This window comes from Brachionichthys hirsutus, chromosome 2 (genome assembly GCF_040956055.1).
Source record: "Brachionichthys hirsutus isolate HB-005 chromosome 2, CSIRO-AGI_Bhir_v1, whole genome shotgun sequence".
In the NCBI taxonomy this organism is placed as follows: Eukaryota; Metazoa; Chordata; class Actinopteri; order Lophiiformes; family Brachionichthyidae; genus Brachionichthys; species Brachionichthys hirsutus.
Window position 1 is genome coordinate 5,566,547 of NC_090898.1, and position 101,432 is coordinate 5,667,978.

The 101,432-nt window shown below is 42.6% G+C and overlaps 9 protein-coding genes across 9 annotated transcripts; 4 read left to right on the plus strand and 5 right to left on the minus strand.

Annotated features, from left to right (window-relative positions):
* The first annotated feature begins 479 nt into the window (after positions 1–479).
* On the plus strand, positions 480–8,113 carry actr8 (actin related protein 8). The gene is made up of 13 exons (XM_068746989.1): positions 480–687; positions 1,588–1,758; positions 1,854–1,964; positions 2,088–2,192; positions 2,279–2,452; positions 2,627–2,720; positions 2,802–2,934; positions 3,080–3,233; positions 3,335–3,430; positions 6,388–6,528; positions 6,608–6,902; positions 7,098–7,261; positions 7,790–8,113. The coding sequence occupies exons 1-13, from the start codon at positions 577–579 to the stop codon at positions 7,931–7,933; spliced, it is 1,893 nt and encodes a 630-aa protein (XP_068603090.1). The 5' UTR covers positions 480–576; the 3' UTR covers positions 7,934–8,113.
* A 151-nt stretch (positions 8,114–8,264) lies between these two features.
* On the minus strand, positions 8,265–10,572 carry selenok (selenoprotein K). Its single transcript, XM_068747001.1, has 5 exons — positions 10,507–10,572; positions 9,995–10,085; positions 9,446–9,520; positions 9,069–9,161; positions 8,265–8,901 (listed from the first exon to the last, which is right to left on the minus strand). Exons 1-4 carry the CDS (start codon positions 10,523–10,525, stop codon positions 9,074–9,076), a joined length of 273 nt encoding a protein of 90 aa, XP_068603102.1. The 5' UTR covers positions 10,526–10,572; the 3' UTR covers positions 8,265–8,901; positions 9,069–9,073.
* A 3,724-nt stretch (positions 10,573–14,296) lies between these two features.
* Positions 14,297–14,849, plus strand: LOC137906929 (transcription factor HES-5-like). Its single transcript, XM_068751231.1, has 2 exons — positions 14,297–14,359; positions 14,442–14,849. Exons 1-2 carry the CDS (start codon positions 14,297–14,299, stop codon positions 14,847–14,849), a joined length of 471 nt encoding a protein of 156 aa, XP_068607332.1.
* Positions 14,850–16,571: 1,722 nt separating this feature from the next.
* On the minus strand, positions 16,572–17,239 carry LOC137905791 (transcription factor HES-5-like). The gene is given in 3 exon segments (XM_068750055.1): positions 16,572–16,967; positions 17,077–17,185; positions 17,187–17,239. Coding segments are annotated over 3 exon segments (558 nt in total).
* A 3,925-nt stretch (positions 17,240–21,164) lies between these two features.
* Positions 21,165–21,778, minus strand: LOC137903313 (transcription factor HES-5-like). Its single transcript, XM_068747464.1, has 2 exons — positions 21,701–21,778; positions 21,165–21,599 (listed from the first exon to the last, which is right to left on the minus strand). The coding sequence occupies exons 1-2, from the start codon at positions 21,761–21,763 to the stop codon at positions 21,165–21,167; spliced, it is 498 nt and encodes a 165-aa protein (XP_068603565.1). The 5' UTR covers positions 21,764–21,778.
* A 1,922-nt stretch (positions 21,779–23,700) lies between these two features.
* si:ch211-193l2.6 (uncharacterized protein LOC561947 homolog) lies at positions 23,701–24,242 on the plus strand. The gene is made up of 2 exons (XM_068751514.1): positions 23,701–23,720; positions 24,002–24,242. Exons 1-2 carry the CDS (start codon positions 23,701–23,703, stop codon positions 24,240–24,242), a joined length of 261 nt encoding a protein of 86 aa, XP_068607615.1.
* Positions 24,243–25,672: 1,430 nt separating this feature from the next.
* ubr4 (ubiquitin protein ligase E3 component n-recognin 4) lies at positions 25,673–70,336 on the minus strand. The gene is made up of 106 exons (XM_068751537.1): positions 70,207–70,336; positions 68,423–68,520; positions 68,220–68,323; positions 68,007–68,136; positions 67,556–67,701; positions 67,236–67,335; positions 66,646–66,787; positions 66,324–66,448; positions 66,029–66,153; positions 65,693–65,752; positions 65,352–65,542; positions 64,742–64,841; positions 64,258–64,395; positions 63,731–63,848; positions 62,344–62,382; positions 59,577–59,764; positions 59,165–59,321; positions 58,953–59,038; positions 58,678–58,847; positions 58,146–58,425; positions 57,625–57,757; positions 57,292–57,371; positions 57,061–57,189; positions 56,735–56,917; positions 56,495–56,617; positions 56,176–56,405; positions 55,876–55,994; positions 55,679–55,776; positions 55,232–55,389; positions 54,922–55,128; positions 54,718–54,819; positions 54,524–54,624; positions 53,511–53,898; positions 53,210–53,273; positions 52,839–53,030; positions 52,448–52,518; positions 51,610–51,802; positions 50,787–51,020; positions 50,434–50,604; positions 50,157–50,339; positions 49,862–50,020; positions 49,486–49,638; positions 49,140–49,367; positions 48,841–48,998; positions 48,554–48,731; positions 48,262–48,463; positions 47,957–48,120; positions 47,142–47,358; positions 46,724–46,940; positions 46,218–46,250; positions 45,873–45,936; positions 45,658–45,792; positions 45,158–45,332; positions 44,856–44,987; positions 44,180–44,301; positions 43,929–44,040; positions 43,073–43,203; positions 42,716–42,890; positions 42,160–42,264; positions 41,839–41,976; positions 41,237–41,405; positions 40,831–41,035; positions 40,313–40,426; positions 39,872–40,081; positions 39,629–39,778; positions 39,312–39,539; positions 39,116–39,194; positions 38,772–38,996; positions 38,207–38,375; positions 37,894–38,038; positions 37,202–37,287; positions 37,010–37,097; positions 36,408–36,601; positions 36,017–36,256; positions 35,785–35,923; positions 35,485–35,610; positions 35,071–35,199; positions 34,653–34,996; positions 34,160–34,250; positions 33,957–34,041; positions 33,637–33,764; positions 33,292–33,421; positions 33,045–33,205; positions 32,842–32,951; positions 32,421–32,562; positions 32,164–32,245; positions 31,865–32,038; positions 31,494–31,615; positions 31,171–31,368; positions 30,989–31,069; positions 30,797–30,884; positions 30,491–30,618; positions 30,163–30,270; positions 29,913–30,029; positions 29,646–29,836; positions 29,375–29,548; positions 29,160–29,259; positions 28,823–29,041; positions 28,624–28,737; positions 28,287–28,429; positions 28,045–28,170; positions 27,747–27,941; positions 27,405–27,629; positions 27,216–27,306; positions 26,659–26,821; positions 25,673–26,493 (listed from the first exon to the last, which is right to left on the minus strand). Exons 1-106 carry the CDS (start codon positions 70,329–70,331, stop codon positions 26,429–26,431), a joined length of 15,570 nt encoding a protein of 5,189 aa, XP_068607638.1. The 5' UTR covers positions 70,332–70,336; the 3' UTR covers positions 25,673–26,428.
* Positions 70,337–70,840: 504 nt separating this feature from the next.
* Positions 70,841–81,969, plus strand: emc1 (ER membrane protein complex subunit 1). Its single transcript, XM_068744965.1, has 22 exons — positions 70,841–70,932; positions 71,359–71,486; positions 71,575–71,640; positions 71,726–71,819; positions 71,906–72,034; positions 72,579–72,705; positions 72,858–73,007; positions 73,140–73,307; positions 73,436–73,507; positions 73,765–73,863; positions 74,045–74,141; positions 74,818–74,934; positions 75,989–76,188; positions 76,370–76,519; positions 76,795–76,956; positions 77,225–77,344; positions 77,866–78,003; positions 78,780–78,953; positions 79,055–79,265; positions 79,402–79,486; positions 79,625–79,754; positions 80,180–81,969. The coding sequence occupies exons 1-22, from the start codon at positions 70,841–70,843 to the stop codon at positions 80,357–80,359; spliced, it is 2,889 nt and encodes a 962-aa protein (XP_068601066.1). The 3' UTR covers positions 80,360–81,969.
* A 13,081-nt stretch (positions 81,970–95,050) lies between these two features.
* On the minus strand, positions 95,051–99,195 carry zgc:154075 (uncharacterized protein LOC556929 homolog). Its single transcript, XM_068751548.1, has 13 exons — positions 99,103–99,195; positions 98,792–98,876; positions 98,620–98,693; positions 98,463–98,522; positions 98,058–98,165; positions 97,784–97,840; positions 97,570–97,700; positions 97,303–97,357; positions 96,960–97,052; positions 96,726–96,860; positions 95,989–96,090; positions 95,347–95,508; positions 95,051–95,170 (listed from the first exon to the last, which is right to left on the minus strand). The coding sequence occupies exons 1-13, from the start codon at positions 99,193–99,195 to the stop codon at positions 95,051–95,053; spliced, it is 1,275 nt and encodes a 424-aa protein (XP_068607649.1).
* Between the last annotated feature and the right edge of the window lie 2,237 nt (positions 99,196–101,432).

Below are 101,432 nucleotides of genomic sequence, written 5' to 3' on the forward strand. Positions count from 1 at the left end.
TTTGAATTAGTACACTTTCAGTGTTACAAACATAATGTATGAGAAATGACAATAAAAGCAACAAAAGTGCAAATATCTGAGGAGAAATTAGGAGAAAAATGTCAAATTCTATCTATCTATCTATTCTAATCTATTCCAATTTCTATTCTTATCATTCTATCTATCTATCTATCTATCTATCTATCTATCTATTCTAATATATTCCAATCTACTCTATTCTAATCATTCTATTCTATTCTATTCTAATCATTCTATTATATTCTATTATATTATATTATATTCGAATCATTCTATTCTATTCTATTCTATTCTATTCTATTCTATTCTATTCTATTCTATTCTATTCTATTCTATTCTATTCTATTCTATTCTATTCTATTCTGAGCAGCATAGGCAACGCCTCCAACAACCTTTCGACAAATAGGAATCGCCACTGTGTACCACGTGACCAAACACGGAAGTAACGCACAAAGCTAGGTCGCTAACGCTGCACATCTTTTTCTCGAGGCTGTGTTTTTCACGCCTTTCGCGAGCGCCGGAAGGTTTCGGAGTTTCCGTCCGGATCGCCTGGTGACGATGACTCAGGCTGATAAAGACCAAGACAGCGGGAAGGAGAAAGACAAGGAGCAGCAGCGTGGGGTGAAGCGGCCCATCGCTCCTCCGGCCGTCCCGGAGCCCCTGCAGGAGGTGAGGTTCTAGTGTGGTTGTTGGTTAAACTCCGGATTGACGAACGTTCTGCCTGGACCTCTCATGAGTTCCGATCCCTCCAATGTATCTGTGTGACATCCTGGAAATCAATTGTATTGATATTGTCATGAAAAGCAGCCTCCGGCAGGTTTTGTTTTTGACGGCGCTTGTTTGTTTCTTAGCAGGATTGCGGAAAAACTGCTGGATGGATCTTGATGGAGAAAAAAAAATCTGAAGATGTGTCTTTGTCTAATTTATATCCCAATAAAGTTTGAGAGCGATCCGGATACATTTACTTATAATGGAGGCTTAAAAAAAGAAAGAAATCATAGCTTGTAAAATATGCATTAAATTCACTCACCAAAAACCACAGTCATAAAGGGGGCCGATATGCTCTATCATGAAAAATGTCTTCTGGATCTGATCCAGAATGGAAAAATTATTACATTTTAACGTTTAAAACCTCATTTAAGGATTCAAAAATCAGTAAAAAATACACATCAACTCCGATTTACTTTTACTTTTCATGGTTGGTGTATAAAGATACCAACAATTTAGAACATTTTGATGATGATCCAGATCACCATGTGGACGGTGTAAACCTAATTAGGGGGGGATTGAGCTGCTTGGCGGAGGTCTGCGCTCTACGGGTGCTTTTCTAGATTTTATCGGTATTTGACTTTTGATTGCGATATGCATGCATTCTGTTATTGTGATTTGTAAAGGACTTTTGGAACTGGAACTGATCAACTTAATCGTAGAAGTCTGTTTGCCTGTAGATTAAGTTTATCGGCCTGCACAGAACCCCAAGTTCAACGCCATCCAACACCTGACTTTATCACTCTTCTCCTTTGTTGATCATCTCTCTCTCTTTACCTGTGCCATGTTCCTCTCTTACAGCAAATACAGAGCAATTTCGTCGTTGTCATCCACCCTGGTTCGAGGACGCTGCACATTGGCAGAGCGACGGACACTCTTCCAGTGACGATCCCACATGTGATAGCGCGGAGGCACAAGCAGAGCGGACAACCCAGATATGAGGATGCCTGGCTGTTGAGAGACGGTCTAAATGTGCGAATGACTGGCTCTACCTTCAAATCCAGGCGTTCATGCTTTGCCTCCACTATAGTTTGGTTCATTCTGCATTGTGTTTTTGTGTCCAACAGAAACCAGAGAGCAATGAACAGAGGCAGAATGGACTGAAAATGGTTGACCAGGCCATCTGGTCCAAAAAGATGTCAAACGGAGTGCGTCGGACTCCTGTGTCTGCTGAACAGGTGAGTATTACGAAACAAAACCAGGAAGCAGGATTGACCCGAGTCCAGTTTGGTGTGCAGAAATGTATGAAATGGCCTGTTTTCTGTGTGTGTGTGTGTGTGTGTGTGTGTGTGTGTGTTCAGGCCAGAGCCTATAACTGTCAGATCCGTCCAGCTGTACTAGACGGCAGCTCCAGAGTGAAGTGGACCAACACTGCCCACCATCCTCCTCATCTTGTGGGAGATGAGGTCACTGATAACTGCAGCATCTAAAACCGGCTTTTGTATTTCCAAACGTTGTATAAGATTTAAACCATTTAATCTGGTTTTTGCAGGCTCTTTATGTGAATCCGTCCGACTGTTACAACATTCACTGGCCCATGGTCAGAGGTCAACTCAATGTGCATGCTGGCCCAGGAGGTTCGCTGAGCGCCGTCCTCGCCGACCTGGAGACAATCTGGGGCAACATCTTTCAAAAGCAACTGGATATTCCCCTCAAAGACTTGAAGGTGGGGGGGGTCGAAGCATTTTGGGAGTGAAGCGAGGGAGAAAATGATTCAGCTCCGGCAGTTTAAATGATCTTAAAGCAAAGGGTGTGGTAATAAAGAGAGTTAGCTAAGTTGCACTGCGTAAATCGGCAGCTTCCGCGTGTAAACACTTTGTGTTTGTGACCTTTATTCCAGTATTACAGATGCATCCTTTTGGTTCCTGACATCAACAACAGGCAGCACATCAAGGAGGTTGTCAACATGCTGCTGGTTAATATGGGCTTCTCAGGTATAGCAGTAAGGGTTAGCAACCCATCGGGTCTGTCACTGTTTAGTCTATGACCTTGTGTGTGTGTGTGTGTGCTTCCAGCAATCATTGTGCACCAGGAGTCGGTGTGCGCTACGTTCGGCAGTGGGTTGAGCAGCGCTTGTGTCGTGGACGTTGGAGACCAAAAGACCGGTCTTTGCTGTGTGGAGGACGGAGTCTCCCACCGGAACTCCAGGTGGGCCGAAGATCCGCTTTAATGTTTAACTATTCGTTTATTCATCCGGGCTACGAACGAAAAGCACGATCTGTGTGACGACAGTGAATGTATGGTAGAGAAACGGTGAGCGTTACGCAGCATGGTCTCTCTGTGCGTCTTCCAGGCTGTGTCTGGGATACGGCGGCTCAGATGTTACCCGGACTTTCTTCTGGCTCATGCAGAGAGCGGGTTTTCCCTACAGAGACTGTCAGCTGTCCGGCAGACTTGACTGTCAGCTGCTCCAACACCTGAAAGAGACCTTCTGTCATCTCGACCAAGTGTGTGTGGGGCCGTTCTTCACTCAAGCGTTCGCACGTCTACAGTCTCTCAGAAATTAATATTGAGATTAATCAACCCTGCCTTCACTTAATGCCGACAGGACATATCAGGACTACAAGATCACGAATTCCAGACACGATTCCCAGAAGCCCCAGCTCTTCTCTATCAAGTTCGACTCGGCGATGAGAAATTGAAGGTACAGTAATACCTCGAGAGACGGAGTATAATTCCTTGCTGGACTGAGCTCGTATCTCGATTAAATGTTAAATGAAAACAATTTAAGTCTAAAACACTCAAATCAACGCTAATAACAATGTTTTTAATTGCTATATAAACACACACACATTAAATGATATACAGTATTACTGGAATATAAAATGTGGTTTTTAAAATTAGTTTTACCTTCGAGGCGGACAATGGGGGGGCAGTACGTAGACTTTATAATAATTATAAACGTATTAATTAATTAATTATACACTTGCATAAACCTAACTGGACTTAGTCTCATTTTTTAAAGTTTTTATTCTTGTTTCTTTTTAATGGTTTTTCACTTGTCTTAGCTTTTTTCTCGCGTCACTTTCTCTTTCGCTTCCCGAAGTCCTTTTGAACAAAGAAACTGTCCGAGGTGCTTTCGTCCTGCCTCCCTTTCAAAATGTTGCGGAAGTAAGTCAGGCAAGTGTCGTTAAAAAGAGCCGAAGCACGGCCAGCAGACATTTTATCAGGGTGTTTCTTCTCGATAAAAGCCGAGACATCCTGCCACTTCGCCAACACTTCCCGAATCTCCCCTGAAGAAATAACTTCCTCCGCCTCGATCTCCTCCTCGCTGCTGATTGGTTGCAACTCCTCCAAATGTTGCATCATCTGCAGCTCCAGCAACTCCTCGGTCGTGAGTTCCTCTTGACGCGCCTCGAAAAGCTCGTTGACGTCTACCTCATCGACCTCCAGCCCCATGGACCTCCCCAGAGACACGATCTCTTCCAGCACGGCGGCCTCGGGCTGCGGGTCGGACCCCTCGGAGCCGCTTTCCGCTACAGAGGCAGGCCACAAGTTCCCCCATGCTGAATTTAAAGCTCTTTGCGTTACACCCTGCCACGCGTCGTCGATAACTTTCAGGCAATTAACGATGCTGTAATGGTCCTGCCAGAATTCATGAAGGGTGAGGTTGGTGTTATCCATAACCTCAAAGCACTTTTTGAACAAATGCCTGGTGTAGAGCTTCTTAAAGTGCTCGATGACCTGCTGCTCCATGGGCTGGAGGAGTCGGGCGGCATTGGGGGGCAGATGGAGGACCTGAATGAACTTGAATTCGTCGTGAATGTCATCTTCAAGACTTGGGGGGTGGCTGGGGGCATCGTCGAGGATGAGAAGGCATTTCAATGGCAGGCGTTTCTCCAGCAGATATGTTTTCACTGCGGGACCGAAGACCAGATTGACCCACTCGGTAAAGAACTGCCCGGTCACCCACGCCTTGGCGTTGGCTCGCCACATCACTGGGAGCTTCTCTTTCAGGATCTTGTGGCTCTTGAAGGCTCGTGGGTTCTCTGCGTGGTACACCAGCAGCGGAGTGACCTTCAAGTCGCCGCTGGCGTTGGCGCATAAGGCGAGAGTCAGTCTATCCTTCATGCGCGTATAGCCCACAAGCTGCTCCTCGACCTTTACGAAAGTCCTCCGCGGCATCTCCTTCCAGAAAAGTCCCGTCTCGTCGCAGTTGAAGACTTGCTGCGGCGCGTAACCCTCCGCGGCGATCAGCGCAGCGAAGCGTCTGACGTACTCCTCCGCAGCTTTTACGCACGAGCAGCTCGCAGCTCTCCCGTTCCGCGCCAGCGAGCGGATGCCCGTGCGCCTTTTGAAGTTGTCAAACCACCCGCGACTGGCTTTGAACGGCTCCGCGGGGGCCGAAGATGCCCCCCCTCCCTCCGCGGCTTCCCTCCGCTTCAAGTCCTCGTAGATGCCGCTGGCCTTCTCGCAGATGATCGTCTCGGTCACCCGAGCGCCCGCCATCCGCTTCTCCTCGATCCACAGCAGCAGCAGCCTCTCCATCGCGTCGTTGGTGTTCGTCCGCAGCCTGGACAGGATCGTTATGCCCTGGGAAGGCTTCGTGCTCTTGATGGCGTCCTTCTGTTTGAGGATCGTGCATATCGTCGATGTGCTCCGCGCGTACTGGCGTGCCAGATCGCTGACGCGGACGCCACGGTCATGGTGATCGATAATTTCATGCTTCATCTCCATCGTCATCATGCGCTTTTTCTTCTGGCTGCCATCCTTGCCGCTCGCCTTCTTTGGACCCATCATTTGTGATGGAGAAGATTCATAAATGCAGCGTAAATAACGTAAACACACAACACGACCGACGCGGTTCCGTCATATAAACCAGTCCTGAAGAAACACAAGACTGAACGAAGATTGGTTCCGGTTTGGTCGGCGGATTCGACGCAGCGCCTTCAGGACTGTTAGAGCTGCACAGATTGGGATTGTGTGTGTGTGTGTGTGTGTGTGTGTGTGCTTACGTTACATTCTGGGATGAACCTGTTATTCCTTAGGAAGTCTGTGATGTTTTTTTTTCTTTTACAAATAGTAAGCCTTGAGTCTCCAAAGCCGTAAAAACTTCCATAAACAGAAACATCTGTTTCCACCAGGGAGCTCTGTTTCAGTACCAAGAGGTGAGGAGGGAACTTAAGGTGTCCAGAGCCAGGACAGAGGACAAAACCGAGAGCGTATTGAGCTCGGGGAACTCCCACCCAGCCTGGCAGGGAGCTAAATCTACGAGGGGAATACAATCATGGTGACAATAAGACCGACCTTCTATTGGCTCTAACGAACTGAAGTCCAACAAGAGCTCTTGAGTCAGGCTGTGGATAAACTCAACCCATTTCAGTTTGCCTGGAGGGGTGGCTGACGCCTTCGTGCCCAAAGTGCTTTATAATTACGCCTCACATTCACCCATTCGCACTCGGGAGGACGACTGCAGCCGTGTGGACAGTCAGAGCCAGGATTCAAACGGCTGAGCCACAGCCTCCGCTACTTACTTTAAATACAAGAATGATAAAAAAAAATTGGGATTAACACTATTTGCATTCTAAAATGCCTTTTTTTCCACGGCTCTATTTGTGATACCCTTCCTGATTCTCCCATGTATATATTCTCATGCTCTAGGCACCCATGGGTCTTTTCTACCCGACCACATTTGGCATTGTAGGACAGAAGATGACATCACTTCAGTACCGTTCCCAAGGCGACTCAGAGGATCCTCATGATGAGCACTACCTGCTGGCCACACAGAGCAAACAGGATCAGGTATCAGACGCTCTCATAGCGATATGTACACGCATAGACCTTTGCAGTGGTCAATTCTAATGTGTCTGTTTTTCATTAGACCTCTAAATCGTCTGCTGACCGGAAGGCTGTTTCCAGACCATGCGGCGGTTTGGATGGTGAAATGAGTGGGCAGGGGGGTGTCGGGGAGCTTTCTGACCTGCCCAGGGGCTGTGGAGGAGCAATGAAGGGGGAGTTTGAGCTTGGACCTGCCCAAGCAGAGTGCCAAATGGGAGCGGGAGAGGTTGAGGAACCGGTGTCTGCTCACCTCTCAAGGAAGACTGCAATCATGAGCCAGTTTGAAAGCAAAGCACTGGGCCTGGACAAGGCCATCCTGCACAGCATCGACTGCTGTGGTAAGCAAGAACAAGTGTGGAGGGACGAAAGGACCAAGTAGGCAGAGAATGCAGGGAAAGATGAAGTTAAACAAGTTCATTTAGATAAAGATAAAGTTGGGTATGGTGATGAATGGAAACGGTGACCAAAAACTATATTAAGGAAATTAAAAAGCATCCTATTTTAATTGCAATTCTCCTTTTCTTTTTTGTCAGCATCAGACGAAACCAAACGCAAAATGTACAGCTCCATCCTGGTGGTGGGAGGAGGGCTCATGTTTCACGGTGCTCAGGAGTTCCTGCTTCACCGCATCATCAACAAGATGCCGCCCTCATTCAGAAGGCTGGTAGACAATGTGGAAGTCATCACAAGGCCAAAGGTATGGAATATTTTATATGGTCACGGATCTGCACTGCCCTGAAGTAGGTTGGAGGCCTGGCTTTATATCCCAATCCAACATAAAATGACCAGGGACTAGTCAACAGTATGTCTGGATCTAATAAGGTTTATTTTGGATCTTATCTGGCTAACAAGCATCACCAACCTACACACACCTCAAATTCTGAGATTATTGCTTTTGATCATTTGAATTTTATATAAATTTTACTTGATGTGGATTTCAGATTTTTCAGGCAAGGCAATAATTTTGATAAGTAAACTTGCAAAAAATTCATTATTTCTTGTAGGTATGCATTAAGAAACTATTATAAGTAGGCTATATCCATCTAAAACAATATGCACTACCCAAGACTTACCAAATGCAAAAGACACAAAAATATATTGGTTTTACCGTTTTCAAGGTTATGCCATCGTTTATTTGAAGGCTGGGCGTTAGTAAGATGAGTGCTACACAGTGTATTGCATACTGTATACACATAACTCCTCTAATGTACTATTTATGCTTCAGGATATGGACCCCCGGCTGATATCCTGGAAGGGGGGAGCAGTGCTGGCATGTCTGGACACCACACAGGAAATGTGGATCCACCAAAGGGAGTGGCAGCGCTTCGGAGTCCGGATGCTTCGTGAGAGAGCTGCCTATGTCTGGTGAACAGGAACAACAGCCCACTTGGACTAAAGCATGCGTCTGCACAGAGAGTGCTGTGTGAGCAACAGAGGATGCATTCAGACACGGTACTACATGGAATCAAGAGCATACATGATTAAATAAAAATGAATCCTCCTGTCAATCCAGTGTTGTCTATTCATAATGCGAGAGAAGATCACCAGTGTTCCTTTTACTGTAAAGACAATGTGGAAAATAATCTCAATCTGGTTGGTTTGGTTACGGTCAGAGGTGGTTTGCTTGTTAGCATTCTGTAAATAACATGGTTTATCGTTTATGTAAGTTATGATCTGTATAAATAAATTCTTTGACCGTGTGAAACACAAATGAATTTAATTTGAATAAACAAAATCCAACTATCTAGGAATTCTAATATTGCATATAAACATACAACCCAAATATCTCATTACAAATCTTGCCAATGCGTTATCAAGTTGAACATGCATTAATCAACTGCTGCATTAGAGGTAAAAAGGAAAAGAATGACACATGCCTCCACCTGTCATCATCGTTACAGTATATCAAAGACAAAAAAACATCTCTTTAAAATCTGCTTTTCATCTTTTCTGACAACAGTGATAAAAAGGAAGTCAAGTCTGGCATTTAATTTGTCAATAATATTCATCTTTATGTTCCGCTCAACACAACGTGACAAGCTTATATATAAACAGATGAAGGATAAACAATACTAACAATTACTTGAGGGAGATCATAAGAGACATATCTTGGAAACTGGTGTGAATAGGGGCAGTAGAGGGGCAGGAAGTGGTGTGGGTAGCTGCTACATCAGCCATTCTGGCCCCTACAGGTAGGAATTCCCAGAAAGGCATCAAGAACTGCTCATGGCAGTAGCAGCTGATGAAGAGGGGCCTCAGCACTGTGATGTCACCATCATTCTCAGAAAACGCACACGGTGCCAAGCCCACGCCTACACTGGCTGTGTAGGCGTTTACCTGCAAAGGACAAATTAATTAAGAGCTACACAAGTGAAGAAATGCTGTCCTCACATGTCCAGATATGTAAAAAAAAAAAGGTTTATATCTCAGAAACATTGACATTTTGAGTTTTCTTCTTTTTTTAATGATTAAAGGCAGAGGGGGAATCAAACACGTTTGCTCACCTTCCTCATCCTCCACCCATTGGTGGAGCACTGGGACCCCCCCCATGGGATATTCCTCCCATCCGCCTTCTGCCACCAGGAGGACCTGGCGGACTGTGAAAGAGACGAGGGAACAATGGTATAAAATATGTCTAAAGAAATTAGGGAAACATTAACTTAAATGTTCTGGCTTCATCAGATAATACAAGTGTGAAAAACGGGGAAACATAAAGAATCACCGTGTGTAACATTATATCCTAACTATAAAGTCAGCCACTTTAGATTAGATTAAAATGTTTAAATAAGCTTTTAGGAGCCAGTGGATACATGCCCCCCGAATTTTAACTGGAAACCCTGTTCCAAATAAAATCATTAGATTTGTGGTGCATGCAACTTACCCTCTGCCATCATAGAAGCCCGATGAACCACTGTGTCCATTCTTTGTCATGTGTGGGTGAACCAATGTCCTAAAACTGGCAGAGGACAAAAGCCAAACTGAATGGCAATGATGGTGTTAACAGAAACATACGTTTCTCAACGCTTTGGTTTCTGACTAAATAACTCCAAAACAAAATGACATATCCTTCTCCCTCAGCTTCTATCTCTCATCTTTAATTTTAGCATGCTTGCACGGTGGCACCTTACATTAAGACGGTAAATTATCATACTTGCAAAACCTCTGCATATGAACTGTGTCATTGCGACGATATTAGGATGCTGAGGTTAGCAATCATCTCAAAAGGAATAATATATCAGATATAATTAAAATCCAAGATTTTGGCTCATCCCAGACCAGAAAATGAAACGAGTTAGAGCAGCATTATGGAATCAGTAAAATTAACAAAACAAAATAATAGAATCCTCTCAATTTGTTTTTATTAATACACATCCATTCTAGTTAATAATATGGCTACTTGGTTTCCTTGTTTCACGGATAAGTGGCTTACAACAGGCCGATGACCTCGACTGCTTCCCAGAAGAGGTCCACCAGAAAGGACAGTCGCCATGGTGACTGGCTTCTGCTGTCCAGGACCTGGCCTAAAATAAACAAAGATCTTGGGTGAGACCATAGGGTTGAAATTAACATGAATGGTAAGTGTGTGGGTCTGCAGCCGAACCCTGCTGGCAAAGGAGAAGAAAATACTGGATAAGTCGCAAATATATATAATATATATCTCTTTGAAAAAAAGAAACCCGGATACACATGATAACAACATATAAGATAAACAGAGAGGGCCGTAACTTATCATAAAAATTATAATAATAACCTCATCTGATATACCTCGAGCTAAGCTATCTGACATGCTAGCTAGCCAAATTAAGACAAACGCTGTATTAACATTACAGATTCCTGTTAAACTTCAAATGACACTGATCAACAGAGAAACGTATTAAACGAAAACTACATATCCACTCTAAAAACTAAACTCCTGCTAAATGCAGAGGAGAAACCACTCACCGTTGGACACGTACACCATCTTTTACGAAGCGACACACGGTTCAGGTTTGTTGTTATTATTAGCGCCTCACTTCCGGATCCGGTATGGCTGCGTCATGACCGGACGCAGACGCGCAGCCGCAAAAATATTAATATAATAACTATAAAAATGAAGCTTAACGCAATCATGTGTCACATTGAGTGCTTCATATGTGAAGAAAATATTTCAATCATTAATCTTGACGAGCACGATATACATGCATTACTGTACATTAATATAAACTAACCGACTGCATGTAATTATAATGAGCATACTGTCTAATAACGGAAGCTAACAAAAAATCACAATCTCATGAACATGTTCTTAAAGCATCAAAGAAATTAGTAATTAAATAATAATTATAATAGATATTATCACAATCTGTTTTTTATGATCAAATTTATTGGCACAAAACAGGAGATTCAAGACAGGGGATATCTTTGGAAGGATATGTTTCTTATAACATGTGTTTGTAATATATATTCATATAAGATGTCCTTATTAAATAAAGATTCTATATTATCATTATTAAAACCATCTGTCTCGGAGTCACAGTCCATCTGCTCTTATACTTTACCCAAGAGGCCACAGGAAACTGCAGATAGGACCACAAACGTGTTGCTTCCACTGCCTGCCCTGCCCTGCCATCGGTCAATAATCAACCGAGATATTGAGGAACACATTTTGAAGCTCCATTGACTGCAATGGTAGCAACCATTTCCAAGTAATCCAGAATCCTGCAGGATCTCTTCTGGATCATCATCAAAATGTAATAATCTTTTCCTGGTAACATTCCCAACATTTCTTTAAACTTTCATCATGATCTGTCTGTAACTTTTGTAACTGATAAACGCCAGCATAAACAGAACCTCCTTGGCGAAGGTAAAATAAAAAATACAAGCGTACAGTAGTTATTCCCAGCTGTTATGTGTGGGGTTGGCCGATAGGTGGTGCTGAACACACACATATTGTGTACTGAGTTCGGGCCTAAATCGCTAAAGCGTCTTCTTGAAATGGTTGTTGTGCCAAACATGGAACACGTGACTCAAAATGATGCTGTTTGTTTTGTCCTCTATACGGTGACTCATCAATATTAAATCAGAATTGTGTCAGATTAAACAAAACAACAACAACCAGTCTATACATCCCTTGATTCTCTTTATTTCTGTATATGTTTTCCCCTCGGATCCTACATGCCAGCAGCGTCTGAATGGGCTCCCAGGAACAGTGAGCCGCGTCTGAACAGGACTGTCCTGCTGCTAGCCTTAGATGGCCGTCTCTCCATCATGCTCTTCTGTCTGGCCATCTGTCTCCTCCTGACCTCCAGTGCTGCAGTAATCCTCCTGTTCAACTGGAACACACCAGCGGCCCAGTCCGCCAGCGCCCACACCGGCCACTCTGACTGCTGCTGCCATGAGCTCTTTGTGCCATTTTGGCGGCCATCTCCTCTGGCCTGCATCCTGAAGCAGCCTCTATTCAGCTTCATTTTTACTGTGAGCGTAGCGTCACTGTGAGCTCGCTCCAGATTGTCTGTATTTTTAAATTTGCATTTTTGGCCTACTTATCATAGACAAGTGGGCCAAAACACGGGTCAGAGGTCCCCATTTTTATTTTGTCTGTGGGCATCTTGGTCCTCCGTGTAGCCCACGGGCCTCCCCAGCCCTCTGAGGATCTTTAAGATGGATAGCATTTGTCAATTTGTTATCTACCCCGTCAGCAGAGACCACTTCACCCTGTCACACACGCGCTTGCCACACTTGTCATCGTCCTGGCGTTCTTCGGGGCGACCGGTACTTCCAGTCCTGAGGCCCCAGATGAACATTTCCAGAACAGCATTCAAATGTATCCAATGAGCAAAGAGTGAAGATGGATATTAGTTGAAGTATGATTAAGTGATCTGATTAAATTAAATGCTTTATAATTTAGTAATGATCTAATTTTAAAAAATGAAATAAAAGAGTAGCTCAATATAGAGACTAGAAAAAGTAAGAATAAAATTAGGTAAGAAATGGCTCTATTGGCATTTTGTGCAAAAGGGAAGCAACATACTGTATGAGGTAGAAGAAAACAAAGAATAATCTATATTGTATTAATCTATAATGGTAGAATCAGTTTTACATGATTTGTATTCTTTAATTCATACTACTGGTGCAATTTAGAAAAATGCAACTAATTAGAATGCTCATCTAGATTGAGGAAAATAAATGAAGCATTAGTTTGCAGGCAAATTACATGACGTGGCACTAAAGACATTGAGTCTATTCTCAGCAGTCCCTGTAATTCATGACATTGTGACATCGTCTTAACAGGGACACGAGTACCGTGATTAAAATCAGATTATCACCATCAGCCAGATCGTGTTAGCCAGCGATGGCTGTCTGTTGCAGAATGTTGTGATTATGATGGTGAGACAGCTGATGTTTAAAAGCGTGACAATGTATTTGATACGTAACCTCGCCCGAGGTAATGTTTCCTGTTTGTAAAGGTTAGCTTTACGTCAACAAACAAGTCATGAGATAAAAATTACCCAAAAAATGGTTAGAAATACAGAATGATGCAACATCCCAATGCCTATCAAAGAAAAGCACAGTTGGCCTGTCCTGTGTCTGCGAGTGACACACACACACACACGCACACACACACACAGATTACGTCTAATGAAAAGCCTTTTGTGGCTGGGAGGTCAGCGCTATTGACCAGTAGATGTGTGAGTAGAGTCCAAGCGTGGTTTTCCCACAGCCTCTCCGTCCACTCAGGGCTTAATACCTTCAGTCAACAATAGAAGTGTGCCATGGGTGAACAAGCAGGAGCCTTATTGTCAGTACACTAAAGAAGCAAGGTGCTGGGGGGGGGGGGGGGGGGGTTATTTGATCAACTGCTGCATTTCCAAAATGTAATATTCACCATTACACAGTATTTCAAATGTGTATTTTATCTGGATGTCAGAATACTTAGCCAGGATTTTATGTTTGTTTTTTTTATTATTAAATTAAATGAAATTTTACTTCATGGGCCTACAATTGGGAAATTTAATACCGTCTACAACACAAACCATAATTGTCAATAAATACATAAACATGTTAGCCTAGATATCTCCTGCTACCAGAGGGAGTCGGCCGACTCTAGTCAATTTATTACACTTAATTGTTCCATATTCAACAAATCACAGTTTACATGCCGTCAGGGATTTCCCTCTCAAAGTTCAACCTTGCATTAAACTGGCAGGTTTGCCAAATAGGTTTTTTATTTATTTGTTTTATTTACTTATTTTTATTCTGTAAAACTCTACTTGTTATTTAAGTCCTCAAATAAAATGTCTGGCAAATTGTATTCAATTATTAGACCATGAATAAGATCTGTAAACATTTTAAGCGACTGTCTCATTTCTCCACTAGTGACTGCATACGTATATCATTACAGGACAACGCTCAATACCTTTCCCCCCCGAATGCTACCGATTCATTAGATCCTGATTAACCATTCCCCGGAGGAGATCCCGGCTCTGTTCCCCAGTGTGACTGGACTGTGAGATAAGCAGCAGCCGCCCTAGGAGAGCGACAACACATCATTCCCAGTCTGATTTACATCAGGGGGATCATTTTATCTCTACTTGTCAGCCTGTGATTGCTTCACCTCTGAGTTTTTATGTGCATTCCATTCTACCAAACCCCGACCCTGCTCGAGTCACGTTGTTTTTGATATGCTAATCGCGATCCATAAAAAGAAGAGCATCTCCTCCAAAGGGCTCAGTGTCATCCAGAGGAAAACTGCATGGCTCCCCACTGCCCCAACTCCTCCTCTGCTCAGCAGCGGATCTCAAAGAGAGACATCAGAGTAAGTGCTGCAGGAGATCATTAGTCCCCAAATTTACTGCTGTGTTTCAGTCATCAACTCATTTATCGCTCTTCTTTTCAAGCTAAGGAAACCTGTTGTGGAGAAAATGCGCAGAGATCGCATCAACAGCTGCATCAAACAGCTCAAGATCATTTTGGAGAAGGAGTTCCACCAGCAGGAGCCCAACTCCAAGCTGGAGAAAGCCGACATCCTGGAGATGACCGTGAGCTTCCTGAGACAGCAGCTGCAGCCGGGTCTCTGCCACAGCGATTCCAGCCGAGACTACTCTCCCTGCTGGAGGGATTCTGTGCACTTCCTGTCTGCAGGATCAAACGCAGAGATCCCTGTCACTCCTCTGCAGGGCACCCAGCAGCAGGAGCAGGAGAAAAAGCCCCAGTCCAGCTCCAGCTCCTCCCCAGTCTGCTCCACCCTCAAGGCCACCGCTCTGCAGGACAGCAGCAGCGGAGGGCCTGTGTGGAGGCCCTGGTAGAGAAACAGACACCTGAGGGGAGACGCACTCTCCTCAGTGTGTAGTAAATATATCTGCAGCCTGCTCAGTCCTGCTGTTGCTGTTTTTATTTTGTGTTTCATCATATTGATGAGAAGATGAGTGGAAGAGGTTCTTCCCTTTAACTTCAATTTTAATAGTAACACAAAATCCTCCTGCATGCCAACCAGTGAGGTTAGTCCCGGTGTTTTGTTCCTCCGTGTAAGTACAAATATATATATTGTGTGTTTTTAAACTATTCTGATGTTAAACATCTGTGCTTGAAAATAAATTGCTTTACCAAATGTGTCCGCTTTCAATTACGTGCCTTTACTAAAGGAGTGAGTATTTGGCAAATGCCAAGGAATCAGCTTACATCGTCGGTTGTTGTACATGCTGTCTATGACATGTGTTGGAAATAGGACTGTAAAAACAACTGTAAAAATGCCAATGGTTTATTTTCTTTAAAATAAATGTTTGCTTTTCTTTAATGTTGAATGTGAAACTGTTCTAAGGATATTGTGGCTGTGTAGTGAAGGTGTGAGTGTCTAGTATGAGGTGACGTTTTCTTCTTCTACGTTCCTTGACTTTTTGTCCAGGTGAGGTGACGGTGGGGTCTGTTAATTCAAGACCACACAGCTCATTGTGTCTAAATGTTTATTATTTTAGTTTAAAAGTCAATTAAATACTGCATCGTTTCTAATGGAGTGTGTAATGATGTCATTTAAGTCCCATTACAACACTTACCTTTTAGTATTTCTCCCAGTCTCAGTCTCCCAGATGTTCATATGACCAATAGCAAACACAATGCACTCTTTCATGCAATAATTTTACGGACAGAAAAAATATGTTGTTCCTTCGAGGCAAAGATAATGATCAACAAAAAATAGATAAACATGGCAAACCTTCAGGGGTGTAGCATCAGTTCACTAAATCATTATGATCTGCTTGTTTTTGGTTGTTGTTTTTCCATTGGTGCCTGAGTTGTTTTTTTTATTTCATAACATTAAGAAAATATGAATAAAGTTATTTTTTTTAAAAGGTGTAAAAATAGTCTAATTAAAGCACCACCATAGAAAATCTTTAAACAGAGGATTATGACAATGATCTATCTAAAAGAGGTGGTTGCATTATAAAGAGACATTCTTTTAAAATTCTCAAGAAGAAATAATCATTAAAGATTTCATTAAATAAAAAAGTAAAAACAGATGTTTTTTTCAATGATTGTATCTCTTTATTGTTAATTGTCATACAAATGTTAGAAATGTCTTTTAAGAGGCAAACTGTGATGGGAAAACAGCGACATCACACATTCACACACAGTATCCTTCATCATCATCATCATCATCACCATTCTACGTAAAGATTTGGCATAGATAAAAGGCAAGAGAAATATTCTCAACAGCAGCTGTCAGTACAACACAGTATAGCAGATATACTGTAACATCAAGCAATCAAAGATAAACTCCACTGGAGTAAACATCTCACAAGATATCATATAAAAAAAATATCATCAACCAGTTTCAAACACAATGGAAATGAAAAGTAAATAGATTCAACTCAAAATCAATACAGGACAATCTTCAAATAAGTCAGAGGCTTTGCTTTTACAACTTGTCCATCAATGTGATGAGACAATAAGGAAAACCCACAATGACTGAGCAGGCTGGAAATATAATTCCTACGCAGTGAGGAGAGTGCGTCTCCCCTCAGGTGTCTGTTTCTCTACCAGGGCCTCCACACAGGCCCTCCGCTGCTGCTGTCATGCAGAGCGGTGGCCTTGAGGGTGGAGCAGACTGGGGAGGATTCAGGGTTCTGCTTCTGCTCCTGCTGCTGGGTGCCCTGCAGAGGAGTGACAGGGATCTCTGCGTTTGATCCTGCAGACAGGAAGTGCACAGAATCCCTCCAGCAGGGAGAGTAGTCTCGGCTGGAATCGCTGTGGCAGAGACCCGGCTGCAGCTGCTGTCTCAGGAAGCTCACGGTCATCTCCAGGATGTCGGCTTTCTCCAGCTTGGAGTTGGGCTCCTGCTGGTGGAACTCCTTCTCCAGAATGATCTTGAGCTGTTCGATGCAGCTGTTGATGCGATCTCTGCGCATTTTCTCCACAACAGGTTTCCTCAGCTGGAAAAGAAGATTTAAAAAAAAAATGAATTCAGGCCTCAAATTAAGCCATGAAGGGAGAACATTTGTTAACACAGATGCAGAAACGTTGAAATCTCTTTTTACTTACTCTGATATGTTCTCTCTCTGAGACTCTAACGTGCTGCACAGAGGCGTAGTTGGAGCAAGGCGCCATGTCTAAGCAGATCAAATGAGCAGCTTCTTCTGGAGGGCAGTGTGGATCTGATGTCTCTGGAGGTGCTGCTCCTCATTTTATACTGAGACATTAGCATAACAAAGCCATGTGGCTCAGGCAGGGCTGGGGTTCCCACACTCTGACCAGTGGGACTCCCGGCACAACAATGGAGGCATGTCAATAACCCACAGAGCATTTATCTGTGTGAGGCGTGCTTCCCAAGATAAGCAACAGGTAATTAACACGTTATCGGAGTATTTATTATGCCCAGAATCACAGTTGGAGTTTAGAGAGATAAAATAAAGAAGTGTGATTCACACAAAATTGTGTATCTTTAAAAAAAAATGGGGGGAACTAATACTATTCCATTACAGAAATAAAGTGATATCAGCTGAAAGCTTTCATTTTCTCTTCAGACAAAGCCTCCTTTCCCCAAAACGTTTTTGGTTTAACGTGCAGGAGGGTTGGGAAATGCTGCTTCTTTTAGTCACAGATTTATTACGGTCTAAAAAAGGGAATGGAAATCTAAGAACGTGCTTAAAGTGAAAGGCAGGAGAGACATCAATGTCTGATATCAATCATTGCGCACCTTCTTAATCAGGTGTGGAAAAAGGGACCGCGGTGGCCTGAAGAGAGACACGCGTATCAGAAGCGCGTCCCTGGTGTCAGGAGCGCGTGCGGCGAGGAGGCGCGATTAACGCGCATCAAGCACGTCGCGTGCACGGTGCCAAACGACTCACGCTGCGACGTTTCCATTTCATGAGTTCTCCTTGCGAAGTCTTTCTATCTGAGAAGACACGCAAAAAATGTGCGCAGTTGATGCGCACATTCAAAAGAGCACCGTCAAGAAAGAAAACAGTTCGTTTCTACCAAGCATGAAACATTATACATTTATAATGCATTACACGCACACGCACACACGCACACGCACACGCACACGCCCTGCCATGACAGGCACCTGTAATCTTATGAATCAATCTGCAAAAATTATTACTTTTACTTTTAGAAAGCAGATTTTAGAAATAATTTGCATTTTCTTTCAGATACATTGTATTATTTTCTTCACTTCCACTTATTTGTATTTATTTAAACACAATGCGTGTGTGTGTGTATGTGTTGAAACCGATCACAGATGAGGTTCAGTCATGTATGAGCCACACCTATAAGAGTTCTGTTGAAAACGTGCATGCAGCCTCCAAACTCTCCTCTTATACCCCCACTCGGGGGGTAAAAACAGTTTGTGTCACATTGCTGTCACGCTAATTGTGCTGTGAGTGGCCCCCGAGGGGCCTCCGTCACCGGCTGGCCCCAGATGTGAAGCTGGTCATGTGGGTGCAGTGTGAGTAGTCCTGCCTCTCCAGTTTCCCACCGGTGCCTAACATCAGGGTAAATGAGCTCCAAAAGCCGTCGCCCCGTTCCTCAGTGCTCCGCTGGGAATGTTAATTGATCTTTTGTTGAGGACTAACAGAAAGTCTGTGTCTCGGTCCATCTGGGAAAAATCAAGTCAACTGGCTTCTCTTTCTGGCACCGTCCAGGCTTGTCTTCCTTTAGTCTGCGTTGACTCGTTTAAATTAGGTCTCAGACACCGCTTTATAAATGCAGAAAGACGTGCTCAAAGTTTCATTCACTTTTAAGCCACAGCAGAATTAGTGATGAAGGGAAATGTATGCATAAACAGTATATTATGTTGGAGAGCCACTCGTTGTGATTTATGCATTTTTAGATCAATTAAAGGGTCAATTATTCCGTGTATAAATAACTACACCTGAGGAAGTCTTCCTCTCTATTTATTCATGTCTGTTCATCCGTTGTCATCGCTGCAGCGTTTAAACATACAGTTAACTGACAAGCTGCCAAGTCACATCCACGCTTGATTTAATGATCTCTCAATTGATTGCACTGTCAACAAGTTTGTGTGAATTTGGGCCTCCTCTGAAAAGTCAGTGTGCACTACGTGGCTGTCGGGGGGGTCTTTGTCTACAAGTGTGTGTGAAGACGAGTTCCCCTCCCACCAGCAGCCCGAGCGCTCTGAATTCCTGCCATAAAGTCTCGGGCCATCTCTCAGGCCTGTGGCGGCACAGGGCGGCTTCCCGTCAGCCATCTCTCTGTGAGTGTGGTATCTCCCGTTTCCCACACTCTGAGCCTATTCATTAGCCCCGGGACGAGAACAATAGAAGTGTGTCTTGTTACACATCACATTAGCTACGGTGTTTGATCTCTTGTTGGAGGGGAGGGGAGGCAGCTTCAGCCGGACCATCTGGCCTGGCCAACTAAACCCTGAGAAAGTCCAACTCGACCCTGAGAAAGGCATGCCACATTCTCCACAACTTCTGCACACATAAATAGCTGTGAAAGACTTTTGTGGCACTTGAGACATAATTCAAGCACTAGACAGCGTGCCATGACCACCACAACAGAAGTGGGGCATGTGAGGAGCCGGGGGGGGGGGGGTCTCCGTACCCCAGTATTTCAGTTGTCTGTGTGCAAACAAGGTCAGAAATGAACAGAATTTGTGGGAAATACCACAAAACAAAGCATGATACAGCAAAAAAAAAAAAAAAAAAATTATAATTTCTTTTTTTTTTTAAATCTGCATTTCAGGCAAATATGGACCTGAATAGTTTTATTTTCAAACTCATCTTTAAATGACCGACCAAGAAAAATCAGGCCATATGATAAGTACCATAAGGCTTTAGAATTTAAAACCATTCAGCTTCACAGATTCCACTACCGGTAATCCTTTAAGGCTCAAATATGTAAATCATGTCCCCTTAGGTTTAAGACGAGATTCAAAACTATTCTGATCTCTTAAAAGTGCAGAGGAAAAATATGTTTTGATAAAAAAAACAGTCACGCAATGACAATAAATCCTCCTATTTGTAAATATAAACTATTTATTCCTATAATCAGTCAGGGCTGCTCTTCATGTAAGTCGCGTGCATCTTCTCTGCTTTCAATCACTTTGGATTTCAATCGTTTTTGAATTTAGTCTTCACAGCATGTAACGGACGCAGCGCATAAAATGAAGTGATCTTTTAAAGTACACATAACACTTTCAGAATCAGAATACTAGTATTATTATTATTAGCATTAGCATTACCTGAACAAACTAAAAAAAGGAATCAAACTTTGATTTAAGTGGAACGTTTTCTTTTTACTGCTGAACTCTGTGATGTGACTTGATTTATCTGTCATGGAGCCATTTTTAAACTTCAACTGAAATAAAATGACAGAACATTGCTGCTCCACTTTAAACATGATGTCCATGTAATCTTAAATGTATGCACTAAAGCACAAACTATACTGTCATGTTTTGTTTAATATCATTTCAGTTCAACCTCAGACACTCAGAAAATCAGATACAACTCCTGTTTCTGTTTTCCAAACTTCACGTGAAGTTTTCCATTTATTTTTTTCTCAAAGGCAAACTTCTCAAGGAAGCAATTCAACACATAAATATTCAACATAAAAGCCTTTTTAAAAGGCATCCATCTGAAGATGCAAAGACATCTATAATGAACATCACAACAGTCACAATCCTTCACACACACACACACAGACCAAATAAAGGCCACATATAGTCATAATTGAGTATAATCATAAAGCGATTTACAGCAGAACTGGACCCATGGGATCAATTTGTGGGAGGTTATCAATTCATCAGCATCAAGCCGATGAAACAGTCGTGATACTCAGTATCAAAGATAATTGATCAGCAGTGATTCACACCTAAACCCAATGTGGGCATCACAACAAAACTAAACAGGGACGTTTGCAGAGCAAACAAACTTCAGGACTTGCTTTTCCTCACAGGAACAATTCAGACATTCACAGAGTGAACACATGATGCAAATATTCAGTAAAACCTGAACGATTTCAGTTCTTCCAAAGAAATACAGGCACACTGTGCCCATTTCACGAGTACAAAACTCAACCATATCGAAAAGACTTCAGCGAGTCTTCAACTTCCTGTCCATGACCGTCACAGACGTGGTTCTCTCTGGTCTCGCCTCGCCTCCGTCCTACCAGGGCCTCCACAGAGCGCCACTCGCCTGCCCCGCGGCCTTGTTGGAGTTGGCTTGACGGAGTGGCGAGCCAGGAGGGGAGAGGATGGAAGGCGAGTGGCTGCTCCTGCCGGTTGTTTGCAGGCTCTGGAAGTGGCTGAGCAGCTGTTTGTGGGAGCGGGTCTGGACCTCACAGTGGGACAGGAAGCTCACGGCCTCCTGCACGCAGCGAGAGTAACCATCGCCAGCCTTCAAAAAGACAGAGCTCGGGTTGGACTGCCGCTGCTGCCGCCAGCCTCTCAGGTAGCACACGGCCATCTCCAGGATGTCGGCCTTCTCCTGCTTTGAGTCGGGCTGCTGCCTGAGGAACTCGGGGCCCAGCAGGGACTTCAGCTGCTCGATGCTGGTGTTGATGCGGTCTCGCCGCAGTTTCTCCACAATCGGCTTTCTCAGCTGAAGAAAAGAAAACACGGCGTTAGATAAGAAGACCTTTTCAAGCGACGGAAATGCAGCTCAACGAGACAATTGCATTGCGTTTCATGAATCCAGCTCACCTTATGTGCAGGAGTCAGGTGCTCCTTAGAGTAGCTTGCGTGTCCAAAAGCAGCGGGTGCCATAGCTGTAGAGTCGGAGCGCTCCTGCTCAGTCGGAAGAGCTGGTCCAATCTGAGCTGCCTTCTCCTCTGCCTCTGGCCTGTATTTATACGCCAAAATCTCCATATGAATGTGTGGGTCTTGGGCTCGTTGGAGTTTCTCACAGTCCTCTGGGCCAATCAGAGCGCTGGGAAGGGCTTTGAGAAACGCAGGGCTGCCACATGCTCAATGAAGTGTTTATAGCCGTGGGGACAATGAGTGTGTCTCTGGGGAGCAGGTGGAGGAATAGGCTGCGCGAGAAAGAGCCTGGGGTGGGGTAGTGGGTGGTGGGAGGGGGCGGGGGGGGGGGTGTAGCTGGGAGGCTGACCCCGCGCTTGTGATGATATGGGAAAGTGGTGACCCCAGAGGGAAGCGCACCGCTGTCTCATGTCATCTCTGCCGCCATGTAATTGAGTACAAAGTGCCTCCGCCACCAGGCACACGTGGTGGGAGCCGCAGAGGGCGAAGACCAGCGTGCAGCCAGTTTGTCACAGCAAACCTTTCCCATGGAGCTCTGCAGCAGCTGTGAAGTCTCGGAGGAGAACAGCCTCTCCACGCGTGGCCGTGCACCAGAATGATCTGCTTGTACAATGAAGGTCCAATTATCACTTATCAAAATGAGCTTTTCCTTTCACAAGATGCTTTCCTGAACTTACAGTTCAGATCATCCATGAAAACTACAGTACGGTTTTAACAATTTAAGTAATTCTCACTTAATTTTTAATTTGTAGCTTCCATAGAAGAAGACGGAGAATTGAGATTAACAAAAAGAACGTACTTTAAAATCACCAATATACCAAATTCTCACTCTCTTTGTGTACATATATTGTTGCTTTAAGAGAGAGAATTTGTTTTTTGTTTTTGATTATGTTCCAATGAGTGCCTTAAGCCGTGGGCCTTCACACGATTTTATTATGTTTGCATAATGATAATAAAGTATCTTGAATCTTGAATCTTGAATCTTGAATAAGGATTAAAAATATATAATTGACACTGGATGTGGCTTCTGAAGTTTAAGGATTTCCACTTTAACTTTAAACATCCTCCACACTTCCAGCACATCAGGCGCCCTCCCTGATTCACATGGACAGCCGCAGCCGCATTCACTTTCCCTGCCACACACACACACTCTCTCACAGCTGGATGACCCGCCCGGCGCTGGCCACGTCTCAGTCACACGCTCCCATCCTGCCCGTGTGCAACGTGGGAGCCGCTCTGGTCCCAGGCTTCCCACACTTCAGTGTTAATGACACTGAGGCCGGCTGCACAAAGGAAGTGTGCCCCGCTGAACAAAGGCTGAGCTGCCTACCCCCCCCCCCCTCCCATCACGTACACACACACACACACACACACACAGACAGGAACACAGTTCTGTGAACAGGGCTTCCAGGCACACCATCTGGACGAATCAAATACTATTGTCAGCCAATGAAGCGTGGGGGATGCTCACCGTGAGAAGTGGAGAGGCTGAAATAGAGACAGACAGTTAAATAAGAAGAGGATATGGGTGACGAGAACAATAATATTGCCAGAGGTTTATTTTACATTTTGTTGTACTTTAAATGGGTCATCTTTTATAATTACTCCCGTTCTCAGACTAAAAAGTCGACCTTTCATTTTGTCGTTAAATGGACGTTTTCTTCTCTCCCATGATCCCATCACATATCACTTCCATTGAACGGCCCCTCCCACCTGTTTGTTTGGATTGGGGCCAATGTGACCCCTGAATTCTGCCAATTCATTCACATGTCATTGTCATAACGCTGCCTGGTGATTGGTCGAACCGTGTGAGAACCGGCATCTCATTAAAACCTATGGGAACGTTGGCATAAGTATATAAACGAGGTGGATCCCAGAAAAAAATCATAACCCTGACAGCCTCTGGTCAGACGTGGACTGACTCCATCTGACTGCACGGCACCATGAGGGATCAACACACGATGTAAGCATAAAGAAGGAGACTCATCTTCAAAGTTTGTCTCGTCCACAGTCTGAGGTCACAGGAACGCTTTGGTGTCTCGGTTTGGAGTCTGAGGAATGGAGACATTTGACTCAGAAATGATTGATAATGCCGAGTGTCATCTGTCCTGGCTTTAAGGCAGATGAGTGATATATTAAAGGGCTAATTCACCTTGCTGTAACCTTTTCATAACTTAGAAAGTTGTGGATGTCTTTCCTATATGTGCCAATTATTTGACGTTCCGCTTCTTCTCCCCCCCCCAGCATGTGCAAAATGATGGTTTTGGAAAGGAAGTGCACAGACAGAGTGATTCGCCTCCGCTCAGCAGTGGAAAGCCAACTCAGCACCGGGACGTCCACCTCTGATGTGTGGGACAAGACCGTCTCCTTCTTCACACTAAAGAAGGCCTTGATTTTCCACAACGGCTACAACAGAACCTCCAGAGCGGCCATGCAGCTGTTCCCCTCGCCTGCTGAAGACGCCGCTCCGCTGTGCTGCCAATGAGACGTCAGCATCGTGTCAGGAAGTGCCAATGGAAATTCTTCAGGTGGAAAAAGACTTTAAAGATGCTTTGCAATAAAGAGCACAGGTTTATGATCCATGCTGTGAAAGGACTGGTGCCACAATGAGTGTTCGTTTCATGGCTCAAGCTATGACATGTCGACTCCAATGAGCTGAGGGACCATGTGGAGGTTCTGCTGAAGCCATATTCCTTTGCATAAAGGGTAACTGTGTATGCTAATGCATACTTTTTGTAATTTCTTTTACGAGACATTTTCAGTTGTGTGTAAAATGACTCAAAGTGCAATATATGTGCTTTCTAATGCAAGATGAAAATAAAGATCGATTTCTAAAAAACAAAGAAATGTTTTAATGAATTAATTCCCCAGAAGTGAACTTCAAAATCAAGCTTCCTTGTGTATTATTATTAGAGCTTTGATTACACATAAACAGGTGGTTCACGTTGTCTTCCTGAGCATCGCCCTCTGGTGGCCTTCCTGCAGCACTGTGACACAACCACCGGAGAAACTGATGGTTCCAGGACTCTGATCTCAAAAGCTCAAAGTTCAGATTATTCATATTAATGTCCTTTTGGTTTAAATTGTATTTAATCTTAAAGGTTGATTAAGCAGTTTGACAGGTTTGACATTGATCTTAATAATGAAAGAAACAGAAGAAGAGACTGATCTATTCAACTGTCACCATGTTTGATACCAGGACCTTGGAACGGAAGCAACTAAATGAAGTTCAGTCATCATTATTTTGTCGGACATGGCAAAATGAATTTATATGAAAGAAAAAAAAAAAAGCCTGAATTTAAAAAAAAGTTGTTTTAAATGCCAAGAATGTAATGTAACTTTTTTAAAGTACAAAACAGCAGGACAAAAAGAGGTAACCATCCTGGATGACATTTGCAATTATTACTGCTTTATTAATCAGTCTAAATTCAAAATGCAGACATTCAGCAACAGTAGAGCATTATAGCAGCAGGAATATGCAAACGTACAATAAACTGGGTGGACTCCACACCATGCAGTCAGGTTTTGAGTACAAGGATGTCATTTAAATAGTTTATAGCATGAAAAGTTGAAAACCGAGAATGAAACTCAGCGGTATTTTGCTTTCCAGAGATCTGTTTGAAACAAAGCGTTGCCAGTGACTTTCGGGAAAAGTTAACATCTAAAGCTGAATGACTGAGTGTAGAGGCCCAAGACACAGAATCACTGAAAGGTTAAATAATTAAAGATACAAGTCGGCCTGTTTTATTAGTCATTTATCGGATATTTAACTTGCAACAGATGGAATCTTTTACAAGTTTATTTTGTTACAAAAGCATAGCTTCATGGGGAAAAATTAAATCATTTTTTTTCCATCTTTCTTCTTCCCCATTTTATTTCTGAGGTTGATAAAATAAACCTTACACAAACACGCAAAACCAAAAGAACCTTTTTATTTGTCCACCATTCAAATTCCAGTTAGAATCTACATAAAGAAACAGCAAACATCTGGAAGAAAAGGAGAAGCTAGTTTCAAACCATCAGACACTGAAACCTGCTGCCATTTTAAAAATTCCTCAACAAAAACAACTCCAATCAAACGAACAATAAGGAAAGCAAGATAAAACCAAAATACCACTCTGAACACAAGGTGGGTCGAATCCCAAGATATTTTTAAGGTGGCGGTGGGGGGGGGGGGGGGGTTCATTTCCACCCTAGAACAGAATCTTTTTTTAATATATATATATTTTAAACAATCCTTTCAATTTGTGATTCCTTCAAAACATTGAAACTTCAGGTTTGTTGGTGTAACCAGAAAATATGCCAAACACTTGGTTTAATGATCAGCATGCTTCTGGATCTCTCATCTCAAGCTGACAAATCTATCTTGACCTTAATTAATACAGTCTCATGATCACAGAGACAAGGAAGTTTCTGTTTTAGGGGGGATCCCCCCCCCCGCATTTGAACCGGATTGTGTTGTTATGTTAAACGCTACAGATGTTGCCAAGCGGCAGACGTCTTCAGACTACTTTACATTTCTGCTTAAAGTTATTTTGAAGGTGGGATACGGGGGGCGGGAGTGAGAGAGTAGAACGGTTCGTGTATCTCTTTTTTCTTCCGTTCGTAGGTGTCCCAGCATTACGAGTGGGGGCAGCTTTGTGTTTTAGGGTTGTGGGTTGAGGTTGGCCGTCAGGGCAAAGAGTTGAACAGATCCTGGAGGAAGAGGTCTGGGTCTGCAATTTCAGAGAGGAGACCTGTGCGAGAACAATGGCGTCACGACGTTAGCACATAGAGCAGTAAACACGAGACAAACCGTCGTAAACAATAAAGTAGAGCGGTAGTATTGCAGTATCGTATACTGCAGAATGATCCGTATTTAAGTTTTGATGAGCCGTTCCCGTTTGCGCAGGTAAACTAACCTACAACATCAAAGAACTCAGACAAGGATTCGGCGGGCATGAGTTCATCCTGGAAGGCCCTCAGCACGCGCTCCGAGGCCTCGTAGATCGGCATGTCATTGTGACGCACGTATTCTGCCAGTGTGAAGGACCAGCCCCCCTCTGTGTTGCTGGTGGGAACTTTCTGTGTGGCCAAAGAGAAGACAGACAGCGAGGTCATTTCCTGTAGCTTTAGACGCCAACAGGCACCTTTTAGTGGTGTTGTTGGCTGGATCAACAACATCTCTGCAAATCCTCCAATAGAGAATAAATTACACATTTTTATTCATTCAAAAAGTGCATATTCTGTGATTATAAAATCTAGGCCTACATTGTATTACGTAGTTTTATTCATCCATCTATTACTACTTTCTTAGATATTGTATGAGGGAGCCTGGATTTCCTTGGCAGCGACTGCTCTGGGTGATTGATTGACTGACCGATAAGACCGACGCCAATCAGCGCTCATGAAATATAAAAGAGTCCTGGGAATATTTGTGAAATTAACAAGCCTAGTAGTTTTGAAATGGCATACTTACGCCGAACATGTCGTAGACGAGATCCACCAGGCCCCAAAAGAGGAGAGGCGAACGATAGACTGCATATTCCTTTGGTGCTTTATCTGTGAGTCTGATCATTCGAGAGGAGAGGAGGATGACATTTCTGCATCAAGCCAGCAATACTCGCAAAAGAAAGACGAATAGCATAGAAGTCGTCGAGGGTCATACTTGTTGGTGCAGACTGCCGAGACCTTGCGTACATGTGCGTTCACCAGGAGTCTTCGTAGGAAATGTATTCGTGAACTCCTCCATCGTTCAGGCGGCATGATGTGCATGGCCAAAATGGTGTAATAGTGCGGCCCTTCAACGTCGTATGAGCTCTCCACCCATTTCTCACAAGGTTGCTCCTGGAAACTCTGCAGGTTCTTCTCCTCCCGGGACGTGGCCCTCGTACTGCAGTGACAGAGTAAGAAGACGGGAAGAAAGGCAAATTGTCAGCAGATTGTCATGGATTAGATGCCTTTAAAAATCAAAAGGAGCTCAAGTTTCTCACAAAGCAGAAGAACATACGTGTTGAGGACATAGAGCACAGTGTGGATGATGTAAGGGATGAGGTGGATATTGCTCTCTCGGCCTCCTCCTCCAGTGTCCACACTGAATGACTGTTCAGTAGCAAAGCGGAGGAACAGCAGCTTGGTGTCATGGATGTTGAGTTGGTAGGTGGGCTCCCGCTGTCCGGTGCACTCCTGCAGATATGTATTGTGTCTGTGGAGCAAAAAAAAAATCCAGTTGAAACTCACTTGCTGTCTGTAACATGAAAGGAATTCCAGTTGTGTGTGTGTGTGTGTGCCAATGCATGATTTTTTACCTTGCTAAACAAGTAGCAAAGGCTGATTCTGGTACATGTGGTCCCCATACTGGAAGAAGCCCGTTGCACTTAGTGTTGGCATTCTGGAGTAGAGCACTCTCCCATTCCTCCCGCCCTCGTGCCAGCCTTCCCCAAAGAAAAAGGACAAATAAAGCTCAGGTTAAATAAACAAGATGCAAAACTACACCAGATCACCTTTGGAGGCTACCCCAAAAATGTAAGAAATGAGTTGATGTCTCTACCTGACGGCTGCCAGGTGGCAGTCGTAGTGGACTATGTTAAAGTGCGACACAGTGCTGTAGCCATGCTGCTTGCGGGGCTTGTTTTCAAATTCTTCCAAGTGGACACGCTTCGTGAAAGTGTAAATACCCAGGACTTTGGTCGGCTAGAACAACAGGAATGAAAAGGTTCATTCAAAAACCAGTTGCTTCAGAGAACAAGAGAAGAAGAAACTCAAGGCTTCAGCGTGTTATCTGGTATGTCAAACTAAATGTGCTTACATTCACATTTCAACGTGAAAAACTATTTACTAAATATTTACATGATATTAGTGTTAATTGTCCTGGATGAGGAGCGTACCTGGAACTTGTAACCCTCCCTACAGATGCAACAGGTTAAGCCTGGCTCTTCTATCAGCTCCTCCATTTGCTTCAACAGTGAGGTCTTGGTCACCACCTGACCCTTCTCATTGGTCTGAAAACACAGCAAGATCAGGCTGCATTAATGATACAAAATGACAAAGAGAGACAAAAAACACACTGAAAGGTTAGCCGTGTACCGTCATGCCCAGTGTTCCCAGAGCCTTCTGCCTCATGGCCATGGCCATACGCTTCTTCTCAGCTCTGGTCTCTCTGCGGGCCGCTTCAATCTTCAGGTTAACATCACTGTGCTCCCGCAGAGCCTCCAGAAGATTCTCTGCCAGCGTGCCGATTCCTTCATCACTGGATACCTGCTCCAGTTTGTGCAAGTTGGTTATTGAATCTGTACCGATGAGCACCTGGACAGGAAGAAGACGACGCTCAGTTTCCATCTGTAAATTACTCCTTCGTACTCGAGTATCGTCCAGAGAGAGCACTTCCATATTGTTGGCCATTAAATGTTAAAGTTTGCAGTACCTGCGTGGGGGGATGCTGGGTCGCCAACCCACGCAGCAATCTGAGAATGAAAGGTAGAGCTGGCCTGGAGAGGAACTTCTTCCAGACATCTGCATCCAAACTGATCAGAGTTCAGAGTAAGAAAAGACTTTAAACAACTGAGCACACACACACACACACAATTTATGACTTTTAAAAGACAACCTGAGGGAACATAATGTGTCAGAAAGACTTACTTTTTAGCATTTGGGATATGTTTCTTCATGTAGTCCAGTGCGCTCTGTGTGATTCCCTTCTGGAGAATGAGATCTTTCAGCTGATGGCCATTGCTGTTGTTTTTGATTCCAGCAGCAATTTTACAGAAGCAATCCAGAAACACTTTGTCATCAGCACTGTGCTCCTCGTCGTACCTGAGGAACCAAAGCCAGGGTCAGCTCTACTGAGACACGAGGGATGAGCGGAACGTAGCCTGATGAAGTGCTCATTTACAAACATAGCGAGGCCTACTTGTCGAAGCTGCAGTACGGCTTGAAGCGCTCCACCAAGATTCTCATCTTCTCCAGCTCACCGAAGGACAGGTAAGGGATGATGCGTAGCAGACCCTGCAGCACGCTGGGGTTTGAACGCACAAACGGGGTGTTGATCTGGTCGAGCAGCATGACCAGCTGGTCTTTGTCTCCTGTTAGCAACAGGTTACCCTGCGAAAGATTCACAAATGCTTACAAAATGACACTTTTCCAGACTTTGAAAATATTGTGCGGATAATTAGCATACCTTGTCCTCTGAAATCTCAGCATTGGCTTCATCCAGAATAATCTCCATGATGCTCAGAACCTGCTCTGCTATCGAAGCGCCGCCGCTGTCTTTACTCTCCTGTTCCGCCACTAAAGCCTGATGCAAAGAGGACATTTAGACTTTTCAACAGTGGCCAGCGTAACTAATAATAAGTTGGCCTTCTAGTTTGAATTGGATCGAGTTGTAACAGAAAGCATTCGTCACCACACTGTGTTACAGTCACACTCACCAGGTTGAGGGTTCCCAGCATGACGTTGAGCGTGTTCATCTCCGGTTTGACCAGCTGCTGCCTGTTGATCTTCACCTTCACGCAGTAACTGAATAACTTCAGCAAAACCTGCGAATCAGGCCGATCCAAAACAAATATACATCGATTTGGCAGCTTCACTGGTATTGGAAACAGCATGCATATATATATATATATATATATATATATATATATATATATGTATGTATAGTAGACATGATAGATTCCAAAATAATTTCCATTGAGCCTCGAAGGACAGAGAATGGAACTTATTCTCTTATCGTAAAGAGAAAGACAACAAAAAGCCTACCGTTAGCAAATGTCTCCCTTGTTTAAAGTCTTTGATTCCGGACAGCCGGTTAAGCATACACTCCAGTCCACCACACTGTGCCATGACTCCTGCCATCTTGTACACTTCCTCATCATCCTCTTCCTCGTCTGTAATGTAAAAAGGTAAAATGTTTTTTCTTCAATTGTGTGATTTTTGTGATAATTCTTTTAAAGGCAGCTGCGATAGCAAAAAGCATCACGTGTCGAGCAGCAAGCCCGAGGACAAAAATGGAACACGAGGAGACAATGTCTGACGGAACATTGTGAACACGAGACTAGATCGAACCTGTGGTCGAGTCCAGTGACTCGATGAACTCCTCTGTGGCGTCTCCCAGCAAACCTCTCATTCGATAGATGATTCTCATTGGCTCACCCTTGAAACAAACCCACAGAGTAACGTAACCCATCCCATGACGGGGGGGGGGGGGCACTACTAACAAAGCCAATCATTCGCTGTCAAGCCCACGAGGACTCTCACCTCGTTCGTAGCGCACCAGACCTTCTTGTAGACCTCTGCGACCGACAGATCCAGGCTTATGATTTTGTTGTTCACCAGAAGCTGAAGGAGACAGAATGGCATCATGAGAGTTTGATGAAGATTTTTTAAGTATGCAGGGGAGTGAAGGGTCATCATCCATGTGGTTTAAAAGCAGATTATACCTCCATGCCGCTGTCATCTTCCAGCAGTGCCACCAGGTCGCAGTCTTGACAGATCTTATTCTTGATGTCTCTCATTAGCGGGCCGATGCCGGGCTCATTACTGCTGTAGGGGTTTCCTGGCATGCGCCCCTGCAAGAAGTCCTCCTGCTGAGGATCCTTCTCCAGGGTCACAAAGAATTCTGTCACCTCATTCTCCTCCTAAACATAAAGGACGAGTTTAAAATAAAATAAAACGACAGATGAAGACAACAGACAGCTACTCTGAATATTGGAGCGCTCTGTGATGATTCTGACGGAAATGTATCCTAGTAAAGGTCACTCACAGGATAGATGATGCTACACAGTCTCTCAAAAATGAACACGGGTGTCCTGTAGTCATCCAAGTTGTACCGCTTTGCAGTCTCTATGCACACTGCCATGAAGGCTTTGGTTTCAGATTCAGTACCTGTGAACAGAACACAATGTACAAAGCATGGGCATTAAACACCAAGACTAATGCTGAATGACTCACTACAAAAAGAAATTCCATCTCCAGGGATATGGAAGCAATACAATTATTTTTGAATATTTTAATTATGAATGGGCAAAATGTTTTGAGCACAAAAACAGAGAATTGCTAGAACACCAAAGCGTCACAGCTGAAATGTTCAACATGCTGAGATCTGATGTCGGTTCAACTTGAGACAGCGCAGACCTGTTGTCATGTCCTCCAGCATCTCCAGAAGCATGTCCTGCGTCTCATCTATGAGTTTGGTGCGCTGCACCAGCAACTTCCTGAGACACAGGTAGCCATTGAGCACGGTGCCAACCAGCCTGCTCTTGAAGTGCCGCTTAATGGACTCCACTTCCACAAATGATGAAAGCAATCCTGCAGTGATACCAAATACTTCAATATCATATGACGAGCTAAGAACTGGCATCATAAGAGCATTAAGAAATGAAACCTGAAGCCTGAAATGACCCACGATGTCACCTGGACTGAAGAAAACATACCAGTCAAACTCTTGAGCGCATAGCCTTGTTGTAAGTCTGTGCTCAGCGTGGCTTCTTCCAAAGCTAACAGATTGGCTATTTCCTGCATTAGGAAGTGAATGGAAAGATCAGTTTTATGAGTTATATTTACATAAAGTAAATGTAACACAATGACACAAAAATGCATCATTGGTGATTTTTGATTTCAGCGTAGACACCAAACATTTGAAATGCTTTTGACATGTGAAACAGTTTTTTTCTGAATTTTCGGCCGTCACCTTTGTGATAAGGTTACCGATGTAAGGAAGGACTCCACGAGCCGCCAGGTAGATTTTCCAGTGCGTTGGCTTAATCAGCTTCTGATACAGAGCCAAGTACTCGACCGCACATTCTCCAGCTACACTCAACTCATCCAGATAACTGAAAGGCACACGCACAACAGTCACAGTTGGTGTATCAAGTCAAATGTAGTTTGTTTTTATTCATTTTATGAAAGACTCCTTCGCTGACCTGCAAAGCTAAAAAGCACTCAATAAATCTAAAACCACGCAATCAGTGGCAGTAAAATAATAATACAAAATATTTGTAAACTATTAATTTAACACACTACATGTTTTATACCGTATATATTAGCACAGGAGGCAGGCTTGGGAAACATGAACTAATCCTTCCCCCTATTTATTTGTCAGCGGCTCATACCTGGTGAGCAGATCCAGGACCTGTTGCTTGCGGCTGGGGATTGTTGTTAGAGCCTCCACAATAGTGCAAGCTGCTTGTCTGGCTGCCTGAGTGGCAGGTGTGAAAAGGACCTGCAACAAAATGCCACATGATAAATTACTGGCTACAAAGGAAAACAAGCGAAAATCAACTATTATCTGCAAACTGATTATTGTTTTTTTCACCTGTCGCAGCCAGTTGTTGTGGCTCAGTTTGAGTAGGCGAGGGAAGAGGCCTTCACCTTTTCTGGACCTCATGTACTGCTTCCACTTCCATGCATACTTCTCCAATAGGTACTGCCTACGCAACTCTGCCTTGCCCTGAGGCTTTGACACAGCCTCTTGGCCTGTGGCTTACAAATAATAGTTAACATAAGGATCAGCAGGTTGCTCCACTGCTTTTAAGTTATCTCTCTCCAGACAGAGTATTTACCTCTTGAAGGCAGACATTTTTTCCAGGCCTCATATGATGCTTTGGGGTCCTTCTTGAGCCAGAGTTGAGCTTGGGCGTGTATTTCATTACTGTAGGGCCTGACTGTGGTCAGAGACTCAGTAGCAGCATCCTAGAAGAACAAGCAAACACAAACTGTACATGTGCTTCTTCTGAATGTCAATGCGTACTTAAAAATCACATGTAGGGTCATTTTTGTACTACTTTTAATTCAAAGTAAGTTTTCCCCCCATTCTAGTAAATGTAGATCATACATCATCACTGTCTCTTAGCATCCTCTAAAAGGCAAAGGGGAACACATGAAACGTTTAATTTGAACATCTTTACCTTGTTCTTCTTACTGGTGGGAGCAGGGGGCTTGATCAGCTTTTGCAGGATTCTCAGGCACATAAGAGTAATGTTCTCCACCACAACAGGTGTTTTTATATTCACAGACATGAGGAACAGACTGAGGGCTAGGAACACAACAGATTACACAGTCAGGCTGCTTGTCTCCCAGCTCCCGGTCAGCTAGATTTTGTAAACTAGGCCAATTATTTACATGAAAGAACACATAATGGGACTTATGGGCCAAAGTAAGGAACGACGACACATAATAAAAAAACACACCATCTGGTAAATGCATGAAGCTCGGATGTCTGCCTTACCACAACGCAACCGTAACTCCCAGCAGCCCCCTTCTTTTGAAATGGAATCTGTCAGCAGCAGCATTTCATACTGGAGGTTACTGACCTGTTGGGAGAGCAAAGATACAAGATTGAGAAATACATCTGGAACAGAATCCGGAGCTTTAATTTTTGGACCACATATTCCTTCATCAATTCTTTTCATCTTCATTGAAATGACATACCAGGTCGGGACTGGCCCAGTGGCCTTTGAGAGCAGTGGACACCTTGGCAATAATGAGGTCATTCATTTGTTGAGTGGCCTCTGGATGGTCTCTGAAGCAGAAGAATATGAAAGGGAAAGAAACAAAGATGTTTAAAGAATCGGCTGCCATATGCACAAAGTTGAGTGTGTGCGAATCAATACTGTGTAGGCGGGGCTTACGCATGAACCACTGTTCCCTATGGGAGGCCTATGAGCTAAAACAAAACCCTTAAGGCTACATAAGACTATTTTCTCCTCCCATCTCCCTCAATGAACACACTCAGAAGGAGACTATTGTCTCCACCTGTTCCCGTCACAACTATCTCCTTCTTACCCTGCGTCAGGTGCCAAGCATAATATGCAAGCACTGTCCAAAGGGGAACTATATTAAATATTTGGTGAGTGCGTGACACCAGTGGGACTGCAATGATGTGAAGCTCAGGTTAGAAATTTAAGACGGAGGGGAAGCATACCTGGTGAGGAGACAGACCAGCTGGCGCACCTCCTCCCTCATTGCTGCCGTACCTCGCCGCAAGTTATACTCAAACAGCTCACGGATGAGACCCTGTAGAACCAGGATCTGCCTCAGGGCCGGGTTAGTGGCCAGTGCACGGAGCAGTGTTATGCAGTGTCCGGTGACAGCCGAGGCACAGCCATAGCACTTGTTTGAGGATGTGTGGCCGCAGCCCAGCACAGACAGGGCACGATACTGACTGGCGGTGATGGTGGGTTGGAGGCTGCTGCGGGAGGACTTGGTCGCCGCCTCCCTCTGCTGTAGGTCATACTCCAGGAGTTCTTTACGAGATGCAAGCACTTTCTGTAAACAAAGAAGCATCAGACTACAAGACTAGAATCTACCAGACAGTAGGGAAAGCATCAATGATCTGTCACCTGTATAATCTTGGAGAGTTCATCGAATGATGTCTTGCAATCTCCGCTGTACTCTTGAGCCAGCTGCTGAATGTATCTGTTCACATTCGCAGAGGAAGCACCAAGACCTGCGCCAGCGCCACCGTCATCCTGATGGTAAAATGGGGAACGAGAGAATAGAAAACAAATCGCATTACTTCCCAAATTGACCTACAAATCACACCTTTGGCAGCTCTGCTAGGAGAATATACTACCGTCATGCCAATACTGGCAGCTGCCATCAAAGCCTTTCATAAGTTCACATTTTCTAAATAAAAATATTTTGCAAAGACTACTTTAAAATCCCAAGTATTTGTGTCGCAGTAGAAAAGGAGCACCGCATTCAGTTCAGCCCGTGACAGATGTTTTGGGTTTATCGTCCCTTCGGATACCGACCTGTGGTTTCTCCGGTGCGGCCTCATTGACTTTCGACAGGAGGCTCTCCAGCTGAGGTCGGTGGCCCATCAACTGGTGGTACACCCGGTCAGCTTTGTCCAGCAGTGTATTGATGTTTGTCACAGCCTGCAGGAATAAAATCATTTAGGATCAGGAAACAAAGAGTGAAGTGGAGGTATGTAGAGGAATTACTTAGTGTTTGCAACTTCATCTATTTCCTGAGTGAAAATTGGGGTGAAACTCCCAAAACCCATTACGAGTGATTTTCTACACAATGGTATTTCCCCAGTCATTGCTTACCTTTTTCCTGTCCTCCTCATTCTCAATGGGATCCACGGCACAGCATGGCTTAGCATATAGCATGAAGTCAAATCGGGCATATTTGCAGAAACCACAGGCATTGCACAGGAAGGGGTCTTTTTCATCGTAGTTGATTGATCTATTAGGAAATAACCACACGTTTAAAATACAATAAACTTGTCCAAACATTTCCATGCTTTTTTTTAGAAGTCAGGGGTACGGGGCGCCTCACCTGCACTTATGGCACTGATACACATTTTCACCACAGTTGCCACACACCCCGGGATTGGCTGGCACAGAGGCACTACAGCGTGGACACTGCAGCGTCTCGGTGGAGGCCTGGTAGTTCTCGTAAAAGTCAGAGAACTCAATCATCAGGTTGGATGCTACGATGGGAAGAGGAAGATCGATCTTCACCTCCGTCTGTCCAGGGGTCAGCGGCACTTTCTTGGCTTTGTGCCAACGAGCAGGCCTAAAAATAGACATTTAAGGTGCATCATACTGTTGTAGGTGGCGACCAAGTAATCTTTGAATCTTGTAATGTTTTGGTTAAATAAACATTATAAACACATGTGCAAAAAGGAATGAATTTAAACAAACGGCAGGATTAGGCTGACGCATACTTGTTCTTCAGCTCCACAATGGCCTGAACAGTCCTGTTGTTGTAGTAGAGGTTGATGGTCCGGACCATTTTGGTGCGTTTGAGGTCGCCAATCTTCACTGTGACTTTGCTGATGGTGTGGCTGCCAATGAGTTTGACAACCTGCTGTGTGGTGGTGTAGCGGGTGTCCACTTTGATCGATGAAAGTTTTATATTCTGGAAAACGCACGAGACATTGTTGAAAACAGCAATGTGATCTTACAAAATCTGTATCCTAATTAACATCAAATACCCCAAGTCTGTTCAAACCGCAAACCCAAAACAAACCATTGTCTAAATAACCTTAAGAAATACCATAGGCATGTAACTTGCAATTCAAACGTCAAGTTTGAGTTTTATTTGCTCAGTGCTTGTTGTGTCCATTTGGTTAGTGTGTGTTAGAGGTAATTCTTCTCTTTTGCTTTCTTTCTCTCTTTTAATGTAATGAATAAAAATTGATTTTAAGTATGTTTATGTCTCTTCTTGTTATAAAGTCACAGTTTTTAAATTACTTATTGCAATGTGCTGACTTACATTGCAGCAAAACATAATAGAAATATGAATTTGAAAGTTGAGGTTACATACGGAGAAGGGAACTTCTGGATTGTTGCACACCAAGCAGGGATCACTCTCCAGAAAAAATCCATCAAACTCCACTAAACCAGACAGAGTGCTGCAGCAGAAAACAGCAAATCAAGGCTTTTTATATAAATAATGGTTGTTACTTAGTTACACACTCCTCGTTATTTAACTGGCATGTTATACAGCTACACGTACTTGTAGATATTGGAGTTTGGGTGGTTTGTCAGAATATGGTTCTGTGCCCTCAGGATTTCTACAGCTTTCTGGGAATACTCCTTCAACTGCAACAGAAAAGGGAAACCATTACCATTGCAACACTTTGCTAGAGACTTTGCAGCATTAACATTGTGACGGCTATGTTCTCATGAATGATAAGGAGGCTCATGTTCAGTCCTTTTTTTATTATTATTGTACACTAATTCAAAAATACAGATAGAGCTGTGTCATATTAGTGTTTTACTTAAAACAAGCCAGACAAAGCAGAATAAAACCAACCAATCTTATTCAGGCAGCGTGCCAAATGCAGAATCCAATTATTGGTGGACATTTCTCAAACTACAATGACATAAAAAAGGCTCTCAAATTACACTGTTGGTGAAAGTATAAACACTAAGGAATATAGATCCAAAGCCATGTTAATAAATTATAACAATCCTTCCATCCATTTTCCCCGCTTTGCGGGTCACTACACCAGCTTGCTATTGGCGAGAGGCCGGGTACACACCGAATGTTTTGCCAGTGCATCATGGGGTCACACAGAGACAGACAACCATTCAAGCACACACTCACACACTACGGACAATTTGGAGAAGCCAATTCGCCTAAGCTGCATGTTTTTGGAGGTGGGACCACAGCCTAACCACAGCCATCACTGCATTGGAACAAACCTTTTTTTCTGTTTGAGGGGTTTTCAGAGAGAAATATCCAAGTAAGTCAACAAACTGTGCAGCTTTGCGGCCATACGCAGGCAGCTCAGGCCAGATGGCCCAAGTCAGCTCAAGCAGTAGATCCTGCTGAGATTTACTGGAGTTTCTGATGGGAAATTCACAGATCAACAATGTAGTTTCAGTACACAACGATGTGTTATTCCTGCTTTCACTCAACCAGTCTATCCCTTTTTTCTCAGCAGTTTTAAAATTAATGAATTGCTTAATAATAAATACATTTATGTATCTGAATTATAAAAGTTGTCAGCAGTACCTGTAGATATGAAGTGCCAGGCAGTGGGCTTGCCAGCGTACAGCAGACGAGTTTGACTCCAGCAGGAAGCAGCGTAAGAACTGGATGAGGGTCTCCTTGTCAGCAAACTTATTAAGCTGACAGACCAAAGCCATGCACAGCTGATCCTCCTGACTGCTCACTCCGTCACCTGCGTCATTACGCAAAGATCCAGTGAAGTCAGGGAACGAGAATTGGCTGCTTTCTGATACACAATTATCATTTTCAATGTTCATGGGGAAGCTGATGTGTATTATAGAATCCAGCGTGTACTATTTAAACAAGAATCAAATGTTCTATTTTCCAAGAACAAAAATGCTGCTGCTCCTAAAAAAAGCTTTAGTGCTGATGTGGACAGTCCGTAACCGCTTCCATTAAAGAATGTGAGCAAGCTGACGGGAAAAGTTTCACTTTTACCAATAAATGCACAAATAAGCAACTTGAAGAAAGCAATCACGAGCTACAACCTCTGTTAGAATCTTTTGACCCCTAGTGGGGTAACAACAAGGCACGATAAAGTAAGAGAAGCTGTCTTTCATTTACTCACCCTCTTTATCTTTCTCCTTGTCCTCTTTTTTGCTCTTTTTACTTGAAGATTTGCTCTGAGAGGACTGAGAAGGTCCGCTCTGCCCGGCACTCCCGGAGAATAATGAAGAGGAGGAGCTGGCCAGCACCTTACTGCCACACAGGGCACAGGACAGCAATTGTAAAAGTACAGGGGAAACCCCTTCATCCACCAGGAAGCTAACCTGGAGCAGGAAGTACAGCACAGCTGGACATAGAAAAGAAACGGAAAAGCAGGGGAGAGAGACATTAAACATGTCAACATAGCAGTATAATAGTTTGTTTTTTTCCTAGTTAGAAATGATAATCTGAAACACTGAAACTTACAGTCATCCTTCATGCAGAACTTTTGCCAGTTGATCGTCCTTTGAGTGGCAATTTCAGCACAAGCTTTCAGGTGTTCCATCTATTCCCAGCAAAAATAAATCAAAAAATCCAATTTTACCATGTTACATGCTAGAGAAAGAAGCACAAACCTTACATCTGCTAGCAGCAATAGGCTAAGTGTTAAAATGGCTCTTACCAGACTAATGAGTGTATCATACTGGAGAGCGGAGCCAGATGTTGCTGTGACCACGCTAGCCCGGAGGAAGATGCCCTGCTCCTCCAGAAGCTTCTTGATGCTGCGTACGTGGGAGTCAAGGGTGTGCAGATCCCGCAGCTGGCGATATTTCTCCTTTGAGCCACAGATGAACAGCAACAACTTTCTGACTTGCCTCCTGACGAATGGCGTCTGTTGAATCATCAGATACTGGTAGAAAAAAAAGACAATTGTTTAACCTATGTGCCTTTACTGGATAGATGGACCACATCACAGAAGAGGTGTAGTAATTTTCTTACTTCAGACAGGTAGTAAAACCAGGAATGATCAAAAACAGGTGGTGGGATACGTGGGTTGGTATCAGCAATTTTCTTGATCTGATATGGCAGCCGGAGGACCATTTCAGTCAACAGCTGAGAGTAGGCTTCAAACACATCAGCGGCGTGTCCCTTATAGGTAGGAGCATAAAAGAAATAAAATGTAAGAAAGTAAATCACATTTGATCTTTTTTAAACATAAAACAAGTTTTCATAATCTGATACCTTAACATATTGACGGAGAAAGAAAGGACTCATGTCTGGGGGAGAGGATGCTGTGTGTGGGCGGAGAAGCTGGCTAGTGGCAACAGGCTCCTCTTCACCCTGCTGGCTCTTCCAGAACTCCAGGAGTGATTTCAGAACATGGAGACAGTAATCAATGGCACCGAGGCTCAGCAAAGCAGTTGCGGTGGCATTTGAAATGAGTGAGGATGACTGGAAGAGAGGAGGAAAATAAACCTGGTCTGTAGTACTCCATAGCTGCAAGTAAAAAGCTCACCATGAAGAGATACAATCAGAAGCTGCATCTGCTATGCAAGAACCTTCTATGAACGTTGTAAGGTGCTTTAGAAAAGTGAGGATACTGACTTTTGTCACTGTATTTCAGTGTTAGACTTTAGCATTAAAATAGCAAGAACTGAATTATAAAATGAAAGTTGGGAGAACCTCAGAAGAGGATTTGGAGCCAGACTTTGTTCGAGACATGAAGACGCTGAGCAGTCTCATGATGACCAGATGAACTTCATTGATGGAGCTACGCTCATTCTTCTTGGACACGTCCTGCACCAGAATAAAAGAAATAGAATAGAATTAGCAGCTATGTCGAAGGTAAGAACTTAGAATAAAACCACATTTTGAAGGTTTATATAATTTTGAGTGTGTTTATGTCTCATATAGCAACTAAAACGTGTTTTTTTCCCATTGTTATTAGCATTATGTGGGTGTTTTTAGACAGCCAGAAAGGATTTTAAAAAATCAGCTATTTCATATGGGAAAAATCTTATTGACACACAAGCTATGTCCAGGAACAACTTAGACTTGTATCTCAAATTGACACTTCTGGGGGAAAAAAAAGATAAAATTCTAACTAATTCAAGATGTGCATCATCAAATTAGAATTACTAATTTAGTGTAACCCAATGTAAAACAAGGCAAACAATGACTCATCACAACTCAGTGATTACCTTCTTGTGAATGCCAAGCTCAGCAATCAGCTGTGCTAGCAGGTCATCCAATGCACCCTTATCCTTCTCATCCTCACCATCCAGGTCAGAGGTCAACATGAGGATAACCTGCATATAAGGGATGGCTTGGACTCCACCTACATTGTGGAGTTGATAAAGGTGCTGAAGGAAACGTTCCAGGAGCATGAGGCGAACCATGTGTAGCCTGCAAAATAAAATAATGCCAATTTATTAGACTCAACCAAATTATTCTTTATATGGTGTTATTTAGGTCAAAAATGCACTACCCCCAAAAAATATATTTATTCCTCAAATACCCCATGATCATGGATAATGGAGAAAAATGTGGCAGACGTTTGCCGTCGGTACAACTTAAACTTGAAGCTTGTCATTCGGGATGCCTGACCTGCTACTTGTGTGAATGTCCCCCTCTGTCTCTCCTTCTCCCTCTGAACCGTCACCTTCCTGCTGAGCAGTGATGGTGCTGATGGCTCCAGTGCTGGAGCTTACACTCCCTGGTCCCGCAGGGTGACCCTCCACTGCTGTGTCTCCGTATGCGCTGCTGCGTCCCGACACTGTAGAGACATGTGTGCAAACGCCACTCAACTACAAAACCATGATATACTGTACAATAATCAGTGTGGAGATTTTGTTTTAAGTACCGGTATATATAAATGTCAGTGTGGCATGTTCTTTTTCAAACAAACTGACCCTTCTCAACAGATAAGGGTCTTGATTGACACGGTACTGTATGTCATGTTAACCTTAGTGTGACTTTATACTGTGGTGTGATGGGCTGCTTGGTGAACAATGTGCTCAGGTTGTTGGAATTTTATTAATTTATTAACAGCTTCTCCAAAAAGACAGCAAATGGCCTTTAAAATGTTTAGAAATCAGTATGTAAAGACTTATCAGAGGAAAATCTTCACTTCTAACATTTTGACAGTCTATCATAAACACTGTTGTGGTTATGTTCAGGGTAATGGCTGTCTTTCTGAAATCACCCACCACTGTGTTCCCCAGCTACAGAATCGATTGCAGAGCCTCCGCTCTCTGAGCCTACACTGCCGCCGTGCTCAGCTGGAGAGGTTCTCAGCGTTGAGCCATCGGTAGCGGCTGTGCTGCCTTCATCATCCGATGCCGGGGCTGAAATCATATTAAGAGCTGCAACATTAAACACACTACGGTCACCCGGCCAGGATACGTGATTTTAGTTCATACTCGAGTTCCACGATGCTATAAAGTCATGACTCGTTAGCCACTGGGATAGTGTAATATAAAATGTTGTTCCCCGTGGATCACTTCCTACCATGGAAGTTATCCTGTTACCTGATGCCGTAGTGTCTGATAGGGTGCCGGCATCCAGTGAGGAGGAGCTTGGGGCCTGGCCAGACAGGCCAAGACTCTGAAGGCCAAGAGCGCTGCTGCTACTGCCTAAACATGCCAAAATATATCAAGCAAGTTAGCCGCATGCACCAAAAGCAATGATCGCCAAAGTAATACTTCACCTGTTTATCATTTGAGTTTAACCACACTCCATATTTGGTTGACGTGTCAGGGTGACATATTACACATTTCTCAAAATCTAAGGTATCTCACATTCATGACAACGTGACTCATCAAAACCTTTTTATTTTTTATTAGCGCTAGAGCTCTACAAAACGTACATTTTGCTTTCCCCTCATATGTCAGCAGTTATTTGTATTGTATTTTCTCTAGAAATTCTATAAGCTGCTACGTTTTTCTGATTTTCCACTAATTTATTTTTGAGGTTGAAACAAGCTGATAAACTGTATCATCACACATACAGAAAATGTCCAAGCAGGACTCTCTGGTAGACATAACACACAATTATTGCTTCATAAATTATTTTGTGGCGACTAACCTTGTTGATCCTGCTGAAGGCTAAGAGCGATAGCCAGCTCCACCATAGTTTCGTCATCTGCATCAGGAGGGATATCGAGCATGGGAGGGAATCCCTCGGCACCAGCCAGCAGGGCTTCCAGAGGAGATGGATTGCCATTAACATTCTCTGCCGTCTCCAAGACCATAGACTCTGACTGGAGGAGTAAAACAAATAAATCTTCATCTTAAGTTAAAATATTTGTAACCAAGATTTATATTTGAAAGGGGTTAAACGGTTATTTTTACATTTAAAATTATTTGCAAGTATTTGTTTGTGGGATATGTTGGTGCCCTGCATAACATTTTTAATATCACATAGGGCCCAGAATTTACTCACTACCATCTCAAAGTCTCCATGGTCCACTTCACCCTGTTCCTGACTCTCCGGTCGACCGTCGTCTCCTCCAGTCAGCACTGACGACTGCATTTTGTCATCAGCATCATCATCGTCATCATCATCCTTGTCTCCTGATAAGAAATTATAAAATGATTTTAAGGTAAGGTCACATTGTTGCTGAAAGTGAAATTCTTTTTCTGTGACACATCTGATAGCGTAAAGAGGTCTGCATAATGGAAAATATTTACAAGGATGATGATGAACAACAGGAAATGTCATTGGAATAACAGCCAAATCAATAGAATAAATAAATTAGTTTTGCATGTATTATTTTTTCCCCCAGTGGTACCAGTAGTATGGTGATAACTCATCAAGCATTCAGGTTGAAGGCAAAAAAAGAAATAAAAAATTGCTTATGCATCCACCAATTTATCCTGCCTCATCCATACTGGAATTGTCTTCAGCTTCAGTAATGACTGAACATTTATGCAAGAGTGATCAGGCAAAAACACCACCCGAGTTCTAATGCAGCTGGTTGCAATTGTAAGCACACTTATAAAATAACCCAACTCAAAATTGAACAGATCATATTCGATTTAATCCGTGATCTTCACAAAATGAGCAAAAAAACAAGATATTATTTTTTACCTTAACGTGTATGTAACCGCAGAGAACCAAATCTACATATGGTCATAAGAGGTTTGCTTTACTTTGCATAGGCATGATATGGGTATCATGTCTCGTTATATTACCGGTAATCCACAAATACTTTAACATGTTTTAATGCCCCACACTCCATAAAAATCACATCAGAAATAACATTCACGCACAACGTACACAGCCAGAGCAAACATACCCATGGGAGTGTTGGAGCGTGGTGGAGATGGAAGGGTCACATGTCGTCGTTTATTTCTTGGTCGAAGCACTCTGATCAGAGCCTGCTTACATGCAAAGCTCACACCCGTGTCCTGAAATCGATTTAATAACAGAAATTAAAAAAATAACAAGCAGCCTGTGAAGCCTTTGAAAGGCAGTAGCACTCATAACTCTCATGGCTTCTTCGATACAACTTATGTTTGTAGTGACCCATAGAACTACTGTACTTACTGGGCACAGTAACATTTGCATGTAGATTTTGGAGGCTACATTGATGTTATCCAGCTCACATGTGCAGTATGCATGAATAATGTCCACCAAGGCATTTACTGTTGCTTCTACATGAGTTAGGCCTTAAAAGGAGAAGAAAAACACATTCGTTAGCTTCAGCTCATATTATAGAAATCAGACCCGCATTCTGAGCAATGCTTCACGTGATCTTCAAAATCTGAGCTGACAATCAGTGACGTTCATGATCCCAGTAACATAGCAACCCTTCTCCTTTGCCGCATGGTGAGTGCAGGAGGCTCAACGCTGTTTTGTACAATATTAAATTAAGGCTGGAAGTCATTCGTGCTCAAAGTCATCAAGCTTAGAATGGAACATAATGACAAAACGGATACGTCTTCATGCCACACAAAAACACTTGCTGTGTGTACAAACTGTGTAACAGTTTTCCTGTTGGATATATTCTGAAAGACAACATTATCCAATGATAACTTTAAACACATTCTAATTAAAGTGGTTGATTTGCTAATGTTAGCTGTTGCTGTGAGCTAAAGTGCTATGAAATATGTTGTTTTAAGTCCTAATGACGTGGATTGGGATTCAGCAATATTTGTCAGGAAAATTATATATAATGTACAACTTTTGAGAAAGAGTTTGCAGTGTCAATGTCTGAACTTACCAGGCAAGCAAGCAGGAGCAAGAAAGGCATTCTTTGGTTTTAGGGCATGGAGCTTCCAGAAGTTATTCATTAGCTGCGTTATGAAATTGCAGCTCTCATTATCCACATGTTTTTGCCCATCCTCTGTCACTTCTAGGTCAAGAAGCAAAAAAATATGAATGACAGTCATCCACACAGAAAGTCAAATTGACCAACAACTAATGAGAAGAATTTCTCTGACATGTGAAAACAATTACAGACAAAGCTGCATAACCATATAAGCAATTTAGACACCTTTGGCGAGGGCAATACTTGTCACTAACCAGAGTCATGTGGTGAAGACTTTGCTTCTGTGAAATGCACCAAGTTGTTTGGTCTCATAATTGCAATGGAGCGAGCCGTGATCACAATTCTTTGAAAAACATCGGGGTCGAGCTCCCTCCCTTCACGGCTGCAGCTGTTCAGACACTGCACTGCGTTACTCAGCAAGGATTGATCCTGAAGAGAGGAGTCAGATATAGCAAGTGTTGCTATAGTACTTTATCATGATGAGAGACATTTAAAACCTAAAAGGTACTCAGTCTTTATACGATTATGAACTTCTGAGGTCGTTTTGGAACAAATCACTTTCATTTACATTTTTAATGGTATTCAGGTTTTTATCTGGATTTTTGTAAATGCTCCAGTCTTACACCAAGTGTCATGCAAATCTGTCAAGTAGTTGTTACGTAATCCTGCTATAACACAAATACACAAACCAACTCAGGTGAAAACATTCATTTATTGGCCCAAATGCCAGCTTTCTTCAGAAGCCCTTGTTTACCTTGTGGTTGTGGTAGGCAGTTCGACTGGTGTGCAAGCTGGCAAGAAGTCCTTTGGTTTGCTGCTGAACCCCAGTAGGGGTTGGCATAGACAGAAGCAGAGTGGCCAACTCAAGAGCTGCAGCTTTATTTTTCTCCTATAAATAGTTGAAAACACGCTGCATGTTTAGCAGTATTTCTTTTCATCTAAATGTGCTTATGAGGAAAAGCAGGTCACCTTTTCACTGGATGAACCAACTGCAAAACAGCTTTCCAACGACTCAAGGGAGCTGACAACCAACCTAAAATGAAACAAAATAAAATCAATCCTGCTTCTACTGCAGATTCCAGCTTTATATCACCCAAACCAACAAGTAAAAATAAAATAAACTCAACCTGTTGCAATCTGTGCTGATCTAAATGCTAATACAACACTGAATGCAAGAATTCAAAAAAAAAAGTATTTTTGTTGCACATGTGTGGAAATGGTGCGTGGCATGTTCACAGTCTCAAGCATGGACACACAAACTCCAACACATGCACAAAAACCACACAAACAAGCAGAGAAAGGGCAGTTACTAACCGGTCCAAAGTTGACAATGACTCAGTTTCACAACTTTTTACATTATTTTTGGGAGCAAAAGAAAAAAAGAACAAAAAGAAATTGTGAGGATCACTGAAAGAAACAAGTGAAATTGTATGATTCAATTGAACATAAGAGAAGCATGCCAGAAAAGATGATATCACAAGAGCCATGCACCGATTACTCTAATGACAACCTGACCATAACGTTAAAATGTCCTGAACAGCTACAACGGGAATGGGCGACATGGAACCTAATGCAGCGCTCACAGTATGCGTCATGTAAATGTGATTCTTCTGTACAAAATAAACCCCAAAAAATATCAAGCATTCTAATGAAAAAGTAATGTTGATTTGCCAACGAGGGTCTTACACATACACGGACAGCACGAGGAGACACATTTGAAAGTCAAAGAAATGGTCACACTTAGTTTCACAAGCATGAGTGTTGTTAGCTAAATGGTGGGGGACCCTGACTTTGTGAACCCTGAAGTGAAATGACCATACCTCTCCAGTACACTGCCATTAGTGGTGGCAGGTGTAGCTATGTCTCCATCAGAGTTGCCATTGCCCTGGTTCAGGTTGGGACTGCAGACATTGTTAACCGAGGCAGAGGAGAAGTCTTCTGGTGGATCTTCAGGCCAACCAAACTGCTCCTTGGTTTTACCATAGATTTTGATTGAGTCAAGCATGGTGACTCCAGCTGGGTCAACAGATGCTCCGACTTTAAAATGAACATGAAATTGCATTAGCGGGTGATTTCTAAACAGTCTGCAGCTAGTCAAGTGTAATTTATGTAAACTTGCCAGGTTTTTGCTCACCCACCATTTTAAAGCAGAAAAACAAAAACAGTAACTTGTAGAAAATGCTAAATATCATTCTAGCGGTTCCACAAGACATCCCTTTAAATAATGCAATCACTTACTAAAGATGGACAACTTCTTGTCAGCTTGCAGCGCTTCTTCTCTGGTAAATGGAAAGTCAAACCAGCGGGCTCTCGTCAGGTTTATCTGCATGGTCCGGCCAAAGACCTCCACATAGGAAGGGGCTCTCTCGATGGCCTGAGTGCCCACCTGCACTCGCATGCCCGTCATCACCATTGAGCTGTTGTTGTTGACGGCCTCCACAGTGAATCCCCCAGGCTAGATAGAAATAACAATGACGATATATGTTGTTTGATGTACGGTCATCTAATCTAATCTTTCGCAGCATCATAGTGAAATACAGGCTTCTGTGTCCTTTTATACATTTACCATTTAGACTAAATGCATACAAATGTGTTTTCATTGTTTCCAGATGTGTTAAAAATGTTACATCAACAATACACACATATGTACTAGGGAGTAAACAGAATTTCATTGTGTGCTTGCAGTGTAACAATGATGACAAAATAAAGCTTTCTTTCTTTTCTTTCTAAAAAAATATAGTGATGCAGAGCCTACAGTACCAAGTCAAAGGTTTGAACAGTTTACATTTTAGGGCTGCACAATTATTCTTGATAAAATTGTCGTCTTGTTTCGCAATGAAATTGCATGGATGTGAGAATCCAAGGTAATTCGTCTATGTTTTATTTCATGAGCTGCATACCAAACAGAATAAAAATGCAGCAGTGACATTTCTTTTTCAACCTATATAACAACTATATTCTCCTCAAAATTCCAGCACACGAAGTGTGACGGCAGTGCGCAAGTGTCTTGCCTCTGTGTTTTAACTTTTTATTTTTATTTTTTAAGTGCCTACCTTTGTGTTTGCGACATACATCCCTGTCGAATTAAGCCTGTGTTTGATCTGCTGTCCATTGTAGACCTGCAGCAAGTCATTGCCCCCGAACTCCACCTCTGTCAGCTGCTGGTTGTGTTCAAAGAAGTCCACAGGGAATGTCACCTGACTGGTGGTACGGGTGGCTGAAAGTAAAATCACGACAATAAAAACATAGGCACAGCCTACAAATAGCAGTCCTGGTGTTCCTATCATCTGCACTGGACGCCACTTGATTTCATTGTTGGCGAGTTAAGATATTTGCACTGTCTCGGTCTGAAACTCACTAGTAGCAGCAGCCTTGCGCTTGCGGACTGGTTTCAGGATACTAATGGCACAGCTGGGCTGCAATGACGGCTGAAGCCAGTAAGAGGTATTGTCCACATTGGCCATGTAGATTCGTAAGCTTCCATCCTCACAAAGAAGAATCATGGTTGTACGCTGTTGCTCATTACTGGCAGTGTGTCGGATAGCGACCATATCTTGAATCTATGGGGGGAGGGGAATTAATGAATGTTGAAAAACTGAGAACAAAAGCAGACAGAGCGGGTTGCAGACGGTCCAGTAACATGCGCTTGCCTTAGCTTTGGCTGGCAGAGTTTTGATCTCTTGGATGAGGAAGGTGTCTGGCTTGAGCATGATGACCAGTGGAATGCCCGTTGTCTGTTGCACGCAGCACACTAAGCCTGGGTGGTTCATTACCTCAGACCATTGGCACAGAGCAGGCGACATTTTACCACTGCTGCTGCCATTAGAGCTAAAGAAAAACAGATGTAGACATAATTAGTGTACTTGTTTACAAATTATACTCCTCAGATCCAGTGCACTGGAAGAAAATATATTTGCACATGTGTTGGAAATGTTACCCCTTGACATTGATGGGGAAGAGCCTCTGCACATCAGTGGTGCTGCGGCTGACTGTGGCAGCAAAGGACTTTCCCTGGCTGTAACTGAAGAAAAGCATCTGAAGCACATGGGAGTAATAGACTGACACACCTCCACCGGCCACCTGCCCGTTGCTATCCTGCAATTAGAAAGAAAAGAAGTTCATTTTCCTCTTGCTTTCTGTCATTAGGAATTATCCAAAAACTCACAAGACCGATTTTAAGTAACCACAAACCCATGTGATTCCATGCTCCATAGAAAAGTAATAGGACCTGCTAACCTTCAAGTCTTCGTGAGTTATCTCCAGTACATTCGTGACATAGAAAGGGCCATGCTGGGCACTGCTGGATTCATCCATGAGTTGGGTGTACATGTATCCTGCTGATGACATGATGGCAATAACATTTTTTCCTTCTTCATTAAAAAGGAAAGTAGCATCACGGATCTTTGAACTTGGGAGCAGGAAGTAGTACATGGGACTCAAGGCATCGATGGACAGATCATAAACCTGTTAAGAGAAGGAGACGTATAAAGAAAAGTAAAAAGTATAATTTTGCTGTATGTTGTGCAGCTGTGATGGTATTCCAAAGTCAATAGAAATATTTTAGCACACACTTAAAACATACCTTGACAAAGTCAGCTGTAATGATGGCAAGTTCCGTCTGGGAGCCTGGCAACCAGATGGCTTTGATGATGAAGTTTCCAGTAGCGAGTTGCGGGTGCAATACCAGATGGTCAGACACAGAGCCTGTGCTGCTGAAAGTTAGTACATGGCAGTCCTGGAAAAGATGATTGAACAACACTCAAATTCCCAGTTTCTCTACATTCACAGTACATGTTCTACTAAAAGTGAAATAATCCAACACGAGTGTAAACAGCCACTCCATGATGAGCTCGAGTTCTTTAGTTGGGGTATTTTCTCATAACAACAACATCAACAACAACACTGCTGTCGCTTGTTTTCATTTGCATAGGTTCTTCCTAGAAAGTTGGTTTCCTGACCTTGAGGCCACACACAGCCAGATAATCTTCATTACAAGGGTTGCCCGTTAGACTGAGGACCGTGAAAGGGACTGGCGCAGAGGCAAGACGGGTCAGTGTTAACTTTCTCTTGCTTGAGTCAGCCTGTTTTAGGAGTGTGGACAGCTGCAGAACTGTAATCTGTTGAGGGAGATGGAGAGGAAATAGGTTACGGCACACAAATAAACGTGAAAAGGGAAATACTGTAAATGTTTTTTTTACACTCAAGCTTTGTTTTAATAATGTAGATTTCATCTTACTGGTTTAAGATGCTCACCTTTCCCTTTTCATGGCTGACTGCAAGGTGCTGGCGGCGTCCGTGGGGGGAAGACAGGACACACATGGCAACACGGCGCAAGACATGTGCACTAATAAGTTGGCGTATAGTTTGTCCCTGATCGCCGCTATAGTTCATCCTCACATTCTCAAAAGCCCCTTCCTGAGAGCCAAGCGTGGGTACCTGAGGAAAAGAAATTAATTACACAAAAATCAGCTTGCATGACAACAAAAAAGCTCTCTTGTCTAATCACTCCAGTTTATACAAATTGTCCTACCATTAACTGGTCTGTCATCTCCACGATTTTGTCCTGAGTGTGCAGTTCATTGAGGGCACGCTGAGCACGGCTGCTACTCCCTACTGCTGACGCCTGCTGGAAGTTAGTCTGAATGGCTTCCATTAGAAACATGAGCATCTCCAATATGACTGCTGCAGTGGATGAGCCCATCTTTTGAGGAAAAAGAACACAATACAGTGTGCCTTGCATACAAAAGATATCTCACAATTTCCAAGAACTGCAATGTCATTGTCATTTAAGAAGTAAAAGAAGCAACAACGATAAAAGAAAAATTGAAATGAGAAACACAGACGTGATGTTTTTCTAGAACAGATTAACATATCTTCTCTTACCACTTGTGCAAGCAACTCTTCCTGGCAGCCTTCGATGCTCTTGCACACGCTGCTCTTTTTGGGTCTGTCTTCATCACCGGGTTTGCCATCACAGATGGTGACCTTGCCCTTGTCAGAGGGCGAGGCATTCTGGTGGCGGATAGCACTGTCAGGCATACGCAGTTCACTCTGGAATGCCGAGGACTCTTTGAGAGTGGAACCAATGCCGCTGCTGGGGCTGCGCTTGACCAAGGCCTGTGAGTGAAATGACAATGTAACACAGTGAGAACAGCAATATTGCCGATGTTTCCATGCAGATGTAACCGAGTATGACAGCACATCAAACGCAATTGGGATGATATGCTTTTGTTTGCATTTGCAAATTCATCCACATTGTAAAAATATGTTGCTAATAAAAACAAGTATCAAATTGATTGTTTGATGGCGGATCACTTTAATCTACTTTCAAATTCAAACAGATACACAAATATTCAATTGACTTTACCTCATGCCAATACCAGTAAAGTGCTTTAACTTTGTTATGCATTTCAACAAACAATTATAAGTCAATGTAATCACAACTACAATCACAAGAATGACACAGAAATAAACAGAAGTTAAATTAAAATATAATTGATGGTTGTTGATTACATGCATATTTAAAATAAAAAAATTCAATAGTATAAAGTTAACTAGGAAAGTTGGCCTTCTCACTAAACAAGATGTCTACATTCAAAATATGATGAATCATTTTCTGGCCACATGCATGGGCTAGCTAAAACCTTGACAAAAACAAACGAGAGGATGGAGATCAATGGGGGAATGACTTGCAAGCCAAAGTTACCGCTGTTGTTCTCTTCCCATGATGACCTGAGGTATTCGGTCTCACCTGGCAGCTGCCATCCTCTTTGGCACCGCAGTCACAGAAGAAAGAGCCATATTTGGCATAGGAGATCTCATGGTCTTTATGACAGACCTTGGCGCACACTGTGCACACACCTACCCCATCCACCATCTTACAGGTGTGACAGTGGTACCTGCAGGATGAAAAGCACCAGGACAGCAGTTGAATACTAGATCAATGATTTGGGTCATTGGGTTTCTTCAAGATTTAGTTTCGAAAAGAAGCGAAACCTCTGCAAACGACCGTGTTAAGAAAATCTAAATTAAGCAGCTTAATCAGTAGTGAGCAGTATTTATTCAATGGGCTCACCATTAACAACTGAACTATCACAGCGTGAAAAAAACAACACCACTACAAACAGAAAATGTCATCATTAGCCTGTCCCAATTTTAATGGACTTGGAAATATCACACTTTTCCTATTTTCTGGTAACGTTCTGCAGACGATATTAATGGGCTCCTTCCTGTGCCGTCCCGTGTCATCAACACCACAACTCCACAGTTGGACATAAGGGGGGTAGGGGAAGGATGGACAGGAATTGCAGTAGTGTACGCTCATTTTTTTACTTTTATTGACCATGTAAATGACTTTCTACTTCCCAACAGTTTTCCATAGGTTGTTAGTTGCTATCTTTTGCACAATTCTGCACACAACATTTTACATGTTTGCATAGAAGAGCATGGATTGTTACGTTCATCTTAGCTTGTATATGTCATACAATCATCCTTTACTTTATGGCATTAACTCAAAATGCAATGAACAATAAACATTACTTTACCAGTGCTGGTTCATGAACTCCTTCTGAGTAATGGTGAATGTGCAGAGTTTGTTGCAAAGGGAGTCTTCATCCTGCCAAACATTAAAAATCAAATCAAAATGGATAACATGGACAGCCCACCGAGCAGTCCTCACGCCATTTGCAAAACATTAACAACACTTAGCATAAACCTCCAATCAAACTAAACAGGAGCACTCAGTGGGGCTGCAGGGGTCAGATTTCATTCACCGATTATCTGTCTCATATACTACTGTAAGGACATCGTGATAGTTTTCTAAAATATAACAATGGGTTACCTACTGACTTTGCATAGCTACTACCCTTCAACCTAGAAATCTTACAATTCCACCCAGTTTAAGGCTTGGAACTGAATACTACACAAAAAACTCACAGAGTCCTCTGCTTGGGAATCATCCTCCTCTACTGCAAGCTCCTCCACCCAATCGGAGTCCACTTCCATCGCCTTCTCTTCACCCTCCATCAGCAGCGTTGAGGTACCTTGGCCACTGCTTTGCCGCAAGGCATTCATCACATCAGCCAGATAAGAGATGATGTGGCAGGAGCATTCCAGCATGCTGGAGTGCTGAAATCAAGCAAAGGGTATATTGTATGTATACATTGATTAGATGATGGTAAATGATTAAATAATACTAGTTCTGGAAGTGACAAATGGGGTAGGTCAGTATTTAACATAAAATGACACTAAAATCAAGTCAGAAATGGGATTTTCTACAAGGAGGTAAAATAGACGTAAAAACCTACCTTTCCTTGGGATACGTTTGTGCTCACTTTTTCGACAACATTCTTCTGTGTTAAATACTTTTTGCTGCAGAGAAACAGAGCAAATGTTAAATGAATATTCAGGAAACAGGTTTTTGACTGCTGCTTGATAATAGCTGTAGTTATGTCATCCAATGACAACTTGTTTCAGTCTATGCCAATTCATCCTAATTTCTTTGTTTGGGATGAATAAAGTAAATATCAAATTTAAATATCACTCTTTTATTGTTGCAACTGAGCCAAATAAATCAGTTCTCTGATTTTAAGTAAGTCTCTTTCCTACCATCTAGTCAGCCAGTCGATAGCGGCTTTGTGCAGTTGTAGGTGGCCGGCCCCTTGTCCAGCGCTGGCAAGTGTAGCCATGATGAACATGAGCTCAGGAAAGCCCGTTCCATCACCATTGGTCAGCATGTCTGTCGCCATGGGAATAAGTGTGCTGAGCAGGACTGTGCACACTCCTTCGCCCACCTGGCTGTTGTCACGCACAATATGAGTGGTGAGCAGCTGCAGAAGCTGTCGGTTTTCCTGCACTATTTCCAGCTGCTCCGAGTCCTTTGGTGGAGTGGCAGTCATACGCGTCAGCCAGGACTGCAGACGAGGGGGCTCCACACAAGCCAGCTGCGCCAGTGAGCCACACAGACATAACAGACTGGAGTTTGGGCTCTTCTCCGCTGCGTATGAAAGTATCACATTGAGATTTGGTCTCACTGGAAAAACATGATGCATCTGCAGTTTTTTTTTTACAGTATGCAATTTGATTTTTAACACTTGTGGTGCTAGTGTAGTTCAAATGTCAGTAGGACATCACGGAACGGTCTGAAAGCAGCCCTGGTGCCATAATGCTCAATGCAAATTTTTGTAGGAATGTTAATTTCTTCTCGCACCCATAATCTAATCAATATAACTACAGTAATACCTTGACATTACGTTTACATTATACTGATTGATTGGAGCAAAATCTACTGAAGAAATGTGAGTATAACTAAAATGAATTCATTTTTGTAAAGACATTGAGATATAAAGTATATATACCTATATATTTTATTATCTTGCTGATTGTAGTGTCAGCATCTGGAAGCGTGCTGGCATCTCAAATTTATGATTGCATCTCAAAGCAAAATATTGCTTGCAGGCTGGCTTGTATCTCGGAACACTTGTATGTCAAAGCGCTCAAATGTCGAGGTATTACTGTATGAACATTTTTGCCACCAGATGTAATCAGATCAAATTTCATATGCAAGTCCATCTGAAGCAAAACTCCAGATTTTAAGTTTGAAAATACCACAGTAAACTTACTGAGCTGGAATAGCTTGGTGAAGAATTTCAGCACCCTGTTGCAGAACTTTGCTGACAGATTTTCATTGGCTGTCACCATCATTATCTGGACGAGCTCACCACTAGACAAAAAAGGAGCACAAAATAAACAGGCATGTATTTAAAAAAATGATTTTTTTATTTTTTTTTGCCTGTTTCATCAGTTGAACAAATACCTGAATGAAAAGAACTCTTCCATTGCTTTGCGGACTTGACTGTTCTCAAGCTGCTTTTCAAGGTACTGAAGGCATTCCTCAAGTACAGACTCATCCAAACCACTAAAAAAAAGATCAAGGCTGATTAAAACGATGAGGCTCAAACAAAATAAAAATCAATACGACTAGAACATTTAACAGTATTCTGATTTAATTTAGACGCACCTGCTTGGATCAGAGTGATTGGCAATAATGTTGTAACATCCAGTCACTAAACGCTCATAGATACGGGCAAGGAAGGCATCGGACTCCGATGGGCCCAGGATGCGCTCCAATGACGTACTGCTGAGTTCAGCCACGCTCTCCGTGCTACTCTCCAGGAGGAGCGGTAACAAAGTATGCACAATCTGTGAAGGACTCAGCTCCTCCGTGCTGAGAGAACAAATGGTAAAGGTTTCCCCTGAATAAATGTAACTTACCACGCACAGACGGTAATACGTTCAATGATTTTAAATATTACTGGAGAAGAACTTACACGATAAGGTCACCAGTGAGGCGAACCAAGGAAAGCAGAATGTGCTTGAGTGAAGAAGCGAGAGGTAAGGACTGACAACTCAATGTACCCAGGTGAGCCGCTTGGATAGCAGTGATGTAGCTCTCCGATGGAATGGTATCATTGGCAAATGCATTTCGCTGACAAAGGAAAAACATCCTGCCATTAGTCGCATACCTGAGGATTGTCATCTTGTCACTGCAGATATTTGGAATAGGAGTGGATTGTGCGAAAACATGTAATTTAAACATCACATAGTGTAGAGTTTTAAAGTCCTTTCTAGCATATAAGGTTTTGTGACTGACAATAAAAACTGACTTGATATATTGACTGTTAGTGGCGTCCTAAGAAGCTCGCCGTTTGCCTACTAAAAATTAAATGCTTCCAAAAAATAGCAACTTCAAGCTTTAAACAACTTTAATCTCATACCCATGAGCCAATGTTGGGAAATTCATTGGTGTGGACGCTGTTCCAAGTCTCACATACTGTCTGCACAGCAGATGGCAAGTTCTGCATAACACTATGACCTGGGAATTTCAAATCAAGGTTTAAACAGTGCGAGTTCAGAAAAGTTAAAGTCAATGTACTGCTTAACAATTTTAGTCTGAAAGAATCTTTTCACGTACCGAGTATGTTCGCCGTGCAGCGGGTCGATCCGATGGACAGAACTGCAGCGTAGCCTCGGAGCTTGGCATCAGTGAGCTTGTTCTCCCCTTCCTCTGGGATGCTCATGAGCAGGTAAGACCTGGTCATTAAAAAAATGATTGTATTATTTTCTCAGAATAAATGGATGAATTGTTAACACATTTTCTCTTTATGGGGTTTAGGCTTGAAGCGGGCATCCATGCTAACCATGAGCAGTTTGATGCAATTCTGTTTCATCGTGAAGATCAAGCAATAAGCAATTGAATAGGTCCTGCTCTCACCTTGTAAAGGCAGTGTAAATATCAGTGAGCTGTAATGTAGCAGGAAGAAGATTCTTTGTGATCTCAGATGACTTGTGGGTGTCTGCCTCAATGGCAACCTTGGACAAATGCTCATCAAGTGAAACTTGCACTTTAGAAATGACTGCATCCAGTGTGTAGATGGCTTGTAGGGAGGGTAACTGATGGAGTGGGAGGAGAGCATTTGGGTCCACACTGGAGAAGGTAGAAATCTGCATTCAAAGAGTAACAAAATTCATTTCAGATGGCAGTCGATCTCCACATTCAGAGTTGTCATTGTTGATTTGTGGTATAATATTACTTGTCGGGCAATGTATTCCTCCGCTAGCTCCACATCGTATTTCACAGTGCTGCACTTTGCAGCTGTCATCTCAACCAGACAGGCTGCTTGGTCTGCTTTCATTCCCTGCTTCACCAGGTTTTCCTGTCAGCAGTGACATGGGCATAGTCATAAATCAAAATAACCAAGAATGAAAACAGAAATTAAGACATTACATTGCCGATTTAAGCGCAGTACAATATATTGTTCACGTCTCCAGACCTTAATCCAATTCACGTAGGTAGACACCCGCAGACGTGAGGACCATCGCAGTGTGTGTAGAATGTCACTTTCACTGGGATCATTGCATCCAGTCTTTAGCAGTTCCATGTAGGCTTTCGAAGGTGGCAATACGCCCAGGATCCTCCACAGTATGAGGAAATAATACTGAAGGGAGCATGCCTCCTGAGCAGAGTGGCACAAAAACATGGGCTGTATTTAAATCCATTTCTATTGGAATACGGGTTCAAGTCTGTTGCAGAGCCAAAGAGCCATCCAAGCTTAGTAGTTTGAACGTCTCCATGGTTTCTCATGCAGTGTATTCTCACCATAGGCGTGATGGGCTTGATGTCCTGTCTTCTTGCTGTGTCAAACTCAGAGCCTGCGACCAGGAGTGAGATGAGCCATGCATACAATTCATCGTATTTAACTGCTCCGCTAAAGAGCTTGGGAAAGACCTACGAGGAGAAAATACATTGTGTTTGAATGCAGTGAACCCCAAGGATTGAGAAAGAAAGAAAACACACACACAAAATGATTTATTCAAGGTCAAGTCTCACCTTGCTGTCCAGCCTGCTGATATCATCCTCAGATGCCTCAGGAGACAGAACACAGTAGAATTTGGGCTGAAAATTTGAATCTAAGGTGGAAAAGCATGAACAGATCATTATTTTCTCATCAAGGGCCAAAATAACTTCATTCTGTTCACAGTCAATTAATAAAACCAACGGAATTATCAATGACATGTGCAATTTTCTGAGTTGAAATGTAGCGAATTGTTACACATTGCTGATGTTTTAATTTCCACACCAACGTTCCAAACATATGGCGAATATGCTCCTTCTGTCGTGGTCTGAACTGAGAATTAAGTTATTCTCCTTCACTCATCTTACCTGTCGAACAATGTTTGGCCCAGTTCTCTTCCACCTCTTTGAATCCGTAGTAAAGAGGGAGACTACTGCGTTTACCACCGTCCTGAACGGAGCCTGGCCCACTAGATGGTGGAGTGAGGAGATTATATTGCACCTACAAATACAAGCCATGGTAGAAAAAAGTTACATTTCCTGTAATCACATTGCTTCACAGTCACATTTATCCAAAAGCCCCTTTTTCACAGAGATTGCACAACAGAGCCACAATTCAGACCCTTCTCCGCAGCACTGCACAACAGTGAAATAACTCCAGCAGGTTTAATTGTCTAGTATGACATTTTATAAAAACTGTTGACTAGTTTTTGTGTTATGCCAAAAAAGAAAATCCTAATTTGTCCAACTCACAAGATGAGCCTGTGTCCAAGTTTAAGCTATTTTATTTTTATTATTAAAGATCAAATATCGATAAATGGAATCACATAGAATTTGCACATTTTATCATCGTAATCAGACAACCACTAAATAGAAAATAAGCAATTCACCTGTTCAAAAAGGTACAAAGGCGCCTTGGAGTAATGGCGCAGTAGGTAATCAAAAACCAGACACAAGCGTGCCAGGTTGAGGGGGACTGCCTTCAGCTGGGAGTCTCTGCTCTGTGCAACTTCAGTGATGCTCTGGGTGACCAGCGTCAGTACGGATCGCCGGCCTCGCTCCGACAGGTTGTGGAAAAGAAGCAATAGGAGCTGGAGATGCTCTACATTGAGGTCGTCCTCTCCATGAACAGAAGTCTGAATAGTATGCTGCTTCAAAGTTCCCAAAAATCTATGACAGCAGGAAAGGATGGGATGTAGAAAGGAAATATGGGTCAAAAAATTTAACAGACTGACTGCTTGCATAAGTTTGCTCGCATGCTTTAAAAAAGTACATTTTAAAACAGTAATCCATTAGTTGCAAAAAGATTTACTGTAAAAATGTTGCTCTATTATCTAATAGATGCACATTCAAATATTGTTCTAGTCTAAAATAGCACTTTCACTCATGTCTGATTTTGATCAAATGAGGCTGCTCCCGTACCTTTCCCAGACTCTCATACATTCAGGCACATCTGGTTCTCCTTGCACATTAGCTTTATGCTGCCATATGAGGAGAAGTCTGGAAAGGACTGATAATGACTGAGGATGAATGTACAGAGGCCAGGGACCCTCTGAAAAAGGTGCAACGCCCAACTGCTGAAGAAGGGTACTCTGCAAAGAACATAAGATACTATAAATAGTCTAGCATTTAATAGGATTCATGAATAATATGATCATTATTGAAGTAAATCATAGACATTTTGGTATTCCTCTTACCTGCAGGGCTGGGGATGGAAGATCCGATGTTACCAGGGTGTGATTGAAATGATAAAGCGCTAAGGAGAACACTTCATCTGAGGAGCCTGTAAAGAAACAAACGTATTCAACCTTGCAAAATTAACTGTCAGTGGTTAAACCAGACAGCAAAAGAATATTACAATACATTTTAATACATTTTGCATAATAAGCATCTTTTTTTTAAAGCATACCTTTGACATCCTTATCCACGTCTTTGATGATGCTGGCGAGTGTAGCCATGTGCTGCTCTGTAAGAGACACGCTCAGGTAGTTGCGGATGAAGTTGTTCCTGGACTTGAGCATTGAGGTGGTGATGAAATTCAGAATACTGGAGGCTAAACTGAGGAACTGTAGAATTAAAAACATTTGAGTTGATGGGTTGTCATGTTCAAAATGAAACAATTAAGAACTGTTAGCTCGTAGAAAGAGGTGTAAAGAGTAGTGCTGTACAATCCTCGATGAGAGGAATGACGTGTCCATCTCATCAAGCTGTTTTTATATAGTTGACGGGAAGAGATTTCAACAATTGTACAAAATATTGAAGTTACTTCAGTAACCACAAACAACGAATTATGTAATAATTGTGGAAAGCCTGGTTCTCACCCGTTCTGGGTCTTTACGGCCAGCTAAAATGTTCCCATTCTCACTGGGATTCTGCTTGCTCGGGCTTTTCTGTCTGGGAGATGTCTCCAAAGGTGGTGGAGGGGGTGGTGGTGGAGGAGCGACTTTGTCTTTGGAGGGCGAAATAGTCTCTTCAAACCAAAGCCCCAAGATGGGTTCACTGTCGTCATCTGTGAAATAATAACAAATAATCTACATTAGCTTCTGAGAAAGAATGCAAAACATTTAGATATGTATGGAGTAGCAATGGCGTCATCAACAGGTAACAATGCAAACAGAGTGTAGGACTCCAACAACATAGTGCAGGTGGTGTACGAGTGAAAAGCTGGAGAGGTGAACATATAGCGACATCCTGGTAGTGAATATCCACTTAAAGGATTTTACAACTCATACTATTCTTGAAAACACATGACAATGAGGGAATGCCCAGTTATTGTGTTTTTCTTCTGCAATAAACTTGTTAGATTTTTTTTATATACTTTATTGATCCCCGAGAAGGGAAAGGATTTCCTCTGCATTTGATCCATCCAAGGAACAATAGGTGGCCCTCAAGGCACCTCGGAAGCATGTCGGGGTTAAGTTCACGTACATACGTACTACGTCCATCATGAATGTTTATATGCCTGGCAACTACGCACAGCAGAGGGCGCTACATGTCCGGCAGCGTGTACAACAGTTGTGCAGCATCTCCCAGCGCTACACTTAGTAACTACAGGCCGCTACTGTATCATCGCAGCAACTCTTCTTTAAATTTACTGTACCTGCACTGCCATTTTGTACTTGGCCGACAAACGTCCATTCTGACTTATGATCAGGTGGTCGGAACTGATCTCAGTCGTAACTCGGATAGTACGTGCATCTCAGGGATACATTGGCATGTGGACTGGGTGGACTGGGACTTGAACCACTAATTATCAGACAAGTGTCCGGCGCTCTGACCACGCAAGACGCAGTCGTGTGATAAATAATTCATTTATTACTGAATTTGCTTGAAACTCTTTTCCCACATTTTCATTGCTAAAATCCTTCCCCTTCTTCTGCCTTATTGTGAGAACCAATAGTTTTCAGATGCACGCAGCTACAATCTTTAACATAAGTACTGTTCTGGACACCTTCAAGGTTTGTGAAAACATTGCTAAAATGGATAATTTTATTAATTATAAATATTTACATAGCGCCTCTATCTTCATATATATATACACACACACACACGTCATTGTCTTCCTGAAAATTAGACAAAAAACAAGTAGTGGCAAGTAAGGTTTACACTTTAACAGGTCTCATTTGTTCAAATGGGAAGTTGCATATTTCAAACAGAAGCATCACTGCTCCATGGTTTCATAACAGAAAGCGCTGTGATGTGATCACGCCGTGATGGGCATCGTCGGTGCCGGCTGGATCAGCGGTGAGCCCTCTGCTTTTCAGCCACATGAACACGTTATATTAGTGGAGAGAGAAAGCAATCGGTTCAGCCAAAAGAAAAATCAGTGCCCAAGAAGAGAAGAAGTGAGGAAAACAACCAGAAGGCATTTTTTCACTGATCATTCCACCATAAATCTGCTTCCTGACATCTGAATAAACCCAATGAAATCAGGAAACAAGTGAGAATGGTTGGCATCTGCCGATCTAATTCTATGACAATAACGGCAGTTTTGAGACCGACATGCTCTCGAACACACTCCTATGACTTTTCAGTCAGTGGACAGTCAACAAGAAAAGTCCCAAAACTCCACTTACTTTTAGGTCAGGTATCAACCCGATCTGTTTCTCGGCCACAATGTTAAAGAATACTTCTTAAATTGAGGGTTGGTCCATCTTTCATCACTGCTCTTGCTGACAGTAGCACACTTGCATGATTATTCTTGGGAGCAGTGACCCCTACAAGCTGCCTCACGTTACTTCCAATACAAAAACACGGAGCACCTTTTCCTTGCTAGAAGAATATCACTTTAAGTTGATATTCACATTTGCATGCAACATAAAACATAACCTTTCCGTTTGCAGCACAGTGATTTAAGCCTTTCATTTACAGGCACAGCTTTCATTTATCATGTTCTAGAATAATACCACTGTTTGGACATGGGTCCGTGACACTTTTTGAAGACATATTCAGACATGCGTTGTGAGGAAATGTAAAGTCAACAATAAGCTAGAATATATAACTGGAAAAGTAGACAAGCTATGACAAAACCAGGTCACATGATCCAGTATTAACATGAAGATAATTTGAAATATTTATCCCAGAATACAAATTGTTTAATGCATATTTAATAATAGGGGGTTTTAAACTTTGGTTTAACAACTACGTAATAGTTTGAGTTAAGCTCAGAAAGGACGTAGTAGTAGAACAGATTGGATGATTGTCTGATGTTTCTAAAGACAAACCGAGGGAATCGTTCTCAACAAATTCTTTTGGAAGGTAATATTGAACGCTAAAATCAGATTTTATTTTTTGTAAATTACCCAGCTCTTATGGATTACAAAACAACACACATGTCAACCCCACTGGTATTATCCTTTGAATCACTCTGAGCAACAGATGGAAATCTTTGACATAAAATACACATCTTATTCATGTCAATTCCAGCAGCAACACCATTCAGAATCGAAGCTATTTCGCCAAAGCATTTACATCTGTAGCTGCCGTCAATGTTTATGCTATTAGGGTCCAAACTGTGAGACAACGAAATGAAACCAGGACAGTGACGTGGACATCAAGTCTTTGACCTGAGGACAGAAAACTGCTGACCTGAGACACAAGCTGCAATTGTCTTCTCCTGTCTTCTCTCTGGTGAAATAGTGGACACTGTCAACTACACTGTCGTTTTGTGATGACGGGAGAAAAATGTAAACATTATGGACATCGCATATAAAATCAACCAATGCCGAAAAGAGCTTCAACTTGACCTATTCAGAAACTACCGGTACTTATAATTTGTACTGTAACTTTAGTACCTTTAATGGAGCCTTGCAAAACATTACCTTCATACTATGACTATCCTCCCAGTTACAGGCCCGGCTTAAAGGACGGCATTTTTGAACCCTTGTCCCTTCCTAAGTACAGGAGTTTATTCACATGACATTTCCAGGTGTCACAATTTAAAATCAAATACTTGCTTTAATTCATAGCAATTTGCACTTCATCCAATTGAGCATCTATATCATATATCCGTATCACGATATCAAACATTGCATAAATTGCCAGCACATGTGGAGTAGAATTTAAAGGGTCATATCGCCATGTGGGATTGATGTTTGTGAAAATAAGTTATAGGACATGAAACATCTCATTTTTACCCACTTGATGATACTCGGCTCATTCCTCCTGAGTCTAAACAAATTTGATCATCTATTTCTATATTTATAGTGACTTTCAAAATTTCAACACATGCAAATATATTTTGAGGGGCTATAACTGACTAAATAAAAGGTAAATTTGTATACAATAATATAATATTAATACACACAGAAGTTGTTTTATAAAAAAAAAAAAAAAAAAAAAAAATCCACTGACTCCTGGGGATCCAGCAGATTGATTTTTCATGAAATGTTCCATTATTATTTGTGCCAGCCTTTTTCATTGCAATAATAAACTAGACACAGGCAGTCACTGCAGGCCTCCTGTATACTGCTGCTCCAATGACATGGCGCAGCACAGTCACAAGCTCAGGGATCACACACAAACATGTGTCGACCTGCCGCACCTACATCCATGTCAAGGAGACAAATCTGAGGCACAGCTTGAAGGAATGAAGCAAAGCTTTTGGGATATCAACTCACTCATTTGAACACAGTGTAAATGTCACTCCATCAAAGCCAGTTACATGAGGCCTCAACATAACTTCAATTTATGGTAAAATATTTTCAGTGATTTATTTTTTTTAAGAAAGAAAAAGAGAAATATCAAAGCAGATGTAATAACCTCTACATTTATTGTGTGTCATGAACTTGATGATAAAGAAAATGCACGCTCTATTCAGGATATACATTTTATTGAAATTTATATAAACTTCAATCAAATGTATATCCTCAATAGAGCATGCATTTTTTTATTTTTTAAGTGATGTTTTTGTCCAGGGGAACTATTTTTCCAGACACAAGCTGCTTCCTGAAGTAAATACAGAATGACAAAGTACCTTGACTGCTATCCTCCTCTGTGCTGCTGAAATCATCCTCATAGTAGGTGTTTGAATCTGTTGAAGCACTGGCATCACTGCTGACTGAGCCCTTCCTCTGGCGTTGGAGAACACAAGCCTGATGGAAGTTTAAACAGTCGAAATGATCATCCATTCTATTTTTTCCAATTACCGGTACGCTCTTTTCATTCATTTAGATTAGAACCCAGACAAACAAACCATTGTGTCTTTTACTGAGAATCAACTTTCCTGTGTTACTATCAATTGTTTTACCAGTGCAGTATTCTACACTTCTGGATGCCAAATTTTCATTTGAAAGTCACACTGCACTCTTAAAATACCAATACATTTGAAAATTGTCATTTATCAAAATGAAATAAAGTAAATCCTAAACGTGTTAAACTAAGGGCAGTTGATTCATGCACAGCATTTCCTGATCATTTGTTTTCTTCTAAGCAAAAGTTCTATTCGCAATAGTAACAAACGATAACAAGCAAAAATGCAAAACAGATATGTAGTGACTTTACCTTTTTGTAGGAGGTGGAGAGGAGGGTGAACAGCAGATTGGTCAGGGGCACAGAGTCAATGAGCCTTTGGACTCTCTGGATGGAAGTGCTCTGTGCCATGATGCTAAGCTCGGCTGGTGGGCCGTCACTCGCCCAACCCTGCTGATGACAGAGCAAAGGAACTGGACTGAGAAAAATTGACATAGAATGTGTGTTCATTTTGCAAATATTTGGCAAGATACATGAAATAGCTTATCAGTTGAACTGCTACTGTATGAAAGCAGATGTAATACCGTAAATAATGTGTTTGCATCTCCTTCATTATAAGGCATGGAATATGAGATCAAATCATGTCATTGACTGTCATGGAAGCACCGAAGAGTTTATATGTCCTGCTGTAGTTTTATGGCTGCAATCGCTATAATAATATATGTGGCAATTTATACAGTGATATTTGCCAAATTTATAAAAGATAGTGTGCGTTTATTTTAGTTGCCTGATTTACCCGGTGTAGAGCTTCGACTTGCAGATCCTGAAAAAGTGAAGTCAAAAGTTTGATGGCATGGTTTGCCAAGATAACAGACAAAACGCCAAACCCTTGGTGCCTTCAGGAAAAGAAAACAGACGTTAAAAATAGACAATAAAAAAGAAGGTAAAATGAATGAATGACATGAAATCTTTATTCATGCCATTGACTACGCAGCACAATGAAATTACATTTACACCCAACTACTATGGGCCCCTCGAAACGATCCACACACATCCAGTCCATTCTCCTTATTTTGTCTGGACCAGGACTTGAACCATCAACTCTCCGTTTCACAACTAATTGAGTTTTACATTAGTATTACACTAGTGCAGCTTTTTCAAAAAATAAATAAGCGCTACGACACCAGAATATACCATTTGTGCCCCTGAATAAATTTTAAATGTACAGTAAGTTAATAAATTGCATTCCAAAAGGAAGAAACGTTTAAATAAAGGCTTGTCTTTGGTCTTGGAAAAATGTGCAGCCATTACAGGGATTTAAATGCATTAACCTTTACTAATGAATTAGAAACATACAATTAATGGGTGATAGAAATTTAACCTTATTTCAGTTAAATGCTAATTACCCTTTGCCAGGACCAAGTTTGGGTGATCCTGCTGCATCCTTGGTGCGTGCAGCAATATCCCGGACACGCAGGGCAGCCAGGGGATCCTTTTCCTTCCCCTTATCTGCCAGAGCGGTGGGGCTCAGGTTAAGAATCAAGTACAGGCTGTTCAGAAGGCACCAGGCTCCAAGCAGCTGGAAGTTCTGATAATGCTGCAGTAAAAATAGAGAACTATAAATAAATGTACATTTATTACAAAAAAAAAAAAACCCCATTGAAATCAGAAAGCATATGAGAGACAGTCATTTTATAGTCAGAGATATTGGAATTGTATTTGTTTTTATTGTTGCATTACCACTTACCTCTCCTCCAGCTCTACGAGAGTTGCTGATGGCTTGACCAATCATTTCATAGATCTCCAGCTGGATCCAACACAGATTTTTAACATGTTACCATTTCAAATATGCTGTGTCTCATCAGAACGCACGTGTCACCGAGACAATCAACATTCATTGACTTTCTTTTAAACTTTCAATTTGAGGTAATGACAAATCAAAGTGAGAAAAAAAAATCAAGAACAATTTCATTCGGCATCTCCCAAAAGTCAACATACAAGATAAAGAACGGTTCCAGTTTGGAACCTCACAACGTTTCATAACACACAAACACAGTGAGAATGTTGTACTTAAAATACTCACACATTTCTGGACGATTGTGGCTGCGTCATTTTCATAGTCCTCCTCTTTAGTAGCAGTGGAAGCAGAGCGAATCTGTAAGCCACTACCGACCTGCAGAATGGCCATGCAAGTGGCCACGCTAACACCTAAACAGGTTACGACATGAATTGCAACAGTTACAAATGTAAATCAAATCTACTGAAATATAATAGTGAAAAAAGAAGATGTTGTTCCCGCCCCATCTAAGAGGTTTAAGGCAGCTTTAATCCCAAAACAGAATATTTTCTTGTTGGATTTACTCAAAGCTTTAACCTACCAGCATAGAGACAGCTCAAAGCCAGCACAGTCATATCGAGTAGTCTCCCTGGTGTCAGTGGCTCCAGTACAGGCAGGGAGAGTGTGTCAAGAGCCATGGTTACATCAATCACCAATGAATGAAACCTGGGAGTGGTTTCATGAAGGACATTTTTAATTTACAGTTTGGAAGCAAATACCAGTCATCTAATATTCTAGCGTCGACATGTGTTTCTCATGCGTTAACGCATTATTACTTGCCCTATAAAACAATTTGAAATGTAACATTAATGATGGTAAAATATGCCATATTCTGATCCAAGGCATAAATTTAAGAAAATTACCCGTTGCGGACAGCAGTGGCATCAGCCACTGTAGCAGGCATGATAAAGAAAGAGTTGGCAGACACAGCATCCTGGAAACGGTTGATATAGCGAAGAAAGTAGGGCAGGTTGAGGCACACTCGTAGCAACTTCTCAGACCCACCTAGAAATACAAGTTATGGTAACAAATTACATGACAAAATCCTTGACCTCGCAGAGGCTTCACACAGAGAAATAGTACACAGATACTATCAGAGTAACAACCTGCGCGTTTTTCGACCGGCCCATAAGACATTTGTTACCCAGCCACACTGCGGGACAAGGTTGGAGACCACCGCATAAAAATACATCCCATTTTGTACTTGGCCGACTTAAGTTCATTCTGATTTACAACCAGGTGGTCGGAACCGATCTCGGTCGTGTCTCTGATAGTACTTGTATTTGTGCTTTGTACATTTAATGACCAGACAAATAAATGGATTACAATGATGGATATTTACGCAAAAAAAAGCATTAAGAAATGTATTTAAGAATTCATTATATTCAGCAACTCGGTTTGATTGAGATATAAAAGAAATCTCTTTTGTTTGTGGAATCAAACAACCACTCACCAAGTTCTTGTAAGCTTGAAACATTCTGAGAGACAAAGGCATTCTTCAATTTGGACTGAATGGCTTGATCTGTAGTTTGGTCATCGCATTCACTTTCAGCCTATAAAAAGTAACAATGAATGATTATGATTATTAATTGCAACAAGAAATACAGTCTAAAAACAGCTGGATTTCATTTGCAGCAAATACAATTCAAATGTAATCATTTTTAATTCATCTTCAGTATTAACGAAACAGGGAACAGCAAGAAGCAGCAAGTGATGCTGCACCTTGATGAGAGAGCAGGACGGGCAGCAGGATAGGTGGAGTGTAACACTTGCCTGCGTGTGTGCTGCTGATGGTGAGGCCAAGATGGTGGTAAGGTCAGGGTTAAAAACTGAAGTTAGCTGATTGAAGAAGTTCATTTGCACTTCCTTCTGTCGAAGTTCCGGGTTCACAGCACTGGGCAGCTCCTTCTGATCTTCCACTATTAAAAGAGCAAGGAACAACTTTTCTTAAGATTTCAAAAACACTTGTTTTGTCAAGTTTTACTAAACACAAATTCCAACAATATCACAATATATTATATACAAAAAAAAAATCAAAATTAAAAAGTCAATAGCAAATATTAGCCTGAATAAGAATGCTTTTTAGGTTTCAAATCACTGAAAAAAGTTAATAACTGCTGTCCTTTTTCTGAAAAATAAATGAAACCACTCTACTGTCAGCAGCGGTATGCGATGGTGATTGAAGTATTGTTCAACTTAAAACTGTCCACTTTGGGACACTCACCATCTGAAAGGGTCTTGACTGTTTGAGGCAACTTGGCAGATTTCATCATAGCAGTGAACGTTATAATTTCTGTGCGATCTAGTCTGCTGCAGCCAGTACAAAGTCCCTTTATTAGAAGGATCAGGTGTTTCTGTAGGAAACATAGCAACATTTTGTCCATGACTTCTCATATCTCCTGTCAAGACAGTCTCCAGTGCAGTTTGTTTCTCTTACCTGGGATACTGCACATGCCTCATCTGGGTTCTCCAAGCGTAACAATGAGAACTCAATCAAGACCTTGCATGCTGCAGCAACTGAAAGCAGCTGATTCCTCGGTACTAAAGAGCAAAAGCAAAAAACGTGTTGACTGGAAGAAATAACATTGAGCATTGAACATTTCATACTTCTTAAGCAAAGAAAAGAAAAAAGATACGTACTTTGGCCACATACTGTGGTAATGTAGTGTGCAGAGAGCGCCACAAAAGAAGAGTAGAAAGGCTCATACTGCTTGTCATGGTGAAGGATGTCCGATTCACTGCAAATGACAAGGAGAGTATTTCATTATATATGAACTGACATTAAACAACTTTGTAGGATTTCTTTTGAAGACGAAAGGGAGAGACGGAGAGGGAGAGTATCATTCATTACCCTCGCCGAAGAGGAGGCGAGGGTATTGCAATTGGGTCCGTCTGTCTGTCTGTCTGTTTGTCTGTCCGCGCGCATAACTCAAAAACTAGTAACCCAATCGACTTGAAATTTTTACACACTTTGACTCATTGTATTTTGTCACCTGGGATAACCATATAGCAGTTAATTATGCTGGTGACTGAGCTTAGCGTATTAGTTAACCTAAAACACACAGCTGTGGTGTCGGTTTCTCCCAGTAGAACTCAGTTGTACTTTCCAGCACTGGTATGACATGTAAAAGCTAACAACAGATGTGCTCTGATCAGATACTTCCAGCCAGAATTGAGGAAGTCAGTTCACTGTTAGAATGAATCTGTAAGAGGGATGTGCAACTTGTGTTCTTTCTTTTCTTCATCTTTAGAGAAATTATAAACCACACTGCAACTTTCCTGTGCCACCATCAACATCAAGTTCAAACTATTCCCTCTTCCCAATAGCACTAAATCAATAATTCTTTCTAACATTATAAAACACAACATTCCTGTTCTTCAAGTTCAAATACTCCCAAAACAAGCCAAATTACGGTTGACTGAGTCAACATCCATTTAATGGAGGAAAACACTCCTGAGAACACAACCTGACCTAGAACAATCAGTAAAACAGCATCAATACTATTTTCCAGGTTCAGTTTCTGATCTCTGCTGCTTTTAAAAAAAAGGAATACAGCAAACGATGTGAAGGCTTTATTTTCTTTCTTCACATCATGTGGTCTGCAGATGCTTCACATCAAAAGTGCCAAACTAGTTTTGCAGCACTCACTCCATCTAATTTAGATCTCAAACTGAGGGTTCTGAAAACTATGGAATGGGCAAGCAAAATGTTCCTGTATGTTTATCAGCCCAGCTCCATTTGAAAAGTAAACACGAGTCTGTGGGAAATACTATTGCTCGTATTCTTCACGTTAGATGTTACTTCAGAGGATGAAACGTGCGAACATGACAGAAAAGCTTTCCACTTAAAAACGTATCAAATGTAAGAAGTAAGCCGACCCTGCCTACTTCTAGCACTGACAGTCATACCGATAGTAGAGTTAACGTGACTGGATTTATTTATTGGCATTTCCACTTTCGACAGAATAGCAAGCTCCACATTCAAACGACATTTTATTGAGCCGATTTAAGTTGATCGAGGTAGTCTACACTTTGGACCGGCCATTTCATCGCTGCGTTATCCAGTCCGTTTAGAAGGCCCTTTAGTTAGCTTGCAGGCTAATTGTTGTGTAAGCTAGCTAATGATGAAGCAACATTTCAAGACGCTGTACTGCGACGTCCATTGATGTACAAACAGCAAGGCCATTACTGCAAACGCCTGATAAGATACTATCCATGATAAACCAAAATGCATTTTGAATAAGTTAGCACGTGAGTAGATGCCAGTGCAGCTTAAGATCAAGTAGCTTGGTAGCCACCAATGTTAGCTAAACCAGTGGTGTTTCACGTCAAAAGCTAAGTTAGCAAGACTGCTAACTCTTGGGTGGGGACAGCCGGTGCTGCGCGAAGGGCAAAACAGAATTTGATGACAAGAAGCCGGTTACCTGTTTATTATAGACCCAATAAGCTGCGGTATCTCTTTCGTTTCAAAAGCGGTGTACGAAGCTGATAAAAGCGGCCGTACTGCCGCTGTCCATTCGTGCTCCCCATCGCCTCCGCTTGACGCCATCTTGAAATCCCATTGACAAAACCTCGCTGTTGGAAGGTGCACAGTCTACTACACTTTACCCATTACCGGTAAGTCTTCAAAAGTATGGAAGCAAATCTGTACTAAAATCAAAATGCACTAACATAATGCTTTATAATTTTCAGAATATAGGTGCATTTTTTTGACTCATAAATAAAATTAGTATTACATCTCTAAAGTTTGGCCTGATGGTGGTGATAGAGGACAGGTCAAGGTTTCATTATCAAGGGTTTATTTATGTAATGAACAAATAAACAAAGTCCCTGACACAATTTTCTATAACTTATTTTCTGGAGGTAAATGTCAGATTGACTAAGTGTCAGATTGACCCCAATAATAAAATGTCTTAGTAATATTTGAGGGGGAACAGGAGGGTTAAACCCACTGCAATACATATATTGAAGCGCAGGGGGCGCTACCTGTCAGTAATATAACATAAAAGTGCAGTCCACTTCCGTTTCCGCTTCATGAAGAGCAAAGCAACTGCTGCAATGGCAAAGCTGAATTCCTTATATCTTGCATTTGTTGTCTTATGTGTTACTGTCGACGCTGTGTTTGAGGATCAAGTTGGAAAATTTGACTGGTAAAAGGAATTTTGAGAATGATGACATATGTTTGCTATTTGGAGTCGTAATTTAATATGGTTATGCTATTGCTAGTGCTTGTGACTGAGTAGCTGCGACCCGGTTGACTTTTTCTTGGAAGAGCATAATAAGAATATCAAATTTCAAGCAAGAATATTTACTTGCATAAATACCGCAGGTACTGGCACGTTATTCATGATTGCAACTTTACGTTTCGCGTCATTGGATGTAGCTTCGTTTCATGTGATTACAATTTTTCTCAAACATAAGTATGACCAGTCAGATAATAATTAATAAAATAATGAGTGTTTTATTTCAGCTCTCTCAATCTCTCTCTGTGATTACTGCTCTTATGAAACAGGAATTTAGTCAGTGTCATTAATTGGTTGACCTTGTAGCCTTTTTTGTCCTGATCTGATTCACAGGAGGCAGCAATATGTGGGCAAGGTTCGTTTTTCCCATTTCGATACATATATGCAGTCATCGAAAAAGGTTCTTCTCGCCACAGAGAAAAATATTTTTGCAGCAGTCAATACAAGGACTGGAGACCTCTGTGAGTGTTTGGTCTGTATGTTGGAATTGAACATTCTACTGATAGTGGACATGCAATGTTTTTGATATTTATGCAATGTCTGTTACAGTCTGGCGACATGTAGATAAGACTGGACCCGAGGGCAACATCGATGCTCTTCTTCAACATGGACAAGGTGATTTTATCATTGTGGTGAATTGTAGATTTTATTTTGGATAATTAAAGCAGCCGACTTGTCAAACTGTTCTTGTCTCTTCTAGATGCCTTAGTGATTGTTGGTAATGGCCGTCTCTTGCGATCCTGGGAGATAAATGTTGGTGCTTTGAATTGGGAGATTGTTCTTGACTCTGGAAGGTGATTATTCTCTTGAGTGCTGTTTATTTGTTTTAGAAGTGTCTTTAATTTGATTACATGCTGACTGTATTTATTATTCATTTCAGTTTCCAAGCTGCATCTTTAATTGGACAGCAAGACAATGTGAAACATGTTGCTGTGCTGAAGAAAAATGTTGTTTCTCTCCACTATCTCTCAAATGGTCATCAAAAATGGATAGAAAATCTCCCAGAAAGGCAAGTGACTGTTTTTTAGCGCTGTTGCCTCACAGGAAGAAGGTACCGGGTGCGACTCCTATCCGTGTGGAGTTTGTATGGTCTCCCCGTGTCCACGTGGGTTTTCTGCAGGTTTTCCGTTTTTTTAACACCGCTAAAGACACGCAATTTAGATGAATTGATTACCGGTACTCAAAATTATCCGTAGTTTGTGAATGGTTGTTTGTCACCGTGCGGCCCCGTGATGCGCTGGCGACGCGTCCGGGATGTACGCAGCCTCTCGCCCATAGCAAGCTTGGTTAGGCTCTGGTAGACCCGTGACCCACAAAGCGGAAAAGCAGCTATAGATGCGATGAATGAAAACAAATACCGGTACAAAAAAACATTTCAGGAATGTCTTATGTACATATTCAAATGCCAAAATTCCAGTCAAACACTAGCAAATGTGTTTGTTTTGTATAAGTTGTAATTTGAAGCATTAAAATGAGGCTGAGAATGGAATCCGTTGCGTTTAAGCAGCAGAAAGTCAGTATTTTGAAAATGGTCTGTCTTTCTGTCTCTGCAGTGAAAGCGTGGATTATCAGGCTCTGTATTCCGGGGGAGATGGTGAAGTTTATACGCTGGGAGTTGTTCCCCATTCCCACATGGCTATTGTTGTTTACAGTGCAGAGGATGGTGAGATTATCAAACAGGTAATTTTGATCAAATATAATGGAATACAGAATGTTGTATAAATCCTCAATACTTTTTTATTTTAATAGCAAGCATAATATTAGACACCGTAGCTGATGTTAGCAGTTTTTTGATTCACAGAAATGTTTCCATTTGCTTGGGTTGTCTTCAGATCTCTGTTGACGCTCCGTGGCTGTCCAACATTCCGTCCAGCTGTGCTGTGATTGGCAACGGGATGCTGACATGCGTGGATCCTGTAGCCGTATCTCTGTATATGTTGGACTTGAATGAAGAGTCACGGATGACCCAAATCCCACTTCAGGTATCCGCAGAAGATAAACGACAACAAAAAATGTATTTTGAAAGATAAATATTTTTCTCATGTTCTGTTGTATTTCGTGGAATTGTATCTCTCTACCTGAGTACACACATTTGACACTTTTCTGCTTCTTAGACCCTCGGACTTGAAGTCACACCAGACTTCCACCCAGTTCTGGTGTCCACCCAGCCCAACCAAGCCCGGCAGCCGCTGTCTGAGTTTTTTCTTCAGCTTGGACCTGAACATTACGCGCTTCTCCAGCTCAGCAATGGGGAGATTGTTACGCTGAGAGATTTCGAGCCCGTATGTGTCTGTACTTGTACATGATCGAGATTATGACAAATAAGATGTAGAATATTTTGTTGCTTGTAACATTTCATCCAAAAATGTCAGCTATATCTTGGTGGTGGTTGTTGTTTTTTTCCCCATAGGCCATGCTGGTTTCCTTTGCTGCTGCTGGAGAGAAGACGGTTGCTGCTGTTATGGCGCCCAAAAACCAAACGGTGAGTGAAGGTAGAATCGGATTTCTATCTTGTGAATTACTGTAGATCGGTACAGTATTTGTGGGCTTAATGTGTGCTTCTCATGTTGATCTGGATGAACAGTTTAAAGTTGTTTGTTTTTTTAAGTTGATGTTTGAGAACAGAGTTGGAGAGATTCTATATTGTAAGCTAAATTCGCGACTGTTTTTCTTAAGAATGATGCCATTTTTAACTACCGGCACTGTGAAATATATGATGGTCTGTTTTCTTACCTATAGGCCTGCAGCCTAAACCTCTACAGTGCAGAAACTGGACGCAGGCTACTAGACACAACACTGATTTTTAATTTGGACCCAAATGGTGGGAAACCTGAGAAAGTGAGTCTAAATCTGGCTTAAGTCAAGTCAGAGAGAAGAAGCTGACTAACATTATTTACTTTTAGAGAATATCAGTTTAGTTTTGGTGATGTGCTCTGCATGACGAGCATTATTATCTTTACAGAGTTCACATATGCATGTTTTTTTTTCTTCATTATAATAAGTATTTTCTATCTTCCAGCTATACGTACAGGCATTCCTGAAGAAAGATGATGCTGTTGGTTACAGGGTCATGGTTCAGACAGAGGATCACACGCTCACTTTCCTACAACAGCCAGGTACGGATGGCAAAGTCAGTTAGTGTGTTTTCTTTCTCTTCATTCTTTTTCCAAAGAGACACCAAAGAATGCATTTTAAAATCTGAATAATGAGCAAAAACTAACAGACAAAATAGGTTTTCATTGTTTGTTTGCCCCCCCCCTCCCTGTGAATTGGCCTGAAAAATGCTTTCCCTTTTTATCATGAAATGACATGGTGAAGGGATTTGCACGTGGTGCTCACGCCTCCCAAACTTCAACACCTGCCACATTTAGCCAGTCACCCCCATGAGGCTGCCATTTAATATGTCGTCCCGCTCATCAGGACTGACGCAACACATGAAGGCCATGTTATTTTGAGGCGTGTGTCAGCAGGTGGTTGTTGAAAGACAGTTTATCTCTCCAAGGTGCAAAGAGACTGGCCGGCCATGCTCTGCCCCATGATAGCCGAGGGGTATTCCACTTTTTAATCATTAGACGCGTTGCCAACGTGTGACTGAGAGCAGAAAACAGACAAGAAACAAAATAATGCTTTTCACAATGTTCACATAATCTTGTCTGTTCCATGAGAACGAGAAGGTGAAAATGTGTTTCGCATCTTAAACTCATGGAAAGCATCGGCTCAAGCGGCATATCGTCACAGGGTGTCTCAAGTTGCATAAATGATGGCAGAAGAATAATGAATCTTGTTTTCCAGGGCGTGTAATGTGGACGAGAGAGGAGGCCCTCTCCGATGTGGTCACGATGGAAATGGTGGATCTGCCCCTCACAGGAACTCAGGCTGAGCTGGAGGGAGAGTTCGGCAAAAAAGCTGGTAAATGTCGACCTCGACTCCTTTTGCTTGTTTCTGTCTCCCACCTTTCCAACTTTAACTCTAAACCCTGCTGGGCTTTTATGTAAATTATTTCATTGCATGCTTAGTTGTTCTGTATTGTTTGAGCTTTACCAAGACCCTGAAGGCAGTGGTCTAATTCCTAACCGCCGCAGTAGTTTGTCATTGTTTTCCACGAATGCACAACTAATAAATCCCATTATTGGATGCTTTTACGTTCAGCCTGAAGTTTCTTAACCTACACTGTGGATTTCTTGTTGTTAACTGATGCCAGGATGTGTTTGCTGCTGTTGGCTTCACTGTTTTCTGCTTTTGTCTGGTTTTTTATTGCTGCGCTTGGACTCAGCCATTCAAGGTAATATTCTGCTTTTGGTCAATACAGCGTGATTTAATAGGCTCTCCAGTTGTCTGTGTAGTTCTCAGTCATTCATTCATAGATTTAGTGACACCCACAGCCACAATACTAGAGGGAGCACAAACAACAACCTGATTACACCCTCCTATGAGACAAACGTGGGTAAATCATCTTTTTACAATACTGCCCCCCCAAGGGTGGAACTGTTTGACTCCTGCCCTCAAAACATGCACCTCTTTGGCCTCCTTCAAAACGGCCCTAAAAATTCACCTTTCGGGGGGGGGGGGTGGATTTATGTACTAAGGACTTCCAACAGAAACAAGACTGCAAGGGCTTTTTTGAAATGCTCCTCTTAGACAGGATGTTCGACTGTACTTGTACTGTAATACATGCTACTGGTTGACTGTACTTGTACTCTAACATTCTATCTAATAAATATATTCATCATCATCAGGCCGAGGTAAAGCAAGAAGAGTTCTTCTTGCTCTCCTGTTGTTGGCTGAAAATCCAGCAGACAATTATTTTAGCCAAGCATTGATAGAACTGCTTCATTCACGATATGATATAAGATGAAGAACAAGCATTGAACATACTATATTAATACTGTAGCATACACCTGTACCAATATTGTCTAGTAAGCCATTGTTCTCAAATGGTGTGTTCTTCTCCTCATGCCTCCAGATGGCCTGTTGGCCATGGTGATAAAGCGGCTCTCCTCTCAGCTCATCTTGCTGCAGGCGTGGGTCTCCCACCTCTGGAAGTTGTTCTACGACGCACGACAGCCTCGCAGCCAAGTTAAAAATGAGGTGACAATTGAGAACCTCTCAAGAGACGAGTTCAACCTGCAGAAGATGATGGTTATGGTTACTGCGTCAGGAAAGGTACGAGATTAGCGCCTTGCCCTCACTGTTTGCTGAAGCTCTGGGAGTGATCGGTATGAAGAGCTGTGCAATGCTTGCTCCTCCATTTTGTCTGTGGTCAAAAGTGTAATGAAACATTACTAATCTTAAACGCTGGGTTTTTTCCGGTACAGTTGACCTTCTTTTTGTCTTTCTTATTAAGCTGTTTGGGATTGACAGCAAGACCGGCAGTATTGTATGGAAGCACTACCTGGAGAACATCCCATCCAGCGCAGCCTTCAAGCTAATGGTGCAGCGGACGACTGCGCACTTTCCTCATCCGCCACAGTGCACATTGCTCATCAAAGACAAGGTATAAAATAACCGTAGTTTTGAGCTGGGATTTAAAGGCCTTAGTGTTGGCAGTCAGGAAAGATCTAAAGGGCCGTTGAAGCCAGTGACCTCACTCTGAAATCAGCTGATCCTACCTGACACAGAATGGCGCTTTAAAAGAGCTGGAATTAAGAAGCATGTCGAAAGATGAGTACCGGTAGCTTTTCTGCTAAAGTGTTGCCGGATGCGAAAACACTGGTCGGACCTCTGGAGACGTAGAGAAGGTCTGTATTTATTTGTGTCTTGTATTTATAGGAGACGGGCTTGGCCTCGCTCCACGTATTTAATCCCATCTTCGGAAAGCGGAGTCACATCTCTCCACCCGCTCTGCCTCAGCCAATACTTCAGTCACTTCTGCTGCCTCTCATGGACCAGGATTATGCTAAGGTCTTGCTTCTGGTTGATGACCAGTACAAGGTCAGTGATGGGGAAACCCTCTCGCATGCCATGTCAGCGTTCTGAGTGATGAATCGAAACACACACACCTGTTGTGTTGTGTCTTGACGCTATTGATTTCTTCACACATCCACGTATGACCGGGCTCCTTAAGGCTGTCTCATGCTACATCTGCACAGCGCAGCGCAGCACAGACCTGTAGAATTGGATTGCACTGTTAACTTCTATTTAGGCAAGACATGCAGGAATGACTTGTAAGAATTATATTCCCCCTTTTTTTTTGCCACAGGTTACTGCTTTTCCTTCGACTAAGAACGTGCTGCAGCAGCTTCAGGAGATGGCCTCATCCATATTCTTCTATCTCGTTGATGCCAGTCAGGGAAGACTTTCTGGCTACAGGCTTCAAACGGTAAATTATTTCAAGGCTCACAGATCAAACATTTTCGATTGGCCGTGCTCGGCTATTTGTTGCCGTTGCGACAACAATGGATGCTGTATTTCATTCATAAATGATGATTCTAGATTTCACTGATTGGGGGGGGGGGAAAGTCATCATAAATGATTAGAACTGTTATTCAGTAAATGATTTATGAACAATAGTAGTTCAAACTACTACTACTGTATTTTCTTACACAACAAATCAACGTTCTCCACTTCACCTTGTCCTTTGCATCGTCCTCCCCAACACCAGCCACTCTCATGTCCTCCCTCACTACGTCCATGTATCTTCTCCTGGGTCGACCTCTAGCCCTGTTCCCTGGCAGCTCCATCCTCAGCATCCTACCGATGTCGTTACTGAACAATAATAGTTCAAACGATCTTAAAATATTCAGAGTACAGTCTGTGTCTTGTTTCAGTTCTGAATTTAATTTGAATCACAGACAGCCGCTTGGCAAAAAGATTAACTCTGGACTGTCGTGTTTGTCATAGGACTTGTCAACCGTGCTGATCTGGGAGGCTTTCCTGCCAACTGAAGTGCAGAAGATTGTCACCATCAAAGGGAAAAGGCCCAATGAGCATGTGCACTCGCAGGGCAGAGTCATGGGAGACCGGAGCGTCCTCTACAAGGTATCATGACTTCCTCTGTAACTATGCTACTGTTGTGGTTTGTTGATAAATCATTGCTGCTCTTATTGCCACTGGATTTAGTCAGTGAAGTCCTGACTTGGCTCTTTCCCACATCAGTCACAAATGCAGTCCCTCTTCATCCTGACGTAGGCTAAATGATCATTTCCGTTTCTCCAGTGAATATTACATCCTCTCCACTGACCAAAGTAGAATTAAGCCGTGTTTTCCCTGAGTTTTCCCACTCAATGCACGGAACAGGATGAACAACATGCTCGTCTTTCATTGGTCCAGTAGAAAAAAAAACAGTTGAGGGAAAATGGGTCAATGAAAACATGATGACTCATCGCAAAGGGACAGGGAATGTTCAGTCATCTGTCCACTGGGCATTATTGGAAGTATGGCTCAGTGTGTCGTCGCACTGACAGAAGGTATCGTAACGGTCATGATGATTTAATTTCTTGTAGGATTTCTTCTCTCAGACTGATAAAGCAACATCATAACATTCATATGTTATATTCAAATTGTTGTTAGTCAATCCTGTGCATTAAATGGGATTGGTAATGCTGTCAATATTGGTACTATTTCATATTATTTTTAATTCATCCTTGTGTAATCCACACATAATAAATACTTCACACATTTAGCCATCGGGGGGGGGGGACTAAAGCTCTTAGGCGTGTTGCAAGTGGTCGGAGAATGCGACTAGAGGTTTGTGCCCCTGCAAAAGAAAACTTTGCTCAAGATGTTTGTTTTTTTGTTTGTTTTCTTTCTGAAAGTATCTAAACCCCAATCTGCTGGCTGTGGTGACGGAGAGCACCGATTTACATCAGGAGCGAAGCTTCGTTGGGATCCTCTTGATTGATGGCGTGACCGGTCGTATCATCCACGAGGCTGTTCAGAGAAAGGCCAGAGGGCCGGTGCATGTAGTGCACTCTGAAAACTGGGTGGTGGTGAGTTATGCATGGCTACAGTCACTGTAGGGGGGGGGGCGGAGGGGGAGGTCCACATGTTCTCGCTACTGAATGAATCCTCTTTGTGATCAACTCCGCAGTATGAATACTGGAGCACCAAGTCTCGCAGGAATGAGTTCTCTGTCATCGAACTCTATGAGGGAATGGACCTCTACAACAGCACCATGTTTAGCTCGCTGGATCGGCCGTATGCTCCTCAGGTGCTTCAGCAGTCTTACATCTTCCCCTCCTCCATTTCGGCCGTGGAGGCCACGCTGACCGAGAAGGGCATCACCAGCCGCCATCTGCTCAGTAAGTTCCGGCGAGCTCCCGGGGATTAGCCTGAAGTTTTAAGAATTTCACTTATCCTTTAAGTATCTGAGAGTAACCAACTGAAATCCCTTCTGTTCTGCCTGTTTTAAATATTTCTCTGCCGGTTTTTTCACAGTTGGCTTGCAATCCGGAGGGATTTTGTCGTTGCCCAAGATGTTCCTTGACCCCCGTAGGCCTGAAATAATTTCTGAGCAAAGCCGGTGAGTCTTTTAATCAGGATTAAATTTAAGCATTTCGGTTGCCTTTCAGTTGACCTAATGGGATAGGTTCTAGCGCAACCCAGTAATGGAAAATAGATCCACTTTGATCTTGAATCAAAACCTGTACTTGATGTTCAGTGAGGAGAACCTGATACCGTATGCACCAGAGCTGCTGATCCGGACGGAGTGGTTCATCAACTACAACCAGACTGTAGCCAGAGTGCGAGGGATTTACACTGCCCCCTCTGGCCTGGAGTCTACCTGCCTGGTGAGTAGCCATTGTGACACGCATTACAGATTCATGCGGATGGTAGACTTTGTAAGTTTGCTTTATTTTAAAATGGTTTTATATAATTGAGTCTTGAGGGGTTTTGTATTCATATCACTGTCGGAATCTTGCTTTTTCTATTCATCTAAGATTTTAATAACTAATCTTGATTTACAGTATCAGTATTTCATAGTTGCTCGTCATCCATAGTCAAAGGGTAAAGAGCCATCCAAAAGGAGGATAACTTTAGGATGTGGATATATTTAAGTAATTTGAATGAAGGCAGTCAGAATCAGGTTTATTTGCTGACTCCAGCTTTAAATTGCTCTAAATACTCCCATAATGATGCAATAAAAAAAAAAATGGCACCAAAACAGGTGTTGGTAGAGTTGATGCATTTTTCAGTGCTACCTTTTTCTTTGCAGGTGGTGGCTTACGGTCTGGACATCTACCAGACACGGGTCTATCCCTCAAAGCAATTTGACGTTTTAAAAGACGACTATGACTACATGCTGATCAGTAGCGTTCTCTTCGTGCTTTTCTTTGCCACCATGATCAGCAAACGCCTGGCAGAGGTAAAACTACTCAACCGGGCCTGGCGGTAAAAATGACGACCAAGCAAAACATCTTAACCCCCATCTCTGACAGCCGTGGCGCTGCCCAAAGGAACTCAGCCCAAAGAGATGAGATGGCTGGGGGGGGAAACCTGTAGAAGAGTGCAGGTCAAAGTTCAACACGGCCCATCTGGGACTGCAGGGGTGGGGGGGCAATGAAAGGAGGGATAGTAAAGGTTTTAATATGTTTTAACTTATTTTGGAAGCACAAGATATTGCCATTGCTGAATTAACTGTTTTGTTTGTGCGAGGTCATTTTGGGTAAGTGTTTAACATAAATAATTGAAAACAGACTTGCATTGAATCAACTATGGCCTTTGCAAATTGCTGCACATGAACATTTAGATACTTTGAGTTTTTTTCCAAGATATTCCTTGTGACATTTCTGCATCATTAGAATGTTCCAATGAGGAGCGATAACATGGAGGTCAGAGAAAAGGGAGACGGACGAGGTGGTGTTTGCTGCCGTGGTAAAGTCGTACGGTTTGCACTTTCAGCCTGCTGAGTCAATGATGCGTGAATACCTTGTAGGTTGAATGACAAATGAAGTGTGAAGAGACACTGTGGCATGGACAGAAATTGGTTATTGAAGACTCCGCCTCCAACGGTCATCACCAGCATTTGTTTTCTGTGCATCACTCATCCAGCAGCTCGTGTTTCTGGACACTTTCGCTCCACTGTCAGCTGTTGATACTCAATTAAATTGTCTCACAACTCCAATTTGTGGTTTTTGTTTTCCAGTAGAAATGATGTCGTGCAGTCTCCCAAAATGCTCATCAGTGCTGCTAGAATGAGTATGGGCAGAAATGTTGTTGACATTTCTCAAGTGAACAGTGTTCTAATTGCACGTTGACCAGGATTATGTTCAGGATAATATGCTAACGTACCTGCCTGATGCGCATGACAAGATATGTTCTGAAAAATACCAGTAAAATTGATCAAAAACACTTACGTAATCATGTTAGTAATGAATGATTCATTCTACTTGGTAGCTATTTTATTGTCTAGATTACAAATGTTTTATCTTGCCTATGAAGCCTGTTTTTTTTTTATTGTGTGGGATACACAGGAACAAAATACAGAGGGGAAAAATAACACTGAGCCAATAATAGAATTAATAAGTTATTTAATTTTTAAATAGATTGAAGTAAAACTTTACAAGGATTTACTCGACGCATGAACTTTGCCTTTGCTTGGGCGAAAATAATCTTCATGAGAACTTGCAACCTGTTAGAATTTCACACCGAGGCTGTAAACGTGTCTGCACCTAAAGGCGTAAACATAGCATGATTTCAATGCGACACACAAAACACCGCATTACGACATCTCTGGTTCTGTTGACTATTTTCTTTTTAGTATATGTACACATAATTTAACAAATCATTCCGATTACATTTGTGAACTGATCATGATTAAAAAATAAAGCCTGCTCTTCTACACTCGTAATGACTCGTGTGTTCATTTGTGTATATATATAAAAAAATATATTTTTTGACCATTAAAGGGTTAAAGCGGGTTTTAGTCGGGATTCTGCTGACGGGGCTGCTCTTCCAATAAGTTAAACGACAACATAGAACATGAGAACTCACCGCTGAAATAACAGGAAGTACTTCCTGGATGGGTGTAGCTCGGTGTGATTGATGTTTAAAATACGTTTCTGATAGCTGAAAAAAATGAAATACACTTAAATGACCTTGATCACGAAAAGAAATAGATACAGAAGATGAAGTGTTGTCTTGTGTTTTGCATTAATGTGAGAATGATTAGGTAAAACATTAAAGATTTCAAGCAGCATTGTCATCTAGATGAACTCACATGGGATCAACAGATTAGTACAAGCCCAGCTTGTAATTACAGTAATTAGTAACTGAAAATACTTAGAGGAGGTAAATGGTTCTCCATTACTACTACTTAAACTTGAGGTTTGCGGTATTTTCTAAAAAAAATAAATAAATACTGACCGGTAAAAGTGTTCACTTAGAAACAGGCAAAATTCTCTGTGACGTAACGCGAACGCTTGAAATGTATCAGTAACACAATAAATCTGTAGACGCGAATGTAGTCCTTTAAGATGTCAGACAATGAATGGTAAAGTTTCAAATTGTGACAGGAGTGAGAGTCTTCATCTGTGCTGCCACACGCGACCGTTTCCCGTCCTCGTCGGCTCGCTCAGGAGTCTGTCTCGCCTGTCCGAGTGGCCCGGTCGGCCCGGTGGGAGGAGGATGTAGTGTGTGTTGCTGGTCTGTCTCCCGTCCTTTAAAATGGGAACGATGCAGGGAGTAACCTGGGTGGCTGTTGGCGCGCTTTCGCTCTGCTGTCTCTGCAACGCCTTGCTCACATATTTGGGGTTAGCGGCAAAACTCTGTGTGGCCGGCATCACGCCGTTGATATAAATCGGGAGGCTTTTGGGGCTCGGCGTGCGTGGTGGGCATGGTGGGATTAAGGGGACCCTTGGGGGAATTTTGGGAGGCTTGTCCTCCTCGATCGCACTCACAGTCTTGAAGAGAGCAGCAGACTTTGGTGGGATGGGGACGCGAGGAGGGACTAGAGGCTTGTCAGTAGGGCAGCTTGAGCTGCTGGAGAGAGGCTGGGAATCAGGGCCAGCAGAGGAGAATGGATGGGTGGAGGGTTGATGTTGGTCTTTGCTGCCCAAGTTATTTGGCATGACATGCTGGGGGTCCTCTCTCTGCAGAGCCAGTGTCCAGATGTCTCTTCCCGGCCAAGAGAAAGCCACGGAGCCAAACCCAGCACCACCGGCCGGCAGCAAGCTCTCCTGGAAGGCATAATTGACTTGGCCGCAGTCTTTGTTCGCACCCCTGCAAATGGCCTTGGGGCAGCTTTTGGGCAAAAGGCGGCGCCGGTCACTGGTGAAAAACTCCACCTCGCTGTCGGCCGCCTCATCAGACATCATCTCCTCGGGCTCGGGCAGAGGCGGCAGGGGTTTGGCCCCTCTCTGATGACCCCCAAACACGGTCTGTTTCTGTGGAGAAGGGACCACCTGGTCGCCCTCCTGGGCCCGCAGAACGTTGCCTGATGTTTGGTTGAAGGTATCCGAATAGAAAGGAGATAAGGAGATGGAGGTGTTGCCTGGGAGACAGGGAAATCATCAAGCATTAAAAAAAAAAAAAAAAAACTTGTCCTAAATTACCGAGCAGCCAGTTGCTGTTGCTTGGTTACGCAAGGTTTTTCTATCACTGTTGCTTCCTTTAGTGCAGAAACAACTCTCAGAGGAAGAAACATGGAAAACAACTTGCACTGAGAAAAAAACACTTAACTCAAGAGCAGTGACAGTGGAGGAGGGGGAAATACCAGGGGGGGGCTGCCCACTCAAAAGCACCTCCTGTTTAGCTGACGGTATCACACAGGAAACTAGAGTTAAGACTTCTTGAAAACAGTCCTTTAACTTTTAATCAGCCACAACACCCGGATTAACACGGGAATCGTCATTATCTCCGGAGCAGGCTGTAATCTGAACAGAGCTTCCCATGAAACATCCGATGTGCCCCAGACTGCAGGAACAGCTGGTGACCCCCCCCCCCCCCCCCACCTTTACCCAGGGCTCCTCTGCTACACAGCTTAGTGATGTCAGCCTCACCTGAACTACACTGAACCAGCAGCAGACAGTCCGGCTACTGTACACCGACACAAATGCATTTCATTTTATTAATAACTACAAAATGAAGACGAATCACTTTGGTGCGCTAAATTCCACCAAGATTTCCAATCTTAAATCTGGAAACGTGAGATTACCGTAATTATCTTAATTTAAAGTTGTTTAGTAGTTAAGTATGCCTAATTATTCATATTTCTAGATTGGAGCAAGTTATTCATTAAAATAAGTCAAATGAATTTGATGCATGGACAGATAATGTCATTAATATCCCCTTTTTCTCAAGTTAAGTGTTTATTTCCTGTATTTGAGCGGCAGTTGTTTGTTTCCTGTGTATGTTCCCCTCAATTTCAGTGTTTAAAAGTTAATTCTAATAAAAGCCACAAAAACCATTACAAGCACTGTGTCTTTCTACTTAGGCTGAAATAATTTGATAAAAAAACAACAACAGTTGTGTGGATCAATATCCACACAAATTACAAGGTAAAAGACTCACAGCTGAATTCATTGGTGCCTTGCTGCTGAGGCTCCATCAGGTTGTGTTCCATGTCAGCACTCAGGCCAAAGCACATCCTGTAAAGCAAAATATGTTGAGAAATCCAACGTTCTGTTCTTCTTTTTCTTTCTGCTTGTCCCATTAGGGGTCGCCACAGCAAATCAACGTTCTCCACTTCACCCTGTCCTTTGCATCGTCCTCCCCAACACCAGCCACTCTCAGTCCTCCCTCACTACGTCCATGTATCTTCTCCTGGGTCGACCTCTATAGCCCTGTTCCCTGGCAGTTCCATCCTCAGCATCCTTCTACCGATAGGGACTATATCGGTAGAAGGATGCTGAGGATGGAACAGCATGTTCATCTCCGCCACTTCACACTCTCCTTTATGGTATATGCAGTGGAACCTCGGTTCTCGATTGACTCAGTAGTCGAACAAGTCGGAAATGGAGTCGAAAATGGAGTTTAAAATGCCTCGAACGTCAGACAGATTTTCAGAGCATCCAATATTATTATATTATTTTTCCATAACACTGATACAAAGTAAATAGTGGAAAAAAGGACCCCTCTTCGTTTGCTTTTTCCTACTGTCATCATTTTCAGTCTTAGCTAATCCACTTTTAAAGGTCTTAAAATGGAGGCTGCTCCATGTTGTAAAGCTTAATATATTATTTAACCTTGCTCAATAAATTAGCTTCATCAAGGACTGAACAAAGTGGATGATTCATTCTGTTCGATGGCCATGAAACAACCGCTACGTCTGACAGTATTCCTTTAGGATGCGGTCATCAGGACCGGAACTTGTTGATTTTTCTGTTTATACATGAAAAACGTTTGTTTAGTGCTAATTATTTCATTTGAAATCTCCAAGGACAACGCTCTTGATATTGTGTGTTGAAATTTAAAGCAATGCTTTTATGGTCATACACAAAATGACGTCATACGGACACCATGTTTGTTCCTGTGTTAGTGTTGTTTACAAACCTGTTCAGGTCACGCCGTCCCCAGAAGTTGTTCTGACTCCCGGCCATGTTGTGGCAGCAGCCGCGTTCTTAAAGAGCGTGAAGGTCTGTTCGGTGTTGGTCCACACATCCAGCACAGGTCAGCTCCATCAAACCCATCACCGCTTCAATGGCACAAGCTGCAGGAGACAAACCGACAGGGGACGCATGCTTTCACATCTTAGAACAGCAGGTGTGTCAGAATTAGGCTCTAAGCTAAAAACAACAACAACAACAAAAAACATGGAAAAACTTTACAACAGTTTGCTTTTGCATTACATCACTGCTCTAGGGAATATAAACGGTGGACATCTGGAGCACATCCCTGTCCAGCACACCGCACAGCATGAACCTACCCTTACAGGCAGGTCAAAGGTCAGGACAGCTGCTCCACAACAAACCCTTAAGAGACCATTAAATCATTTCAGGAGGCTGTGGCAGACGCCATCGGTGTCTCGTAGCGGTTCCAGCTTGAGGCCATTGCTATCATGAGCGGGGTATTGCACACGTTCTGGATCAAATGTGGGAGGACGGCAGCACTCCTCAGCCTCCTTCCTCCTGTGACCGTGAAGCTCTGCAGTATCCGCCCTTCCAACAGGGACTACTTGTCCAGCATTCCTGTGATGCTCTCAGACACACCAGCACTGAATGCATCGAAGGGAGGCACATACGCACTTTAGAATAAGTGGGTTTGGTTTTTAGATGAAGATATATTTTAGTTTGTTCTGTCCTTAATCATTCTAAAGTATAATTTAAGAAAGCTACTACTACCACTACTGTACCTATGGCTTGTCCCGTCAGGGGTCGCCACAGCAAATCAACCTTCTCCACTTCACCCTGTCCTTTGCATCGTCCTCCACAACACCAGCCACTCTCAGTTCTCCCTCACTACGTCCATGTATCTTCTCCTCGTCCTCTTGCTCTGTTCCCTGGCAGTTCCATCCTCAGCATCCTTCTACTGATATAGTCCCTGTCTCTCCTCTGGACATGTCCAATCCATCGAAGTCCGGTCTCTCTGACCTTGTCCCCAAAACGTCTAACCTTCACTGTCCCTCTTACTGTCTCATTTCTAATCCTATCCAACCTGGTCACTCCCAAGGAGAACCTCAGCCAACTTCATCTTCATCTCCTCCACTTCTAGCTCCGCCTCCTGTCTTTTCCTCAGAGGCCGTCCATCATGGCTGTCCTCACTACTGTCTTGTCCTCTATCTTCTTTAGGTCTATTCCTTGTGCTTCAGTCTTTGTGATCATATCCTAAATGTTAAACGCCGCTAATCATCTTCAGTTTAAAGATGGTTACTGTCTGGAGAACTAAACCACATCGAGCTTTACCTGCTAACCACTAATTAGTAACCCGGCCCGCTTACTCCGAGGGAAGGTTATAATTTTCTATCCCACTGCAATCATATCCTTCAAGTCCTACATTGTTTCGTGGCACTAGAATTTCTAGAGAAAATGTGGGAAGCAAACAACGCAAAGCATGCATAACGCAACAAAAAAACAAACACCACAAACAAAGCAGATGACCCATACTCCCATTTGAATATTTATGCCATCCCTAAAACAACCGAGTGTTCCGTCATTTCCGCTGGCGAGCCTCGGCGATGGAAGATGCTGAACAATTATGAATTCTACCAGCGAGCACTCAGCGTCCATGAATGGAGGCACTCTCAGGATTGAATGGGCCTTTGTGTCGCTTTGGTGCGCAGCAAAGCCCGGCCTGAAAAGACGAGTGAACTCTCCCATGAGGTTGAGACTGAAGACACGCCATGGCGACAAGCAGACGTGGCCAAAGCATCAGCCCTGTGCCGCAAATCCCCTCCAGGAGGACTTTGTCCACTGGCACAGATGAATAGAGGAGCCGGAGGCTAAAAAACAGCTTGTTTATCTCATGCAGGAGCCTTGATGGGTCGTCCTTGGCTGTTCCCACTTCACTCTTTCCAGGCAATAGGCCATTCACTAGACCGTAACAAATGATTAATTATGGTGCCGTCATAAAGTATGTGCTTTCCATCACCTAATTGCTACATGCTGTAAACTGAACTGGCTAAGTAACGCTCACAGCTTAACAGGCATGGGTGGCTAGACATCTAACTAAATGCCTTCCTCATAAATACTTCCACCACAACATTAACAGGCTGTCAGCCGAAAAGATGCAGTCATATGCGACGGAGACCACTTTGCAACATCAGCATTTGAAGAAGATATATTTAACCTATTGGGTTCAAATGAGTCACATGTGACGGGGCCAGACCTGATGAAGCTCAAAAAACCTTCCACTGATTAGGAGGATTATACACATGGTGACAAAATGTTGAACTGACCAAGCCTTGAAGCGTGTGCTGAATGAAAAAAGGAAAAAAGTAAACTTCCTGAAGGGTTATCTTCCAAATCTAGATCGGTAACTTTTTGAGATTTGTTCAATTTTACACCTAACTGAATCATTTTTGAATAACCCTGCTAACAAAAAAGAAGCAAACTTCTGAAAACAACTTCCTTATGGATCTCTTATCAGTTTCGAGGTAATAATATGCAAGAATTCAATTCACACATTTTACATAAAGAAGAAAATTGCAGCGTGCATATATATATATATATATAAATTGTTATTTTACTCTGTTAATTTTAAATATTGATTAGATTTTGTTTTTACTCTATGTTGTAAGAGTTCTTGTCCTTGCTCTGCCCTCTACCCAACTTTTTAATCCAAATTGTTTAGTATGATGTGAAAAATAAAACATTTGAATCTGAATCTTTAAATGCAGAATAAACTGTGGGACTGATTAAATTGACATTTTTTGGTGGCAGATACATAGTCCTAAAGATTCATTGAACTTCCTGTAGTAAATTTAACATATTTAATTAATAATATACATTATCAGATCATTTGTTAATAATTTATTTGATAGTTATTATTTCTATTTAGTTCCACCATTCTTTTGATTGGCCTAGATTGAGTCTCTCCAGCGCCGACTAGCGGCGGACTATGGAACAACCTGTCAGTCCGGGACACCCATCCCGCTTCGCTCGGCGGAGACCGGAGAGTTCAAGAACCGGTAGAAAAGTCTGCCTCACGGGTCACACCTTAGTACAAGTCCACACTGTGTGACATAAATTCACCCACAAACAGTACAATTCCAGATTTTCCAATGTTTTAAAGGAGAATATGAAAGTCATCCCCCAGTAAGTTTGAACCTCCGTCGGTCTTCTCGCGTATAAAGTACTCCTGTGAGGAGAGACTATTCATCGCTGGAGTCTTTCTATGATTTTAAATAAACAAGCTTACGTCACACATGACAACCATCAAGATATTTTAAGTGATTCAAATCTTAGTTTTAATTCATATTATACATTCTTGTCGAGGCTCAACGGAAGGACGTCTTACCGCTGGACCATCACGTGAAGCCGGCTTTGGCAGACCGGTGCCCGGTCCGGTGTGTGAAAGTGCGGCTCGTTGGTACGCGTTACCGGCCCAGGTAGGAATGCACCATGTGCGACCTCCATCCACCGTCAACAAAGCTGGGAGGTGAAGCTCATTGAGTCTGTGACGCGGGTTTCCACATCCCCTTATAAACGCATCAGCGCCCAGCGCATGTTAATGTAGCTCCGCCCAAGTCCGGCCGCGAATGTACTAATCCTACGATGACGATACAATGTCCCGCCCCGTTCTCTGTCTGATTGGCAGATCCCAATAGCCCTTATTCCGTTGTATCCAATCATCGCTCATCGCAGATGACACGCTCCAATTCAACCAATCAGGGCAACAACTGCTAGCGAATCAAGACAGAGTAGGGCGGGGTCATGCTTCACCGTAGTAAGATATGAAATTTATTCAAGAAATAGGCCACTCGTTTAGGTGTTTTACTTGAAAAATGAACTTTGCGACTAATTCTCTCGCATATTTTTTACAGTTATATTTGTATCAGTCAGATGAATATATCCCAAAGGCACTGGTTGCTCTCCAGATATATTATAAAGGAATTAAACAATATATGGGTACTATTGTTCGTAATCAAACAACAAAACATGTATAAATATATATATATAGTCCCTTTTTTGCAAGTTGAAATGAATAATAATTCGTTCTTAATAGTAGTTCTTTAGTCCTACTTTTAGGTATACCAAAGATTCAAACTAAAAATATGCAGATTTGAATATTATCATTGTAAACCAGAGAAGAAGTTCTCCTGGATTTTCCCTTAAAAACGGGAGTCAAATAACCACCAGTTATCAATATCGGCAGACACTCACTTCAGGTGCAGTTCTTATCATTAAAAAAAAATGTCTTCACCGCTGGTGGATCATTGATTGAGATGTGACTACTTTTCAACTCTATAATCTAAAAACAAATACCTGACCATTGCATTTATTATGAGATAATTTGTTTGCATGCTGGTAATCTTTTCCTGTACATGTTAACTCTTCAGGACAAACAACATCAGTGCCAACCTCTAAGTTTTTAATCTGATCTGGGTGGGAGGCCTCAAGTACGTGGGTGGGTTTTTGGCATGCAACTGACAGAGACGAGCAAAAATGGGATTGGCAGATGAGAGCTTGTTTTCAAGCCTGCAAGTCACATAGGAGTTCACAGTCTGTGTTTGTCATCACCCACGCTGACAGAGACAAAAGAACAGTACGGAAGTCCGTATACAAGAAAATGGCAGCAAAGTAAGAGCTGTGTCAAGTAACTCCCCAGGTATGTCCTCACGTTAAAGGTTTATGAGCAATGTCACATGACCTTATGACCTACCCAATTCTGTCCTATAATTAAATAGTCCCTCTGTTGTAATACAGTCTATGTAATAAAACTGACATAGTTTATGAGTGGATTAAGGAGTGCTTTATACTTATGCCTAAATCACAATCCCACAAAATAAATATGCCACATTTATTATGCACGTATTGGTACAGTCATCAGTTGCCCTCTCCCACCAATGTGGTTTGTTTGCTTAAAGGAATACTCATACATTTTAGCAAATATAATTTGATCAATGTTTGATCAGCTTCCTGTTGTGTAACACACATGTGATCCCAGTGTCACATAAAGGTGGAGGTGGTGTCAGTTATCCTGTTGTACTAAGTAAATATAAGAGTAATGGTGCAATTCATGTCTTTATTTTTGAAACTCTTATCACCCACAATATGTTCTGTTCCGTTGAGGTCACACAGCTCCATCCCCAGCAGCTCTGATGTTGCTCCACTGCCCTCTGTGGGTGCTTGTGGTGACCACGGTCAAAGCTGCGGGGGCTGTAGTCAGGGTGGGCCAGTCTCCCACAGAGAAGGTCAAGTCATTTCCTGCTCTGAGAAACCTCCGTCCCTCACAGCTGTCAGGGCCGTCAGAAGCCCACTTCCCACATCTGCACACCCCCCTCCCTTCTCGTGCTCTTTTTCAAAGATGTGATGGATTGTTCTGAACAAACTCCCTCATGCCGCTGCTAAATTAAAGACGGTCCATCAAACCTGAGCTAAAATCAGGAGAAATGATTCCTCGTATGTCAACCTGGGCTGTGAGAGCAGATCCGTGTGCAGGAGATAGCCGCTAAAATGAGAATACAGTGTCTCAAGATGGACCAGGAAATGTAGTAAGTAGCTGTTAACATACATGTTCTATGGTAAATGCATTTGTGTAGGTTGAAGCGCTGACACGGCGACATGGGGAATTCTCTTATAGAGGAACCAGCTGTGTACAAACATGCAATAGTAGTTAAGGCCCTGTTACAGACTGCAGACAGACAAGCTGACTGTTTTCAAAGTCACGGTCGGGCTCTTATATGTTTGAGTTTCACATTCCACACTCATTTCACATTAGAGGACTGTTAGCCCTGCAGTTTTTGCGGACCAATGTTAGAGTTTGTAATCAGAAACAAAAGTCTTTGGACACTGGGATTCCTCATTTACAGGTACAACATGTGTAAGATGTTAAAATTCCTACGCATCAAGTCAAGAGTTTTGGAGCTGATGAGTAAATCTCTGGAAGACGGCAGGGCCGGAACGAGGGCATTGTCCTCCAACTCTGGAGTAAAGTCACTGTAACTGATTGTAGATTGTAGATTAATTCTAATTTCCTCAATTACCACTCTCTACTACCTGATCTTTACATGAAAGGTCTTGTTTGCCTTTTTTTTTGTAGTGGCAAACAGAAGTGATGGTTTACATTTTATGAATTTCTTCGATAAATACAGGATACGAGTTTCGCAAAAATTAGGTTTACGTTTCGAATCGGGAACAATCATTTGCCGTTGTCATCCGTAAAGTTATGCATGATTTGAAAAACACAACCTCTGTTTGATCTTCATAATTTACTGGATTGGAGACTCGGTCTGACAAGATGGAGGCGTCCGGAAGGAATCGGGCTTCTCGGATGTCTGAGTGGGCTTTTTGCACCGTGCCCTTTGACCTCATCCTGTGAGAAGACAGCTCAGCTATCAAAGAACAGGGACCGGGGGGGGGGGGGGGGGGGGCTCCTGAAGAATGATGTTGAATTTGCAAAGAAAACCCCAAAAGTATTTTTTTCCATTACACAATATAATTAAGACTATAAATATCCTATCAGTTAACAGTAGCTGCAACAAAGGCCATGTATTAAGAATAATTGTGTCGTGGTGCCGTCCACTTTTACCCAGATGCCAACAAAGAAATACAAAAGAGAGTCAGCGAGGAAAGCGCTGTTGGAGGAAGGATAAAGTTGATTTAAAGCCTGTGACATCTGACTTCATGTGGGCAGTCTCAATGAATGTCACAGAGCAGGACATCAAAGCAGGGATTCTGTGGCCAGGATGCAGCATTGATGGCATCTTCCTCATCTGTGATTCCAGGTGTCACTGCAGGGAGAGGGTCTGCAGGGGTTGTCCACAGCCCTGTGAAGTTTATCTGGCAATAAAAGGCAATACGTTTTCTTGGTAGGCCATGGACATACTGAGTATTTCCCAATTGAGCGGACGCAGCAGGAAAACACTGTCAATATTTGCTTGTCTTTGCAATGCTCACACTGAGGTCAAAGTCTTTTTGGACATACAAGGACACCTTTTACAAGGGCAACGGAAAATAGTCAAATTTGGTCATGTCTTTGCTGGACGGCTGATTATTTACTGTCTGCCCGTGTACACATCATGGCTTTATTGTGGAGAATAGTACGAGGGTGGGGGTGGAGGATGACTAGACCATCTGCGTTTTCATGCAGTACATATTTCCTGTAAAAATGATGGTATGGTTTCTCTTTGTCTGTCTTACCCCACAGCACAGCTCAGAGTCCTGAGGTATGACAAAGCCCGTCTTTCTTTTTTCCTAACTTTATCTCTCCTCTCACTCCCACCCTCCTCCCTTTCCTCCTCTCACCTCACTCACTCCTGCTCCATCATTTCCTGTTGAGTCACCGACGGAGCCAGACTGCCCCGTGCTTTACAGCGTGCCGGTCTTTTTCCTTGCGTTCCTCCTCCTTCACTTCCTGGATGTTTAAAAAGTGAAATGAAAGATCATATTAAACACCACAAACTATTGACATTTACCTCCGATCTGAATTACACTCTGGAAAATTTTTTTTTTTCATTGCTACTGGCCATTTCCAGACTGTGGTGCAGTAAGGCCGCAAATAAATCTAGGCAATACGTGCCAGTGTGTGAGGGAGGGAGGGGGGGTTGAGGGCAGAGCCCGAAGAAACGAAAGGGCTCTGCGGTGGATTGGTTGAGTCATTCAAAAATACATCTGCTGACTCGGTTGGCAAATGTTTCTCCAGGAGCACATCACCAAATTATCTGTGTGTGTATGTGATTATAGCCTGTTATTACAGGAAGAGTCACTGTCAAAGACAGAATCAAGGAACTCCCCAACCATTGATCTCTATTATTCTAAAACAAAAAGTTGGGAGAAGTTAAGAATTCATTGAATGAGAAATGATGTTCTTGTTGTTCATTGGTTGGAAATTGTGACGAACATTATTGCACAGGTCACACCAAAAGGAAAATAAAGGAGTGCCTTTTCGCACTGGTGCTGTAATTCCTATTCTGGCACTCCTACAAAGTTTTTCTGAGATTTGATCATTTCATCATCGCCACACACCCATTTTTTCCACATTAGTCTTATAATTATGTCAATCCAACTCGAAAAAACAATGTGACTGAGAATATGGGCTCGAGGACATGCTCCAGAATTACTCATCCTGGACGTGTTGCAAGTTCAACAAATGTTGTGTCATACTTGACATTACTATGAGCGGTGACTTATTACTGACGCCTCCTCGTCGAGATGAAATGTGATCTCCTGATCTGTTAGCGTACTCTCATGTGATTCATCCAGTGTTTAGATGACTGTGTTTATAGTAATTATCTGTTCAGCTTTACTTAGATGCTTAAATTCTATCCCCATAAAACAAAAAAAGAGACGATTGCATCAGCAAAAGTTACTTTTGGAAAGACTCGTACAGATGTGATCTGCATCACAGAATTCCTCCACATGGAGTGCAGCCAGTGGGTACCCTAATCAAACACTCTTCCTGTCTGTCAGCTGCCTAGCAGTTCTACAGGCTGGTCTCTCCTTCAGTTTATCAGCCTGGCCCAGCCACATGGACGAAGGCCTTGATGGAGGAAACACACTGCGTCTGGCCTGTCACCAAGAACCTATTGACCATGGGAGATCCCACCAGGAGGGGCAACGCGGTGGCACAGCGGGTAGCACTGTTGCCTCCTGTGTTCAAATCTGCCTTGGACTTTTCCCTGTGGAGGTTGCATGGTGTCTTTGTGTCAGCGCGGCTTCATCCCACCACCAAAAACATGTAATACAATGGTGGCCAATGTCAGCTGGGATAGGTTAACCGTGAACAGAAAAGCATTATTTAAAGTGCGGTAAGTAATAGAAGATTTGAAAATGAAATACAAACCCCGCAGAGCCTGCTCGTTCTCATAACACAGATATCGAGAGCTGGCCTGAAAAGATAAGCACTACTAAATAAAACACATTGCTATTTTTATTATAACCTTTTTTTTATTATGATATAAGTGGCATTCCGTGTATCTGTGAACCAATACAGTACAATTTAAGATATTATGCTACTATATTTTAACAACTGAAGGCAGAGCATAATCCTTCAGCTTCATTCACAGCTTCTCTTGACTGTTTCCCTAATCGTTGCTACATCAGTGTCAGAGACCTTCGTTAAAGGAAAGGCCTGATCTTACCTGCCTTCTAAAATGACACTTTAAAAAAATAGACTTTATGTTTACTCAGGTTGCCTTTGATTAATACTAAATTCTGCTTAAAAATCTGACACATTTTAAAACAGACACAAAAACATAGGAAATCTGGAGTGTGTCAAATACATTTCCACAGCACTGAAGGTATATGCATATTTATGAATTTAATATATATACATTTTTGAATGAAATAAATTTATGAAACTTTATTCATTCCTCATTAGCTCTTATTTACATATAATGTGCACACTCACACCATCATCAATCAATATTTGCAAAACAATTTAATTATCACAATGAACATTCCGAGATTTCTCATTTTAACGGTCAACTCGTGCTTTTAATTTTCTAAGTCTCATGATAATGATTGATTCCTGAGGCGAGATCATTTTCTTAGAAGTTTTCCAGGTGCACCACCCTGCTCTCCCGTCGTGAATGCTCGGCTTCAAACACCAGCAAATGGCTCACCAGTGTCTCCTCGGGCCCTGAACGGATCAGGGATGGATCATTGTTCTGTTCTCACAAAACACAAAGGAACAAACAGAGGCACAGAGAGAAGAGTGGTCAACCACCTGTTTTTAAATCTTACCGTCAAATAGAGATTAATTACAGTAACTTCATAGATCATTTTGCAATATAACATAAATAATCGCAATAATAAAGAGCAGTAAATAATATAAATCACTCACTGCCACGGCAGAAATAAAGGCTTCCATGAGGTGGTAGTCTGCTCCACCATGCCCAGTCATTCCAAAGTGTCTGTGGGCATCTGCGGGTGGCGTATACTTGGTGGCACCATGGGTCAGGAAATCAAACACGCGTATCTCATCGCCATCATACGACAGCTCCCCCTGTGAAAACATAGTTCACAATGTAGCTGCCATGTGGCTGCTGCTTCCGACGCAGTTAAGCATTTGTGGTTACGATTGTACAGAAGTTTGTGCTTTGTATTCTTTTCAACTTTTAATAACGTTACTGTTAACTGGCATCATATATGCATACAAATGATGAGGTGTGTAGAAAAATATGTTCCTTCTGCTAAAACTGTATCCAACTGGATAACCTCAGCATTGTGGCACGCCGTGGGGCTCACAGCGGTACGTCCCACAATCTCTACACTTCATTGTATGAAAACGCCTTGAAGGAGGGCTCTCAACATCAAAAGGTATACTTATATTCCTGGATCATCATCCCTAAAGACTGAGTGTTTGTTTGTTATAGCAGCAATACCTGTGATTTTACTGCCCCCCTGCATCCCTATATCTACAAACACACACCGTTGGTTGAGTAGATTTTATTTTCGGGCCTGCAGATGAGCAATTTCTTCCTACCTTGCTGCCATAGATGGTTGTTTTTCGATGGCAGACCTTCTCAGTGAACGCCACCATGGTAAAGGCTGCTGTCACGCCCCCTTCAAACTCCAAGTTAACAACCTTGACGAATGGTACAGAACAGTATTCTGACACGAATGGAAAATGGCGTTTTCATCTTTAAAATGTGTGTTTGGGTTAGTAAATTGGGGATTGTACGTTAAATTTGTACTTAAAATGGTAAAACTTCTTAAATTATTTTGCAGAGGCAAAGAAAATGGATCGATTTGTATTTGGTCCCACATTGGGAAAGAATCATATCAAAGGATTCTGGACCAAGATGTGGCCCTGGATGAGAAGCAGAAAGAAGAGCAGTTCCAATCACTCAGACATTATAAAATAGTCAAACAAAATCCATTAATAACAGACAAACACACAAAAGTACGAGCAAAAACACGAAATCCTTGCTTTAGCTAATCCAGCAAAGAAGAAAGGACATAATTATTATTATTATTTTTTAAATCATGCCACTAAATCCGGTGTAGCCTGTGGATTAAAAGCAAAACCTATTGCCACACAGTATTCAGCTCCAGCTGAAATAATGTCGTAAAGGATTATCATTGCTTTATTTGAAAATCACCCAATAATCTATTATTTTGGGGTGCTTTGGGAGGAACTCTTAATCCAAATCTGGATTTAATATGTGTGCATCTGAAATAATTTGGAGCTGTGATGTTATAAAGCCAGTGATGTCTGACCTGGTTACTGCAGACATCGTTGTCACACTCGTAAACACAACGTCCGTACGGTCCAGTCCGCAGCACCTCCGTTACTGACTCGATGTCTGGGTGAGAGTTCTCACATATGATTGACACAAGCCAGCCAGTGTTTCCCTAGCACACACACACACACACACGGACGGTAATAATGCACCGAAATTGAAGTCTTAGGTTTGCAGAAGGTAATCTGTAATTATAATGTGGTAAAATTACCTGTTTCACCCGGTCTAGGTAGATTTTGCATGCCGAGTATGGGCAATCTTTCTCTATTGAGCAATCCAAGCAGCGATCTCCAGCACCTGCTGGCTGAAATAAATATTTAAACAGTTTATCATATAACAAAAGATTAAAAAACTTTATTCCATTGCTATAATGGCAACATTGACAGCGCTGATCAAAAACACCACACACAAATGTTAAAAGGAATATTGAGTGCATCATTTTATGAGCTGTTTCACATAGATTTATATTACAGTTCTATGGCCATAAATACTATTGTGGTTGTAAATACTATCAATACTGAGTAACCTTTCATTTTTTTGCATTGGCAACAGACCTTGCTTTCTTTCCGGAAGTGGCTCAGGGATCCAAATGAAGAAACTTTTATACACCTATCAATAACGAAGAAAGTTGTAAATGATTAATCTCTGGACAAACAGAAAACAACTTGTTCAACACCAAAAAACACAAAATGCAGTGAGCAACATTCAGAAAAAGGCATTCAAAAACGTGATACACTCGATATTTCACTATTAACCCAGAAACATTTATTTTAATATTGATCTTATTATGTCTCAACAGTGACGGCTTTCTGTTGCTTTACCTGCGTAATCCAGCCCAGTGATGTATCAGGTCAATGTCATGACAGGACTTGGCCAGAAGAGAACAAGAGCTCTCCGACTCATTCCTCCAGTTCCCCCGAACAAATGAGTGAGCGAAGTGGTAAAAGCCAACCTGGAACAAGAGATTTAAAAAAAAATACTGGATTTAATAGGATTTTATTACTATTGATTACATTTCAATATCGGTATTCCTACCGGCTCAAGGTGCTGAATGTGGACCAGATCGCCGATGACTCCGGCATCTATCAGCTCCTAAAAAAAAGATCCATATATTTCATTTGTTTAACCTCAACAAGGAAAATTAGATTTTATTTCACCTTTTTCCCATGTATAGGAAACTGAGTAGCATTCAGTATTTGAAATTTCTTATTCCTTAATTCATTTTATCGAAATCAAATCGCATCAGGGAACTAAATTCTCAAAACGCGAAGAAATCTGTGAAATGTTTTCAGAAACAAAGAAAATTCACCTTTATTTGGTGAATGAGGGGATCATAGCGGAGAACATGACCCACTGATAGCATGACACCACTCTGCTTGCAAGCCTCCACAATCGCCATGCAGTCTTCAGCAGTAGTCTAAAGATTCATTAACACATTAATGTACAAGGAAGGGATGTGTCATACAAAAATAATCATATAAAAAAATGAAGATTTTTTTTGTTTCCACAACTGACCAATCATAGTTTTTTTCCCCTAAAATGTGTTTGTTATAAATAAACCCATCTTTTTTCTGTATGATATGAAGCATGTTGGAATAATAACATACAGAAATACAATGATTTTGATAACTTGAACCTGTAGGACATTTAACACAAACATGAAGGCTGAAGTAATGTGCGTTACTCAGACGATAATGTTTATTTATTCACTCACTGCCATTGGTTTCTCCAGCAGAATATGATATCCTTTCATCGCAAACGCCACAGCAGGTTCCTGTGGAACGCAAAGTATTTAATAAATATATTTTAATACATAATAAACACCAAAGAAAACAAGAAAAAAGAAATGAAAATGCAATTATTATTTTGACCTTATGAAGGCGGTCAGGAGTGCAGATCAAAACTGCATCTGCAAACTTCTCTCTTTCAGTCACTCTGTGCCAGTCTAATTGGAAAACACAGCATTCCTTTTCAAACTGACATTCTATCTAATATGAGAAAATAGCAAATACTTTCATGCATATTTTGTATTTAAAGGCTCACCTTCAAATATGTTTTCATCTAAAATGTCGTGTCGCAGTCGAAGTTCAGTGCAAGCAAATTTCCTTGGATCAGCGACTCCAACAACCTGAAATTACGAGTTGCGTTGATTTGAAGTGAGCAACTCAATAACCTGGCAACACACGAATGTTGTACATTTTCCAAGAACTGTAATTTGCAAGTATGTGTAATTAATGAAGATAATATATTTCTGTATATTTTCAATACAATTTACTTAAAGTAAGGATTGTTGAACATTGTGACTGAGGACATCATCTCAGAGAAACACGAGTTTGACGGACAACCATCCTCACCTGCATGCGTTCAGGATGTATGACTGCAAACCGAGCGTAGATTTGGCCTCTGCAGCCAGCTCCTACCACGATGACGCGGACAGGTGACGTCATATCGGAACCCTGGAACAGATCACGGGGTCTAAAAGCACGAAACGGATGCACTAAACATTCATTTGATGTTCAATCCCGTAATCCATGTAAGGAAAATCATACTTAATATAATCCTAGTTGCAGTTATAGTTATCTAAATAAAGATTGGCCATCGTTTGTCAATAAGCGCATACGGGGAAAAAAGATGAACTTTCATTTTTACAGTTACAATATAAAAGCATTTACAGAGAAATCATATTATATTATAGAACACATACCGGTACTCATAAAGTGTGCTCAAGAGTTCGATTCTGTACGTATTGTAGCGTCCGTCGGACGCTGGAATAAGCACACGGTGGATCTCACAAAGAGCTTTTTATTAAATGGTCACTGTCGGCCGTAACCACGCCACAACGGAACGGGTAACTCTCTCTAACTCCCGCAGCTCCCTCACACACACACCGCCCCTCCTCCCTGGATGCCTTTGCGGACTCTCTGCAGCGTAGGAATAATGAACACTCCTAAAACATGAACCGTTACACTATTTTGTCGCATGTAGCTGCGTCGATCTAATGTTCAGCGGCAGCGGGCATGTTCCTGGAGAAAGTATAGCTGATCAGGTGATCGAATCGACCGGTCACGACTTCTAAAATCAGGGAGGGAACTTCTGTGATTCGTTCACAGCGATTAGTCGTCTCGTACACAGGCTGATCCGCCGCACTTTGAATCTGAATATTGGATTTAGGTTAGTAAGAGAAATAAAAACATCCTCGAATGTACCGTAAATATCAGACGTACGTTAATTTATAAATTCAACACGAGTCACGGTTTGATATTATTTTGGTGAGTAGTTTCCAGATTGTGTCATGTATAACGTTAATAGGCTGCGGATGATACTGTAACGGTTCATGTTTTAGGAGTGTTCGTTGTTCCTACGCTGGAGAGGGTCCGCGAAGGCATCCGAGGGAGGAGGGGCGGTGTGTGTGTGAGGGAGCTGCGGGAGTGAGGGATAGTTACCCGTTCTGTGTTGTGGCGTGGTTACGGCCGACAGTGACCATTTAATAAAGAGCTCGTTGTGAGATCCACTGTGTGCTTATTCCAGCGTCCGACGGACGCTACATTGGTGTCAGAAGTGAAAACACGGATCCCTCTGCGCTAAACTCCGTTAGCCGAGCGGAGCTAACTAGGTGAGCTACGGCTAATTCTGCTCGTCGGCTACGCTAATGGCTGGACGCGACGGAAAAGGGGCTCGCCCGAAAATCAAAGAGGAGGTAATGGACGGTGGCTACGCCGGCAGGCGGGTGTATGAGATGGAGCTTGAACGCGCTGTGGAGCGCACGAGGCAGACAGCCAGGAAGCTAGCGGCGGACGCCGGATTCAGCCCTTCAATCGCAGCCACGAGGAAAGGCTTTGCGGGCCCGCCCACGGTCGTGGATGGCGCCGCGCAGTGTGTTCGGCCGCAAGTCAAGACCCCAAAGTACTCCGGTAAGGCAGACTGGGAGGCATTTCATGCCCAGTTCGAACTACTGGCTCGGGCCGCACACTGGTCAGAAGACACCAAGGCCCTCCAGCTAGCCATGTGCCTCGCCGATGACGCGCTGCCGTGCTTGCTGCAGCTGAGCCCAGCGGAGAGAGAAGACTATGGGGCTTTGGTCGGAGCCCTCCAGCGTCGGTTTGGGCAGTGTAACCAACCAGGCGTCCTGCGTGCGGAGCTGATGAACAGACGGAGGCAGCCGGGTGAGCCGCTCCGTATGCTGGCTAATGACATTGAGACTCTGGCGAGGAAAGCTTATGCCCACATGCCCGCTGCTGTGCAGAATGAACTGGCCAGAGACCAGTTTATACGAGCCCTATCACCGGGGGAGCTGCGCGTGCAGACACAGCTTGCCCATCCTCGTAGTCTGCAAGAGGCCCTGGAGCTGGCGGCGGAGAGAGAGGCTGTAGGGGGCGCTGCCGAGGGCTACCAAGGGCCAGTGACAAGGGCTGTGGTGCATAGTGACCCGGGTCAGGAGAAACCGGCTTGGGTTGCTGAACTGACTGAGCTAATCAGAGCCGCATCACCGCACCAAGCACGCGACAACCACAGCCCTCGCCGAAACCCCCCGGTGTGCTGGACGTGTGGTCAGCAGGGTCACATCAGCAGACGGTGCCCGAAGCAAGCTGGCGTCCAGGGAAACGGCTCGGGACCTGCGTAGATGGGACAACGCAGGCTCCTTTCTCTGTGTCCCACCCGGCCTCGGTTCCAGTGGACGGAGCCC

Coding starts and splice junctions, on each gene's coding strand:
- actr8 (XM_068746989.1), top strand. CDS start 577: ATGACTCAGGCTGATAAAGACCAAGACAGCGGGAAGGAGAAAGACAAG. Junction 2,453..2,626: donor TTCCCCTCAAAGACTTGAAG/GTGGGGGGGGTC, acceptor CCTTTATTCCAG/TATTACAGATGCATCCTTTT. Junction 6,529..6,607: donor CACAGAGCAAACAGGATCAG/GTATCAGACGCT, acceptor GTTTTTCATTAG/ACCTCTAAATCGTCTGCTGA.
- selenok (XM_068747001.1), bottom strand. Junction 9,521..9,994: donor GTCGAGGTCATCGGCCTGTT/GTAAGCCACTTA, acceptor GTCCTCTGCCAG/TTTTAGGACATTGGTTCACC. Junction 9,162..9,445: donor GGCTTCTATGATGGCAGAGG/GTAAGTTGCATG, acceptor TCTCTTTCACAG/TCCGCCAGGTCCTCCTGGTG.
- LOC137906929 (XM_068751231.1), top strand. CDS start 14,297: ATGGCTCCCCACTGCCCCAACTCCTCCTCTGCTCAGCAGCGGATCTCA. Junction 14,360..14,441: donor TCTCAAAGAGAGACATCAGA/GTAAGTGCTGCA, acceptor CTTCTTTTCAAG/CTAAGGAAACCTGTTGTGGA.
- LOC137903313 (XM_068747464.1), bottom strand. CDS start 21,763: ATGGCACCCGCTGCTTTTGGACACGCAAGCTACTCTAAGGAGCACCTG. Junction 21,600..21,700: donor ACCTGACTCCTGCACATAAG/GTGAGCTGGATT, acceptor TCTTTTCTTCAG/CTGAGAAAGCCGATTGTGGA.
- si:ch211-193l2.6 (XM_068751514.1), top strand. CDS start 23,701: ATGAGGGATCAACACACGAT. Junction 23,721..24,001: donor ATGAGGGATCAACACACGAT/GTAAGCATAAAG, acceptor TCCCCCCCCCAG/CATGTGCAAAATGATGGTTT.
- ubr4 (XM_068751537.1), bottom strand. CDS start 70,331: ATGGCGTCAAGCGGAGGCGATGGGGAGCACGAATGGACAGCGGCAGTA. Junction 40,082..40,312: donor GCTCCAAATCCTCTTCTGAG/GTTCTCCCAACT, acceptor CCTCTCTTCCAG/TCATCCTCACTCATTTCAAA. Junction 35,924..36,016: donor TATCAGTGCCATAAGTGCAG/GTGAGGCGCCCC, acceptor ATTTCCTAATAG/ATCAATCAACTACGATGAAA.
- emc1 (XM_068744965.1), top strand. CDS start 70,841: ATGGCAAAGCTGAATTCCTTATATCTTGCATTTGTTGTCTTATGTGTT. Junction 70,933..71,358: donor CAAGTTGGAAAATTTGACTG/GTAAAAGGAATT, acceptor TCTGATTCACAG/GAGGCAGCAATATGTGGGCA. Junction 79,266..79,401: donor CACCAGCCGCCATCTGCTCA/GTAAGTTCCGGC, acceptor GTTTTTTCACAG/TTGGCTTGCAATCCGGAGGG.
- zgc:154075 (XM_068751548.1), bottom strand. CDS start 99,195: ATGACGTCACCTGTCCGCGTCATCGTGGTAGGAGCTGGCTGCAGAGGC. Junction 97,358..97,569: donor CACTGGGCTGGATTACGCAG/GTAAAGCAACAG, acceptor CGTTATTGATAG/GTGTATAAAAGTTTCTTCAT. Junction 95,171..95,346: donor CCTTTATTTCTGCCGTGGCA/GTGAGTGATTTA, acceptor TTGTGAGAACAG/AACAATGATCCATCCCTGAT.